Below are 144179 nucleotides of genomic sequence, written 5' to 3' on the forward strand. Positions count from 1 at the left end.
TTCTAGCACTTTAACACAGGTCAAATAGAGCCTTATTAAGTGTACTAAGTAACTCAGGCATTGAGGGTCTATCAAGTTCAAAACCAAGCACAGTGACAAATCCTAGGGATACTTAATGAATCCTATTCAGAAATAAAGAGGAAATAATACTGGAAAGTCAAAGAATCCCTGAAGAACAGAGTTTAAATAGTTACAAACTAAGGGTTACAAATCTCATTTCCTTTTAAGATCACCAAGGATTGTTGTTCAGTAGCTAAGTCGTGTCTGACTCCTTTCCATCCCATGGACTGCAGCATGCTAGGCTCCCCTGTTCTTCACTATCTCCCAGAGTTTGCTCACATTCATGTCCATTGAGTCAGTGATGCTATCTGACCATCTCATCTTCTGCCACCCCCTTCTTCTTTTGTCTTCAATTTTCCCCAGCATCAGGGTGCTTTTCAATGAGTCAGGTCTTTGAATCAGGTGGCCAAAGTATTGGAGCTCCAGAATCAGCAGCAGTCCTTCCAATGAATATTCATGGTTGATTTCCTTTAGCATTGATTGGTTTAATCTCCTTGCTGTCCACAGGACTCTCATGAGTCTTCTCTAGTGCCACAACTCAAAAGCATCAATTTTTCGGCACTCAGCATTCTTCATGGTCCAACTCTCACATCCATACTTCCATATCACACCAAGGGTGTCTAGGGTGCCTTTCTGCAAATACATTTAAAACCAGTAACCTCAAGACTGCCTTCAGTGAAAGAAAAGACCAAACACATATGAAGTAACCCACGAAAAGAAACCTGCATTTCATATTTCTTTGGGAGGTATATTAACTTCCTAAAGCTGCAGCAACAGAGTTACAGACTGGGTGACTCGAACAATAGAAATATATTGTCTCACAGTCTGGAGGCTGGGAGCCTGAGATCAAGTTGTCAGCAGGTTTGGTTCCTCTGAGGTTGTGAGGGAGAATCTGTCCCAGGCCTGACCCCGACTTCTGGTGGTTTGCCAGACATCACTGGCTTTCCTTGGCTTCTAGATGCATCATGCCAATCCTCTGTCTTAACTTGGCATCCTCCTTATGTCCTCACACCCTCTTCCTGCCCAAAGTTCCCCCTTTTATAAGGACACTCCAGTATTCTTGCCTGGAAAATCCCATGGACAGAGGAGCCTGACTGGCTACAGTCCATGCAGTCACAAAAGAGTTGGACATGACTTAGTGGCTAAACAACAATAGGGAATAGTTGCATACAAAGCAAAAAAAAAAAAAAAAGGAATAAAGCCCACCCTAATGACCTCATCTTGATTATCTGCAAAGAACCTATTTCCAAATAAGGCTACATTCACAGATTCTGGGGACTAGGACTTCAGCATCTTTTGGGGGAACACAATTCTACTCAGATTAAGGCGTACTGGACAACCATCCAAATACTTCTGGGTTTCATAAAAGGAAGCCATGATAAGCTGGTATGATTTCCTTAGCTTCAATTTTGATTCATGAACAGTGAATGCAAAAGCCCCTTAATCTAGACAGTCACAGGAAGGCAAGTGCCACACCATAAGATGCTGTTAGATCAGAGAGCTGGATGGGAGATGATTGCAACTCATTTTCCTGACCCATTGACCAAAAATAAATTTTCAAAAGCTTCAAAAAGATTGATTTAAAAAGCTACTAGCAAGGTCTGGTTTTGATAAGTCATGATTCCTTATAAAGACAGAATTGCCTAGTCAGCTGGTGAAAAGAGACCCGGACTAAGTCAGAGTCCTGCGTTTCAGTCATGGTCTCCTCAGACAGCTGGTAGCTTTGCTATTTTTAATATTTTTTCATTTATTTTTATTTGGCTACACTGGGTCTCAGTTGTGGCAGTAGGGATCTTTGGTCTTCATTGGAGCATGTGGGATCTTTAGTCGTGGCCTGTGAACTCATAGTTGCAGCACACGGCATCTAGTTCTCTGACCAGGGATGGAACTTGAGCCCCCTGCACTGGGAGTGTGGAGTCTTGGCTACTGGACCACCAAGGAAGTCCCTGACTGGTGGCTTTAGGAAGATAACTACAGTGGCTCTTATATCTGTGAGTTTAACCAACCATGGATAGAAAATACTCAGGGAGAAAAAAATCTCAGAAAAGTTCCAAAAAGAAAAACTTGAATTTGCCACTTGCCAGTAACTATCTATATAGCATTTATATTGTATTAGGTTTTATAAATAATCTAGAGAGGATTTAAAGTGTATTGGAAGATGTGCATAGGTTATGAGCAAACACTATACATTTTCTATAAGGGACTTGGGCATCCACGGATATTGGTATCTGAGGGGGGTGGGGAGGCAGGGTGAGCTGGAACCAATCCCCCTTGGATATGGAAGGATGATTGTAGCATTTATTAGTCCTAGCATCCTTACGAGGGGTTGGGCAAATGATCCTTAAGTTCCTTCCCAGACTAATGTATCCGTCACCACTGCACGCTGAACGACCTGGTGAGATACTCCCATCATTCCTGAGACAGGACAGGAAGTAGCTCTTTTCAGCGCTCCAATTCAGAGACCCTCAGTCCCTAATTCATGCTGTCTGCACACCGTATGCTCCATTGATTCAACTCTGACCTGCCAATAACTGCTACTTCCACTCCCACACACAGTGAAATGATGGGGTCCTGGAAATATCAAGGCCCTGATCACAGGAAATGAGAAATTTAGAGGAACTCTTACTTGTCAGCATGGCCAGGTGCTCCTCTCCTCTCTTAGTAGCTTCCTCTCCACTTACCAGCACTGGAAGTTACTCTGTAGACAGTCCTACAAGGGAAATGGGAGCTGAGGGCTTTGCCTGTGACAGGTGGGTTGACCTATGTAGAAGGCTTAATGGGCAAAGATATCTGAGAACTAAAAGGATCATGGACACGATTGTGTCTAAGTAAGTGCAGAGGAAGAATTGTCCAAGTAAGTGCAGAGGAAGAGCCGATCTATAGACTGGTCATGTCTGGGGACACCAATCACCTTCACCAGGATGATTCAGAAACGTCTGATGGCGAGGTTGAGAGACTGACTTTCGTCTTTTCAGAACCGGGATTCTACAGAGTAGTTGTTAACACGTGCATGTTTTTGTGACCATGAACACACTGTTGGCAATCTTAGCTGAGTCACCACTTCAATTGGTTTTCAAAAGGACTCCAGTTCATATCAACTGGAAAGTGTCTTGAGAGCCTCAGAAAAGTACCGCAAATCTGGCTCCCACTTGAATCTTTGAACACCTCTTCAAAACACACAGAAGAGAACGGGAACCAAGACTATCTACGGATGAAGACTCGGCAAGAATGTCTTTCCAACATCGAGGCTAGGGTTTTTGTAAAATTGTCCAGAAAACTGTGTCTTTTCACCTTTATATCCCTTAACATCGTTTGCCGAGAAAGGACAAATCAGGCTTCTTGGTGGCAATTACTCCAGAGAAGTGGGAGTGAAGTTAGGTTTGGTTTGGTGAATTTCTTGGAATTTTCAGAGAGGTAACGTGAGAGCCCTGCTTTCCATTTGGCAATGTCTGCTGGAAGACAGGTTCTTTGGAGCTCTCTCATATCAGAAGCAGTAGCTGCTGTTTTCCTATCTAGTACCACACTTTTAAGCCAACAGTCACAAAGCTTCCAGCGTTCCATGAAGGGATATGAATCTTCTTTGGCTGGAAGTTTAGACTGGCTTCTTGGTTTACAGGCATGGAGCAGAGATTTTATTTTTCTGAGAACGAGTTCTGGTTCCTGCTGAGTGAGAACACCGGAATGGAATGTCACTATTCAAACCAGTAAGACTAAGATTGTCAAGTGATCTGTCCCCTGTCACCGAGACAGAGCATCAGTACCACTGTCAGGACTTCTCCGGCATATGACACAAATCAGAGTTGCAGAAATCAGAGTGGGGAGCATACGTGTATCTTCACAAAAGCACACACCGTAACGTGGATGGAAAGGTACATGGTGTATCGCTTCCTGGTCTTTTGACTAAGATCAAGTGTAGTATCTGCTCTTACCTGTTTAATATCTGATGCGTCTTCTATCAAGGACAATGTACTCTCTGGATTTTTGGAGCAGGGAGTTGGAATAGGAGCTTGCTCTGTTCTCTCCATGTGTTGACCTAGTATTGCAGTATCTCCAGCAACAGTGCAAAAAAGAAAAACAGAAAGAAAGGCACATGGTGTGAGGGGACTCCCTGCAGTTTCTTCTCCTTGAAAATCTTGATTAGATGTTGAGCAATCCTGTGTCAGGCAGGCTTTCGGATTTGCGATGCAGCTCTAGGCTTCATGGGCAAAAGAACAGCCACACCCAGATACACAGGAGTCCTTTATGAATCTCTGCAAACACCAACCCCTAGTCCTTCCTTCAGACCAAGTTGGTGATGTGCCTCCTCCTTCGGTTGTCCTAAATTACTTTCAGTTACACGTGTGTGCAAGTTACCATTTACACTTCCTTCTTCCCTCAGCTTCCCACAGCAGTGACAGTGATTACAAATGCAACTGAAGGGGGTGTTTGTACACAGAGATAGCAGCATTCTAAATGTTGCTTTAGGGAGGAAGAATTCATGACCACTAATGGCAAGGCTAATAACAGTGGGTATAAAGAAAAGTTGGGGTTTTAAAATGCGGAGGAAATAGTCCTTTATCATCCACTGGTTTGCCCCATCAGGGGCCCCCAACCTCCGGGATCTAATGCCTGATGATCTGAAGGAGCAACTGATGTAATGATAATAGAAATAAAGTGCACAATAAATGGGATGTGTTTGAATCATCCTGGAACCATACCCCTGCCCATCCCCGGTCACTGAAAAAACTGTCTTCCATAGAACCAGTCTCTGGTGCCAAAAAGGTTGGGGGTCACTGATAAAGGGGGGTCCTTTGGGCTGGACGGTTACATCAGTCATAGTCTGGGCTGCAACTCACCCCTTTCCTGGTCCCATTTATCTTTCACCCAATATTGTCTGTGACTCAAAGATTCCCATCCACAATAAAGACTTCAAACAGGTGGGGAGGAGAACTAGGAGCTTGTAGACATCTGGTGATAGGAGACTCGGATTTAGGCTTAGACGTTACAGGATCTCCATTTTAAAACATCAAAATGTTCATTTTGAGCAGTTTGAAACGTGACTTTCAAAGATGACCCTAATCTCAGAGGAGTAGATAGTCTGTCCCACAGATGTGAATTTCGCTAGACAGCCCATTTTTGCTCCCCCTTGAGGAATTAAAGTAGATATGCTAAAAGGTTGTACCTCTTTCAAAGCTGATTCTCCCTGTAAGAAAGTGTTAAACCACAGAAAGCGATCTAAATGGCTGATAAGGGGTCTGGTCGCTGCTACCACCTCCTGGGTGGCTGCTCTTTCGACACATCTGAATTCCAAGCGGGGTGGGGGGGCTGTTAGTAACAAAGTCTTATGTTCAAAATGTCCATGGTCAGAAAGGTTTGCAATATAACGAACATCCTTATCATCACTCGAATCTTTACAACAGCCTGGATGACTTTTTAATTGTGGCTTAATATAGTTAATTATGGCAAACCTTCCCTATGTTCCAGGATGATGAATTAATATTACAGATCATTAATGTTACTAAATTGGCATAATGACATAGTAGATTTAACGTCCCAGTTACAGTTAAGACCTGCTTGATAATTTGGCTCTTTTGTTATTTGCCTTAAATAGGGAAAGCATGCAAGCGAGCCTTTTAACAGCAGGCTGCATGTAACTACTTGAGTCATTTTCCCCTGATAAATTATTGATATGGAAAATCCCAAACGGAGGACTTCTTCAGACTATACATGAAGCCAACATTTTCTTTCTAATATCCACTTCATCAGTATAAAAGTTAGAAAGCTGTAGCTCTTCAGCCAGGTTTTATAATTAGACAAGACTGCATTTTACATCTGCAAAAGACTCATGCTTAGTGGGGGAAAAATGAGAAACGTGATATGTTCCATTCTGTTGCAATGGTTATACCATTTTAATCTCTTAAGTTCAATATATATCCTCTAGCAGGCTATACTTCTAGGATTTCATTTTTAGATCCTTAAGGCTGCATATATCTGTCAAACCGACATAATGAATTTAAAGTGCTAATGCCTAGAAGACCAGAAAAACATTGAAATATATCCTTGGTTGATTAAATTACCACCTCCAGCTACTTTACATCCTTCTGTCCAAATAGATTTTCTTTTTTACTTACCAAGTGCTGGATCTGGAAGATGCTGAAGATGTAATTTTATGGTAAAAACATGCACATGTCTTTAGACAAGAGCATTTTATTTAAGCATCTTTTTAAAGTCTGTAGAGTATTTCTGTGATAGGGCTTACAATTTGATTACGGAGTCTTTCAATTACGCTCAACCTGCAGGTTAACCGGTGACTTTCAAGTATATTCTTGAAATGGAATTTATGTTAAACATCGGGAGTACTAATATTCAAATGCTTGTGATAACAGTATCTAAAATAATGTGAACTTGTTTTGCAAAAATAGAAAGCAACCCTGAATACTAATCTTCATGTTAAAAGTTGTTTCTTCAGGAACTGCTTAGATTGACAGACTAACAACTCAAAAGTGGCAACAATGACTCAGACACATTCCTTTCTCTTAAATAGGGTGGCTTGGTCCTTTAAATAGTTAGTCTGTTACAAAAATGAACTCAGGTGCCAAATCTTATTCCTCCTTGTAAAAGGGGCAGTGAAAATAACCCTAGAAATAAAAGTGCTATGGACCTGAGTGGGGAGAAAACATTGTTTTCTGCACTCAACTTTTACTCTGGAATTTAAGGTAGAATCAGATCTGAAATATTAGACATGTCTTTCTATATGTCTGTGTTCAAAGACTTACAGTGTACTGCCTTAAACAATCTGTACACGCTTATCACATAGTCAGGTTTCAAACACACATATGAACACACATGTACACACCTGATTACACAATCACAGAACTCAGATCTACACATATTTCAGTAATTGCCCTCAGACAAAGGAAAAGTATCAGCAAATGCAGCTGCAGTACCTGGTGGGACTCATTTTCTATTGGAAGACGGCTCATTACAAGCAGAGACTGCGGGATGCCTTGTCCTGGCCACCAGCCTCTGGGAGGACCCATTCTGACCACGCGTTCACCGTCTGCACCTTTCCGAACCTGAGCGAGGGTGTGAGAGAAGGGCTCTGCCATTTCAAGGGGAAAGTTCTAGAACCTTGCAATACTAACACACAGTGCAAAGACAGCATCAGTGGTTAGATATTGGGGTGCTGTGACGTCTGGGGGTGAAACTAAAGACTGAAATGAATGCGAAATAAAACGACAAGTATCAGAAGAAACAGGGGCAGAGACTGAAGGCAAAAGAGCAGATTTGTAGTGCTTTGAAATGAAACGTTATAATCCCTCCGACAATCCTGTTGACTATGAGCTATAGCGCTAGGAGTACAACACAGGAAAAAAGATACATTGTAGGATAAACAGCTTCTTAGAAGGTAAAACTGAATGGTCAAAATAGATGAATAAGGACACACAATGGAGAGAAAAAAAAGAAATGAGTCCATAGCAATATGAGAAAAAGGCAGAAGTGAACAGAGGACAGAAAGGCAGAAAAGAAAAAAAATGTAAATGAGTGAGACAAAAAAGCCAAAAGACGAAAAAGAAAAAAGAGAACAAGAGGGGGAAAGAAGTAATATTTTCCTTGATAAAAATGCACAAAAGGGAAGATGAACTTTGTTCTTTTTCTCTTTCTACTCTCCTCTCTTTTTCTGCTTTTCGCCTCGCAGCACGCCAGCCTAAGCTGAGAGCTGTAATGTCATTAAATTGCAAATGCTTTTTCATTTCCGACACACACTGTTTACTTATCTGGCAAAAACATATGTTGGAAGGAATCCGTTAAATTCTGCCCATTGCCTTGGGTAAAAGTGCAATGGAAACGGACCCACCGAGCGTCCTCTTTCTTCTTCTTTAGCACTCCCCTTATCTACAAGACGGCTTCGCAGAAAACTGGCTAGTTCAATGAAAAATGAAGATACAGCGGGAGATTAGGGAAGAACACTGAGCACAAAATTCCTGGAGAGAGGTCACTCCATTGCAAATGATTTCACTCCTCTAGATCTGCATAAATTACTATTTTTAAGGCATCTCCAAAGTCTGTATATTTTTCTCACTCTGTCAAACATTTAATTTCACGCCCCGTGTTCTGAATATGCTAAAATGCATATCTCTGATGCACCTTTAAGCCAGAAAAACGAATGCAAAATTGAAGATAAAATGATGTGATTTACACTACAAGCCTATTACTTGAGGTATTTACATATAGTTTACCTCTGCAGTTCTGAGGATGATTTATTAAAAAAAATCTGGATTAAGCTCATATAAATATGTATAAATCTTTGTTTAGAAAATAGATTTTGCAGCTGTTGTGTCAAAAAAGTTCTTTAAGATTCTGTGAAGAATTTTCCTTTTAGCATGCTTTGAGAGGGGAAAAAAAGGGGGACAGAATTTGACATTCTGCTTGGTGGGGTGGGGGGGGAGAAAAGCGTATTCCACCATCCTGCGCTTATAAAGACTCCTTTATTGCCCTTCTTGGCCCAAAGCAGGTTGGCCCCTCCTCGCTCTTTTTTTATACTTATTCAATTTTCTTTTTTCCTCTCTTTTTTTTTTTTTTTTGCTTGAATCCAAATAATAGTGCCCCGGATTACTAAACTAAAATTAAATATCAGTGTTTAATGACTGAAACAATCGTGAGTCTTTTGCATGCCCCCCCTGGTGTCCCTTGGCGTCTCCTGGCACCTTTTCCTAATTCGTTCTCTTCCAAAACATCTTCCCAGCGTCTCTGCACTGACACCAAACCTGGGACTTGCCACCTGCCGAGAGCCACTTCCAGCTACCGATTTGAAAATGATTATTAACACACTTCAAGGCAGATATCTTATCCTATGGGAAAGCAATTCTAGAAACACGATATTTCCTATAAACAATCCCCACATGTGTGTTTCTGCCTCTCTCTCTCTCTCCCTTTCTGTCTCTCTCCATCTCTCTCTCATCTAGAGTTTTACCTCTTTGTCTGAAAAACACTTTCTTCAGTCTGGCCTCTTCCATATTCCCCTGATCCCCATCCTTCTGTAATCATTGTGGGGGAATTACTCTCTGCTATTTTCTTGTTAGGCTTTGGGTTTAGGAGAATTCAGATAACAAAGTTGACTAATTCAGAGCTGAACACACATTGGACTCTGCAAATATACCTTCCGCCACATGATAAGGGCAGGGCCAGCTTCTGGGCTGCACCTGCCGAGATGCTGTGGGAACAGCTGCTTCTGGAAGCAGGTACTGGGGACAGCTATTTCTTCAAAGCCTGCATTAATCCTTTTGCAATTAAACAAGAAAGGGATGTTCACAGGCATTCGATCGCTTTCAGAGGTGGTGGTTGTGGGGTGGGGGGAGATATGAGTTTGCTTCCTGAGATTGAATTCCAGTTTTAGTGTGCGGCGCCTGCTTAAAGTTGACTAAAGACAATTTAAAAGAAAGAAACTGCAGTCATTTCCAAAAGTTAAGAGTCATTCTTTTTTGCACAAAATGGCCTAACAATCCCCCCTAGTGGTCCGTTTCCTGTTCCTGTGATTTATGAACATTCTCCTTTTCAAAACTGCCCACTTGGTGTGTTTATAGGCTCATAGCAAAGAAACTGGAAGAAAAAAATAAAAAACAAAGTCAGACTATTTAGAGTTGAGATGAGCTTTCCCTGAATTCCTCCTTTCCTACGCTCAGACAGAGCCTCATTTCTCAAAAAGTGATGGGACTAAATCCTACCATAAAGCCAGCTTTCTTTTTCAAGGATTTTCTCAAAACTGACAAATAACCTGAGAGCTCTGGTGTTTACAATTCCCCTCGCTGAAATCACGGAATAGACCAGGGGTGTGATGCACTCCAAATACTGGATTTGGGTTTCTGAAGGGAAAAGGAGTAAATCTTGGAAATGGCCTGCACCTTTCTTTCAAGAAGGTTTGGCCCAAACTGGATTATTTCAATCCTTTAGGACAGAATTACTTTTATATGATGAAAGAACCCTGTCTCTCAAGTGTAACGACTTAGAAAACGCCTGGTCATCGTTGCCATCCAGTGTCCAATCCTTTTCTTGACTCTGCACAAAGAATCCTCCTTCCTTCAGCGTTTGAAGGTGAGATGAACTGCCTAACATCCTCCGTGGCTTCCTTCTAGGTTCCGCCTACACAGGAAGCCTGCTCTCCCTGGTCTGAGGCCAGCCAAGCATTTCAAGCCTTGAACACTGAGAGGAGGAGACACCCCACTCCCCTGAGTGTCGGTTTCCTTTCCCTCAGCTGTGTTCCCAGTCCTGCTCCTTTTACAGACCAGATAGAAATGGAATCCAGCACATCCACTGATCGTGGAAGAGGCTCCATAGCATTGCCCTGGACGGCTTAGATGGGGAGAGAATCAAGATTTCTTACGTTACTGGATGTCCCAGTCTGTTCAGGCTGCTACAACAAAATACTTCAGGCTGGTGCTTTAGAAACAGCAGAAATTTACTCATCATCCCTCATGGTTGGGTTCTGGCGACGGCCCTCTTCAGACTGCTGACGTCTCGCTGTGTCCTCACAGGGTGGAAGCGGAGGGAGGCCTCGAGTCTCTTTGAGAAAACTAGTCCCATTCATGAGGACAGAGCCGACCACCTCCCAAAGGCCCCACTTCCTAATACCATCACATGATGGGGGGGGTGGGGGCGTTGGAATTTCAACATATGAATTTGTCGGGGTTGGCAGGAAGGGCACACAAATATTCAGAGCACAGCGGCGGAACGTGGAAGAAGAAGAATTTTAGATCTTTGCTAAACATGCATCTACCAAAACCAGTGCAAAATAATTTTAAAACCCTAAGGCTTGACTCACTGGAAGCTTATGACATTAGGAAACAGTGACATCATGAAATGAATCCTTTGAGACTTACCTGGTGTCCCGTGGCTAAGAATCTGTGCTCCTGATGCAGGGGGCACAGGTTCAGTTTCTGGTGGGGGAAGTAAGACCCTGCATGCCACACAGCATGGCCAAAAACAAGATAACCTATTGCCAATCTCCTTGCACTTCAGCCTTGAAAGCTTGGACTTATTTTAAGTCTGGGTTTCTCCCAAATGTCTAGACTATTTTTTCAATAACACTTGGACTTGGCTTCATTTCCTTCCTTTCAGTTTCTGCAGTCTTCTTCCTGGTTTACAAAATCATCATTTCTTGCCAGAAACATCTCTGGGAGCCCCAGGGCCCCTTTTTATTAATTAATGAATTCATCCTAACTCCAGTGGCAAGAAAGATCTACCTAAACATGCAACTTCCCTTCTCAGAAGTGGGCTCTAGTTCCCAATATTACCCTGAAATTTCATGTCCTGAACTTTGAGGCCCCCCAAAGGTACTGTGGCCTTTTCAATCATTCAGTAATGCAACTGTCACATTCCTCTATCTGCTAGACCATACTTGGATAAACCAGTTTGCTCTTCCTTGAACCAGGACTTCGATTTTTACATGTACACACACCCCTCCTGCCCAGACAAATTCACCATCAATCTGATGAAGCCTAGACCTCAGGACCTATTGCATGGGTCATTTCTAAGAGCTTACACACCTAATTTTGCCTGTGTTTCTTAAAGAGGACTCCCTCTCTACCAAATTAGATAAGTTTCAGGCTCCACAGAATTGGTACCTGCCCCCAGTCTCTTACCATTGAACCTGGATGTGAGCATTCACTCAGTCCAGAACCTTCTTAGGACCCAGGCCAGCCTCTCCTGTCTCTGAACTACACGTCTTGCTTGTGCACATTGCTGGTTTTAGGAGCCTGAGGGCTTTCCCTGTGATAATGTTCTCTTTTCCATCTGATGACCCAGTGAACGACTCCATGGTAGAGATGGTCTCTTCTTTACATTCTGGGCCAGAATATCAATGTGTTGGTTCGCTGTTTGTAACGTGCTTGTGTGCGTGCTAAGTCACTTCAGTCGTGTCTGACTCTTTGCAACCCTGTGGACTGTAGCCCACCAGGCTCCTCTGTCCGTGGGGATTCTCCAGGCAAGAATACTGGAGTGGGTTGCCATGCCCTCCTCCAGGGGATCTTCCCAACCCAGGGATCAAACCCTGGTCTCCTGCATTGCAGGCAGATTCTTTACTACTGAGCCACCAGGGAAGCCCATTTGTAATGTATTGAATGAATATTTGACTGTTTTTGAGGAAGCTGGCAACTGTTCATTTATAGGTATCTACATTAAAGATCATTAGAGGCTAAAATTGTAACTTTCCAATCCCAAGGCCATTCAAATAAAAATCAAAATAAGCAAACACTTATGGAGCATGTTCTTTGCTGCATCTTTAAATCTAGCATGGGTGGTTAATCAATACTTCTTGATTAAGTCATATGTAAGTCAGGACTTGGGGTGAAGGGTGAAGACTGTTACTCATTGGTTTATCACTGAAGAAGCCAGGGGAATTTAACTGGTTTCTGGCATGGGCTGGACCTGGACATCAACCTCTTCCTCCATTGCTTGCACTATCTTCTGTGTTGGATTCACTCTTAGGCGGGTCTAATCCATGCACTGGCCTTCAGAGCCTCTAAACATATACACTATTAGCTCAGAAGCCCCAAAGTAAAAACAAAACAAGACAAAAAAAAACAAACAACAATGGTAAGACTCCTTTTCCCCCCAAATTGCCAGCAAAACTTGTGAAATCAAGTGTCATTGGGCCAACCTGAAGCACAAGCTGAGTCACCTCTTCAGGTAATGAGTTTTTTATGTTAACTACATACTTCAACAGCTTGTCTTTGAAGTATATGCCTAAGTTAGATCATAAATCCAAGAACCAAGTTTACCCTCCAGTCTTGAACCTTGTTTAATTCTCAGCTTGTGCTCAAGAAATAGTAAATTATGATTAGAATGTTACAGGAAACAAAGGGAACAATTCAAAATCAAAGGTCATGTTCACGTCTAGAAAAAAATTAAACTGGCCATTTATGGAAAAGCAACAGTCATTGTGATCTTAAGTTTCCTAACCAAAATAGACTATTAGAAAAAAGAGCAATGTTCCAAGTAGATTACACTACAGGAAGTGTACTGATTTCTGAAATCCTTACGTATGCAGATGTCTAATGGTGCAAAATCTGGCCCCTGAGGTAGGGTAGGGCAATTTCATTTTAGCCTTTCAACCATAACTTTAAATTTCTCAGAATTCAAAAATCTACATTTTTTAGATTAAAAAAAATCTACTTCTGGGCAAACCTACTGTACTGTGTGTGCTGTGCTAAGTCGATTCAGAGTGTCTGACTCTTTGAAACCCAGTGGACTATAGTCCATAGCTCACCAGGCTCCTCTATCCATGTGATTCTCCAGACAAGAATACTGGAGTGGGTTGTCATGCCCTCCTCCAGAGGATCTTCCCAACTGAGGGATGGAACCTGTGTCTCTTTATCTTCTGCATTGGCAGGCGAGGTTTTACCACTAGCGCCAACTGCAAAGCCCTGGCAAAGCTATTAGTTTTTGCAATAAATTAAACCTCACACCTAGTAAATGTGAATACTCATTTGTTACAGCCAGGGAAAAGCAAATGGTATTATATTTTGTGTCTCTCGGTGGCTGTAAGGAAAGTGAACTAAACTGTATGCTTCCAACATGGCATTCCACAAATGTGAAATCCAGTGAGTGAATACAGAATAAAATGAAATGAGACATATCCAAAAAGTAGCGGCTGTACTTATGTGCTAATCACACCTCAAAGAGTAACACTGTTTGTTTGTTTCTTTTAAATAACAGAAGCAATAAAATCCTATTATGGATTAATCTTGTGCCAAATTTTGTTTTTTAATCAAATCTATTTTGAGCTAAAGAAAATACAAAAATGCAAATGAAGGGCCTCATCCTCCAGATCTTGTGAACATGTAAGGGCTGATACACTTCAAAGATATTTTTTTTTTAACTCAAAAATTAAAGTCATCATGCAACACAGCAAAACATGCTTATTGGTAAACATTTTAATTTTAAATTCCATGTGAAGTTGCACCCTAATAAAAATCTTTAGGAGGGAGGGTTTTAAAACCCTGAAATTAGATGTTTACTAAACAAATATTGCTCTCATTTAATGTCTCACGTATGTACCACACTTGGAGACTGCAAGTGAGAATTCAGTTGTTTCACATGGCAAATCAAACCAAACAGCAAGAAAACCACGTTGGAAAAGAGTCAGCGCTTCTCTCCAGATACCCACACCACTTGAACACAAAGTGTGGGTGAGTTCATGGTAGGGTTGTTTGCGTGGCATTCCCCGGTGTGTTCCCTTCACTGGGGATGAAATACTCATTAGTAGACCGAAACAAATGCTTCAGAACATTTTTATCTCAAAGTGAGAAAACGCTTTTCAAACGCTGCTAATGAAGCCATCCGCCATCTTGTTTGATGTTGTGTTTGTAGTTAAAAGGAGCTCTGAAAGGCCTCGGGTGGTGCCTACTCTCTATTAGCAGCTGTTTCAACCTTTGTGGGGCCACTGTGCAGCTGTAACACAGACTCTCCCATAAAATGCCAACCCACACGCTGTAAGTGCAAAACACAACAATATTCATGGACATCAACTGTGTAATATCAGGTATCACATAAACTACATTTTATTGCATGAGATCACACTCTGCAGAAGGACATAATAACATATCATTATACAGATGCTTCTTAGAATTCAAAGCTCAAGAGAGAATGTGTTTTGGTTTCTATCCTAAAGCCAGAGAACCCAGGAAATATTAGGAAATAAATGTATACTGTTGATGGAATACATGAAACAGGTGGTTTATGTATCCGTCTTTCATAGGAATATCTCACACTGCTTAGAAGCACATACATCATGGGAAAGAACTTATGTTATTTCAAGATGTGTGTGTGCAAACACATGTGCACAAAACTATAAAGTGTATAAAATTGAAAATTTACATCAAGGTTGTAATGACACAGTCAAAAGAAATTTTAAGGTGTTCTTATCAGTCATGCAAGCACTACTTCTCTCCCATTTCTGTGTACTGTGCTTAGTCGCTCAGTCGTATCCTACTCTGCGACTCCATGGACTGTAGCCCACCAGGCTTCTCTGTCCATGGGGATTCTCCAGGCAAGAATATGGAGTGGGTTGCCATGCCCTCCTCCAGGGGATCTTCCCAACCCAGGGGTCGGACCTGCAGTGTCCTACATCTGCTGCATTGCAGGTGGATTCTTTACCATCTGAGCCACTAGGGAAGCCCTCTGTCCCATTGGATGGATACAGTTATTCAGAAGATGATTTTGCAGTATTTGTGCTGGAGTGGAATGGTTACCAAAGCGCACAGGCACTGTGGGGAAAGTCACCAAACACAGTATTCTACATCCAGGTAACACAGGCATTTCAAACTCAACCCCTCCAATATTAAACTCAATATTTAACACCTATAAAAACTGCCCATCTTCATGTATTTTCTATTTCAACTCATGCCACACTATCAGTGGTAGACAGAACCCTAAGGCCACCCCAATAACCCTCCACACTGTGGGCAAGACCTATGAGGATGGTAGGACAGCCCTCCCGGGGCTAGGTCACACTGAGTGGCAAAGGTGAAGGGATTTTGCAGATGTAATTAAAGCTCCTAATTGGTTTGCCTTGACTTCATCAAAGAGAGATAGGAAAAAAAGAGAGATGAAACTGAATGGACCTGATTGTATCAGGCGAGCCCTTTAAAAGAGGTCTAGAAGTCAGAGAGGTTCTCCTGCTAGCTCTGAAGAAGGAAGTTCCTATTTTGGGAGAGGACCTGTGGGAGGACCACCTGCAGATGGCCTCTAGGAGGTGAGAGTGACCCCTGGCCAGCAAGGGAGTGGGGATGCAAGTCAGCCTTACATATGCAAAGGACTGCCCACAACCACATGAGCTTGTAAGACCTTGGGCTGCAGGAAGGAAGACAAGCCAGCTGATTCCTAACTGTAGCTTTATAAGACTCTGGGCAGAGGACGCGGCTAAGTCACGCTTGGTCTGCCAACCCACAGAAATTGACGTGATAAATGTATGTTGTTTTTAGGCCACTAAGTTCATGCTAATGTGAGAACTGGAAAATTCGATACAGTATACTATGGTGAGAACCCATAACCATGAGCATAAAGGGGAAACATCTAACACAGCCTGGGAGAAGGCTGAACCAGAGAGGCTTCCCACAGGGAAGTTGACTCATAGGAGCTGACATTTTGGCTGAGTCCCAAAGGTCAAAAGTCGGGGGATTCTTCTTAATAAAAAAATGTTAACAAACATCTTCCTTTATTCCATAGTTCATGAGAACTGAAATGAATGAGGATGTGTACTGGCTTAGGGGTTTTCTTTGACTGAGCCCAGATGTCCTGAGTTCTCCAGTTCAGGGCCAAGAGGGGCTCTCCGCTTGCTGGTAGCTCTCCATGAGCTTGCAGGCAGCACCAACACTGAACTTTCAAGGCTCCAGGGTCTGACCTTTGGCCAGTGCGAGCTTGTTCAATCACGAATTTCTTTCTAAAAGTCTAAACTAAATTGCTCTTATATAATAGTTTTGAATTATTACATATAACGTCAGCTGTGAGATAAAAAGAGGTATTTCTTCCACATGCTCCTTTATTCACATTTTTTGTTTGCTTTTTAAACAGCCCCTTCTGCCATTTTTTGAATCCTGTAACTGTCACTCATTTCACATTTTCTCATAGAATCTATTTCACCTTGCTTTGTCTTCTATCCTCTTCAATACATCCATGCTGCTGCTCAGTCGCTTAGTTTGTGTCTGACTCTTTGCGACCCCAAGGACCTGTCCCACAAGGCTCCTCTGATCATGGGAATTCTCCAGGCAAGAATACCAGAGTGGGTTGCCATTTCCTATTCCAGGGGATCTTCCCGATCCAGGGATTGAACCTGCATTTCTTATGTCTCCTACACTGGCAGGCAGATTCTTTACCACTGAGCCACTTGGGAAGCCCCAATATATCCATAGTCCTCAAAATACTACAATCCAATCAAACCTGTTTCAGTAACAAATAATGCATTTCCAGCTCTTCCATGTGATGATTCTATTTAGTACGTACAGGTTTTGTAGAGAAAATATACTCCATTGCTTAGTAATATTCAGTAGCAGTCCAATACAAATTTTTCTTCTACACTGTGTATACTTAACTATGCCCTCATTTTATGAGAAACAATTTTGTTAGCTACCTTCATAGCTATGAATACAATGGCATCTTTAAAAAATACTTTTTAGGTAAAATTTATACAGACTAGAATGTGTGGATCTTAAGCATACAATTTGGTGCATTTTGATAAACCTGCATATCCATGTAACGAACATCCAGTCAAGGTAAGGATATGTCTTGTGCTCAGTTGTTAAGTTGTATCCAACTCTTTGCGACCCCGTGGACCGAAGCCTGCCAGGCTCCTCTGTCCATGGGATTTTTCAGGCAAGACTACTGGAGTGGGTTTCCATTTCCTTCTCCGGGGGATCTTTCCCACCCAGGGACTGAAGCTGCGTCTCCTGCATTGGCAGGTGGATTCTTTACTATTGTACCACTTGGGAAGTACAAGGCTATGTCTAGTAACCCACAAAGTTCTCTTTGTCTCCTTCTAATCAGCTCTCACTGTTTATGTTTCCATTGCCATATATTAGCTTTGCCTGCTCTAAAACTTCATATGAATGTGGGCATACTCCTTCATGTATGGCTTCTTTTGTTTAACATAATGCTTTAGTGATTCATTCATGTTGTTGCATATGTCATAGTTCAATCTCTTTTATTGCTGCGTGATACTTGATTACACGAATCTAGCACTATTATTCATTCCCCCATTTACAGATATTTGGGTTGTTCCCAGGATTTGGCCATTATGAACATTCTTATTTAAACCAAATGTCTTGTGGACATATATTTTTTATTCAAGATAAAGACCTAGGAGTGGAATTGCTGGGCCCTAGGATCAATGTATGTTTGTTTAACCATATAAGAAACTGGCAATAAATGTTCCAAAGTAAGTGTGTTAGTTTACACTCCTAATAGTAATTTAATGTATATGAATTTGAACTGCTCCACAGCCTCATTGTTTGGAAACAGCCTTATTAATTTCAGACATTCTAGTGGGTGTGAAGTGGTATTCAGCTTTGAGTTGCATTAATATTTCTCTGATGATAATGATGTTGAACATATTTCCATGGGCTTATTAATCATTCATTTATCTTTTTTGTGTTCAAGATTTTTGCCCATTTTTACAAATTAGGTTGTGCTTTTCTTATTTGATTATAAGGCTTCTTTAGTCTGGATAAAGTCCTTTTTTAGCTGCATGCATTGTGAATATTTTCTACTGATCTATGTCTTGCCAATCATTTTTTCATGGTATCTTTTGAAAAGAAAAAGTTTTTATTTTGACGAAGTCACTGTGTGAACTCTCTCTGATGCTTAGTGCTTTTTGTGTCTTAAGAAATTTTTTCCTGCCCCAAAGTCACAATGTTTTCTTCTAGAAGTTTTGTAATTTTAGTTTTTATATCTTAGACTTATTATTCCTCTCAAATTAATTTTTGAGGTTTGGTATGAGGTAGAGGGTTCAAGTTTCATTAGTTCATTATTATTTACATATATCTATCCAGTCATTTTGGTATCATTTGTTGCAAAGACTTTCCTCACTTAATTGCCTTGACATGATTGTTGCAAAACATTTGATTATGTAAGTGTGGGTCAATTTTGGGGTCTATATTCTGTTCCGTTGATCTGTATCTTCACACCAAAACCATCTCATCTTGATTATTGTAACTATATAGAAGGTCTTAAAATCAAGTCATGTGAGTCTAATTTTATTCTTATTTTTCAAGAATATTTTGACTACATCCTTTTTGTTTGTCTGTGATTAAAAAAAAATATTTATTTTATTTATTTATTTATTTGGCTGCTCTGGGTCTTAGAACAGCGCTCTGCAGCATGCAGAATCTTTCTAGTCTCAGCATGTGTGTATTCAGACACTCAGTCATGTCCGACTCTTTGCAACCCCACAGAGTATAGACCACCAGGTTCCCTGTTCATGGGATTTCCCAGGCAAGAATACTGGAGTGGGTTGCCATTTCCTTCTCCAGGGGCTCTTCCCGGCTTAGGGATCGAACCTGTGTGTCTGGAGTCTCCTGCATTCTTTAGGCGAGTTCTTTACAACTAGCACCACCTGGGAAGCCTTTACTTTCAGTATAAGGGATCTTTAGTTGAGCAGCTGAGGCATGTGAACTTATAGTTGTGGCATCTAGTTTCCTGACCAGGGATCTAACTCAGGTCCCCGGCACTGGGACTGTGGAGTCTTAGCCCCTGAACCACCAGGGAAGTCCCCCCACCTTTTTTTTTTTTTTTTTTAAGATTTTTGATGTGTACCATTTTTAAAATCTTCATTGAAATTTGTTACAATATTGCTTCTGTTTTATGTTTTGGTTTTTTGGCCATGATGCATGTGGGATGCTAGCTCCCCATATCTTTAAAATTATATACTGTTTAATATTAATAAATATAACTTTTGGAAAAAGTCAATTTTTTAAAAACAAAACATTTCAAGATGGATCTTTTGGCCAACAAAACAATAGCCAACACAATCCCTCTTTGTCATAAGGGTCTTGACAAATCTGTTCAGATTGCGAGCTAAGTCACTTCAGTCATGTCTAACTCTTTGCAACCCCATGGATTATAGCCCACCAAGCTCCTCTGTCCATGGGATTCTCTAGGCAAGAATACTGGAGTGGATTTCCAGGCCTTCTTCCAGGGGATCTTCCTGACCCAGGGATCGAACCTGCATCTCTGCAGGTGGGTTCTTTACCACTAGCATCACCTGGGAAGCCCCTTAAATAGATTAGTAGCCTTATATCCTATCTTGACATGTGTACATAAAATCATTCAAGGAGAGATTTCTGTACCTCCATGTTCACAACAGCTTTATTTACAACAGCAAAAGACATGGAAACAGCCTAAGTGTTCATCAACAAATGAATGGCAATTTTATATATATATATAAAATTCAGCTATTAAAAAAGAAGGAAATCTTGCTATTTGCAAAAAACAAGGATTGACCTTGAGGACATTATGCTAAGTGAAATAAATCAGACAGACAAAGACCAACACTGTATGATTTTATTTATATGTGAAATCTAAAACAGTAACATGACAATAAAACCATAGACACAGAAAAAGAGATCAGATTTGTGGTTACCAGAGGAGGGGAATGGAGAGACAGGGAACTGGATGTCAAAAGATACAAACTTGCAGTTTTAAGATAGGTAAGTACTGAGGATATAACATACAAAATGATGACCACTGTTAACACTGCTCTATGCTATATTTGAAAATTGTTAAGAGAATACCTCCTAAGAGCTCTCTTCAACATTTTGCTGTTTTCATCAGCAAAAAATGATTTTTTTCATTTGCCATCTTGCCTTTTTCTTCTGTATCTATGGAGGTTAATTAAACTTATTATGGTAATGATAATCATTTCATAATATATATAAGTCAAATTATTATGCTGTATGCCTTAAGCTTATACAGTGTTACATGTCAATTACATCTCAATAAACCAAGAAAAAAAATCATTCAGGAATGTGTGTGAAGAGAACAAACTTGGACTCAAATTCTAGAATTTCAATAAAAAAATTTTTAAAAGAAAAAGTTGTGATGAGAGAGCAATGTGTTAATGCTACTACTATTCCTGAAGAGAGCATTTTACAGTTCTTACCAAGGACACACCTATTTTTGAGGTCACGCTTAATACTTTTTTATGGCATATATTTGCAAAGGGATAAAAAAATGCTTAAAAATTACACTTAATAATAGAATAAGCAAATTTACAACTTATAATAAAAAAATAAAAGATTTTTATTTTCTTTAACACACCTCAGTAAATCCATATTATTTAATAAAAATGAGCGATAATCTGATTGATGAGAAAGATGTTATGCTACCAATAAAAATCAGCTTATCAGGCTGATTGATCTGGGAGATCTGAAGGCCTTTTCTTTCCCCTCCCTGCAAATATAACACAATAGCATCAGTGAAAGTTTCCTCCCCAAAGAAGCTGCCCTTCCTACTCCTCTCCCAGCCGGGGCTATGAATGTTCTGGCAAGTCTGTCAAAGTATCGTCTGCAAACATGAGAGGCTCAGGGTGTCCATCTTCTGTGCAATATAGAATACCTCACTTGAAGTCTGACTTCATCCAAAGAAGGGAGTTGAGTGTAGCAGTTAATAAGCTTTAGAGCATGATACACTCTCAGTTCTGTTGCTTAACTGTGTAACTTTGCGTAAATTACTTTATCTATTTGAACTCATTCCCTCTCGAGGTTGTTGAGAGGATTATATTAGACAAAGTATTTGGCTCTGCCTTGAACTCTGTGAGTGATAAATAAGTCATCACTGCCAGTTTCCTTTTTGGATTTTCCCAAAGTAGATGAAGCAAACACTTACAAAACAAATATGCCAAAATCAGCACATCGTTTATAAATTCAGTGTGCTTAAACTTACTTAACACCCACCATTTTCATATCCTTGAATATGGGGAATGTGTAACAGTGGAAAGGGCGTATCAGACTGGGAGCCTGGGGCCTGGATTCCAGGCTTGGTTCTGCCTCTATGTGACTGTGTGATCTCGAGCAAATTATTTACACCTCCTCGCCTCTGCCCAGAGCCTCTAGATTCCTTTCTTCAAAATGAGGGGACCGTTTTAGGAGAATCTCTAAGATTCCTTTTCAAAGCTGTAACTGTAAAATTTGACTGAGTCATGTAATTGCCACTCTGCTCAGATCTAACTAGTTAAATACTTATGCATCCCCTTATTCCCCTCTAGCACTTAGGGAAGATGCCAAAGCTATAACAAAGTAGGGCCTGAGTCATTTAGCTAATTAGAAAACTTGTGCAGAAGAACTCTCACTAGCCATAAGATATCACACTCCATATGGCAGAAAACCAGTGTTACTTGGATTGGTAGGAAGATGTGGCTTCTGATCCTTCTTAGGTTGACCTCCCACAATAATACTTTCATCACTTGGACTAAATACATCTCCTCAAAAAATGATCATACAACGTCCTTTCTTCACTAATCTGTTATAACATCTACAGATTAATTGTCTGTATGGTCTAGAACATTCGAATGTTAAAGTTTAAATCCTGGATGTATTGGAAAAGAAAGTTTCATCTTCCCATATTCTCATTTAAAAAGAAAAAAGGCTGTGTTCCAATTCTAAGATGCATATGTGTTTCAGATTTTAAGATCTTGAAATTGAATGCATTTAATAGTCAATATAATTGGAAAGCATTCTGGCATAATCTGCTTCTTGGTAAAATTAAGGGTAAATCTTAAAACAATGAAACCCTAGATTCGATTACATACGGTAAAATCCCACCAACCGAATACAAGAACTTTTGTAAGGCTCCAGTAAAATAAATGGCCTTCAAACAGTCTTGTCAATTGTCAGCATAAACAACAAGGACCTACTGTATAGCACAGGGAACTCTATTCCATATCTTGTGATAACCTATAATGGAAAAAAATCTGAAAAGAATGGAAAAGAATCTGAAAAGCTGAATCACTTTGCTGTATACTTGAAGCTAACACAATATTGCAAATCAACTACACTTCAATTTTAAACAAATTGTTTTTGTCACCAGGAGAATGGATTTGATATGGTCTAAAGTTCTCAGTTTCTAATGTCTACAGAAGTCCTACATGAATCTTAGTATTAAATTGAATCTCTTCTGCAGAATGAGGAAATGTGTTAACACAAGCTAAGATAAAACCATACTGGCCACTGTGATTTCCTTACTGGCCAAAGAAATCAGATGCTGAACTCTACAGATTATTTTTATCAGTCTTTCCAAAATTGTGTTTTATTCTCAGAGATAACGTAATGCTAAAAAGCAAACATTTCATAAACTTAAAATTGGTTATGATTAAAATCAGTATATGTCTATAAAATAAACATATTTTTGTTTATAAAATAAAAGCAGCAAACAGTAAAACTTAGGTATGCAAGTGCAATGTCCTCATCTTACAAGCCACAGATCTAATCTAATGAAAACGGTCACAGCCGAAACATTTCCCATACTCTTCGATGTACTGTTTAAAAAGTAACGACTAGAAATTAATCTTTTAAAAAAGTAACGTCCTTCTGCAACAGAATTTTCTTATGATAAAGGGCAATTAATTCTCCTTATAGAGAATTTGGAAAAGGCAGAAAGGAATAAGTAAGAACATTTGAATTCCACTACTCTGAGACAATCATCAGAGATTTAAATCTCTGATTTAAATGTATTTAAAGATTTTAATGTATTTTCTCAGTTTTTTGTTGGAATCAGGGGGTATAGGTATATTCGCCACACATGTAAAGTTTATGTCAATTTTTTTCACTTACGCACATTTTATCATCACCATTTTCATATTTGCAAATAGTCTTTAAAAACATCTTTGTAATGCGGGTTGAAACAATATGGAAAACAAAACATTGCATCCATACCTGATTCTTTAAACAGTGTTTCTTGACCCTGGTTATGAATCACAAATCACTTGCAGAAATTCTAAGAAAAATACAATGGCCAGACCCCACCCTCAGAAAGTCTAAATGAATTAGTCTGGACGGCATCTAGCTAGACACATAAATGTTTTTCTCACGTAATTCTAATGCACAGCCCCGGATAAGAACTATTGTTTTACATCAAGATAAACTCCAAGTAGATAAGAAATTGATTGCAACAAAACAAAACAAACCATGGAATTAGTGAATAAAAAATAACTGTATATATAATCTTTAAGGTACTAAAGAACACTAAAGGTAGAAACATCAAAGGGAAATATTCACATATTTAACTATATGAAAACTACATTTCCGAACGCCAAAAAAATCACAAACTAAACGGAAAAGCAAATCACAAACAAGGAAAAATTTCCAATATGCATTATAGGCAAAGCTCTTAGAAAGTATAAAGGGAATGATGAAGAACTAAATAGAAAAGGTCAGGTATAGGTAAATCACTCAGCAAAAAAAAAAAAAAAGTCACTACACATACGGAGATAAAAAGCATTTCCTTTTCAAATGAAAAATAAACTGATCTTCACTTCAGACTATATTCTTCCTTTCCTGACTCCTCCCCTGCCACTCATAACTCAGAGGCATTTATGTTTACACCCTGAAGCTTCACCTCATTAAAAAAAATCAAACTCTAAGCAACTGTATTAAAACTAAAATACGAATACATAAAGAGGAGAGTAGCACCGACACTTAAAGGTCTCATAAAATCAGATGTAAAGGAACGCAACACCGCGTTATTACTGCCTGAGCCCGGCTCTGCACAGGTTCTACTCGCAATAAAAGGAAGTCTTTTCAATCTGCTGCAGTGACTTTACCTTCATTAGAATGCATACTCATTATTTTCTGATTACTCCTTTACATAAAACATACCATTTTTGTACCTTGGTTTCCACACCCCTTGTACAGTATTCATATTTTATCTCTAAAGACTGTAATCAATCACTTCAAACACAATAACCCATTTAAGAATGGATTTTATAGGCAAAAAGGCACACCTTTGGTGATGTGATTGCAATCATCAGATGCTCCGACTCTCCTCAAGCATGCATTATACGGTGTGGACATAAATGATGCAGCAAGGCTAGGAGAGGCGATTACAGGAGGGGTGAGTCAACTCAGCCCAATGGGTACTTCCCGGTTTCAGGGTGTATCCATAGGAACCCTTTGAAATGTTTTGTTTTATTAATTTGGCTCCTTTCTATTTTTCACTGGTGCCAACACTTTCAAGATAATGTGGTTTAGACATGTCACAGCTGTTGAAACTCATAGCGTGCGCTTGAGCTGACAGTGGTGTATCATCAAGAACTAGAAACACCAAAACAACATTATGATAAAGAGTAGAAGCATGAGAAATGAGGAGACAAAGGGCAGGAAATATTGCCTTACCGACTTAAAGCCGAGCCCTGGGGGAAAACATCTGGTTCGGAGCAAAGGGATTCTTTCAGCACAAGGAAGGGGTCCTACTGGGCAGAGTGAGAGAGACAGGATCTCGGAAGCTGAAGGGCAGGCAGGGAAATGTTGCGCTCTGGAAAGGAATTTATATTTTAAAAGGTGAGATACCTATGACCTTGAAATCTACATAGCAGCCGTAATTCGTGACTTTTGATACTGTTCGTAAAACCTAACTCTACTACATCTAGAATGCCTTCTATCCTGAATTCTCAAATTAAGCGTGTGAACCACTCTCTATGCATTTGGGAACAACCAAAGATAGAATTTACAGGGGTTTAAGAAGATTGTTAGTCTGTAACTACTAAACTTTAACAAACTATGGAATGTCATTGATTTCTACAGAACCTGATGTCTTCACAAAAGGAACAAAAGAATAATACAATTTACTAAATTGATAAGGAACTTTGGTCACAGAAGTTGGTTCATCTGAGAAGAAACCACTTTGCACTTCAACACCTCTCTGCCTCCCCCCCTCCACCACCAAATCTTTTACAAATGCTTTAACTTCTGGGTAAGTCTTAAAAGCTAATCTGAAAGATCTTTAAGGCTCACAGGCTAGGCAAGAGATTTAAGTTTATTTTGTGTGGGTGTATGTTGGAATGTAGTCGTGTGTGAAGTAGATAGAATCTTGAATATATTCCAATCACACCTACTTTCTGTTCTAACCACATATGTACCATTATTTAAAACACACACTTTCATCTCATGGACATTTAAATATTATCTCTGTGAGTGAATAGGTTAGGAAGAACCTTTGGTTCACTGAAAGTTTTGCACACAACCTTCAAGCCTATAAATAAAGAACACTGCACTGTACAGGCACAAGCACCAGACGTAATCTTTACACCAGTCCCGTGAGTTGGTAACGTCAGAACCATCTCTCACAGCAGAACACTCCTCGCTTTTTTCAGTATGACCCCTTCGCCATGCTAAAGGAATCACTGTTCATTCCAAACAAGATTCCATACGAGAAAATGATTGAAAAATGGCAGAGCCAAGATTTGAAATCAGACTGTCTTGTTAAAAAGTCTCTGCTCTTCCTAGTAGATAATAATACCTTCTAAATATGACAGACTTTGGCACCTTTTACAACTAACCAGCTCTATAAAGTATCTAGTGGCAAAACCCCTGAAGTATAAGTGATGCATAAAGCAAAAATAAAAATAAATCAACTGATTTTAAATGCACTTTTCAGAACAAACACATATGAGTCTTGTCTTTCAAAGACATCCTCAAAGAATAAGAGAATCTGAATATTTTCAGTCTTCAAACTGCTCAAGTTTATACCCTGTTGATTATCCCAGTTTTAAAAATCTCATTGGTTTGGGATGGTAAAACTTTAAAAAATGTACTGAATGATGGTTCTTCTTCAGGAAATCTGTTAATACTACTCACTATTTAATAGAACAAAAGAGAAAATCATATCATATTCTTAAATGCTGAAAGGCACTAGACAAAATTCAACATCCACTTCGTAAAATTTATTTTAGTCTCTAAATTATGACCCAATAAAGCTGACCTTTTCAGTGTGCAGCTCTTTGAATTTTAACACATGTACAGATTGATGTAGCCACAACCACAACTGGGATACAGAAAGGTTCCATCACGTCCAACTAACTCCTTCGTGTTATCCCTTCACAGTCATACCCTTCTCCCACCTGTAACTCCTGGCAACCACTGATCTTTTCTCCATGACTACAAGCAGATTCTTTACCAACTGAGCCACTAGGGAAGCCCTGTTTGAAAATGCCGTCTAAATGGGATCATATAGTATATAACCTTTTAAGACTGGAATGCTTTTGTGACTCATCCAAGTTGTGTGACTCAATAGTTTGTTTCTTTTTATTACCAACAGTATTACTTTGCATGGATATATCCTACTTTGTAAATTCAGGGCATATGGGTTGTTTCCAGTTTTTTATGATTGTGAACAGAGCTACTATCAACATTTGGGTACAGATCTTTTGTTTGTTTGTGGCTGTGCTGTATAGCATGTGGGATCTTAGTGCCCTCACCAGGGATAGAACCTGTGGTCCCTGCAGTGGAAGAGTGGAGTTTTAACCACTGGACTGCCAGGGAAGTCTGTGTACAGATTTTTATGCGAGTATAAGTTTTCCCTTATCTAGGGTTAATACTCAGAGGTAGGATTGTTGTGTGATATGGTAATTTATTTAACATTATAAGTAATTGCAAAACTTTTTCTAGAGCGGCTGTGCCATTTTGCATTTACACCGGCAATATAGGAGAGTTACAGACACTCCACATCCCTAGTAGGACTTGTTATTTTCATTATTCTTATTTTAGCATTCTAATAGGCATCTAGTGGTATTTCTCACCACAATTTTAATTTGCATATGTGATGTGCACGCTCATGCTTAGCTGTGTCCGACTCTTTGTGACCCCATGGGCTGCAGCTTGCCAGGCTTCCCTGTCCATGGAGAATGGAATCTTCCTGATCCAGGGATCAAACCCACGTCTCCTGCATTGGCAGGCAGATTCTTTTATCACTGTGCCCTTTATATTTCCCAAATGGCTAAATGGGCTTCCCAAGTGGTGCTAGGGGTAAAGAACCCGCCTGCCAATGCAGGAGACCTAGAAGACCATGAGTTAGATCCCTGGGTCAGGAAGATCCCCTGGAGGAGGGCATGGCAGCCCACTCCAGTATTCTTGCCTGGAGAATCCCTTGGAGAGAGGAGCCTGATGGGCTACAGTTCATAGGGTCGAAAAGAGGGGTTATTTTTCACTTCTTTTTTATTTTCTTCTGTTGGAAGCTGAAGTTATTAATTTGAGACTTTCTTCTTTTTTGCACAAGCTTTTGATACTATAAACTTTCTTCTAAGAAACACACTTGCTTCTTCCCACAAATTTTCATATGCTGTATTTTCATTTTCTATCAATTCAAAATATATTTGGTAAGCCATGGTTCATTTAAAAAGTGTTTAGTTTTCAAGTGTTTGTAGATTTTCCAGTTATCTATCTGTTCCTGATTATGATCAGAGAGTATATTTTGTATAAATTCAATTCTTTTAGATTTGTTATGGTTTATGAACCAGGATATAGTCTATCATAATGAATGGTCCATGTGTACCTGAAAAGAATGTATATTTTTCTACTGTTGGGTTGAGTGATCTATAAATATCAACTAGATCTGCTTGATTGGTGGTGGTGTTCATTTCTATATTCTAGCTGATTTTTTTTTAACTAGTTCTGTTGATCACTGAGAGAAGAGTGTTGATGTCTCCAAATTGAGCTTGCCTATTTCTCCTTTCAGTTCTGTCAGTTTTTGAAATATGTATTTTGAAGATCTATTGTTTGATGTATACATTTAAGACTGCAATGTTGTCTTAGGGAATTGACCCTTTTATCTTTTCATCCCTTCTTTATCCCTGGTAATTTTCATTACTCTGAAGTCTACTTTGATCTTAATATAGTAATTCAATGGACATAAATGAATTTGAGCAAACTTGGGGAGATAGTGGAGGACAGGGGAGCCAGACAAGCTGCATACAGTCTGAAGTGAAGTGAAGTGAAGTCGCTCAGTCGTGTCTTGACTCTTTGCGACCCCATGGACTGTAGCCTACCAGGCTCCTCCGTCCATGGGATTTTCCAGGCAAGAATACTGGAGTGGGTTGCCATTTCCTTCTCCAGGAGATCTTCCCGACCCAGGGATTGAACCCAGGTCTCCCACATTGTAGGCAGACGCTTTACCGTCTGAGCCACCAGGGAAGTCCAGTATGGTCTATCGGGTCGCAAAGAGCGACTTAGCGACTGAACAACAACAACAATAATAGTAATTCCAGTTTTCAATTGATTGCTGCTTGCATGTGTGTAACTTTCCTGTATTGGGCATGGCAACCCACCCCAGTATTCTTGCCTAGAAAATTTCACGCTCAGGGGAGCTTGACATGCTATAGTCCATGGAATCACAAAGAATCAGACACAACTTAGTGACTAAACAACAATAGTAGTAACAATTTTCAGTTGATTGTTGTTTGCATGTGTATATCTTTCCCATTATTGGGCATGGCAACCCACTCCAGTATTCTTGCCTGAAAAAGTCCATGGAGAGAGGAGCCTGGTGGGTGACATCCATGGGGTTGCAAAGAGTCAGACATGACTGAAGTGACTGAGCATGCACACACACACCTATATCATACTTGAAGTGTGTTTCTTATAGATAGCACATAGTTGGAACATTTTTAAAAAGCCTATTCTGTCTCTTTTAATTGGTATATTCTAAACATTTACATTTAACATAATTATTGATGTGTTTGGATTTAGGTCTATCATTTTGTTGTTTTCTGCTTTTCTCTTTTTCTCTGTCTTTAATTTCTTTGTTTCCTCTTTCCTCTTTTTTTTTTTTTGAACTTTTTTTTTATTATTTTGCTTCAATTTTCCTATTGCATTTTGACAAAATATATAACTTGTTTTTTTTCTTAGTTGTTATTCTAGGCATTACAGTATACATATTTCACAGTCTCTTGGAACCACCTAATGTGGAATGTAGAAATAGTAACACCATGTTACCAAAACTAATTACTCTTGTTCTGGAGATACTAGTAATAAGGAGTGAAAATAAGGGGTAAAAAAGGGAAAGAGAATTTAAATGATCATTCTTTGCAGACATCATGATTGTTTATCTAGAAAGTACCAGAGAGTCAACTAAAAAGTTATTACAACTGTTAGAAGATTTCAGTTGGGTGATTGAAAGCAAAATTAAAATATAGAAACCAACAGTCTTCACATATAAAACAACAGTCACATGCAACATAAAGTGAAAGAAAACATTAAAATATCTAGAGATTATCAAGAAACGTTCAAGTTTTATATAAAAAAGCCTTTAAAAAGTGATGACAAATAACGTTCACATTAGAAAAAAACAGAAAGGTATTTCATACCAGTTTCTTGGATCACTATGGAAGCAACCACAATTCAGACAGTTGATGACATGTTTGGCTAAGGAGCCAAAAGGACGAGCTACCATCTGTGAAATCAACATCCAACATGTTAAGTAAGTCAAATCATCCTAAATTAATATGGAAATTTAATTCACTCCACTAAAATCAGAAAGCAGATTTGTTTTTCTTTTGAAAAAGAAAATCAGAAAAAAATTGATTCTAAAGCTCATATGAAAAAAAGGGCACGAATAATAAAAAATCATGAAAAATGAGTGTACTAGCAAGAAATTATCCCAACCAGACAGTAAGGCATATTTTAAAGCTACAATAATTAGAACAGTGTGGTATTAGACCATGAATCAAGTTTATTGAAAGGCCTAAAGTTTCAAAATAGACTAGCTACAAATCAATAAATAAAAGGTGGATTACACAATAAATGATGTTGCAATAAGTGGGCAACCTTCTGAAAAAAATTAAGTTGTATCCCTAGTTCATATTTTACAGCAAAATTAATTTCAAGTGGATCAAAACTTTAAACATAAAAAAATAAGACTGCTAGAGGAAAATATGGGGGTTTAAACATAATCTCCAACAGGTAAGGCTTTTCTACCTGTGACACAGGTAGAACACAGTGGCCATTAAACAAATGCTTTTAATTCTACCTGTATTTAAAAAAATCTATAAGCTTATCTGAGCTTCAGTGTGCAAAGTTTTTGTTGGGATTTCACTACATGGGCATGATAGATTGGCTCATTGACCACAAGGCTGAACTTAATCCTCACTGCCTCCTCCCTCCCTGGAGATCAGGCTGAAATTTTCATGACTCAAAGCCCCAACCTTCTAATCACATGTTTGGCCTTTCTGGTGTGGTCAACCCTCACACTGAGTCATCTCATTAGCACAAAATATCAGTTTCCACCATGAATAACAAAAACACTTCTATTGCTCTGGAAATTTCAATGATTTAGATCCTGGAAAGTGAGACAGGGAGGGCAGGGAGGGTCTGGGAATAGGGGAAGAGGGCCAGGCAAATTTTTTATTCCAAAAGTTTAGGGGGCTACCTGTAATAGCAAAAGGCTTGAAACCAACAATGTCCAGTAACAGAGGACTATTTTTAAAAATTCATTTAATTTAATTTAAAATCACTAATTGAATCACTAATTTAAAAAGATTCATTCATATAATGAAATTCTAAGCAATCAGTGAAAAGATGGGGTGATGCAGTCAGTAGGGATACAAAACAAACTGCTGAATGTGCATAACAACCTGTATGGGATGCTCCAGTTTACGTTTCACATGTGTTTACATATACATGGGGCCACCTGTAGAAAAATACACAAGAAACTGGGAGTAGAGGTTGAATCCAGGGGAGGGAAATAAGTGGCCGTAGGGACTTAATTTCTCAATTTTTTACTCTTTTCAAGCTTCTAATTTTTGTACAATCAATGTACATGTATTACCAATTTAACAAGAATAAAACATTAACAATGTACTTGAACATTTCTATGAGAATACTGAACATTATTTAATCTTTGAATATTAAGTGTTATTAACATGATATGTGTGTGTGTGTGTATATATATATATATATATATATATATGTACATATAGGCCAGGCTGCACAACTTGTGGCATCTTAGCTCCTTGACCAGGAATCAAGTGAAAGCCCTTGGCAGTGACAGCACAGAGACCTAACCACTGGACCACCAAGGAATTCCTGTCATGAGCTATATTGAACAATAAAGCTCTAAGTGTCTATCATGGCATGCAGGGCTGTTTTCACCCACACTAAATGACCCCAGGCTGCTGGAATTTGAGTGTTAGGGTCATTTATAGTTTTTCTGTCTTCTCCCAGATGCTTCAGACTACTGTCAACATTCCTTCCTCTAGCTAACGTAAACATCTTTTAAATCGATTTGTTTAGTTGTGGTGGGCTAAGATGCCAGTCACATGGTCTCTCTAAAATAGAGAGAAACTGACTCTCTGATAACTTGAAAAATCCTTCTACAATTGATGAATTTTAGAGATTAGGTTTATTAATAACCACTTGACTACTCAAGATTTTTACACATTCTCAGTTCCATATTTTAATAACTTAATAAAGAACAGCACATTGGCTTCCCTGGTAGCTCAGTTAGTAAAGAATCTCCCTGCAATGCAGAAGACCCTGGTTCAATTCCTGGGTCGGGAAGATTCGCTGGAGAAGGGATAGGCCCACTCCAGTGTTCTGGCCTGGAGAAGCCCATAGACTGTATAGTCCATGGGGTCACAGAGTTGGACATAACTGAGGGACTTTCACTGTCACTTTCAAAGAATAGCACAGCATTGTTGATGTCACTATATAGGAGATATTGCTAAATATATGTCTAAAACTTTTTCAGAATTTCTTTTATCCATGCATTCAAAAGTATTTTTAAGCATCTAAGGTGCACCAATCAGAGAATGTTCTAGGTCCTAGGGATACAGCAATAAACAATACAATGGGCCAAACTCCCTCAGAATTTACAATCTAATTGAGGAGAGAGGCAATGGCAAAGAGAAAGCAGTACTATAAAAAGAAAATAATCTAATAGAGTGATTAGGATGGGGAACAGCATTAAATACGATGGTGTATCTGTAGGGTCTGATCAGAAAAGAAATACCACTAGGACATCCCCAACATACACACACATTCCATTTTTAATATACAAAATTAGGTATTTATTATAGGGATTTTATTATAGGAGGCTGTTCCAATCCCAAAGAAAGGCAATGCCAAAGAATGCTCAAACTACCACACAATTGTACACATCTCACACACTAGTAAAGTAATGCTCAAAATTCTCCAAGCCAGGCTTCAATAGTACGTGAACCGTGAACTTCCAGATGTTCAAGTTGGTTTTAGAATAGCCAGAGGAACCAGAGATCAAATTGCCAATATCCGCTGGATCACTGAAAAAGCAAGAGAGTTCCAGAAAAACATCTATTTCTGTTTTACTGACTATACCAAAGCCTTTGACTGTGTGGATCACAATAAACCGTGGAAAATTCTGAAAGAGATGGGAATACCAGACCACCTGAACTGCCTCTTGAGAAACCTGTATGCAGGTCAGGAAGCAACAGTTAGAACTGGACACAGAACAACAGACTGGTTCCAAATAGGAAAAGGAGTAGGTCAAGGCTGTGTATTGTCACCCTGCTTATTTAACTTATATGCAGAGTACATCATGAGAAATACTGGGCTGGATGAAGCACAAGCTGGAATCCAGATAGCCGGGAGAAACATCAATAACCTCAGATATGCAGATGACACCACTCTTATGGCAGAAAGCAATGAAGAACTAAAGAGCCTCTTGATGAAAGTGAAAGAAGAGAGTGAAAAAGTTGGCTTAAAACTCAACATTCAGAAAATGAAGATCATGGCACCTGGTCCCATCACTTCATGGTAAATAGATGGGGAAACAGTGGAAACAGTGAGAGACTTTATTTTGGGGGGCTTCACAATCACTGCAGATGGTGACTGCAGCCATGAATTTAAAAGATACTTATTCCTTGGAAGAAGTTATGACCAACCTAGACAGCATATTAAAAAGCAGAGGCATTACTTTGCAAACAAATGTCTGTCTAGTCAAGGCTGTGGTTTTTCCAGTAGTCATGTATGGATGTCAGAGTTGGACTATAAAGAAAGCTGAGCGCAGAATTGATGCTTTTGAACTGTGGTGTTGGAGAAGACTCTTGAGAGTCCCTTGGACTTCAAGGAGATCCAACCAGTCCATCCCAAAAGAAATCAGTCCTGAATATTCATTGGAAGGACTGATGCTGAAGGTGAAACTCCAATACTTTGGCCACCTGATGCGAAGAACTGACTCATTGGAAAAGACCCTGATGCTGGGAAAGATTGAAGGTGGGAGGAGAAGGGGGCGACAGAAGATGAGATGGTTGGATGGCATCACTGACTCAATGGACATGAGTTTGAGCAAACTCTGGGAGATAGTAAAGGACAGGGAAGCCTGGTATGCTGCAGTACACAGGGTTGCAAGAAGTCAGACACAATTGAGCAACTGAACTGAACTGAAGTGAGAAGCGAAAATGGATGTGAAGTGGGGAAAGCAAGGATGCACTGGGACCTGCCAGGATGAGGCGACCCACAAGAACTGAGTGGAACTTATGAGGGTGCACTGGAACCCAGGCCAGCCTCATTGCCTTCAAGTCTCCAACCTCGATGATGGGCTTGTCCTGTAGAACCCAGCACCCTTTGTCACAGAGCAATACACACATCTGGCCCAGGAGTCAAAGAAACTGACGGAGGTGACTCAGCTGGAGCTGGTGTTCTGTGGGCCTAGCTTTTGGTCTTCAAACCAAGAAGGTGAACTGGCAACTAAGCAATAAACCGGGTGAGCAGCAACAGTGCATGCCTCGCTTGGAGCTTTCAATTATCAAAAGAATCCGGATCTGGTTGCTTTCCCTTAGTCCTCTAAGTCTCATGCCAAACATCTCTTTGATCCACACTATTCTGGAATTATGCAGATGTAATTCAGAGGAACCTATGAGCAGCTTAGCTATATTGGCCCCATATAAATTCACCACAGATGGTCAGAGGTCTCTGAAAGATATTTTAGCTGAGAACTTGAAGGATGAGAATTCGACCATGAACCACATCAAGATTTGGGAGAGAATATTCCAGGCAGAAGAAATAGCTAATGCAAAGGCTCTGAGGCAGTGACATAAATGAGGTATTTTGGAAGGATAAGGCTGGGGCATGGTGAGAAGAATGGTATGAAATTAGATATAAAGGGCCCTGTTCACGTGGGGCCTTGTAGAACATAGTCATGAGCATGAGTCACTTTTTCCCAAGTGCAATGGGAAGCAAATGGAGAGTTTTAATAAGACAGTCGCTTTGAGCTCATTTACATTTCTAAATTTTAAAATAATTTCAAATATACAAAAGGCATAAAGTTAGCATGAAGAATTCCATCATCCAGCTGATTTCCCTTTGCTGTGTGGAGACCAGGTTGTAGTGGGCAGGACCACTCCTTCCACAACTCCAGGCTTCCTACTATTCTCATCTAACTGTCACCCCTAGGGTACTTTCCAGGTGGCTATGATGGTGAAGAACCCGCCTGCCAACGCAGGAGCCGTAAGAGATGCAGGTTCAATTCCTGGGATGAGAAGATCCCCTGGAGGGCACGGCAACCCACTCCAGTATTCTCGCCTGGAGAATCCCATGGACAGAGGAGCCTGGCGGACTACGGTCCATAAGGTCGCACGGAGCCAAACATGACTGAAGGGACTTAGCACCCACTCGTATCACTCCTAGAGCACAATGCCCTTGGAGTTGTGCAGAGAAGGTGCCCAAGTGTGGAAGCAGCACTATTAGAAAACCACATAATGAGTTCATGCACTAGTTTTCAGATCTCATGGGAAAACCAATGTCATTATTTTAGTCTCAATTTATAAATACACGTTGAAACAAAAATTGGTGCTACCCCTTCAGATCTAGTCTCAAACTGATAGGCTATATCATATCACTTCTCAAAAACAAAGAACCTCAAAGATTTGATACCACTGAAGCTATTTAAAATGAATGTTTCACAAATAATTCCGGATTTCCAAAGAATTTTCAGAGAACATGCACAGCCTCCTGAGGGAAACATGTTGAAGGGGCCAATGTTCATGCTGATATATAGATTCTAGTTTCCTTATGTTAGAATTGGCCTTAGACTCGTATATCTCCCATTTTCATCAGACATGGCTTACTTTACTTGAGATCATGAAAATTTTTTTTTCCTAAAGCAAGTTCTTCTGCCTGGATTATATCTCCCTGCTAGCAACACTATCTGGCTGAAAGCCAAGGTTCAAATATTGAAGTGAGCTGAGGTACACAGAGATATTCAAGCTCATTTCTAACTTTCAATACAATTTCAGGTTTACTGTTAAAAACCAACAGCGAAAGTTAACTATGGCTAGCCATTCTTTCTCACTAAAATTTAACACAATATCTAATAGGTGCTCATTAAATCATGAGGGTAAAGTAGAAAAGTGAAAGAGAAGTCAGGTGACTATGGGGAATCATTTATTCTCTGTTTCATACTCAGTTACAGGGGAGCGTGATTATCACATTAGCGCTTAGGGTGATATGTATTGATTATACATATCAATAAAAACACCTTCATATACCTTCCTTCCCAGGTGGTGCTAGAAGGCAAAGAATCTGCCTGCCAATGCAGGAGACTGGAGACACAGGTTTGATCCCTAAGTCAGAAGAGCCCCAGGAGAAGGAAATGGCAACCCACTCCACTATTCTTGCCTGGAGAATCCCCATGGACAGAGGAGCCTGGTGGGCTACAGTCCATGGGGTCACAAAGAGTCAGGCAAAACTGAGCGTCCGAGCAGACATACCTTCCTACGTAAAGAAAGAAAATGCTCCTGGGGAAAAAAAGCTCTGGAAAGACCAACTTCTCCAAGAAAAAATGTAAACATAGATTTAAAAAAAAGCATTATCTGACAAATAAAGAAAAGTGGCAAAATTCTGATTTTTAATTAGAGTTTGCAGTATACACTTATCTTTCTGTAATCTGTGGTAACAAATCTCCATGTAAACATTCAGGAAGAGAAAAAACAGGGGATACCATGTCATGACTTATGAACTATGAATTCTGAACTCAGATTACTAAACTTTATTCACAGCTGTTTTATACATTTATTAACAAACTGTCTTCCTTCATTTAACAATGGCTCTTGAATAACAAAATAAATTATCAGTAAATTCAACCATAAATTAAAAAATAAAAGTAAAAAAAATTGCTCAAGCCTCATAAATGCAAGCACAGTAATATATTTCATACATGTTGATTACAGTTTCCATGTTCTTTGTGTAGGTAACACAAAGATTATTCTCTTCCCATTGTTGCAAGTTAACAAAACTTTTGAAAAGGCTTCAGTCTTTTTTTCCAGCTCAATTAACTGCACTTCAGTTGAATACAACAGACAATAACTGGGGTTATTAGTGAGATGTGGTAAAAGAAAAGGTCATGACCACTCAGAAGATCACATAAATCTAAAATATACTGTAGACTTTCTAGTCTCAACCTGTAGCTCTCATTTATTAAATAATTTACAAAGAGCTGTTGATGATTTAATGAGCAGGTTGAACTTTGTCACTCTGCCATTTTGCTAGTCACGAACACATGTACTTTGCCTTTAAAATGAAGCAGAATACTATTCACTTTCAATGAGACTAGATGCAAAGGAAAAACAAAGACAAAATCATAGATATTTTTTAAGTTCTGCTATGTTAACTTTAACTATTTAATTAAAAAGGTTAATTACCAGATCAGTGCACTATTTCTTGCTCAAAAACGTAACACCTTTGAAAGTAGATTTTTAAAAAAAAAATCTTTAAAATAAGCCAGAGGTAAAAATGAAAAGGCCTGAAGGACTTGCAAGACAGAATAATTTCTGATCAGTGACTCTTAATGGGAATAGTCATTTTATATTGCAAGTACCAACAACCATTTAGCAATTTTTTAAACAGGCACTTGATAGAGTATTTGTATACTCAATACCAGGGCATCATTCGCAAAAAATATGGCTTTATTACAAAAGATTCAAGATGGCAACCACTTAGAATCCAGTGCCAACAAGGATTATAACAAATCCAGTGAGTATTTTGTTTTTCAATTATTCATAGAAAATTTAATCCTGATTAAGTATCCTTGGGCAGGAATTCATGGGTAGTTGATGACTGAAACCAACATTTATGTGAAATGCTTCTGTTAATTTAATCTGTGTATACAGCTTAATTATGATTGGGGATTCAATGTAAGAGAAATGAATTATATCAGGATTAAAATTTTAGTAACCATATCATAGAGTACTTTTTCCTTCTTTCTTTTTAAACATGTTAACCTGCTTGTCCCTTCACCTAAGTGCTCAGATTTTAAAATCCTTTGTACAACCGCTGCAATTTATCTAAGTTTTCATAAATTATCTGTCAAAAACCCTTTGCTAATCAAGCTAAATCCTAACTAGAGCCAAAATAATAGAAGAAAATGCAGAATAACCCCATCCAAAAATAAACAAAAGCTTATTCACTTAACTACAAATATATTTTATATTAGTTTTCTGAAGTAACTTAATTTTCAATATCTTTAAACTCCAATATGAAATGCAGTTTCCTTAAAGCATAAAAAGAAGCAGTTTTTAACCAGTGTATTACACTGATTTCATAACTGGACTTATTTTAGATTCATATAAGTAAGTAATCATTTAACTGATCACTTTTTTTGGACTATCAAACCTGAGTTAACTACTGATGTAGGATGAGGCATTGTAAGTGATGAGTCTCTTATAAAAATATCATATAATTCTTTTCATCTTTATTTCCATATGGAAATTGCATAAATCACCTTATAACAACGCTCTTTCTTGAAAGTTTATTAAGTATATTTCAAAACATTTATTACCTTTTTTTCAGTTTTCAGTTTGGTACTGCTTAAATGCAGTTATATATATAACATGCTCTGCTTTCTCTGTTCAGTTTTTCATACCACAAGTATGAAAAAAAAAGTCACTGTATTTGGATCCTTATTGCACTCTGGTGAATCAATTCACTTTTCTTTAGAGAAAAGCAAGTATCAGAAGTGAGACCGAGTTTTGTGTCCAGATGATATGGTCAGTGGTAGTGTTACTGAGGAAAGTGAAGAAACTTCCCAGTACAGGCTGTGGGATAGAAAGAGTCTGTAGAGAATGACCATGGCAACAGACTGGCAAAGGATAACACCTATTGTAATGACCTGAAAAGGAAAGAAAGGGAATGCTTTACTGCATGCAAAAACAGAGAAATTATACTCAATTTATCATGAACCTATATACACTTTATACATACATAAACATATATATACTTTAAGTAAATATATATAAATAAAAAATTATATCTTCCCCATCTTTACTGAAGGTAAATTTTAAAAAAGAAATTTTCAATAGAAAAATACAACTAATGTTCAGGACTGTAATTGTTCACAAGTAAAATTCTTTTAGCAGTTTATAGATGTCAAAATAAGACACAAAAGAATAATTTACTAAACCATTCTCTCCTCAAGGGTGCATGCGCTGAACAAAGTAATAAGTTACAAGAAAGTAATATGAAAAATCAGGCTCCTGGCTAATCTAGTAATAGGAATAAAGAATGCCCCTACCTGAATCTTGACGAGTACTCTAAAAGCTCTTTCAGAAATTCTCGGGTTGTTTCTCTGTCTTTGTAGACTACCTTCCTATCTACCCTCTGTAAATACCTCAGGTTCAAGAAACATTTCTGTGTTCAAGCATATATGGCATAGCTTGTAAAGAGCTCCTGGGAGAATTCCACTTTGAAATGATGGAGTCATTCACCTAAGATGGTAGGTATCAACGCAACCAAAATGTGACATACTTGAGCACGGCACTCCAGTCTGCAGGGTGCTAAAGCAACTAGACTGATTTTTAAAGAGTGATCTTCATATTTAACATTATGTAGTGAACATTTTTAATCATTTTTTCTTAACAACTGTGTTTATAAATTCTACAATTTAATTTATAAAATAGTACTATGAGATAGGTTAAAATAGGAATAACAAAAGCTATTTTTCCATCATTTTGCTTATAAACTAAATTGAAATACTCACTGGTTTAATATTTTGTTTCCAAGTTCTATTTCATAGAATCCAAAGAAACTACTGAGTGGATAAATAGGTTTTTCCTACTTAATTTCCCAATAAAGACTAAAAATAAAACTATTTTGATCATGTATATTATTTACCTTATCTCTTTGGTAGTCATCAAAAATGATAGAAATGCATGCAAGACCTGGATGGCACAAAAACCACAAGATGCAGCCCTGAAACAAATGAAAAATACGTTGAATAAGCGCAGCTGTGCCTCTGTTTTCATAATGTACCAGACAGAAAACATTACTAGCCTATTTAGGAGGTCTTGATTGATCTCAATTGGCCTGTACAGTAGAAACTGCGATAAAAGATAGAAATAAGTTTGCTATTGTTGTGACAATGATACTTTGTTTCTAATCAAATGGGTGTTTTTTTTAGGAGTATTTAAAATCTTCCATCTTTCACATATACACATTTTGATATACTACGAACATGTTTAAACAAGTAACAAATCGATAATTGAGAAAAGCGAGGTACGGTACAAATGTGCAATATTTCTGTAAAAACCATAAGAATATTCATTCATAGTTTCATATAGATACATAAAGAAATTCTGTAAGAATAACACAAAAAACTGATTAACAGTGGTTATGTGTTTGAGATTTAGTACAAAAGACACTGGAATTAGGAAAGTAGGAATGGGAAACTTTTTAACTCTTTTATTTTCAAATATATATTTTCCATTTTTCCTAGAACATGGCAAAATATCCTTTTCTAAAATTAAATTTGAAATAAAATAATAAGTTAATATTACTAGCTCTTGACATGGTTAGTACCTTGATATTGTAAGAAAAATAAACAAGATGTATAAATATGTGTTTAGTATGTTACTGTCTGTATAAATGCAAAGGGAAATAGAAAATATTTAATAATATATATTTTTAATTCTCTGAAAAATAAATTAGGAATTAATAGTTGTGATTATATAAGGAGGTGATAACTTCATAGATGGGAGAGCGGTGAGAATGTGTTTGCTACTCTTTAAATGCTTCTGGATGTCTGAACTTATTCAAATAGCTATATGAAAACATAAAAATAAACATTTCAGTTTAAGAAAAATTTTGGTACTGTTTAAAACATTGAAAAGAAAAAATTTAGTTTTTATACAACCGAGGTATATATTAACGTTTCAGACAATAGGCACTATTGTCTCTGTGAAGAATTCCAAAGTGAAAGGCATATCCTTGCCTGTTTGATACATAAGATGCCTGCAGCAGCAGCTTGACAAAGTTCCACATCAGGAATAAAGAAGGAATCTTGGCCCTCTGTCCATAGCAGCCTCACTCTTCTGAGACCGTGGACTAGGACGGGTGACCAAACAGCTTGTCAGAATGTGGTTTAGTGTCGCCGAGAGGATGGGTTATGGATTCTCTCCATCTGTATATCAAAAGTATTACCTTCCAGGGAGGGAGGCTTCTGTAATGTGACTGCCCCAACCTCTCTCCTGATCTTTTCCTTTATTAAATGGGTACAGAAAAAAAAAAATCCATCTGCCTTTGGCTCTCACTGGCATAGGAAGAACATGGAAAGGGGGAATGAAGTCAACATGATCTCATATGGATGCCATGAAATGGCTGAAGTGCAGCGTGTACTCAGTCTCCTGGCTCCCTCTGCTTACACTGAAGAATGGCTCTTCATAGTTCGTTATAAAACATTGCATAATTCTGGGAGTAAACAGCTCATAGTCAATTAAAAACTGCTTTTTGAGAAATGCAAACAGTAATCTATTTTAAAAAGTTCTGATACTATAGAAAAGAATGTAAAATCCCTATTGATAGAGAAATCACAATTCAAGCAAAACTGACCTGCCAAAGATTACATGGAAACTACTGTTCCAGGGGCTCTGTAACATGGGGATAGTATCACCTGCAGCTCATAAATTGTGAAGATTAAATGAGCTGAAGCACATAAAGGGCGTAAGAGTGGTGCCTGGCACATAATAAAAGTTTATGAAGTATTAGCCCAGGGTTGCGTACTAACTCCCCAGTAATGCAGAATGAAGTTGACAATGCAAAGAAGTACTCTTCTAAGCAAACCCATACTTTGGCAAAGGTGATGTAGAACTCCCTTTTGAGTGTACTCCTCTCCACTGTGATGATCTGGTAGAGCCCGCAGCCTAAGGACAACGCTAGGCAAATTCTTAAAACGATAAGAAGGATTCCTGCTAAGCTGTGGTGCGAATGGTGGTTGTGAGAACTGGTTTCTTCAAACTGTTCCCAAAGTAGCAAAATACTCTGCAAAGAAAAATAATAATAAATACATATTTTTAGAGAAAAAAGTCTTATCTACTTACAATAAAGTACTTTATTCAACTCTTTTATATATCCTCCTAAACAGTACATTCATTCCTAAGAGGTTCTAAGATTTATCAAACTATATAAGGTGTTGATAAAGTAAGGGCGGTTTTTCCCCTCACTGACACCCCTAAGCTGGAGGAAGGGGCCTTGTTATCAAGCCCCTCAAATGAGACCATGTATTAGAGACAAAAAAGACTACTGCTACCATGATTCAAATAACACATCTCTTATGATGAAAATAAGTTGAAAAGAGGAAGAGAATAAGCACAAACTTTCTTCTAAATCAATCTCTTTCTTATTTCAACACCTTATTATGAATCAAACTGTTCTGCATTCAAGCCTGTTATCTCAGGATAAAGTTTCAAATATCTCAGTATCTTTTGTAATCCACAAATGAGCAAGTCTGAATTGTTGATTTCACTCTTTTTTTCCACGTTAACCTCTCTGGTTAAAGAAGAGTAGATTTTTTTAAGATTTCTTTCTTTCTTTCTTTTTTTTTGATGTGGACCATTTTTAAAGTCTTTACTGAATTTGTTACAATGTTGTTTCTGTTCTATATTTTGATTTTTCGGCTGAGAGGCACGTGGGATCTTAGCTCTCTGACCAGGGATTGAAGGCGTACTTGCGCTGGAAGGTTAAGTGCTAACCACTGGACCACCAAGGAAGTCCCAAGGAGAGTGGATTTTTAATATCCATTATGGCACCCAGGGCAGCGTTACTTTCCTTATGTGTTTGTTCACCTTTTCTCCCCTGTGGTTACTATGCCAGTGAAAAGCTCAGCAAGTTCCTGATTAAGCTGTTCTGTTTATTGCTATTCAGTAGTAATCAGAGCCCACATTCCCTCCATCTTTACTAAACATCAATCACTTAAATTATGATAATTTTTACCATCACACAAGTCATTGGTCCTCTGTGCTCCCTTCTTTTACCAACTCAACACTCAGAATTGAGTCTTCAGTGGCTTCCAAAGGATTTAGATGAAAACTCCATTACTAAATCTAATTTTAGGCTTTATGGAGTTTACCAGAACCACCTCCTTTCCTCATTCTTGAATCTTTCCCCCTCATTTTACTCCTGCTATGTTCTTGCTAGGTGAACTCCTTTCTCCTGTTGCACAAAATGAATTTCCTTCTTGGACCAAATATTTGATCTTTTTTTTTTACTGAAAGTTATTCCTCTACCACACCAAATTATACCCATCTGATTCCTCAACATGCATTTCTAAACTTGACTTTTTACCACAAAAAAGTGCTATCACAGAACTAATATCTCCTGCTACATGTGGTGATGGATGTTAACTGGCTAGGTTTTGGTGATCATTTCACAATGTATATATATCAAAACATCAAGTTATGTAGCTTAAATCTATACAATTTCTGGTTTTCAATTATAATCCAACAAAGCAGAAAAAAATAACCATTTCCCACGATTCACATTTTTACATGCTCATACTCTCATATTTTCACATACGTATGCTAAGGCGTGACCTGTGGAATACAGTGTACATATCTATGTGATCTCTCTTTGCCTGTCTCGTCCACCTAGTCTGGCTGTTGTTGAGGGAAAGTGCCATGTCTATGCTTCCCTGGTGGCTCAGGCAGTAAAGAATCCGCCTGCAGTGTGGGAGACCTGAGTTCAATCTCTGGGTTGCGAAGATCCTCTGGAGGAAGGCATGGCAGCCCACTCCAGTATTCTTGCCTGGAATCTCCATGGACAGAGAAGCCTGGTGGGCTACAGTCCATGGGGTCGCAAAGCGTCAGACACGACGGAAGCAACGAAGCACAGCACCCCCATATTTTCACACACACACGCTAATGTGTGACCCGTGGAATATGGTGTACGTATTTACATGATCTCTGCCTGTCTCGTCCACCTAGTCTGGTTGTTGTTGAGGACCAGTGCCACGTCTCACAGTCTTCACAAATGCTCACAGAAAGTCTAATGTAGAGTTATAATCTCAATTTGTATTTGTTTATGATAATGAATTTAAATTACAATGAAATAATGAAAATTCAATTTTTAAAAAAGGTTACTGAGAAATGAGAATTGAACTTGATGCAACATTACTCTCCATAAACCCTGGATCAGAAGTGTTAAGTTGGTAGGATCTTGCCCTTATTTTAATCACCTCCAACTCAGTTCTTGCTCATTAGCTCTCTCTTCCTGGCATTATCTTTTTTTTAAATATAAATACCTATGATATAGTCCCTTTCTAAATCACTCATGTAAATTCAACAGACCGTCACTCGGCACTTACAGTACTAAATAAGTACTAGAGGTACAGAGATGAATAAAGCACAGGCTTTACCCTCCACTACTGAGTTTTTTAATTTATTTAATGCATTAAAACAGATTATGCTGTCCTGTATAGAACCCAAGTGTATACTTCATTTTCATCTGTAACTTATACTGGTCACAAATTCAGTACAAATTTTTATGTTTATATCTTTCATCTAAATTTTTATAAATCCATTGCATACAAGCATACAGAGATCCTAGAATGTCTACATATCACAGTAGAGGAAAACAAAACAAGAGCAGAGAGGACCCTTCTAAAAGACCAAATTTGTTTTGGGTGTATTTGCTTTCAAAAACAAGATCCCCTTCTTTTTCATTCTACATTTTGTTTTTTCTTTAATCTGATATTCACTTGGATTCTTTCATGTATAAAGTAGATTCCTGACAATGAATGAATCCCAGATTCATCAATTGACTGATTTAATACTGAGTACTTACAAAGTGTTAGAAAATATGGAAGAAAGCTCTTAATTAGAAAATGAGAATCTAACTGAATGTTAAACATACTGTGCTTAAATAAGCTGATAGGAAGCTCAGATTCAGGTAAATTACAATGAAATTCTATAATCTACATATAGTAGCACTCAGAAAATTAACAGGTTATTTGATCTATCACTCTTTTTTTCCTTATTTTTAAAAAATTGAACTATATGGGATTTATAATGTTGTGTTAGTTTCTGATGTACAACAAAGTGATTCAGTTACACATATATATGTATTCTTTCTCATATTCTTTTCCATTGTGGTTTATTACCTGATTGTGAATATAGTTCCCAGTGCTACACAGCAGGACCTTGCTGTTTACCTATTTAATACATAGCAGTTGTGCATCTGCTAATCCCAAGCTCCTCATTTATCCCTCTTCCATCCTCTCTTCCCTGTGATAACCATGAATTTATTTTCTATGTCTGAGAACAATCTCTGCTTCATAGGTAAGTTCACTTGTGTCATATTTTAGATTCCACATGTAAGTGATACCATATAGTATCTGTCTTTCTCTTTCTGACTTACTTCACTTATGATCTATCACACTTTAAACTCATAGTTCAAAATGACACAAATGTTTCATGGGTCCTGGGGTTCAATTTTGACAGGAGATGTGTTCAAGTCTGCATTTTTGAATAGCATAGAACAGAAACATTTGGTTTCACTACTCACCTGTGTTATGACCATGAATACAGCAATACCAGTGGATGCAGGAGTAGAGTCCCACTGGAGAGGTCTGCTCTGAGACTTCTTCATTCTGACTATTGTCCAACCCATGCACAGACTCAGAAGTAGGTATAGCATTTGAATTTGGGAAGCGATGTCAAAAACTAATGGGAAATGAAAATCAAAGTCAGCCTGAGCTTTTGCAATACAACAAATCTCCTCCTTTTTTTTTTGTTTCCCCAAATGAAGAATGAACCCACACTCTGGGCAGTGAAAGCTCAAAGTCCTAACCACAGGACTGCCAGGGAATTCCCAAATTTTATCCTTTTTGCATTGAGAACATAATTATTTTATTAAGCACAAAAGACAGGCACTTTCAAAAAGAAAATACTGAAATTCAATAATAAATCTAAAGAATTAAAATTCTGCCATTATATTTGTAAACATTTCTGGGAATCTCTAACACAATGGCAAAATTCCTATTTTTAAAAATATTTATGTACCTGTACGTATTTTTAAGGCCAGTTTTAAATCTGTTTGTGTTCCTTATTTTTCTTAGTTTTTCTAACTATAATCTATAACTCACTACTTATGAAAACACATTTTAAATATAGTTTCTGCAGTGTGGAGAAGACTACATATTTCTGGGTTGTTAACGTTTTTTTGATGGCTGAATCATAATGTGAAGAATAGTTTCTAAAACTATTAGTAAGCAATAGCACGACAATAAAGAAACGCAGAGCCTCTGTAACATCCAATTATGCTGGCCTTACTGTCAGTCCTGAAGACAGATGACGTGCTCCATGCATTAGTGTGAAGCGCCACCAGGTGGCCATCACTCACACTTCAGGGGAAGTCGGCAGCTGCAGGACGCAACAAAACCGCCTGCGTCCAGTTCAGCACTATTGGTTTAAACAACCATCAGCTGTTTACCTCCGCTTACATGTGTATTTATTTTGGAAGTTCTATTTACTGATTTTTTAAAAAATTATAACCTTTCATCAAAGTGTATTTTGATGTGGATTTTGGAATAAACGTTTGATCACAATTTAACAAAATAAAACTTCCTTCAAATTGCCACTTAGGACTTTGATGTCTACAACTTTTACTTCTTTTATACAAAAATATTCTTAGAGAAACAGATAAGACTAGTTGTAGTATAATACTTATATTAAAAGTCACAAGCCAAAAAACTAGTAATAATAGATCTCAGATTTATTTTGACATATTTTTCTAACCCTAACCCCAATGAGAACTAGATACTTTACATTTAGGCTTATTTATCTGTAATAGTGAATTCTAATAATGAACTGTCACCACATTTCAATGATATAAAACATCATGGCCTTTCAGATCAAGGATAACTTTCTTTCACTGTAGATTTTAAATGACTGTGATGCTAATTATTTTTATTAAACATTTTACAAATACATATTCACTTACTTAAAGAAGTCAGCCAAAGGAATATACCTACATAAGTTGCTAATTAGCTTTTGCTATTTGTTTTTACAAATACAGGGTTGGGGAGTACACTGATTTTCTGGCTTATTTCTATGTGTACTAACTAACGCACATATTGATATAATATACTGTAACTGTGAGGACAGGCAGAACACGGCTTATCTGTTCTTGGAAAAGTAACTAATTATAGATGAACTATACAGATCACACAAAAATCCCATCCTGTGGAATTTAATTAAAAATCCTGAAATTTTAGGGACTTCCCTGGTGGTCTTGTGGTTAAGGTCAAGGGGCACAGGTTTGATCCCTGGTCTGGGAATATTAATAAGATCCCACATGCTGTATGGTGCAGCCAAAAATTTTTTTTAAAAAGAAATTTTATCATTTAATAAACCTGTTGTCAGAACTACCAAAATGATCAATGTTGATTTACTGTAGTTTTTTTAAAAAAGACTTTTGCTTTTAACCTACCATGAAGATGCCAGACAGCCTGAAACTGTTTTGTATATAGTAGATACTCACAAAACTTCAAGTCCTTGATTTTAGTAATAGCTTTGCTACTGATGGGCCTCTGTATGCTTTGCCTCTCTGGGCCACAATTTCCTCATCTAAAATGCATGAGCTAAATTATTTCTATGTTCTGTCCAGCTTTAAAACTCTAGGACTCTATTATAAACATCCTGAGTCATCTAAGAGAAAACAGGGGGACAAGGCAGGGTTCTGGTAATGTCAAAGAGAATCAACTTTTGCTCATTCCCAAGAAGTGAACAGTTTATACATCCTCTTCACAAGGAAAAGGAGAGGTTATAGAAGTTTTAGAATCTTAAAATAGGTAGCAAGATCAGGATAATCGGGTCCTGAGATGATCACAGAGATTACTGTAAGATACCCTATTAAAGAGAGAGGAGACTAGAAGAGAAACATGGAAAATATAAGGAAAGTAAATCCTAGAATGGCTGTATATTCAGGACCTGCTTTTTTAGAGCAAATCTTAACTTGTTTTTCAGAACTGAGAATGGCATATGACCTGATATACCTCTGAAGTTCTCTTTTAAAAGTTATGATTGTAGGAAATTTTATTTTTTCACCATCATGCTTAATTGAAAAATTACCTCATAAGAGTTCTTCTTATAAATCAAAGAACAAAGCTGAGAAGTCAGCTCAATTATAGGTTTATTCTATGGCTCCAGGTTAGAAAAAGAGAGAAAAAGTCAAAAAAGGGATGATAAAAGGGAAAAAAAAATCTTTAGCTTTGTGGTCAGAAAATTAGGTCTAAGTCTTGGCTCTACCATCTACCAGATGACTGACATTTGGAAATGTACTTTCTGTCACTGAGCCCAGATTCTTTATCTGCAAAATAGGGATAAGCATACCTACTTCACTGAGTCTTTATTGAGGATAAAAATGACAGAAAGGGCATAAATATGCTCTAAACACAATGAAGAGCTAAACACATTATCTATCCCTACAGAAACTAAACAGGATATGTGGAAACTAAATCTGTAATCTTATTTCCAGTTGAGCCAAATCTAATCAACCTCAGATTAGAAAAAACTGTATTATGACAGAAAATAACTGATGAAAAAGGAAAACATACAAGAAGCAGATAGCAAGTTTATGTTTTAAAGAAATGTTTAGTAAGATACTCACATTCTGCCAAACTTCCCATAAAAGGTACCCCTATTCCATCTTTGGAGTAACTGAGGAATTGAAGAGGAGAATATTAGCATAAATTACAAATGTGAACAAAATTATTCATAATCAAAGCAAACATAACTTTGGTGGACTAATTAGGATTAATTAGACATAATGATGAACACAGTTTTAATGGTTTTGAGTTACCTGGAGAAATGAATGTAATTAGCGAAAGCCGAACCAGCTTGTAACAGCAATGCCGTTGTCAGAACCTTTAAAACCATGTGCATGGGTCCGCCTTTCTTAATAGCCTGCCACAACGACTGCGCATAAATGCAAGCGATCACAAAGTAGACTAGGACCAGGAGGAAAAAGAACTCATGTAACCCTGCGAAGAGAAGAAAGGAACAAGTCAGTTACAGTGTTGGGTTGCTTTCAAATCTTCCATCAATATTTTCAGAACTTGTCTTTTAATTGGAGTCACAGCCTTTATTTACTTTTGCAAGAGAGAAAAAGGAAAACTGTTGAAACTTAAATAATCTCCTACTCTGGAATGAAGTCTTGACTGTAATAGCACAGCTTAAACTACGGTCAATCTATTAAAAAACAAACTACTGGTCAGGAGATAAGCCCACAGACTAACCACAAAATCATAGCTCTGTGGGAAAAAACAATGATTTCAACCTTCAGTTACATATGTTTCTTACCCCCAAAATGGGCTTCTTCTATAAGATGTTTAAAAATAGACTTAGTCAGTCAATAATAGTTACATACCCTGACAATGCTTCTCGAAGTGTGAGCCCTGGGCCAGCAGCAGCACCAGCACTAGCGACCTAGTTAGAAATGCATGTTTGGGACTCATCCTGTATCAAGGGTCTCAGAGACCCTGGGAGTGGGGACCAGCACTCTGGGTTTGAAAATGTCCTTCAGTGACTCTGATGCAGCTAAAGCCTGAGAGCCACAGCTCTGGGATGGATGGCAGCCTTAAATTCCCACTTAGACAAAGTGTCACAATACGTCTCATGACCAGAACCTCCTTCTGAAGGAAAGGGCTTTCGTTCTGTCATAGAGGAAAACCTATGGAGACCACGTGATTCCACTCCACAGGCGACTGAAACTAGAACACCTGACCAAATGGCTACTAATCCTAAGACTAGTCATTGGCCAATAGCATCACTTGGTTCTCAAAGATAAGAGGCTAAGCATGTTCTCTTGGGACATCAAACCACAAAACACAGGAAGGATGAAGCAAGAAAAACTGAAGTTGGAAAGAATAGATGCTAGGGCAGGTCACAGGAGTCAAGCCAGACCATACTGAAATAAAAGTTTTGAGTGAGTGGAAATTATGAATGAGTAAAGGGAGTTGGCTGGTAAAGACAAGAACAAAGTAAATGTGCAGAATTTTTAAAATGGTGCTAGGCATTTAGCGGCCTCTAGTTTCTACCACCAACTTTTCATTATGGTCTTCACATACTCTCAAGATAAACACCCTCTTTTCTGCGTTAAGTGTCATCTTTTGATTGTGTCTTCATTTTTCAGAACTTTCAGAAAATTTTTATAACAAACCAGGGCAAGCTCTGAGTTTAACAGTTTACATTTACATTTACAGTTACATTGAAAGTTAGTCCCTAACATTAGGGCTTTTATATTCTATCTAAAGAGCACTGGACACAGTGACAGGGGCTATGAAGACAGCTGTCTCTACTGAATCTGTGAATGAATAGCCTAAACTGCACTCACTTTTATCCAGCTGTGACCCCTGAATGTGCTCCAATTTCCCATGTCAGATAAACTTGAAACAACAGAAGGAAATGCTTCCATTATATGGAAATCATTTTGGAAAAGTAATTCAGGAGATACAAATAGCAGGAAAAATACTCAATAAACAGTTCAATCTCAGTCATGTTTTAGACATGGTTAGGAGAAAACAGAAAGTCTTTCAGCCACTGGGTGTCTCTCCTGCTCTTCATACATAAATGCTGATCATCCACCTCTCTAGTCCGGGTGAGAAAACACGTTCAGACTTCCGGAAGAGAATAACAAATGACAGAATGGGTGTACGTTCTTTTAAAGTTCCTGACATAGAGAAGTAGAGTATTCTAGTTTTAGAAACAACAGGACCATAAGCCTGCGATTGTTAGAGTAATAGAACAAGGCAGAAAATAAGCTAAACATATTATAACTGTGGGCTTCCCAGGTAGCTCAGTTGGTAAAGAATCCACCTGCAATGAGGGAGACCTGGGTTTGATCCCTGGGTTGGGACAATCCCCTGGAGGGTATGGCAACCCATTCAGTGTTCTTGCCTGGAGAATCCCCAGGGGCAGAGGAGCCTGGTGGGCTACAGTCCATGGGGTCACAAACAGTCAGACACGACTGAGCAACGAAGCACGACATTGTAACTGTGGGTCAGTGAAGTCTTCATGCTATCCTGGGTTCTGAATCTGTTTTTGTCTTTCCTTCTTAGCATAAAAAATTAAATATGGTATTCTACTTAAATTGTTATTTGTTTATAATACTCTACAGAATATTCATTACAAGTTAAGGTTCCAGGCTCTGTTAGGTTAGAAATGCACAAGGAAAAGAAAATTCTCAGACTACTGAGTAACCAGAATAGCGAGCCTCCCAGGTGGCTCAGGGGCAAAGAATCCGCCTGCCAAGCAGGAGACACAAGTTCAATCCCTGGGTCGGAGAGATCCCCTGGAGAAGGAAATGGCAACCCACTCCAGTAGTCTTGCCTGGAGAATCCCATGGGGTTTCCCAGGCAAGACTGGGAAATCTTGCCTGAGAAAGATGGACTGATGGGCTACAGTCCATGGGGTCACAAAAGAGTTGGACATGACTCAGAGACTAAACAACAACCGTGACCAGAATAATAGAGGAAAGGACTTTGAAAATAAGACATATGTCACTAGCAAAAAATGTTTTCAAATTATTCAAGACTAAATGTATTTTCCATAAAAAGCTAACACTGTAACCAACAAATTACCTCATTGAGATAATATATTAAGTAACCTGAACAAGGATATTTGTCCTATACTTTGCTCATTGCATTTTGCATAAATTATTTACCTTGACTCTGATTCTTTAAAGATAAAACTCTGCTTCTGCACTCAGGGTTCTTTTAAACAAACCACCTCTAGGAAAAAAGTCTGTTTTTTTCCTCTTCAACTTTACTTTGTTCTGCCAACATCCCTCAGAGTGCAATCTATGTTCACCTTGAAACTAAAATCTAATTTTAACACAGGTGGATACTAGGTATTAAGTCTTGCCTATACACAAAAGAAGAAAAACACTCTTAAATCACCATGCAATGGGTGACAAAGACTTATAAGGGAATGAGTAGATTTTAACGCAAACTTAATGGGAAAAAGCATTAGTAAAATTCAGTGGGAAGAAAACTTTTAGGACAGCTTTAAAAAAATTTACCTCCGGCTAAATTATGGGAGATGGGAGAAACGAGGGTAAGAGAGGGAGAGAGTCAATGGGTCACGGGGCAGCCCCGGAACAGTCTGGCCTACCAGTGATGTCTGTGGTCTCAGAACCCAAGGTCCATCCCACCCATGGGTGTCTCAAGATACCTCCTGAGTAGTCTAAACCAATTAGAGAAATTCCAATACTCTTTGCCCAAAGATGTAAGCCTAACCCTAACCCTTTACTTTGACTTGTTGGTTTACCTTTATCTCCTTTCTGATATCTTCACTTAACATTTCTCTTACCATGTTAGGTAACAAGGTCATGTGTCGAGTTCTGGCCAATGAAATGTGATGAGGGACCTTCTGGGAAAAGTTTGCTTGCTCTTAACAAAGAGATACTGAATTTGGCCATTGTCCAGATACAAGGCCCAGATAACTGCAGTTAACTGTGAACATGAGGAAGCTGACAAAGCTGACAGTCAGAAGATATGAGGGTAGAGAAATGCTAAATAAACTGCCTTGAAGAAATCTCAGATGTTATTGCTATGCAAGAGAATTAATTTCCTTACTGTCTATACTACTTGCAGTAGAGTTTTCCATTAAAGTTACAGAGCTAAAGGTAAGATCCAATCCATTATCTTTTGGGATAACAGAGAGGAAAAAAGGAACAAGAGAAAATAATAAACATATCTGGAGTCTTAAAGACAGTGAGATGGCAGATGTGGAAGAGCCTGTAATATTATTCCAAGAAAAATCAAATCTACTTTAGACAATGATGCTTTAACTCTCAGGATTCTGTGCACTTCTTTTGGTCTCTACCAACTACAAGTAATTAACAAGGATTCTAATTTTTTAAGAGGCGATTTTATTTTATTTTAACTTGAGGCATGATATTACTATGTAGTGTTTTGTCAAATAGCATCAAACTTGCCTTAGTCAATATTCAAAAAAACCCCTAAGTTCCTATGTCTGTAAAATATATGAGTAACTGAAGCCTGGTAGATATATAAAATACCTAATTGGTTTGAAAGGAAACTATAAAATTTAATCAGAGTAACATGTAACATTAATTGCAGCTTTTTGCACCAGGTTATTCTAATTCAAACCTCTAAGATACACGGTTTAACAGTCTATTCTGAGTAAAAAGCATAGCGAATCAATTTTCTCTACTCAGGGCAGAAAATTAGTCAAATGAGGAAAAGTTTCTAAACTGAACTAATTGGGAATTATTCCCTGGAAACAAGTTCTATACCTGAGGCTATAGACTAGGAAGAATCCTTCTGAAGGCTTTATGTTAAAACCAACACATTTCTAAAGCAACATGGACTTCTAGATAAGTGGGTCTACACATTAGATTAGCTAAATGCCTCACTTCCACTCCAAAACCAAGTCTATCTCAGTCTCTGGGGGCGGACATCTGTATTCTTCCTAAAGCTCTCCAGATGCATACACAGCAGTGGGTTGAGAATTAATGAATTAATCCCTCAATGTAGAATTAATCAGATTTTAAGGCATCTAGATATTTAAAGAATGAAATGATGAGATCCTGGGAAATTACGCCAGCTACCTAGCAATGAATACTTTTGAGTACTTACAGCACTTTTTAAAACTCAATCCCCACATAAAAGCCTTGCCAAGAATCCCATGCTTAATGGAAATCCGTATTATAGTGAGATTTTTTTCCCCTTCATTTAAATACTCTTGGTGACATGACCAAAGTAACATTCCCCACTTGAGTAAAAGAAAGACAGTTTTTAAACACACTGTAAGTATCAAATCAAAATCAGTCACAGGAGAAGATAGATCAGAAGGAGTCAGGACTAAGAACTGAGTCAGAACTTCAAATTCTGTCAAGCTCAAATTCTGATGAAATATTTTATGGGAGTAGATTTGATATCAGAAAACTTCATCAATTTTGATCCTTCCTAAAATTGTTGCAAGCTCCAATGAAAGCAACTCCTAAAAATACTCAAATATCCTAGTGAAGGACAGTTATATGAAGTAAAGGAGTTTCTATCCTACTTAATCACTGGGTTGCCAATTTAGATTGCTCAGTTTATGAACACTCTTCTGTTCATTAAAAATAAAGCTAGCTTATCATAAAACCAGAGTTTAGAATGCAGAAACTATAAACTACCCATAAGCCTACCAGCCAAAGTATGGAAACAATCTGTTCGTATTTTTGTACTTCTTTCTGTTGATTCTCTGCATTTTGTAACATAATTGAAAACATACAACATAAAATTTCCAGTTATGGTTTTAAACTTAATAGTACAGCTGTTACAATTTTATAAGAACGTTTATTTAACCATTTCTCTACTGTTGGACACAAGTTGTTTTTAATTTTTCAGTATTCGAATAACACAACGTGAAGATTCTCAGGCATAAATCTTTTTCTACACTTAGGATATCTAACTGCATATCCTTACCAGATTCTCCAGCACTGAAATGATCAAATGGGTTCCCTTCTGCATCCGGGTTCAGCAACATCATTTCAAATGGGATGTCTTCCCCCTGAGACTCCTCCCCGCCCTCTCTGCACGTGTACTTGTCTGCGTAGAACACGTGCCACTTCTGAGGGTGAGGAGTCTGGGACACTGTTAAGTTATGTTCCGTCTGATTCATGGCCACTTCAAAGAAAAAAAAAATAGCACTTTCAAAGCAAAACCCTCAAATGTAGTCATTGTTTTAGTCACACAATCAATTTGAAATTAGAATTCTTTTGTTTAGTTCTTATTGCCTCAGTAATCCACACCCTGATGTAGTACTGGAATAAGTTCTGTAAGTCAAAAAGCAGGTAAAAATATTGTATTTAACCAACCAAAGGAATCACTATAAAAGTTCCATGAAAATATGTACAGAGTCATTCTGCTGTGCACCTGAAACTATCACATTGTTAATCGGTTACACTCCAATATAAAATAGTTTTAAAAAATTCTATGTAATACCACAAATGACTAGAAAGGTTGCATTGAAATTCTGAATTTCAATTAAATATTTCCAAAGTTTTCAAGTAAGTGAGCAATACTAAAAATTTCTTTGTTGCAGTGGTAAAATGTGTACAACACAAAAGTTACCATTTTTAGGTGTACAGCTGTGTATTAAGTACATTCACAATGCTGTGTAAACCATCATGGTGACATTTCTGAAAATTACTTATTTGAGTTATATTTAAATATGGGCATTCAACTTTGGAAACTATTATATCTAAAAACTGTGGCTGACAAACACCTTCAAAAGATTGTCCAAAATCTCTTCCTGATTGGTTATTCCTTTAAAAGGTACTCAAAGCAGAAAAACAGAAATTATAGGAATATAAGAGTTGTTACACTGGGTCAGATCTACATAAATGTATTGAGGGGTGCAAACTGCAGGCCTCACACAGACCTGCACTTCAATCTTGGCTCCAATACTTACCTTCTATATGACTTTGGGCAAGTTACATAAGCAACGACACTTTCTTCATCCGTAAAATGAACATAATACTTAGAGCAAAGAGTCAATGCAAGCACTAAGTTATACACTCAGCATGGTTGCTGAATACAAGTTGCCCTTTTCCTTTCTTTAAAATAAGGTGATTACACTAATCAATGGTTCTCAACCCAGGGTAATTCTATTCCCCTGTAGAGCATTTGACAGTTTTGCTGTCACAGCAGTTGAGAACACACTTGAAGCGGGGCAGTGCTGAACCTCACGCCACCTAACATAGTCTCCCATGATAAAGACCTGTTCCTACCCAAAACGCCAATAGTACTCCCTTTGAGAAACACTAAATGATGTCTGAGATCCCTTCTCAATCTAAAACTATGATCCTGATCTAAGAGAAACTCACTACCACCATAAGTGTGGTAGGAGACTAAAGTCTCAAACACCATGTGCAATAAAGACAGTAGGAGAGTTAGAGGAGCAAGTCTTATAACCTTGGGACTCATATAAATACAATACTTAACCTCTCTACATGTGTTTCTTCAGTAGTAAACTTAAGACACTTGCCCCGTTTGACTCAGAATCCTTCTAAGGAGCAAAGGAGACAGTAGATGAAAATCCTAAATCAAGAGTTCTTAAAATATAGGATTATGATGAGCCCAATTCCCAAGTCCAGACTGCCCCTACTGCATGCCAGCTAGTCTTGATCTTTTCCTCAATTGAAAGCACAAAACTTTTTAATAAATAAAAGACATTTCTTGAGATAACTGTGGAAGTTTGCGTATGGAAAAGATTTTAGAGGATACTATGAAATCGTTCATTTTCTTAAACGCAGTGATGGTATTGTTACGGTAATATTTATGGAGAAAAATGTCCTTACTCTTATGAGATGTATGCTGAATTGCTCAACACACCCACAGCTTATTTTCATTTCGGTTCAAAACAAAAATCAAACATACACAAACATAAAGCAAATGTAACAAAATATTAAAATTATTAAACCTAAGCCAAGAATATTCAGATGCTGGTTGTACTCTGCTTTCAGCTTGTATGTATAACTGAAAATTTTCCTGATAAAAAGTTGGAAAAACATTATTTGTAAGTTGTGTTTATCACTGAGACAGGGACTTATCCAGACAGGATTCAAATTTGGAGGACTTAAAACTTTACATTTGGGAACTTCATTAATAGTAGTTAAAATGGACAAGATGATTTTGTTAAGAATACCACAGCACTGTTGTTGTTTTTTTTTCTGTCTTAATTTAGCTGACATTTATACTGTTTTTCTTAAGGCACAGCTTCTGGGAAAAAGTAGCAAGGACTCAAGTTTCTGTTAAATATTTGAAGACCTTTAATAAGAATTCAATATATGATCAATAAGCAGTTCAGAAATAAGGCTTTTGAAATGTGCAGCTTGCAATTATATAATCTGACTTTATTATTTAAAGCTCTGCTGTGTTGAGGTTTTATCACTTCCACTTTTTCTCTTAGATAAAATAAGAATTTAACTATTATATTTTCATCAATATACTTTTTGATGCTTCATTTTAAATTATGTGTTCATTTTAAATTACCACATCATAAAAAGATACTGGCTTGAGTTTTTGTCTTGCTGCCTTTTTCAGTAAGCCTAGGAAATAAGCCTCTTGACAAAACTGCATGTTCATTGTTTTTGAAACAAAAGACTATAGCACAGCATGCTTATTGTATGCTGATGCAATTAGTACCTCAAATATTAACAAAACTTGACTTGCAGAGAATGGTGTTGAATGGCTAATTGCCCAATAGAATTATAAAATGAAATGAATACTGTTAACAAAATTACTCAAAATAATAAGATACTAACACTTTTAAGCAGTTAATATACCAAATGTACAAAAGGAAATATATACATATGATATAAAAAGACAATACTGAAAATGTTTTATATACAAAATTACATTTAATTCCTGTTATCTGACAGTAAATTTCTTTTGCATAGAAACTCATTTTCTGTGCTTTAAATATCTTCTTTGTTTGCTCTTAAAAAAAAAAAACCCTACAAAATAGTTTTCACCATTTAAAAAAATCTGATGGTTTATGTCATTACTGAAAGAGGAAAAAGGAAGACTGAAAAATAATTCTTCAAACACTAATTTAGGGAGAACGTATAATCACAAGCAACATTCAACACTGAGATTTTTCAAATCTACTAATCTTTTCATAGTTCATGGCAGCAATAACGTTTTACATAGGAATCAGGCACAGTTAATGAGCTCATCACCAAGTAGGTGAAAGGCTATTAATACTTAAAAGTCTCATTAATGGTCAGGAAATGAGAATTTTTTTTTACAAGGAATTATTTTCAAATATGTGATACTACTACGCTGTCATGAATTTAAGGATATACTTTTTGTTTCAATGCATCAAAGCTTCTAGATAACAATATACTATGAATGTGAAAATAATATGCAAAAGTTAGAGAATATAGATTTTGTTAAGACTTGGCTTTTGTTGTGGAAAAAGAACTGATTAAATATGTAGAAAGGAATATATATGTCATCAGTACTTAATTTATTTCAGACCTTCAAATTTAACAAAACAATCTTCATTCCTCAAAAATTCCTGTTTCCTGAGATCTTCCATTCCAACAATTTCAAAGAATACCCTTCACATAACAGAGAAGGAAGAGGAAGGGAGAATAGAAAAAGAAACAACAGCAAGAGGTTTTATAAATTATAGCTCTCTATACATGCAACTCCACCTATAGGGTCATAATTAGAATCACAGCATTTTAGACTTTCAGGAACCTTGGAGAAAACTAGTCAAACTTCCTTACTGCACAGATAGGTAAAGTGCAGGTGAAAGATAACAAGATCTTATTACAAGTTACTAACAGTGATTCTCAGTTTAGGGGTCTTTCCAGTGCACCAAGTCTTTCCATATACATAAGTTCTGTGACTGAAGGTATTTGACTGATATAAAAACTATGTTTTTGCAAGTGTATATACAATATGGTATAACATTGACCATGTAATATAAGAAAATAAATCGATTCCTACAGCTCAAAGCTTTAAACTGTCTGATCAACTTTTAACAGAGAAGCAAAAAGACTTTAAGGTGCCAAATACAAAGGAAATGACCTACTAACCAAAACCCCCTCAAGCACTAAGCTGCATGACAATTCATCCTACAAATACTTGGCCAACGCTTAACTGAGCACTATGGTGATTGTAAATTCTCACTCTCTCTCAATCATAAATGTAACTAATACTCATACATCTTATCACAACCTCAGTTTCACATTTACTCACAGTGACCTGATCCATACCCTTAGCAGCCTTAAGCAGTGTGGACAGTGTCAGTATTTTGGTCCCTTGATTTATCACTAGTGCCTAGCATAGTATGGGAAGTATTGTGAATGAATGAATGAATAGATCAGAAGAGGCCTTCTGCTCTCACTGACTGATTTTATACCAAATAATTATAAACTTGTAACTATAACAAGTGCTGTGGAAGAAAACAGGCTATAAAACCTCAAGTGTTAACTTAGTAGATGGAAGAGTCAAAGAGGAAGAACAAACAGGAAAAGCCTGTGCAAAGGCCCAGGGGAGCTCTGAAACAAAACCAGCACTACAAACAAAATGAGGCCAAAGTGGGCAATACTGTGAGATGAAGCTGGGGGTAGGGGGGTTAGTATCAGCCAGACTCTCGGATGGCTTTCCTGATCAGGTTAGGAGGGCCGTCTCTGTTTTTGAGCAGTAGGAACCCACTGCAGTATTTAAGGGTGTGGTGAGGGTGTAAACCTGCTGTTCTGTAACTCTGCTTACAGAGGGGGAACAACATAGCGGCAGTGGCCAGGCAGGAGGGATTGCAATAGTACAGGCAAGAGACTATGGCCTCCTGGAATAACATGATGGGGGTAAGATGAAGAAAAGTAGATGAATTCAAGAGATCTTTAGAGGAAACTTACTAGACGGGAAGGGGATAGAGAGGTTAAAGAAAGGAGTGTTGAAGACTCCTTGGTTTCTAGCTTATTCACTAGCTAGATGGTGGTGCCAGTTCCTCAAACAGGGAACACTGGAAGAGGATCAGGTTAGGATGGCCATGGTGGCGGACATTACGAGAACTGGGAACTGAAGGTCAGAACTTCTTATACTTGTGTGGAACACTTAGCTGAGCAAATTGGTGTAGAAAGGCAAAGAAAACTGACAATGACCTTTTGTACGAATTTCCCAGATAAGTTCTACAATTCAGGATTGAGGTAAATAAGTAACTGTCTCTTTGATATCTGAATCTAGTCATTTCAGGCTTCTTCAGCAGACTGTCAATGTCATCTCAGAAACCTAGACAAGAGATCCTCACAATAGGCGGCGATGATATGGGACTTGTACTCTCGTCCCTACTCAGGCTATGAGGGAACCAGACAGCTGCTAAGACAAAGAACGGATGTTTAGAAATGGCAGGGCTTGACTGACTGGACTGAAAGAAGACTCAGAGACTCATCAATATGTAGAACATGGTAGGGGAAATAAAGGGCAAAAGGGGAGAAAGATAATTCCCAGTTTATCTCATGGATATTTCACATTCCTAATTAATAACCAGTTAACTTCCAAGGGGTAGGATGGGTAGCATGGCATAGCAGGCTCTTCATTTCTGCATTAAAAATGCCTGCACTCACTCTGGATGGCAAACACCCTAATGCATGGGACAATGTTGATGACAATGGAAGAGATCAAGGATTCAGACAACTAGAATAATAAAAGCAGAGCCTCTCCAGAGGTGAACCTTGCGGTTTACAAATGATGTGGTCCTGGGATGGTCCAAAATGATACACTGTGGCACCGTATGACTAGGTCCCAAGTGTGCCAACAGCATATTGCAAAACAGCATCATTTGGGGTAAATTATACAACTAACTGAGATAACACATGCTTAGTGTTTAGCTCAGTGCTACCAGACAATAAGCATTCAACAAATATAATCATTCACTCCATGCTGCCACTGGGTCAAGATACATCTGCCATATTGGTAGGAATTATGTGACCTATTAGAAGTCTGAATGAAGGAAAGTATACCTTTATAAATTATCTGCATTTTTTTTTCAAAGATTTTGAATAAGAGGGGAAAAAGGCAGTCTATCTTTTGATCAAAGAGATTAGTTTCCTTAAAATGTAGCTTAAAATGTACCAGGCAGAGTGTGGTGTGTGCTGTGCCATGAAACATCTTGATATGTAAATACTATACTCCTAACATTAAGGAGGAAAAAAAAAAAACACATAATGATCAAAGAAAAGGGGAAATACTCACTTGTCAACTGAGCTTTGGATAATTTTTCACTGCAACTATACTCAGGACCACCTTCCTGCAGCTTTCGCCATTCCTGGGCTTGGAACAGGTAGAGTTTAGCTTCCTTTCCAACAGCCACTGCTATGTTGTTGATTCTGACACACAAAAGAGCATGGTCACCTGGGACATTAAAGGAAAAATTATCAACTAGTTTGATCTTGTATGGAACTGAAATGGCAGGACAATTCAATAACTCTTTATCAAAACGGGAATTGAAAGAGCACAATTTTTCTTAAATCTCATTTTAACTAGGTACTTCATATTAGAATGACCATCCCATTCAGACACAAGTCAAGCGATTATTCAAATTATGCAAAACAATGTGTTGTGTTTCCTTATGCTTCAGCTGATAACTGATTGCTTTTCACTGAATAAACAGCAACATCTGCTGTAGGTAGACATGCACTGTGATAGAATTTCGCCTCATTTTACAACCACTCCAAATCTTTAACACTTGTTTATAAATTATCTGTAGGAATGTCCTGCCAGTTTCTTTTAGTTTTTAATATAACATGGACGCTAATATTTAATTATTCTTTTACTATAAAAAGCAAACATATATAATATAGTAAGAAAGTTTAAATAAATGAATTTCAGATATACTTGACATCTGTGACTTTTACATAGGAATTTTCAGAACAATATATGTTGTAAAACAACTATACAATGAGCCTTGTTGCACACCACAACTACATTTAAGGCCTAGAAGAGAAATGGCAAAAACTAGGTCCCTCTAGGGAAAGGGACTGTGAGTAAGGAAAAGTGAAACAAGAGACTGTTTTTTCATCTTAAGATCTTTTAATTCTCTTGTTATTGTTTTATACTATTATCACTTTGACAAAACATTTTAAACAAATTTATATGTATAGTATGTATCAAAAAATCATTTAAGTCTCTGACATAAACTAATCACATTATAAATTATCAACAGCCTTAAAAGTGATTCTATCCCCTATTAACATTTTGAATCATGTTCTGAATTACGATTCCTATTTCGGTACTTACAAAAGTATGGTCTTGGTATTATTATTTTACTGAATTCGAATTCACTGAAAACTGATGATAGTAAAAACACACACAAAAAGAGAAAGCGCGTACGTTAAAATATTTGAAACACTCTATTCCTCAATCTTTCCTCAGAAATCTGGATTTATTACTTGTTTCTCCTTTATATCTATCAGGTAATCATCAATTAAATATATGGGCTATCTAAGCCTGTTTGCAAATCATGAATAAGCCATACATGCCAGATTTTCTCATGGCACTGTCCAGACTGTGCCATTTATCGTAGTGACATTACTATCACTTGCGCATGCCACACACAGCATGGCCAAAAATAAAATAAAATAAGGGTCCTAACTTCATCAGAGCAAATAATTATTTGAAATATAGTAGTAGTCAGATTAAGAGTACTAAGAGTAAGTATCAAGAAAAACACTCAAACTTTGAGGGTGCAAATGAAGCAAAAAATAGAATGAAAGCAGATTCATTCATTTAATAATTATGGATTTTTGAGGGGGACCAGAAGTGAAGAATCAAATGCAATCTCATTTCAGAAGGGTCACATAGGATACAAATTAAGAAGCTTCCAGGACGCACTTGCATGCATTTCTGTCAAGTTCATCCTAGGCCTCGTGGTCCACAGTAAAGCTAGGGAAGTAACCAAACTATTGTGACAACTAAATTATAAGACGTGGTGAGGAGAATTCAAAACTTCTGTGCTGCAAGCAGGTTTTAACAAATTGATCCTAAAACAAAAAGGACAAAACCCAGGAAATCTCAGTTCTGGAACTTATGTTCAAACGTAATTACGGTGTCTTAATGTACACAATCAAGCTGACAGGAGTGAATAAAGCACGCTTCTTTGAGCGAAGGATCTTCAAACTTACAGCAGGAGAAGGAACAGCACATTCGTTAGCAGGAGAGGAAAACGGGAAACGGTCTTTTAGGTGCAGGATACAATCCCTCAAGGGGGAGGGAGCTGACGAGGATCTGGGGAGCTGCAACAGAGGGGTTGGCCATAAACGCATCCCATGATTCCGGGAAGCCGCGGTAGGGGAGACAACCGGCGACAGGGGAAGCGCAGGTAAGCTGGCTGAAGTCCCCAGCCTTGCTGCTACCAGCTCCAGGCTCCCCAAGAGAGGCGGGGAGGGAAGGGCCCGCGGGATGGGCCCACGCGCCTTCATCCCTCTCCCCGGCCCCGAACCTACCGTGGAACTCGAAGTGGCCGATGCTTTGGCCCTGAGCGTCTCGGGCCGTGGCGCTACTGAAGCTGCCCCGCAGCGTCTTACCCTGGCTGCCTGGTGGCCACCAGCAGCAGGTGAGGGCCACTGCCAGAAGCCGCAGCCCCCCCATCCCCGCCTCCTGCTCGGAACCCACACCCCAACCCCTAACCGCCCGCGGCCGCGGCCCCACGTCGACAGCTTGAGATAGGGGGAGGGGGATGATGGGAGCAGGACCGGCATCGCGGGCCCGCCCCCAGGAGAATAGCAGCCAATGATATGGGCCCCTCCGCCACGATCCAAGGATATTCACCAATCAGAGGCTGACATGGGCGGGACTGCAGATACAGGAGTCCCATCACTCCCCGGCGTGTTGGCTAGTTCCCGCCTTTTTTATGGAGACTCGGGAGGATGTTGCTTCTGGTTACGGAAAAATTATTGCCCTTCTCTCAGCCACGCGCGTGGTGCCACTGCGCATGCGCCTGCGCGTGGCATCGGCCCGAAAGGTTTTCCCGTGATGTGTGGGTTTCGGAAAGAAGAAAGACACAACAGCACCATTTCTGGTGACGTGAGGAAATGCTCCACCCAAGAAAGTCCTATGTGCCCAATTTGATGTCTCAAAGGCAGGAAACTGCCCCTGTCCACAGCTTAACGCCTGGCCACTCGGCACCTCCAACCGACTTTTCCCTCCTAGGTTTCCTGTCTTCTTGTGTTATGCCATTATCCCGCAGGCCAGAGAGCTGAGAATTGTAGCAACCCCTCACCCCCACCCCAACCTCCACCCCTAAGCTCCCTCCATCCAATCAGTTCAAAGAAACAGTTTATTAGCGCTTCTTCTGTTCGATTAGGTTAGGAAGTACTAGCCTCTGTACTACCCAGGCCACCACCTTACCATCATTTACTTGGCCTATGACAACTGATTTGACAACAGTCAGTTTTCTTCAAGTGGTTACACACAGTCCATCTCTACCCTAGAACCACAGAAAGCTTTGGGAAACACTGTATGACTGCGTCACTTGCCTTCAGAGGCTCTCTGCCTTAGCACACAACTCAAACTCTTCAGAATATGACTTTCAAGCCTCTCAGATTTCCACCTCTCGGTGTTTGATGTCCATCCTTATACGGAGCCACTGTCAGTTTGCCGGACACACTCCAAATGCTGCCCTCTGGGCCTATAGCATTTGCAGATCCCTCTGGCTGCAGTACTTCACATATTCTACTGTTTAACCCCCACGTTATCTCATTTTCCTACTCTATTTTCCCAAGGCACGTTAAGAAGACATTCTCAAGCCTTCAGATCTGTGTTAGATACCCCAAGAACCAGAATCTCTTACTACCCTACCTGGACACTTAACCAAACTATATTGTAAATGTCTACTGATTTATCTGAATACCTTAATATATTGTAAGCTCCAGCTGGTCAGAGACTATATCTTGAGAGTAGAAGCTCAAAATCACTTCATGAATAAATGTGTATAAATTATTTTCATTTGACAACAAGCTTTTATTACATATAAGCAAGTTCTCACAACAGACCTTGTAATTTAGAAAAGGAAACCTTGAGGGAAAACTTCATATCATGTATCCAGCATTTTCTATAACTCTGGCTGACTAGGAATAAACTGGAGATATTAGTATTATGAGGTTTTTAAAAATAACATTATTTTTAATTATAAAAGTAACTCATGCTGCTTAGAAAAAAATTTAGACAAAAAGTATGAGATAAAAATGGAAGTCCTCATTTCCTCATTTCCCTGCTCATACTGATACCAAATGTAACTCCTTGTTAATAGTTCAGGGTGGATCCTTTAAGACTTACATTTACAAATTGGTGGTGTTCGCAAACCAAGGACAGGAATAAAATTGGTCCTGAAAAAAATCTGAACATGGGCCTTGAATACTGTGAAGATTTCTTTTTTTTTCTAATCTTCATGATCATCTTCCTTTCTCTCATTGAAGACAGGCTTCTTGCTTCCTCATTTCATTTGAATTAGTATAGCTAACAAGTCACAAATTTCATAGGTCCTCAGAGTTCAATAAGAGCAACCAGACTATGCTGAAACCTTAGCCCAATTCCAAATCTCAGGAAGAGGATTCATTTAGCCTATGGTGAGTCAGATGCACATTCTATGGTCTGCCTGGTTGAGTAACTTGGGAACATGAGAAAAGGTAGGGAAGTCTGGTCAGATAAAACCATAAGTATTCCCTGCAATATATTTTGGCCTTCATTTCTCTTGGAACATCCTTTTTAAAGGCCATTATCATTCAATTGCATTAAATTAAATTTTAGAGCCCATTGCATTAAATTTTATCAGCCCATTACATTTAAAAAGTGAGACAATACTAGTAGGCATATACATTGTATCCAGATTTTCATTATTGTAAGCAACATAAAAGTGAACATATGTTTTTTTTTGCAATATCTATATTATACATCATGAAATTTGGGGATCATAGAGTGGTCTGTCAAAGCTATGGTTTTTCCATAGTCATGTATGGATGTAAGAGTTGGACTGTAAAGAAGGCTGAGCACCGAAGAACTGATGCTTTTGAACTGTGGTGTTGGAGAAGACTCTTGAGAGTCCCTTGGACTGCAAGGAGATCCAACCAGTCCACCCTAAAGGAAATCAGTCCTGAATATTCATTGGAAGGACTGATGCTGAAGCTGAAACTCCAACACTTTGGCCACCTGATGTGAAGAACTGGCTCATTGGAAAAGACCCTGATGCTGGGAAAGATTGAAGGCGGGAGGAGGAGGGGAGGACAGAGGATGAGATGGTTGGATGGCATCACCGACTGGATGGACATGAGTTTGAGTAAGCTCCGGGAGTTGATGATGGACAGGGAAGACTGGCATGATGCAGTGCAGCAGCAAAGAGTCAGACACGACTGAGCGACTCAACTGAACTGAGAGTGGTCTCTGCGTTTGAAATTTTCATATATGTTACTACTTGTTTCCCTCAAAAGGCTGTAACAAAAAGACACTTCCACGTATACTGAGTATTCCCATTCTTCTTGCGTGCGTGCTAAGTCGCTTCAGTCCTGTCCGACTCTGTGCGACCCTATGGACTGCAGACTGCCAGCTTTCTGGGTTCATATAATTCTCGGCTGTTTAGGCGCGCACACAGGAGGGCCCCGCCCAGCCCTCGGTGGGCGGGGACAAGACCGTCCTAGCTCCGGAAGCAGCAGCTATCTGCGCCTTTAACGTGTCGCGGGGAGTGGGACGTGTCGCAAAAAGTCGCGGTGGAAATTCCCTACGATCTACAGACTTGGCACTTTACGGTGCCAAGCCCTGCTGAGCTGGGAGATGTCGGCTGCGGGCCGCGCCGAGTCCTTGGGTCCTCCCGACAGCTTTGCGAAGCGGGTCCTGGTGACCGGGGGTGCTGGTTTCATGTAGGTAACGGCGCCGCTGGCCGAGTAGTGGCTCCCCAGAAACCCCAGCCTTTTCCTGCGCCTCTGCTTGCCCTTGGCAACTTGGGACCAGCTTTGGGGATCTGATTGACAGGGGGAGGGTCTTAACCCACGACCTGGATCGTTCTACCTTCTCCCCCTTTCCCGGCCGGCGAAGACGTGGCTCCTTTGAAACCACGACTTCTTTTAAAAGTCTCCCAATCAAAGCAGAAGTGCCGTGGTACTGTCCCCCTTTCTACCTGGCCCGAGATGTACCTGTCACTCTTTTGAGCACTCCCGCTTTGCAGAAAGCTTCTCATCAACTCATCCAACCCCGGTCCAGTTCCCATCCCATCCTCACCCCGTCGAAACACAGGCCTTGTACGTGTAGGCTTCATGAAATGGTTTTTGGATTATGAGAGCGGTTTCATTTATGCAGCCGACTTAAAAAAAAAAAAATCTTCTGCTGGTGTTTTGACCTATACTAGTCGTCTGAAAGCCTCTTTCCGTCTTACACCCGTATTTAATCAGCAAGTCCTCTCTCTACTTCGTAAGCAACCGCTTCTCACCTTCCTCCCCACTCGACCCCAAACCCTGTTACTGTCTGCTTTTGCCTAGACTACTACTGTAACCTCCTGATTAGCCATACCTCTTTCACCCTTGTTCCCTTAGAGCTTGTTCTAAGGCACAGAGTCTGTGTTTGTTAAGTAAACAAGTGTCTCGTTTCACTCCAAAGGTTCCTTTCGGGCTTAAAATAATATCCAGACTCTTAGCCACATCTAGAAGACTCTCAGGTGCCCAAGCTGGAACCTGATCTCCTGTCTTTCTTCCTCTTGCTTTTCTGTGCCTGCCACCCTTGCCCCCTGAAACATAGGAGGCTAGTTCCTCCTCTTTTGAGGCCTTGGTCCTTGCTTCCCCTTTGCTGATGTGCTTTGTTTGCATCACTCAGCTCAGATGTTTGCTCAGACATCACCTCCTCCTGGCCCACCCTATCTGAGTAGCCCCTCTCCCAACTAACACACTTACTACTCCCTGAAATAATATTGCATATTTGTGTTTACTTGCTTAGTGTCTGCATTCACACCCTAGCATGTAAACTGGTGAGGACAGAGACTATGGTTCCCTCAACACCTGGAGGAATGCTCCCACCCCATTAGTACATTAGATCACTTCTAATGGGACAGTGACTTGGAGGAGGGTACTAGGCAAGTTTTCTTTAGTGAAAGGGAAGCATGGGCATAGAAGAGTGGCAAAGTGCTGGCCCAGGAAAGGTACATCCTAGAAAATTCTGTGAAAGAGCTATCAGGTACAAACTCTGGATTCATAATTTGTTCCTAGGAGCCCAGCGTTTTGGTGCATGTGATAAAATCTGGTGGATTATCTCACAGAGAGATACCTCTGTCTCCACTTCAGGGTCCATCTGATACCCATGATGCCACTATGGATATTCACCTCAGGATGGTTTCAGCAGTTCTTAGCCTTGGAAACCAAGGTTTACCCTAGAACTTCTCTAGGACCTTCCTCTCTCCCCACCCCCAGGATTCTACTTTACACCACCAAATTCTTATATCAAGAAATAGGGTTTCTGTAGACATGCAGAAATTGCAATAAGGTTACAGTGAACATGGACAATTCCCATGTTCATAAGAGCTTAATTTTTACACAGTTATGCCTACAGTCTCTGCAAAAGCACATTATAGTTTAAGTCCATTTGCACTGACCATCACCTGTTGTATTTATGATATTGCTTTACTCCCATACTCAAAGCATGCATGGATAATCTTTTGGCTAATTATTTTCTTATATCCAGGACCAATAAATTCTCTCTTCACCATAGTGTAAAAGGGAATGTAAGACTTTGTATATCAATACTGTTGAGAAGATTAATGAAAAAATGTGGATGGTATATTCAGTGTCGTTATTCTTTCTGTCATCTTGCAATAATTTGTTGGCATCTTTGAATAGTTTCCTAATACTCAATAGCTTAGGGTAACATTTGAAAATTTAAGGAAAAGGTTAAATTTCTACTAACAAGATATGTTTTTTTCTATAGAGCGTCACATATGATTGTCTCTTTAGTAGAAGATTATCCAAACTATATGATCATAAATCTAGACAAGGTAAGTTTGACAAAAATGAGCTCCATATAAAAAGAAAATGAACTCTGTGTACTGAAACTTATTTATATTTTTAAAAAGTATTAGAATCCTGTCATGCTGATATTTTAGTTTTGCATTTGGTCATTTTTAGCAACTTAGGAGCCTGCCTAGTCATGTGATCATATAGGTTTTTAATCTTACATAAAGTCTTGATACTTTTAAATTTGTTATGATAGCCCATAATGTAAAGGTTTTAAGTGTGGTATTTTTACTGTAAGAAAGTCTTCACTCTAAATTCAATGTTTGGTGTAATATTTAGTGTAATCTTGTGATTGTTAACCTTTTTTGGCATTGAGATATTCTGATTATTTTATTTTATTATATGGTTTTATAACTGCCACACCCTGAAAATTGTATATTTATTTTAAAAACTAAAGCATAGTTAAATTAATTTAGTTTTGAGAGTATTTGTGTAATAATTGTAATCTCCTTGGAGATTCTGAAAGCCATGATTCATAATCATTGCATTGTTGACTTTAAGCACAAGATACAATTAGTTACCGTAATTTCATAAAGCATAATAGTAAAAAATATACAGACAAAGAAAATCTTTAAGTCAATAATTTTTGCCTGCCAACCATGGACAATAAGTTTTCCCCCGTTGATATACGCTGATTTGCTAATTATGTTATGGTTAGAAAATCTGTAGTGTTTAAAATAAATTGATATTTTATAAGAAAATCTATTTATTATCACTTTTTGTGTTGTTTTTGTCCCCCTTACTTATTTTAAGTTGGATTACTGTGCAAGCTTGAAGAATCTTGAAACCATTTCTAATAAACAAAATTATAAATTTATACAGGTATGAAAGTGTTCTTGTAATTATATAATTATTTTGTCCTGTGCCTCTTTAGTCATTCAGACATTATTATAGCTTTCTACTTTATAAACCTGTATGATATAGGCTTGGAAAGCATGCTTATTAATGACCTTTTTAATTTCAGAAGCACATGTGCTATAGAGAATATTACTGATACTTGTAGATTAGTACTGCATTATAGTTACATGTGATTTTTGGTGCCTTGGCTGATCTGAATAGCTGATTCAACTTCTATGGTATGTAATTTTTAGGTCCTCACTAGCCTTCTAAATAAGGCCTTGCTGGGATTTAAAGAGATTGATACAAAGTAGGATATTACTCAGACCAGTCAGTCATCAAAAGCCCAGCTTACAGCCCAGGGTAGTTTTTTCCCATGAAGTTGATGAATTGGCCCTGGAATGCTGATTCTTATTAGCCGCTCTTGAAGAGTCCAAAGAATAAGCCAGGTCACTAATTCAGAAAGGGAAATTTTAATGTCAAATGGAATTACCTTGTGATTTATGTTATTTTAAATAATTGTACAAACTCTCTTTTTAACAGCAGATCATAAAGATTATACTAGGCAAACATTTCATAATTTTTTTCTTCTGTGTGAAAGTGTTTCCTTCAGTTACTGAAGAATTGTTAAGAATACATATTTTTAGAACTAATATATACATATAACATTAAAAATATTTACTTAGTTGTGGTGAAATCCATAATATAGTTGTTACACTTATTTTAGATATACTTCAATAATGGTTATCTCAAACTTTAAAAAATATGTTTAAATTTTTTCCTGTTAACATAGTTACCTCAGGTTGGCAAGAATATTAAGGGAAAAAAACTAGCATGGTCTATAGTAGTAGTTGGTGCTCAAAAAAATACTGTTTTAGATACTTATTTACAAAAACATATTTTGAATTGACTATCTTGTATACTAGAATGCAGGAGAAATACCCCATTACTGTACTTCACCCCTCAATTGAATTTTCAAGATATTCTTTTCTATACCTGGGGTGGGATTAACTTTTTTCTTATCATTTTTTTTTTTTTGTTCATGAAATAAAATGGTGATTATGATTGAGAGTGCTCAATGAGACTTCGTTTTTTCATGTTTGCTTTTTTATATAGGGTGACATATGTGATTCTCACTTCGTGAAACTACTTTTTGAAACGGAGAAAATAGACATAGTACTACATTTTGCCGCACAAACACATGTAGGTAAGCATTGTTTTATGTTGCAGCTATGATAGGCAAAGTTTTTTTCCAGTGTTTAGCCAAAATCAAGGTCCAGTAATGGGGTTGAACAAATAGGTACTTAACATATGTGAAAGAACATATACCAAGTTTTATCAGAATAGCCCATGGTCACACTGTCATCAAGATACTTGGTGCTTTCCAGATTACTTGTGTTAGTGTAGAGTAAAATGTAACCTTGAACATTATCTGAAAACTGAGTTTAACCAAATCCAGAACAGTGATCCCTTCTGGGGAAATGGGCCTTCAGCTGTATTTTTATATTGTTTTTCTTAAGGTGAATGGTCGATACACAGTTAAACATTATATTATTATCTGTACTGTTTTGTGCTGAGATATCTTCTAATAATTTGTCTAGCATTTTATGTTACACAAGATAGCATATATTCAGAAAAATTTAGAAGTAAGGTTAAATGAATGATGATAATAAAACACCCAGGTAGCCATCACCTAAACAAAAGGTAGAATGTTGCTGAACCCTCTTTAGAAGTAGTAATGCTACTGCCTTAGTACTTGATTTTTAAGTTGCAGTTTCCCTTGGTGTTCTGTGCAGCTTCACTGTCTCTATTTATCTCTAAATATCTCTATTTATCTCTAAAGAGTTTAGGTTAGTTTTGTCTGTTTTTAGATTTTATAAAAAGGCACACATAAAGTAACATGTAGGTGTGTTTGGTCTTGATTTTCCATGCTGGTAGATTCATCCATGCAGTTGGGTGGAGGTATAATTTCTTCATTGTCAGTGACATACAGTATTCATCTCTTTAAGTATATAACACTTCTGTGCCTGTTTTATTCTTGTTGGACATTTGGATTATTTGCACTTGGGGGAATTTTGAACAGTACTACCATTAAAACATTCTTACACATGCATCTTGGTACACATTAATACACATTTCTCTCAGTATAGCCCTGGCATCATAAGATCTGCACACTTCAATGTAGAGATAATTTCCAATTAGTTCCCAAAGCAATCGTATGAATTTCTTCTCCTTCAGGAACGTAGGAAACCTCCTGTTATTCCAGATGTCACCAAATCTTAGTTGTTAGTTTTTTTCCATTTTTGTCAGAGTAATGTGCAGAGTGATATCTCATTATGGTTTTAATTTGTATTTCCCTGATTACTAATGAAGCTGTGTACCTTTTATAGGTTTCTTAATAATTTAAATCTCTTGTTTTGTGAAATCCTATTGAAATCTTTTGCCTATTTGTAAATTAGTTGCCTTTTTCTCACTGATTTGTAGGAGTATAGTATATACACATATACCCACACATATGTGTATAGACTGGATACTAGTCCTTTGTTGCGTGTATTACAGATATCTTTTTCTCCCACTCTGGCTTATCTTTTCATGTTTTTGCTAGTGTGTTTTGATGAGCAGATATTCTTACATAAATTATGAATTAATTTATGTATCTTTTGTTATTGTTAATGTTTTGGGGGTCTTAAGAAATTCTCTTTCACCCCAAGGTCTTGAAGATATTCTCCTATATTATTTTTGAAAAGGTTTGCAGTTTCACCTTTCACATTTCGATTTGTAATCCATTTGAAATAGATTTTTACATGCAGTATAAGATGAGAATCCAGTTTTATTTTTGAATACTAATTGGACCTCTTCTGCTCATGGGAAAGCTCACCAGTTTTCACTGCCCTGTCATATATCAAGTATCTTTATGCAAGGAACTGTTTCTCAACTCCCCATTTGTCTATTTGTCTGTGCCTGTGTTGATTACACAATATATTGACTAATCTTTCATATCTATTAGAACAAATCCTTTTACTTGATTAATGACAAAGCAGTTTTCCTTCCAGCAGTTTATGAGATGCTTACCAGTACTTCCTGTTGTCAGCCTTTGGTGACTTTATTATATTTTTCCCTGATTACTAATGAGGTTAAAACCTTTGCATTTGTTTATTGGAGTATTCTCCTCGCTTTCCTATTCCTATAGTCTTTAGAAAGTTTCTGTGTAAGTAAGTCTCTATACCATTTTCTAAAGGATTGTCAGTTTTTTTCATTACAGATTTTTATTAGTCATTTATTTATTTCTTTACTTTTGACCTCGCCACATGGCTTATGGGATCTTAGTTCCCTGACCAGGTATCGAATCCTGGGGCCACAGCAGTGAAAGCGCCTAGTGCCAACCACTGTGCCACCAGGGAATTCCTCTATAAGTCCCTTACTTACTCTGAATTCAAGCCTTTTGCCACTATTGTTTTTCAATCTGTGATTGGCCTTTTCACTTTCTTAAAGGTATCTTTTGACCAGTTGAAATTCTTTACTTCAGTGTAGTCTAGTTTGTCTACCTTTTAATATAGGGTTAGTTCTCTTTGTAATCTATGTAAGAATTCTTTTCATACCTCCAAGGGCATGGAGATATTCTCTTATATTCTTTTCATAAAAGTTATTGTTTTGCCTTCTACATTCAGATTTTTTCCCCCCATGTCAATGTCAGTTTGGCCCAACACAGTTTATTGAAAAGACTCAGCCTCTTCCCATTGCCCCTTTATTGGAAATCAAGTACCTATATACGCACGGTTCTGTTTCTGTGCTCCTGTTCTGTTTCACTGGTCTTTGTCTATCCTTATGCCATTATCACACTCTAATTATTATAACTTTATAATAATTCTTGATACCAGCAAAGCAAACCCTCCTACCTTTTAGTTCCAAAACTTTTAAAATTAAGAGCACTTAAAATTTTAGCAGAGAAGGAAATGGCAACCCACTCCAGTGTTCCTCCCTGGAGAATCCCAGGGATGGGGGAGCCTGGTGGGCTGCCGTCTCTGGGGTCGCACAGAGTTGGACACAACTGAAGTGACTTAGCAGTAGCAAAATTTTAGCTGTATCATTTCTTTTTAGAATTTAAAAAAAAAAGTGTTTCCTGCAAATATAGCACTGATAGTTTTCTAGGTTCTAAGAATGTACATGTAGTATGTAATTTGAGCTTGAAGAAATCATAAATAGCATTGCACCTTTATGTTAGATAACACTGTTGCAGTTGTGGTAAATGAAAAAAGGTGAATATAGCTCTTCTTTGAGACCCCATGGACTATAAGCCGCCGGGCTTCCCTGTCCATGGGATTCTCCAGGCAAGGATACTGGAGTGGGTTGCCATGCCCTCCTCCAGGGGATTTTCCCAACCCAGGGATTAAACCCAAGTCTCCCGCATTGCAGGTGGATTCTTTACCATCCGAGCCACCAGGGAAGCCCAAGCCTGAGTCTCAGTTCAGTTCAGTTCAGTCGCTCAGTCGTGTCCGACTCTTTGCGACCCCATGAACCGCAGCATGCCAGGCCCCCCTGTCCATCACCAACTCCGGGAGTCCACCCAAACCCATGTGCATTGAGTTGGTGATGCCATCCAACCATCTCATCTTCTGTTGTCCCCTTCTCCTCCTGCCCCCAATCTTTCCCAGCATCAGGGTCTTTTCAAATGAGTCAGCGGTTTGCATCAGGTGGCCAAAGTATTGGAGTTTCAGCTTCAACATCAGTCCTTCTAATGAACACCCAGGACTGATCTTTAGGATGGACTGGTTGGATCTCCTTGTAGTCCAAGGGACTCTCAAGAGTCTTCTCCAACACCATAGTTCAAAAGCATCAATTCTTCGGCGCTCAGCTTTCTTTATAGTCCAACTCTCACATCCATACATGACTACTGGAAGAACCATAGCCTTGACTAGACGGACCTTTGTTCGCAAAGTAATGTCTCTGCTTCTTAATATGCTGTCTAGGTTGGTCATAACTTTCCTTCCAAGGAGCAAACGTCTTTTAATTTCATGGCTGCAATCACCATCTGCGGTGATTTTGGAGCCCCCCAAAATAAAGTCAGCCACTGTTTCCCCATCTATTTGCCATGAAGTGATGGGACCAGATGCCATGATCTTAGTTTTCTGAATGTTAAGCTTTAAGCCAACTTTTTCACTCTCCTCTTTCACTTTCATCAAGAGACTCTTTAGTTCTTCTTCACTTTCTGCCATAAGGGTCATGTCATCTGCATATCTGAGCTTATTGACATTTCTCCCGGCAATCTTGATTCCAGCTTGTGCTTCATCCAGCCCAGTATTTCTCATGATGTACTCTGCATATAAGTTAAATAAGCAGGGTGACAATATACAGCCTGAGTCTACTGGTTGCTGTTTCCTTTGTCCCTTGAAAGGAACTGTTCTGAATGTTTCTTCTTTTTTTTAGATCTTTCATTCGTCCGTGCCTTTGAGTTTACCTACGTTAATGTTTACGGTACTCACGTGTTGGTAAGTGCTGCTCATGAAGCCAGAGTGGAGAAATTTATTTACGTCAGCACAGATGAGGTCTATGGAGGCAGTCTTGATAAGGTGAGCTTAGAAAATGTCTGTTTCAGCTACTTACCCTGTACCACCATACAAACAAACCTGTCTGATGAAAATACTCTGGACTTTTTTTTAATCCTCTGATTTTACACACTTGTGGGACTCTTCAGACTGTTATTCCATTGTGTCTTCTATTTAAATCAAATAATGCCACCCCACACAGGGAACAACAGCCTAGTCTGGTACAGATTTTATATAATTTGACTGACAGTATTTTGAAAGTGAGCTCTTACTGACCACCCAGTCTTACATCATGAATGTCATTCCCATGGCCCAGTGCATGTGTTAGGCCTGCAGCGTAAGGCCTGTCTCCCTTATCTTCTGCTCAGAAAAGTACATTGCACTGTCAAGGAGTTAGTGTGAAATTGTTATAGAAGCTGGAATCTGTTCTACATTGTTAATCATTTGTAAATATTATACTTTTACACAAAAAGTGGCTCCGTTGTTCACTCTATTTTTCATAGTGGCTACAGTGACCTCATTTTATTTTTAAAATATATTTATTTACCAAAACACATATACAGTGGGGAAAAAAAAAGTAGCTTGAAAAGACTTATAGTAAGAAAAAGCAGACCTGACCATTTCTCTTTCATGCCCCATCCCACTTCTGAGAATCAACCATTTGCAAAATCTTTCTGCAATTTTTATCAAGCAAGCCTCTTCCTTCTTATACTCTCGTTGACCTACATCAGATCTGACACAGTAGCCAGGATGTTTTTTAAAACCTAAGTCAGATCTTGATGTTATTCTGATCAAAAACCTGTCAGTGTTTTGACAGAGGCCTTCAGTGTTCCACATGCTCTGGCCTCTAGCTTTCCAACCTCATCTCACATCTCTCTTCCCTCACACCAGCCTCCTTGTAGTTCCACTGGACGCAGTTCTGTCTCAGGGACTTTGTACTTGCTGTCCTGCCTGCCTTGTAGGGTTGTTGTGAACTATAAAGAAGTTAGTACATGTAAAGAAAGTGCTTAGAAAAGTGCCAGGCACATAGCTGTGTTTCAGTAAATGTCTTTTAAATGTAAGTGGGTTAACATTTCAAGTTTGTAATATATTCTCTGATTTTTCAACTTGGGAAGTATACATAATACTTAATTTTTTAATATATCTTTAAAATTAGGAATTTGATGAATCTTCACCCAAACAACCTACAAATCCTTATGCATCGTCTAAAGCAGCTGCTGAGTGTTTCGTACAGTCTTATTGGGAACAGTATAAGGTAAGAATTGGCTTCAGAAACTGGAATCATTTTTTTTTGGGACTTAGGTATTAAAACTCCAGGTTATCATTAGGCAGCATTTCATTTTTAGAGTAGAAGACATAGACTGAGAAAAGTTATATATTAAGAAATCTTAAAAACTAATTTTCAACATTTTGTGGACAAAGCATTGACCTTTCTTCTTATCCAGTCTACCATTTAAAGGAACAATTTCTGGGGATTTCCCTGGCAGTCCAGTGGTTAGGACTTGGCGCTTGCACTGCCATGGGCCTCGGTTCAGTCCCTGGTCTGGGAACCAAGATCCTGCAAGCCACACAGTGTGGCCAAAACAGTAAATAGAAAAACAAAGGAGCGATTTGTATATATGTTGTTTCTACTTCGCTAATAGGTAGAGTGTGACAGCTAGAGTGAAAAGCCCTGTTGGAAAATCCTGATTCCAAGGAGTCCTCAGAGTGAAGGGAGACAGAGGTAGAGGAGATTCCCTTACCTGCCACTGCTCCTCTCGGCCCCTCGTGGACGGAGCTGGGTTTGTCCCCGTGGCTGTCAGTGTCCCTGCGGGAGCCTTGCCCACTGTGAATCATCAGCTTGAATCCCTGCACTTCACTTCCCACTGATCTTCCAGTTATTCGGGACTGGGTCAGAAAGGAGAAGCAAGGAATTACTTCAGGTTCTCTAGCCTCTTATGTTCCAGTAGCATTGGTCTTGTAGCTCTTTTCATTTGTAAGGGTTGTTCCAGTAGAGAAAGCCAACTTGGAAGTTTAACAGCTCAGATGGTCTTTGAAATAATCAGTTGGAAATGTCCTTAGTTTCCTGAAATCAGACCTATAGACCTGCCTCCATCTATTTTCATCCTTCCCTTGTCCCAGTAAAGAGACTCTTTTTCTTCTTTATTTTGGAACCTCTGTCTTTTTCTGAATCTCATCCTCTCCTGTCTTTTCAGGAACCTTACATTAGAAAAAAAATCCCTTCGCTTCTGTCCTAAAGGTGTGTGGAATTATTTAGCCAAAAGTGCCCATATTTTAAAACTGCTTATCTTTAGATAATCAATTATTGGACCTTTCCATGACCTTAATGTCTAATACTCTTTAAGTTTCCAGTTGTCATCACACGAAGCAGTAATGTTTATGGACCACATCAATATCCAGAAAAGGTACATTTTACTTTTGAATTCACGTTGTGTTTTAGTGACTGTAACTCCTCATGATTTAAAATAATCTCACTTCAGTTATTTGTACAAAATGATTTCTGTTGTAATTAACCATAATTATAAATGCTATATAGGCCACATGCCAATCTCGATAGGTTTGGAGTGTGACAACTTGATTTCAGTCTCAGCTTGATACTTACAAGCTGGCATGGTCTTAGTTAAGCCCTTTGAGCATCATCTTTAACTTGATGGGTAATGATAATATTTAGGAAGAATTTTGAAAGATCCAGTGAGATGATGTATGTGAAGATGCCTTGTACGTTGCAGGATTCTAAAGTACTATAGAATACTCCCATCATTAATATCTTGCCAGTGAAGACTCCTTCCTAGTTTGCAGTCAGGCCATATGTCAGGCTGAACAGAAAGGTAGACACTAGTTTGAGAGTGATGCAGGAAGCTTGTACATAAATTTATCTTACAATCTGCTGATTAACTGTTCCCCAACTCCTCTGTATTATGCAGGCCTGAGTGTCTTCCAAAAAGTAGTTTAGCAAATAAGATGTGTGGTTAAAAGGCTGAAAATGAGTATATGGTTGATTCTGTACCATAAAGCCCAATGTTAAGTAACTACTAGTCTCACTGCTAAACTCTCGAGCTGGGTTTTCTTACTTCTTAGCTATTGCATTGATCTGTCTGCCCAAAGAAAAGGACCATGTCGTGATCTGCTGATATTAATATATACTTGGCTTAATTTTTAGAATATTCTTAACATGTTTATTATAAATTCAATAATTTCTTGTCTCACCATGTTTAACATAAATGTTCTTTGAATACAGTGGCACTGGAATTGCTTTTTGTTAATTTCACAATAACTTATTGAGTAGATAGTGTATTTAAAGTAAGAAGTAAGCTATGATTCATGCCTATAGAAAACCAACACAAACGTGAGCTTACCGTGAGAATAAACTGTTCACGAAGACTTTACCTGAGCGCTTTCTCACTACTTATATCATCTTATCTTCGTTTTAATCTAGTGGTAACTGGTTTTATGAAATAGGAAATGATCTTAGAGTTCTTTTACTTATCAGAATTACAACAGGTATTTTGTGAACTGATAAGAATTAAAATTTACCCTTAAGTGTGTTTCTTAACAATAATAACATTTTAATGTTATGGTGAGTTCAAGTTTATAGTTATGAATGAATTTCCAAAGTCTGAAATGATATTTGAATATTCTTTTAGGTTATTCCAAAATTTATATCTTTACTACAACACAACAGGAAATGGTATGTTATTTACCTTTATATGCATGTTCTTCTGGTATGTTAGAGTATTTAGTGTCAGTCTTTCTTGAAAATCATAAAGCGTTAGAGTTGGAGGCCTTAGAGTTTAGTGTCACAGCAAATTTAAGAATGCCTTCTACAATTAGTAGTAATAGTTTTTAAAATAATTATAATGGTTAATTCATCTTTATAATTTGATTATGGATAATTTTAATTCTTAAATAATCTACCTTAAAACTTTGAGTTATGGCATTACAGTTTGTCATCTATCTTTATGTAATTTTATTTTTGCAAAAGATTTATTTAATTCCTAGAACTATAGATAGTCTTCAAAGTGAACTTAAGGTATAGAATTGATGAATAACTATTTCTGCAGGGGTCACTTAGGTGTTTGCCACTTTCCTAATGAGTACTCACAGATGGTTTAGAGATGTGTTAGGAATTATGGATAAAATTTAGAAGTCATGAGAATTTGTATTTTCAGTAAGAGAGATCTAGGATCTTTATGGGAATTGGTTTCTCTGAAATTGTACTGTCATTGCGTTACCCAGATTTGGGAGAGCTTACTTTTTTACACTTTATGATTCTCTTTTCATCTTTTTAGCTGCATTCATGGGTCAGGGCTTCAAACAAGAAATTTCCTTTATGCAACTGATGTAGTAGAAGCATTTCTCACTGTCCTCAAAAAGGGAAAACCAGGTGAAATTTATAACATTGGAACCAATTTTGAGATGTCAGTTCTCCAGCTTGCCAAGGAACTAATACAGCTGGTATGTATATATTATAAAAGGATAATATTTTCAAAATAGTCACTGAATTAGTGATAGTAATCACAAATTTTGTCAAAATCAGCAATTTACCATTTACTCACTGGAAAAGTGAACAGGTAAGAGAAAGAACTTCATAATTATGTGCTGAGATGTGTCATTTTTGGAAAGTGTATCACTCATTCAATCACAGCTTTTCAGGAAAAAAATGCCACTATATTAAATGTACATACTCATTATAAGACATAATCAATTTCAAGAAATGAAATGTTAAATTGTGTGCCCTAGAATCAAGAAACAATGATATATAAATAATAGTTCTGTGTGTATTAGTGAGCATCAATTATAAATCTCAGCATGCAGTAGAAAGAGCGACTGAGCAAATGGAAAAGCATGTTTTCCTTTGCACTACTCACTTAACATTTCTATACTCCAAATGTGTGGGTTTTCTACACCCAGCAATTCTCAGACACCAGCTTAGTAGGGTCCTACAGTTTAACTCAGTTCTGACATTATCTACCTGGAGATGGTGTCAGATCCCATAGGTTAAGGGTTCAGTCCCACAAGACTGCCCTCACTTAACACGTCAGTCCTGAGACCTGACTGTCACCTGTGCTTCCGATCAGCCAGGTTTAAGTCTGAGATAATCTGCTAGAGGTAGTCACAGAACTCAGGAAAAGAGTTTGCCCACTGGATTGCCGGTTTATTACAGAGGATGGAGGAGATCCTTAGGGCACACGATACGAGGGAAAGGAGATGGAGCTTCCTGCCCTCTCTGTGTGTGCCACCCTCCCAGCACCTGGACCTTCTCCTTGTGGGGTCTCTATGGAGGCTTCATTAAGTAGGCATGATGGGTTAGATCATGGCCACTGATGATTAGTTCAACTTCTAGCCTCCTCCCCCTCCCCGGAGGTGGGGGCAGGAAGGCTGAGTTCCATCCTCTAATTGCTTGGTTGGTTCCCTTGGCACCAGTCTTCATCCTTAGGGGCTTTCCAAAAATCACTCATTAACATAAACGCTGATGTAGTTGAAAGGGACTTGTTATAAATAGCCAACAACACCTTTATCTCTCATCACTTAGGAATTTTTAGGAGCTCTGTGCCAGGAACAGGGATGAACATCAAATAGACATTTCTGATTTTAAATCATAATATCACACTCAGTAATAATCCAAAGCCAAAAAATTCATTTTTTTCCTATAGTTTTTATAATGTGTAATCTTTCTGAGCTCCAGCTAGAATTTAGATTATAAAGTGTAGAAAGTGTTAATAAAATGTTATTCACCTTAGCTGTCTTCCCATTTGGAGGAGGCTGTTTTTCTTGTTGTTTGAAACAGTTGAATACCATTTTTATTCACTGATCTCATTTTATAATTTGACTTAAATGTCTTCTCCTTTTTGACAGATCAAAGAGACCAATTCAGAGTCTGAAATGGAAAACTGGGTTGATTATGTTGATGATAGGTGAGTAACAAGTTAAAGAATTGGAGAAAAGTTTTGAAATCTTAGGTGCTTTTAAGATTGTAAATGTATGGCCTTACCCAGAAAAGTTTCTCTCTTCGGTTTTCTGCTAAAATATTTTTTCCTAATTATAAATGTCATAAGAATACATGTGTGACTTAAAGTTTATTGACCCTTTCCAAGTCTGAGATTTCCTTGAGTGTGACATAGGGATAGTAACATCTTGCTATGGAAGTATTTTAAAATATAATTTCTAATGTCTATAAACTACCAGACCCAGGACATGTAAGATAAAGAGTCCTAACAAGTTTATATGTGGTTGAAATAAGTAAAGGATAAGCCACAGAGGGTTAGGCATCTGAATTATAGATGGTTTTTAACATATACTTTATTTTATAAATTTTCTATAATGGAGTCGTCAGGGGAAAATTTTTGAGAAAAAAATTTGAATTATGGACTCATTATTTCTCTTAAGTATTTATTTAAATTTGTAAATATATATCCACAATATCATTTTAAATCTGTTTTGTTTTCTAAGACCTACCAATGACATGAGATATCCAATGAAGTCAGAAAAAATACATGGCTTAGGATGGAGACCTAAAGTACCTTGGAAAGAAGGAATAAAAAAAACAAGTATGTTATGAATTGATCCCTTGAGGGTAGGGGGAGATTCAGTAAAATTTTAAGGCACAATAATTTGTTTTTTAGGAGACTACAAATTCGGCAGAATGCTATGGTAAATCAATTTCACTTTTCAAATTTTTACATTTAATTTATTTCTAATATTAGTAATTAAGTGTCTTGAACTTCATAGACTAACTTCTGATCAGGCTTCTTCTTATTAGTATTTGTCAGATACCTATTTCATTGATTCTCAGATACACATTTTTCACTTTTTTCACCTCCTTCAGAGGTATGTGTTTTATAGTCACTAGTGTCTGATAATTCTTGTTTCAACTTTTTTTCTTTCTTACTAATCTGTAAAGTAATGGTTCATCTTAAGATCAGACATCTGAGATTTGGTAAAATAGAGACAGTTGCAGTTTTTGAGTCTCTTGAATCTTTTTATACTGAAACAAACAGGAAACAAATTTAATATGTGCAGCAGAAATATATTTTAAAAAGTCTATATAAAATCTGTGTATAAATATGTATAACTGTTAAATTCTGTTTAGAAATATACTCATGAGAAAAGATAGCCAAGTGTAGGAAAAAAGTCTTTGTTCAGAACTGGACATACAAAATACTTATATTGAGTTCTAAAAAGCAAATTCAAAGATAATTTATCATTTTTTCAACTAAAAAACTTTGTTAATAGGACAGCAGCATAAAGTAATTTTACATATTAACAGAAGGAAGTTCACATCTCACTATGCCTATCATGCAATATTGTGACATTTACATGAACAAAATACTACACTTTTTTTCTATGACTTTAAAACCAGCATAAGTGACTTAGCTACCTTTTCCCCTGAATTGTCTAAAATCAGAATGTTTTAACACTTATACCAGCAAATTCAGTATTGAAGGACTTTTGAAGTTAAAGAGAAAAAGAAATGTTGATTCTTTTTTTTCTTTTATTTGAACTTTTTATTTTGTATGGTATAGCCAATTAACCATGTTGTGAAAGTTTCAGGTAAACAGTGAAGGGACTCAACCATACATATTCATGTATCCATTCTCCCCCCAAAATTGTTGATTCTTAAATCTAAGTTTTCAGGTGATGAAACATCTCCTGATTAACATCATTGGTTCAAAATCAAATTGTTTTCATCTTTAGGCAATCTTTGCCTACACATTAGCTGATGAGCAAGACTTTTCTTATTTAGTAGGAACTCAGTAAATAGTTGGTTAACTGATGTTGAGTTTTTAAAATTTTTTTGTCTTTTGTCTTATCAGTTGAGTGGTACAGAGAGAATTTTCACAACTGGAAGAATGCAGAAAAAGCATTAGAACCCTTTCCGGTACAACCACCATTTGTATAGCCGGGACAGTTTTCAGAGAAAGAAGAAAATTATCCTACCTACCTCGACAAGCGATATGAAATCAAGTGACCAAATGAAGCATCTTCTTTTTCATTTGGAATTAGATTATGACTTTGTGTATAAAAATCAAATGTAAAATGCCTCAATCTATAGAAGAGGTTCAGTATCAGCATAGGATTTAAATAATTGTAATTCTCTCAGAAACATTTTATCCTGAAAATTAGGAACCAGTATGCATAGAAAGACTTCTTGGTAGATGTGGTTTGGGAAGGATGACTCTCCTGTTTCTGAGAACAAGGACAGGTAATAGCTCTGGGCAGATGACAGCCTTTGCTGACATTGAACTCTACAGCTTTTCCCACTGCCTAGAAAGTCTCTGAAGTCTTTTAGGCAATGTAGGATGAGCCTTATGCCCTAATTTATGTTTTTAAGGTCAGATGTCATGCTACAGTTGCTTTAAAAATGGAACAAATGGAAGCATATCTAGCACTTTTTAACTTTTGATAATTTTTATAAAATTAAGTTATAAAAGAGGTAGTTTTTATATTTTCAAAATCGATCATGGAACTATATAAGTCATCTTGTATCAGAGAAATTTTATCATGTATTTACTGTTTAAAATGGTTTTATTTATAAAATTATCAGTATTTTCATGTGTTTAATGTATCATGTGGCTTTTTAAAAAGTATGTCTTTGTTTTGTACAAAATTTTTTAAATTACTTGATTATCATGTATTTTTAATTCCTCTCTCCCCTAAAGTCTTTAAGATGATTTGAAAAAGTAACTGATTGGATATCACACCAAGTAAAGGAAAAGAGTCGAAGGCTACACCCAACTTTCTGGCTTCAGTGTATGAGTGGTAGTTTGTTTCCTCTGTGGAGTAGAAAGTGAGGTTATTAACTCAGAAGTGGTTGAGGATGGGTGATAGATTGGAGAATGTGAAGCTTGGGAAAAGAGTAGGAAGCAAATCCAAAATTAGTAAGGGGACTTGCCAAACAAGAATGAAACATAAACTGAAGTTAAAACACTGTCATTTCAGAATTCTGAAAGCTGTAAGAATAGACCGAGCCAGAGTTGGGCGTAGTATGAGGCGCAAGGACTAGAGAGTTGAGTGAGAACAACTGACATGATGGTCCTCTGGTCCTAGTTGTATAGGGAAGGAGTGCTTCTTGGAGCTCTGGAGAAAATGGAGTTGGGGTAAGAGCTCAGGGAAGCGGCTGTAGGAAGTTACAGGCAGAAAATGGAACAAACAGAGCAAATTGTCTTCAGTGGCATTTGGTCATTAAGGGTAGATGACAAAATAAAAACACTCACTCCGTGTCCTTTGTTCTGCATCATTTGTTCTTGCATGTATGTTTATGATCTTTTCATTCAGTGAAAATACCCCGTATGATGATATGATGTCCATATGTCAATTTATATCTATCCAAGGGCTTCTCTCGTAGCTCAGTTGGTAAAGAATCTGCCTGCAGTGCAGGAGACCTGGGTTCAATCCCTGGGTTGGAAAGATCCCCTGGAGAAGGGAAAGTCCAGTATTCTGGCTGGGAGAATTACATGGACTGTTTAGTCCCTGCGGTCACAAAGAGTTGGACTCGACAGATCGACTTTCACTTTTAAAGCCAGGGAATGTATAAGAGCCAGAGTGAACCTTAAGATAAACTGTGTACTTAGGGTGATTATTACATTTCAGTTTGGATTCATCCTTGGTTAAAAAAAAATAGACGCACCATTCTGATGAATCATGTTGATAATAAAGGAGCTATACATATGTAGGGTCAGGGAGTATATGAGACACCTTTGTTCCTCCCTTTCAGTTTTGTGGTAAACCAGAAACTGCTCTAAAAAAATCATCTTTAAAAAAAAAAAACAACTTCAGGACTTCTCTTGTGGTCCAATGGTTACGAATCTACCTGTCAATGCAGGAGGCATGGGTTCAATCCCTGATCGGGGATGATCCCACATGCCACGGGGCAACTAAGCACGTACACAACTACTGAAGCCCCCATGCCCTAGAGCTTGTGCTCTGCAACGAGAGAAGCCACCACAGTAGAAGCCTGTGCACTGCAGGGAAGACCCAGCAGCAACCTAAATACGTAAAATATTTAAAAACAAACAAAAAGAACAACTTTAGAAAAGAAGCAACGCTGAAAACTTTTTGTCTCCAAGAGCCTTTAAAAACTGCCTCCCTTTTCTCCCTGCTGTGTATTCAACTTACTGCTGACTTTCATTCTGCCTCCATGGCAGGAATTCTCCTTTGGGTCATCAGCCTCAAAAACCTTCCTAAAAGGGGCTTCCCTGGTGGTCAATTGGTTAAGACTGCACTTCCAATAATGAAGGGGGCACAGGTTCAATCCCTGGGTGGGGAACTAAAGTCCCAGATGCCATGTAATATAGCCAGTAAACTGAGAAATACTTAAAAAAAAACCCGGGAAATACCATCTACTCTCATTGCTTTAATTACTATCTTTTTTGTTTTTTTTCCAATTTCAGTTCCTTATCTCTACCCAAGATCTCTTCTCAGCTTCTGATCTCCAGTCACCTAGAGCCAGACATCCTGGAATGTGAAGCCAAGTGGGCCTTAGGAAGCATCACTATGAACAAAGCTAGTGGAGGTGATGGAATTCCAGTTGAGCTATTTCAAATCGTAAAAGATGATGTTGTGAAAGTGCTGCACTCAATATGCCAGCAAATTTGGAAAACTCAGCAGTGGCCACGGTACTGGAAAAGGTCAGTTTTCATTCCAATCCCAAAGAAAGGCAATGCCAAAGAATGCTCAAACTACCACACAATTGCACTCATCTCACACACTAGTAAAGTAATGCTCAAAATTCTCCAAGCCAGGCTTCAACAGTACATGAACCATGAACTTCCAGATGTTCAAGTTGGTTTTAGAAAAGACAGAGGAACCAGAGACCAAATTGCCAACATCCGCTGGATCATTGAAAAAGCAAGAGAGTACCAGAAAAACATCTATTTCTGCTTTATTGACTATGCCAAAGCCTTTGACTGTGTGGATCACAATAAACTCAGGAAAAGGAAGCCTGGCATGCTGCAGTCCATGAGGTCACAAAGAGTTGGACATGACTGAGTGACTGAACTGAACTGATCTCCGGTTTGAAATAAATTTGATTAAGGGCTCAAAAACTTAAACATAGAATTACTATATGATCCAGCAATTTCACTCCTAGGTATATAGCCCAAAGAATTGAAAACAGGATCTCAAACAGGTTCTAATGAACATTCCAGTAGCTGGAACCTATCCAAATGTACATCTACAAATGAATGAAAAGATGTGGTCAATACAAACAATGGAATGGTATGATTCCACTTAATTGAAGTACTTAAAGTAGGCAAATTCATAGACACAGAAAGTACAGCAGAGACTGAGCAGAGGCTGAGAGAAGAGGGGAGTTATTGCTTAATGGGTACAGAGTTACTATTTGGTATGATGAAAAAGTTCTGAATATGGATGATGGTTGCATCCTGAATGTACTTAATGCCTCTGAATTGTACACTTAACAATACTTAACATAGTACATTTTTTGCTATGTAAATTTTAGCACCATAATAAAAATCTTTTTAATATGTACCCAGACCAACAGCATTTTTATCTGTTGTTAGACCTGCAAATTCCTGGGCTCCATCGCAGACTTACAGAATCTGAAACTTTGGGGATGGGGCCCAGTGATTCTGATCACTAATGTTTCAGAACCTCTGCTCTATGATGTGAGACGGGGGGAGGAGGCCAGAGAGCAACGTAACTGGGCCGTGGAGGGGCTTGTCTGCTATGAAAAAAGTGCTTTTACCTCATTCTTCCGGGTTTCCCCGGTGGCTCAGCAGTGAAGGATCTGCCTGCAATGCAGCAGACCTCTCAGGAGACGGAGGTTTGATCCCTGGAAAGGAAGATTCCCTGGAAAAGGAAATGGCAACTCATTCCAGTATTCTTGCCTGGACAATTCCATGGACAGAGGAGCTCCGTGGGCTACATTCTATGGGATCGCAAAGAATTGGATATGACTAAGCACTCACTCACACCTCATTATTCCAGCACCAGCAGAGAGTTAATTCAGGATTTTAAGGAAGAAATCAACATCATTGGATTTGTGAGATTTATCTAATTCTTAATTTCAAACTAATATGTGCTCATTGCAGAACACTCGGAAAACTAAATCAATAAAAAATGCAAACCACTCAAGGTCTACCACTGGACAAAGACTCTGGCTAATATTCAGATGTATGTTCTGCATTTCATTTGTTGGAACATATATACACATTTTAAAAGACTAAAATGGGGTCAGAATGAACCTACTGTTTGGGAGTCTGCTTTTTTTTTTTTTCATTAAGCAATGTATCATGAACATTTTTACATATTATGAGATCTTTTGCCATTTTTATTGACTGCAGAATTACTTTTTTGATAGCTCATTCTGGCAACAGGATGAAAGATGAATTTAAAGGAAAGCAAGATTGAGCTCCTGCAGGGATCCAAGTTATGAAGCCGTGGCAGTAAATCAGGCCGGTGATGATAAGGCCTGAAGCACCACACCCCAAACACGTTGCATCGGTGACAGCAGTGAGAACTCTTTAGATTAAAAAACCTCATTGATTGATTATATGTGGGAGGTGCACTCTCTTGGCTGGTATTTTAAGGTTTTGAATGTTGAATTGGAAAGAGTGGAGAATGGTAAATTCTATTTCGCAGATGGTGAACTTTAGGGAAGCCCCCGTGACTCAGAGGTAAAGAGTCCCCCTGCAATGAAGGAGATGAAAGAGACATGGGTTTGATTCCTGGGTCGGGAAGATCCCCTGGAGGAGGAAATGGCTACCCACTCTAGTATTCTTGCCTGAAAAATCTCATGGACAGAGGAGCCTGTCTGGCTACAGTCCACGGGCTTGTGAAAGAGTCAGACGTGACTGAGCACGCATGCACGAGTTTTAGGGATCTGTGGGATATCCAAGGACATGGACTCCAGCCCTCCAGGCTCCTCTGTCCATGGAGTTCTCCAGGCAAGAATACAGGACTGGGTAGCCATTCTCTTCTCCAGGTGATCTTCCCCACCCAGGGATCAAACCCAGGCCTCCCGCATGGCAGGCAGATTCTTTATGGCCTGAGCCACCTTGAGTTGGGGATATCTAGCAAACAGTCAAACATGAACCTGATGTTCAAACTGGTGGGCAGGGTTTGAGATCTACAGAAACATATTTAGGAGTTAAATGATAAATCCCCACAAGCAGAAAATACAAAATAACAAAGTTGATGGTGGCTGATTCATAGACAAACCATGAGAAATACCAAGGTTTTAACTGCAGGCAGGAAAGCCAAGGAGATTAAGAAGGAGTGGTTAAAAATAAATAAATAAAAATGAAAGAGTGGAAGAGAACAAGAGGAAATAATACCACAGACACCAACGGGACAGATATATAATAACAAGCAGGTGGCGAGCTGAAATTCAGTAAGGCAAAGACTTAAAAAGGGCCCACTGGTTTCAGCCATGTACACGCAAATTTTCTAGAGTCATTTTAGTGGAGTGTGGGGTTGAGGGAGAATGAGAGCATGAGGATAATAAAGAACTGAGTAGTAATTAGGCTTGGAGAAATAGAGAAATGGAATTCCAGACCAGTTTTCCAAGGAGCTGAGTAAAGCCAGGTTAGGGCCAACCCTAAGGACTGTCTGGGCCCCTGGTGACTCAGATAGTAAAGAGTCTACCTGCAATGCAGGAGAACTGGGTTCGATCCCTGGGTCAGGAAGATTCCTCTGGAGAAGGAAATGGCTACCCACTCCAGAATTCTTGCCTAGAAAAATACCATGGATGGAGGAGCCCGGCAGGCTACAGTCCATGGGGTCCTATAGAGTTGGATACAACTGAGTGACTTTCACATGCTTACGTAAGGATGATCCAGGTCCAGGAAGCCTTAAGTGGTAAAATAAGGAATATAGTTGAAAAAAAGAGAAATAAAGAAATATGTCTAGTTTTTGCCCCAGGCTCCTGGCACAGGCTCCAAAAACCCTTGGTATTTCTTGAATGACAGGAGTGTCATTGTTTTTCTTAAGGAGCTTTTGATCAACTTTTGGTCATAGTTGTTTATGCTACTTAAGTGACTTAGGGTGGCGCTTTTAGTCTGGGGATGGGGCGGGTCCCTAGAAAGGCCACATGATTAGGGATTGGGATCTTTCAGCCCTGCCCACTGACCTACTGGAAAAGAGGAGAGAGGAACCTGGAGGTTGTTCTCGCTCAGTCTTGCAGTCATGTCTGACTCTTTGCCACCCCATGGACTGCAGCATGCCAGGCTTCCCTGTCCTTCACCATCTCCCAGGGTATGCTCAAACTCATGTACATTGAATCAGTTATGTCATCCAATCATCTCATCCTCTGTCGTCCCCTCCTCTATAAAAACTCTTGAACGGCAAGGCTTGCTGAGCTTTCAGGTGGGTGAACAAGCGGAGGTATTGGGAGGAAGATGCACCTGCCGAAGGCAGGCCCTTCCCGCATACCTTGCTCTAGGCTTTTCTTCCTTCTGGCGGTTCCTGAGTAACATCACTTACACTAAACTGGTAAATGTAGGTAAAGAGTTTCCCTGAGTATTGTGAGCCATTCTAGCAAATTCTTGAACTCAAGAAGGGGGGTCACAGGAACCTGAGATTTTTATAACCAGTTGGTCAGAGGAACAGGTGGTAACGTGGACTTGCAATTAATGTCTGAATAGGGGGCGGTCTTGTGGGACTGAGCCTTTCACCAATGGAACTACTGAGTGGCAGTTCTATTTTTAATTTTTGGGGGAATCTCCATACTGTTTCCTATAGAGGCTGTGCAGCAAACCAACAAACTCTGGGGAGAGAGTCATCACTCGGTATCCCATGTTCTCACCTCCTGATCACCTCTGCCCCTCGTTATAATCTGATTTTTGCTCCCACTACCTTACTGAGTCTGTTTGCACTTGACTATCGTCACTCATAACCTCTTAACTTAGAATGACCAATGTCTTCCTCGTTCTCGGCAGCACGTGGTCCTATTCATGCCCTGATTGTTCAAAAACATTTTTCCTTTGCCTCCAGCAGCATCCCTCAAACCCATTCCACTCACCATTCAGATTCCGCTCTTTTTCTTGCTGCGTTCTTATTCTGCTGCCTATTCCCTTGATTGTGCTGCTGCCCTGTGGACTGAAGCAGAACAAACATCGTCCTGGCCTCTACTCACTCCCCCTAGTTGTGACAACCAAAGAGCCTCCAAACTGCCAAATGTCCCCTAGGGACCAAAACCACCCCGAGTTGAGAAGCACTGCCCCAGGGTGATGTTCCCACCTCCTTACACCCTCTTAGTCACTCCTGTTTCCTTGTCCTCATGATGACCACGATTCCCACATTTCATTTCCCAGCACTTCTTTGTTTTCATCTGGGTTTTCCAGGCTCAGAGCACCTCTTGCATCCTGGACCTACCCAAGTGGAATTCAGAAGATGCCTCAGCTTTTATAGCTACACTGTAGAACATCTCCACAGCCCCAAATTGCACTTCCTGCATTCTCAGTCTTGAAAGAAGATGTCATCAGTGACCTTTTCCAAATCTGGCAGATTTGATGCCATTGTTGACTCTCACCACCCATGTCTAGTCACTAAATCCTATAGATTCCTCCTTAACCAGCTCTGAGATCTGGCATCTCCTCTTCAGCTTTTACTCATCACCACTGCCTTAGTGTTTAGGTGACATCCTCCCCACTGGTTTCCCAGCTTCCAGACCCTGTTCACTCAGATCTTTCCTTCATACTTCCCCAGACTTGTATTTTTATCAATCAAACCAGTCCCTGATGCAGAAAATATGTTTGGGTTCCCTGTTTCCCAATGCACAAATCTCCAAAGAGTGGCCCATCCCCAGGCTGCCTCCTGCCCTTCAGCTCCATCCACAGCTGCCCTCACGCTCGGCCATGCTGGTCTTCTTTGGATGCCTGGCCCTTTCAGGCCCTGTGCCTTGGCACAGTTGTCCATGCAGCCAGAATGCAACGTCCTCTCCATCTGAAGGACTTCTGGTCAACCCTGAAAATCTCATTTAAATGTCAGCCACTCACCAAAGTTGGCCTCACCTGCAGATGGCGAGGTTCTGTCCTCTCTATTACCATCATACATTACTTGGTTGATTCATCTGTTTATAGGTTTGTGTTTGTGTGCCCCACTAGATCTGTGGCTCCTGGTGGTGCAATCGTTTCTGTATTCCATGACCTGGACATGCAGCATCTCTATTCATTTGTGGACGTTTTAAAGGGGCAGGTTCTTTGTCTCTGTCTCTTGGTTTCTCTCTGCCTCTCTCTCCACACACACATCCCCACTCCACTCGGAACCCTTTGCTTTTTCATACGCCCCTGACCACCTAAAGCTCACATTTTCCTTTAACTTCACTCTTTAAGAAAGTGGTGAGTCAGTTTTGCATCTTGAGGCTGCTACTGATTTCACTTATGCTTTGTTGTTGTCTAGAAGGACTGCTCTTTAATCCTCACTTCAGTCCTTCACTGTAGAAACTTCTACCTTTGGATAATTCTTCTTTGATCTCTTAGCTTTAATAGCCAGTTTTGCTAATACTGTTGTGTTTATAGCCAAACTCATCATGTTCAAATCGACACACTCCTAAAAAGACGAGTTTTACCCAAGGGCAGAAAATATTCTACTTTACCAATGGAATCCTTCTATCCTACATGCAGAAAGTAGGCAGGTTCCTTGTCATCATCCTGACTTAATTAGGTCAATTTTGAGGAGCAAAGGAAGCAATTCTAATTCATGATCTCTTTCTTGACTCCAAACTGATGGAAAACCCTCCAATCAGAAGTCTGGTAACAACAGTTCTGGGACTGTGCTTCCATTGCAGGGGTCATGGATTCCTTCCCTGGTCAGGGAGCTAAGACACCATATGCCAAGTGCCAGCCACAAAAAGGAGTCTAATAACAGTTCTGTATTTCGCTTGGCCCCTCATCTATTGACTTGGAATGGAAACACTGCTCCCCTACTAGCAACAGTGGTGAGAATTAGCTGCTATAGGGGTAGAAGAGGAGGGAAAGCACACTTTCAGGGTAAAATGCTGAATAAAAGTGTACAGATAGAAGAAATTTAAAATAAGAGAGGCCAAATAAGCCTCTTGAGAAGCATCTTCCTATTTCTAGCAAATTTTTAAACTTTTGATTAAATGGCTCTGGAGCTCAGCCCTTCACATATTTTTCAACAGAATAACCCTAAGTGAAGCCATTTTTCTTTGTCCAGAAAAAGCTTCCAAAGTCAAATTATGTTAGCTATTTGAGTGTTACATATCAAGCAAAAATCCTAGGTACTACTGTTTAGAAACTACACATGTCCCTTTACCTTATCAGCTATTCTGCAGGTTTTCCTTTGGCCCTCCTAACTTTCTAAGTGTGCTACCTCAGACTTACTCTACAAATACGTCAGATATCAAAAAAAAAAAAAAAAGAATAAAGTATTACATAACTAAAATTAAATCAGTTTAAAATTCTCAGGAGTTGAAATTGTGGTTGTAGAAGTTAATGGACTAATCAAACCATAGTTTTAGATGATGTTTCTGCAATATTCTAATTACTGCAATCTGATTTTCCTTAGTAATTATGAAGGTCAAAACTGAAAGCCTGATTCAAAAAGGAAATTAAAAGTTAAGAATAAAAGACAAGGAAGACATTTTAATCCCCAACATATGTCCTGATAAATTATTACGTTGACCTTGTAAAGTTAAAGATTTTGCTGTAAATCACATTGGAGTTGATTACAAGGTATGCAACGGTTTTCCAAGTCTTGAGACAGCAGAATTTCACTTAACTGTGCTATTTTTCTTTTCCCAGAAAGGAGATTCACTATACATTAATAAACAAAATAATTTCTACACGTTCTGATTTTTATACTTTTGTAAGGATTTCATGTGTGTAAAAGTGAAGTAGGGGGGAAAAATTCTTTGTCAGACCATATGTCCCAATTTGGTGACTCTAAAAATATGTTCCTGAAATATATAGGACAAGTGTCAGCACTAGATGGACTAAGGGGCTAATTAGACTAATCATGTACTATGGAAAGGGCTTCTCTGTTCTTGCAAAATAGATTTTTAGCTATATTCTGATGCCTAAGATTCCATTAATAAGTTCTTACATCTTTAGTAAAAAAAAAAAAATAGCATTAGAATTTGGAAATTTCTAGGATCTATAAGATAAGACTAATATTTATCTTTTTCAAAATTTCACTATGGAAAATGTAAAACATATGGAAAAATTGGGAGATAAATTTCTCCACCTAGAATTCAAAAATCATTAACATTTTGCTATTTGATTTTATCTACATATGTGTATTTTTGAGACATAAAAGTAAGGTACAGACATCGGTGATATTTCAACCCTAAATACCTCAGCATAAATCTCCTAAAACCATAGCACTCTCCTGCATAATGACAATACCATTTTCTAACTACCCTTTTTTTCTTTTTAAAATATTTATTTATTTATTTGGCTTTAGTTGTAGCACATTGGATCTTTACTCATGGCATGTGGGATCTAGTTCCCTGACCAGGGATCAAACCCCAGGCCTCCTGTGCTGGGCATGCAGAGTCTTAGCCACTGGACCACCAGGGAAGTCCTTCTAATCACTTTTTTTAGTTACTCGTCACTGGGGGCTTCCATGAGTATGTGCAATGCACAGGTTAATAAACAAAATGTTGTTTTTCTCTTGTTAATCTACCTTTTGTCAGAAAAATTTACAGGACTCCATCTAGGAAACCCAAAATGAGTAGACGGAAAATAGATTTTTTCCTCTATATCCCCCAAATTCCATTTTCTAACTACTCTTTTTTCTTTTTAAAATATTTATTTATTTATTTGGCTTTAGTTGTAGCCACAAAAGTCCACACGTTACTTTTGGTTACATCCTTTTATTAACAGTCTCATATAGAGCTCTATCCCTATCTTTTTGATGTTTTGTTTTTTCATAACAGCGGTATCTTGAAGACAGCAAACCAGAAGTCTTAGAGAATGTCTTATTCTCTGGATTTGTCTAGTTATTTTTTCATGTGTCGTCTTACTTATTTCTCCATTTTCTGAATTTCTTATAAACTGGAAGTTAGGTCTACCTAGAGACATGGGTAGTTTCAGGCCAAACATTTTTCAGCAAGAAGGCTTCATAGGCCATCCATGGGATGACAAAGCGTCGGGCATGACTGAGCAACTGAACTGAACTGAACTTCAAAGGTGATGCCTAGGCACAGTTATATTGCAGGATTAGGAGGCCCATAAAAACGGGCTGAAGGTCTTCTATTTATACTGAGGTATAAACGATTCCTAGCAAGTCCTTTTCTGAGTCCAGAGTTTCATCAGAGGACTGTGAATCGAAAGCAATTAGGCTTCAAGATTCTCAGAGCAACATGGGCATAAACTTTGCTCCTGTGCTTGGGGAAATGAGCCAGGTTCGTGTAAACAGCAAGATTCCTTGCTAAGGTCAAGAAGACCGCTTGCCTCAAAACCTAACATCCCCAAAGTGCATGTGGACCACAGATTTAAATAAACCGCCATATTTCAGAAAAGCTGGTCTAATACAGGGACATACATTGTGCAGTGTGACCACCCTGGCCTGGGGCTCAGAACTGAGTTCTGGTCCCAGCTCTGTCACCAAAAGACTGCATGACTTGGGGAATCATTATCCTCTGGGGCTTTTATTGACTCACTCACAAAGTAGAGGCCACTGTCCCAGCTGATCAATGTGAGACCACCTGTAAATATTACACAAGCACTGGTGTGATTGCATGTCAGTGTTCACTTATCACGGAGACAGGAAAAAACACTTTGATTTTAAGCCTCCCATTCCTTATGGGGCAGCAGGGAAGCCTCAGCCATTCCCAAGTTGAAGCATTCTTTTTCCCACCACCCAATTATCAAGAGGGCAATAAATTAACCATCTGAACACTTCTGTCTGTGATGTGATGATGGCTTCCTTCCTACCGCTCGAAGAAGCTCTGGATACCCGGCCATCTATGGGAAAACGCATGGAGCTGCAGCCCTTTCTGAACCCTATGCAGCCTTCGGTGGCTGGAGAAAACTGAGTGTAATGTTTTCTAGCTGCTAATGATGGGAAGGTGCTGGATAGCTGAGTGGGAGAGTCTGGGATCAAGGCCCTGCTTACTGTCCCTGTAATCTGAAAAAAGTGAAAATGTTAGTGGCTCAGTCGTGTCTCATTCTTCGAGATCCCGTGGACTGCGGCCCTCCAGGCTCCTCTGTCCATGGGATTCTCCGGGCAAGAATACTGGAGTGGGTAGCCATTCCCTTCTCCAGGGGATCTTCCTGACCCAGGGATCCCTGATCTCTTGCATTGCAGGCAGATCTTTACCGTCTGAGTAACCTAGGAGCGCCCTGGACACCTGCCCTGACAGCGCCCCCTGCAGGACAGAGGAGACCACGTTCCAGGAGGCTTCTGCCTCCACTGCAGGTCCTGAGCAGAGCAGGCAGCAAAGCTAGCTCCGCAGTCCGTCTCACCCCATCCCTCCAGCCAAAGATGTCCTCCAGAGGAACTCTGGCCTGTGTGTGCAAGGAGGACAGGGAGGAAGAGAGAAGCACTGACTCGTCGCCAAGAGTCCCGAGGAAAAGCGAGGTGGGTCAGGAAGCGGCCAGTGGAGGGACACGGAGTTGGGGGTGTAAGGATACAACAGGCAGAACTAGAGTGGTGGATGGAAGCAGAGGACAGAGTCAGGAGGGCTGGGCACCTGGGAGGCTGGAGATGCATCAGGACCAGACAGCACAGGTGCTTCTGTGTCCTCCTTTTCTGAGCCTCTGGTCATTTTACACTGCCTGGCGCATCTTTAGCTTCCCTCGTGGCTCAGATGGTAAAGAATCTGCCTGCCATTCAGGAGATCTGGGTTCGATCCCCGGGCTGCGAAGATCCCTTCAAGAAGGGAATGGCAACCTACTCCAGTGTTCTGCCTAGAGAATGCCATAGACGGAGGAGCCTGGTCTGCTACCCTCCATGACTGAGCAACAAATACTTTCACTTTGTGCATCTTCAGTGGGGCAAAGGAAGAGACAGATTTATATCTTGTTTCTGGCTTTTTTTTTTTTTTTAACTAACAAGGGATTTAGGGAAGTCCTGACTTAACTTTGTTCTGCCTTATTTCTTTGGGTGAATAACCAGGTCTTCCTCCTTAATGGCTGGATAGGGTGGAGTAGGGAGATGGAGCAGGGACGCAGGTGGGAGGCTGGCCCAGTTCATCAAGAAAGGAGACAAGACAAGCCGACAATTATTTAAAGCATGGCCAAGCCTCTGAAACTCAAGCTCTGGAGTCCAAGTTTTCTGGCCTTTAAGGCATTGTGCAAAATCCACATGGCTAGTTAAGTGTTTGCCTGATGGATGTGGGAGGATTAGATTAGAACATAGAAAAAGCTCAGTTGGTTGTTCTTAAGTATAATTTACTTAATTGTTTCTGGCCTTGTAAGTATACCCCAAGGCTTAATATTGATGTCTGTGATTCAACAAAAACAAGAAAACCAATAAGGTCTTTATAGACTTGTGGTTTAATGGCTTTAAATAAATTAACTTCTTTTGGATCAATTCAGCATACTGATGATATTTGCAATCTACTAACTTTTTTATACTTCTCCCCTAAGTTACAACTTTAATATATAAGTCTTGGAGAAATCACTTTCTATCCATCAAGAAAAAAAATTCTTTCCACATAGAGAATTTCAAAAGGTATAAAGATGCCCATTTAAAAAAAGCATCTATAAGAAAAACTGAGCCCTAACCCCAGACTCTAGATTCAGATTTAGACTCATGCCAATTTTTCACTGAAACGGGGTCTTTAAAAAAAAAAAAGAGCATTTGGTAGAAGCTGTAGAATATGCTTTGTGGATCAGTAGTCAGTTCTGCACCAAATTAACTGTGTAACTGGCATGAACTGAACTGTTCTCTTCCAGTTCATATTGAAGCCTAGCTGCCATTGAGACTGTATTTGGAGAAGGAACTTTTAGGAGGTACTACAGGTTAAGGAGGTCCTAAAAGTAGGGACCTAACCAGATAGGATTAGTGGCTTTAGAAGAAGAGGAAGACAATGAGACAGAGACAGAAGAAGGCACAAAGAGAGACAGAGAGAGAGAGCTCCATGAACACTCACCAAGGAAAGTCCATGTGAGCACACAGTGAGAAGACAGCCATCTGCAAGCCAGGAAGAGTGCTCTCAAGAGGAAACTACTCTGCTATCACCTTGATCTTGGACTTCCCAGCCTCCAAACCTTGAGAAAATAAATTTCTGCTGTTAAAGTGCCTCACTCCACCCTCCCAACATCTATGGTACTTTGTTCTGGCAGCCCAGGCCAACTAAGACGGTATCCTTAAGCAAGCTGTCTATAGCATCTCTAGGTCTCTGTTTCCTGATATGTAAATTTGTGGAAGCTTGCTAAATAAACCCCATGGTCTCTGCCATATCTAGCATTACCATGATTCTAATGGAAATTTTCTGGCTCCAGGAGAGCAGCAATCTTAAAAATTCTTTTTAATTCTGAGTTTCCAATTTCCATAAAAGTTACAAAATGGTACAGAGAAGTCCCAAGTATCTTTTACCCATGTTCACCAACTTTCAATATTTTCCCCTATTTACATTTTCATATTCTCTGTCTCTCTCTCTGTCTCTGTCTCTCTCTCTCTCTGTGTATTTGCCCACACATCATTATTTTTTTGAACCATTTGAGGGTAAGCTGCAGCTATGATATTTCTTTATACCTGAGCCCTTTGGTATGTATTTCCTAAGACAAGGATATTTTCTCACCTAGCTATGGTTTTTTAACATTGACATGACACTTTTATGTAGTCTACAGCCCATGTTCTAATTTCTTTAATTGCTCTACTACTATCCTTAAAGCATTTTCCCTCCTGAATAGAAACCAGTCCGGCATCACATATTACATTTAGTTGTCATGTCTCTGCTGCCTCCTTCCATCTGAAACAGTGGCCCAGCTCTTCTTTGCTTTCATCACCTAACAGTTCTGAAGAGTATAGGCCAGTCATCTACTTGATTGCCTTTATATTGCAATTTGTTTAATGTTGCTTCATGATTCCATTCAGGTTATGCATCCCTGACTGGACCATGATTTAAGCGGCAAGCTGTGTCCTTTTGAAGGACTCACATTAGAAGGCACATGATGTTAAAGTGTCCTTCACTGGTGAGGTTCATCTTGATGACCAGATCAAGGAATTGTCCAGTTTCCCCACTGTATACTTTCTATTTCCCCTTTGCAACTATTAAGGAATCTACAAAGAGACACATTGAGACCATACCATGATTTTGCTCACTGTATAACTTTCCCTGAAGACATAGCATCCACTGATGATTCTTGACCCAACCAGTCTTACTATCATGCTTGGAAAATGGCGATTTTCAATGCCACCATTCCATCCATATTTTTCAGTCAAAAGTGAAAGTGAAGTCACTCAGTCATGTCTGACTCTTTGTGACCCCATGGACTGTAGCCTGCAGTCTTCTCTATCCATGGGATTTTCCAGGCAAGAGTAGGTTGCCATTTCCTTCTCCAGGGGATCTTCCTGACCCAGGGATCGAACCCAGGTCTTCCACCTTGCAGGCAGACACTTTACCCTCTGAGCCATTTTTCAGTCATTGCAAATTATTTACGTGTTGGCCAGGACCCTCAATCTCATTCTCTCTGCATTATTATACTCATGGATTCTTATTTTATTCAAGGAGTAAATAATCTATCACCTTCCTTATTCATTTTGAAGGAAAGATTTCCCCAGACTTGGCCAGTAAGAGCCCCTTCAAACTGGCTCTTATGTCCTTTTGATATACTCCCTTCCTTCTAACATTTTTGAGAAATGTTGACTAAAATCAGACACAAATAAAAATAAGTGCTACTTTTTTGGACTGTGAGGTCCCAGGAGCAAAGTTCAGGACAGATTATCAATCGATAGTTGTTCAAAAATCTATTAGCTACTATAACTATATACAACATATTCTTTTCAGTTTTGTTATTCTTAGATCTTCTCGTTAGTTCCCATAATTAGTCTTCATGGTTATCATAGGTAATTAGACTGGAGTTGGCCAGAATCCTTGGACTAATTTGGGAGACAAGACTGCAGCCAAAGCTTCTTTTCAACATGGAGTCCTTTCAGCGATTTAGATGCCAACTTCTTTATCATCAGTTCCTTCTGACTGTGAGCATGTCCATAGACTTTTCCCTTCTCTTTAGCACTTGGCATTTGGTCTCTGCAGAAGCCTGATGGTTCTTCTAGCTTCTATAATCTTGAGAACAAAGCAGATTTTTCTCCCAAACTTAGTAGTAATATTCATTCAACACTGCTATCAACATCAGGGCACTAAGCTAGAGGCTTCCAAACCTTCTCTGTATATAATGCTCCTCCTGTCTCCGTAAATTTTTCCAGTGCCCCCAGACCAAAAGAAATACCAAACAGTTCCTTTCATCAAGTACTCAGGCCCAAACAATTTATTAAGTATTTGTGTCTAACATCTTTGTAACTGTTTGGAAAAAATGGTAACACATAAATTGAAAACAAGGTATATATATATATTTTTATTTAATAACAAAGTTTTTTTTTTTTATGTAAGCCATCTCCTGCCATAAACAAAGAAACTGAAGATCAGCATAAACGTCATCACTGGATACAAGAAGGTGAGCTTAAGGTCCCTAATACACACTTTTCTGGTCCATGTGTGCTGAATAATGGTCGAAATCAGTGTTGTGGTCTCCACTGGGTAGTGGTCCAGATTCTTTTCATTCATCTTTAGAGCCAGTTGGAAGTGTATTCAGATGAGGGTATGGAATAGGGTATGTTTACCATCTCCCCAGGGAAAGGGCTTGGACCTGATGCAAAGTTAGGGGTAGGTGATGAACTCCGATTTTTTCCTCATCCCTACACCCACTCCGAATCCCATTAAAACTTACCTGTCACTTTCCCAGTCACCCAGGTTCAAGCCTTCCCTACAGTCTTTGGAGAAGAATGTGAAAGATAGCCACATTCATGACATTCAAGAAAAACCCTCTTTCCCCACCTCTTTATGTTTGACCTGCGCAAGGAAGCTGCTCCAAAATTTTCCTTCTTCCACTCCAACCTCTCCTAAGCCTACACAGAACTCTATCCACCCCCAAGCTTGCTTTGGTCTCTTCCCTTCCTTAATCAATGACTTCTGATAAATCCCAAGCTCTTCTGTTTGGATTTACAACAAAGGAACTCAGAAAGCGGCCTTAGAGATGGCTATCACTCCCCATATTCAAACATTTTTTTCTTTCATATTCGTATGCATACATACATCTATCCCTCAAAATTGGCTGTGAAGCTTCCACTTAAGTGGGTAAAACGGCGGTGGTAATCTACCCCGCCTTTGGAGAATTACAATTTAATTGGAGAGGGGAAGAAAGCAAAACAAAACAAACAGGGCATTTGGGCGGTGCAGAATGTCTGTGCTTGACACGTAGCTGGTGCTTCAGAAACATTTAGTATTGATATTGGGTGACCGTGGTCAATGAGCTCTCCAAGCTTTTAAAATGTACCTGGCTGATTCCGTGCAGCGTGGTGGCAGGTAAACGCAGCGGGGCGAGGACTCGGGATCGCGGAGACTGCAGCCCTGCCTCCATGGCCTGGTCCATTTCATGTCTATACCGATAGTGAAGAGTGTGCGCTCACAGCTCGAAGGGGCTACTCCTAGTGCAGGGGGCTTGCCAAAGGGACTACCCTCCATCGGGACCGCTGGAACCAGCTGTGGGCGGACTGAGCCCGCGTGCCAGGAGCCGCGGAGGCCTGGGGGCGGGGGGCGCGCAGCCATAGCTACTTTTGACCCCGCTCCGCCCGGCTGCGGGCCAGCCCGACCCCCGAATCCTGCAGCCGAGACACCGGCTCATTCACGCTGCCGGCTGGCGACGATTAAACCAGAGGTTCGGATTATACTGGAAAAAGTTAAGTAACGTATACTTAGCTATTTAGTCATGGCTCATAAAAACGCAGACTTCTGGGTATAGCCATTAAAAAAAGAAAACCACTTAATTTGAAAGGAAGAGACACTTTTTAGTGAGTCCTGGGAAAAGACGGAAGAAGCCAACGCCAGGAGTTCAGTGATAGTTTACTCTGAGGACGATAAAAAGGGCGCCGAAATAGCTCAGTTGGGAGAGCGTTAGACTGAAGATCTAAAGGTCCCTGGTTCGATCCCGGGTTTCGGCAGAGTCTTTCTTTTTCAATCCAGCCATTCGAATTTCGTAAATTCCCTTGTGTAGAGTAGCCTGGCTCATTAATTCCGGCCCAGGTAAAGCCTGAGGTTTGAAGGGCGAGAGAGAAGTGAGAACAGCCGTTCTGGGGAACCCCTAGGTGGCTTCTCTTCCCGGCCACTTCTGGAGCGCTTCCTGGTCTGGCGGCGGAGGCGCTGCTGCGCGTGCGCAATGCGGCGCGTGGGGGCTGCAGCCTCCCTGCTCCAGCCGAGAGCCGGAAGTGCCGCGATCCGGTGACCGCAGCGCCCCCGGGTGGTGAGAGGCGGATGCGCGCTGGTCGCCGTGAGAAAAGAGTAGATCTTTCTGCCAGGGCGGGGGCGCGGCCAAAAGGAAAAGCTCGTCCTAAATTTCATCGGCGTGCGTACGCGCGTGCTAGGCTGCTTCCGACTGTGTGCGACCCTGTGGAGTGTAGCCCGTCAGGCTCTTCTGTCCGTGGGATTCTGCAGGAAAGAATACTGGAGTGGGTTGCTGTGCCCTTCTCCAAATTTCATCCGCAAAGCTTCCCAATTTGAAAAGTAAAATCCCTACTGTTGAGTCAGATGGCCTTCCTCTGATCTTGCCCAGGGAGGGAACCGGACGGCTGGGTATTTCTGGTGAAAACGCACCGAACGCGGCTCTGGGATGCCACGGTCAGGGTTACTTGTCCAATAGGTAAAAGCGTGGCAGCTTTACATCTCCGTGAAATTAATCAGTTCTGTGTCGTAACAACTTTATTTACAGTCTAGATCAGAAGTTCGCAAAGTGGTCCCAGGGCTAGCAGCCAAAACTTCACCTGGGAACTACTTAGAGATGCAGGTTCTCGGCCGCGCTTGACACCTAACTGAGTGGGAAACTGGGGTGGGCCCGTCGCTAGCTCTTCTAACATGTCTTCAGGGGATATAAGAATCGAGGGTTCGATCCCTGGGCCAGGAAGATCCGCTGGAGAAGGGCATAGCAACCCACTCCAGTATTCTTGCCTGGCGAATCCCCATGGACAGTGGAGCCTGGCGGACTACAGTCCATGGGGTCCCAAAGAGTCTGAAATGATTGAAGCAACCCAGCACAGGGGATTCTGAAGCAGCTGAGGTTTGAGAGCCGCTTATCTAGATATTCCTTTCAGTTTTTAAAACAGCCCTTTCCTAAGACTGTTTTTGTGGACAGACTTTTCCCTTGTGCTGTCTTTTCCCCTGCAACTTTGAAATAAAGCTTTGACATCTGCTCAGAATTAATTTTTCTGAAAATTTTTGCTTTAATGGTGAATGTGTGTGTTGGTGGTGGGATGTGCTGAGAGCATGGACCCTGGTCTGTGGGACCCACTCCAAGGCTAATGTAGGTGCTTCTGAGCAAAGAAAAGGAGCCCGGGGGCCTGATATATATTGTGTGGGCTCCTGGGAGCTGAGCCAGGATCTGAAGGTAGAAGTTGTAAGGATGCAGATTTAATTGAAGGAAGAAGAAATTTCAGTCTATTGTGAAGTGAAGTGAAAGTTGCCCAGTCGTGTCCGACTCTTTGTGAACCCATGGACTATATGGTCCATGGAATTCTCCAGGCCAGAATACTGGAGTGGGTAGCCTTTCCCTTCTCCAGGGGATCTTCTCAACCCAGGGATCGAACCCAGGCCTCCTGCATTTCAGGCAAATTCTTTACCAGCTGAGCCACAAGAGAAGCCCTCAGTCTATTGGAGTCACTATAAAAGGGATGATGCATTTTAGCAAGGTGATGAGTTGCTGGTCAACAGATGAAAAACAGTCACTTGTGGGACCTATGCATGAAATCTTGCATATATTCTGCTTCTCTTGGGTTGAAAGGGAAGGTAACTCACATGAAATCTTGTGTGCACTCAGGTTGTTATTTCACTCATTGATTGAACACCGATTAGATACCTCCCTCTATGTGATCCTTATAATTAGCCTGTGAAGTTGCTTATTATTATCTTCATTTTACACATAACAGTCGTAGGAGTGCAAGGATTAAGCATATGTCAGGTGTCCACATCCTAAATGTTATTAAAAGTGAACAGATGTTGGGATGTTTGGGTGCATAAAAGTAAGATTAGTTTCAGTGAAAGTCACTCAGTCAAATCTGACTCTTTGTGATCCCATGGACTGGGACTTTTCCAGGCCAGAGTACTGGAGTGGGTAGCCATTCCCTTCTCCAGGGGTTCTTCCCAACCCAGGGGTTGAACCCAGGTCTCCTGCAGTGCAGGCAGATTCTTTACCATCTGAGCCGCCAGGGAAGCCCAGGAAAGAACAGTTGCAGGAGTAAAGTAAAAGCTTTGCTGGTTAATCAGGAATGGCTCTCTGGGCAAGTAGGTCTTGATTGGGCCCTCAGAGGAAGGTTTCTTGGTTAGGGAAACCCCAAACTGGAGTGCACCGAGACACCCACCTGTTCAGATGGGAGGAGAATGGTGTGGGTGACGGGCGGTCACAGTGACTGTTCGTTTCAGGCAGCCTGAGGCCCGGTTACCTTGTGGGCAGACACAACAAGGAGCACAGACACTTGTATGGGAGGTGGGCCTGAGGCACACCCTGGGTTAGAAGTCTGAAGAGGTGTTGGAAAACACATTTTAACTGAGTTAATTTTAAAGATCGCATTGGCTTTCTTCAGTGATTCAGGAACCAGGCAGAGTTCCTGCTAGGAAATAAAAAGGGGTCCGAGGAGCTGTTCAGAAGGCAGAAGGAGGCGGGACAGGAAGTTATTCTAGCAGAGATCTGATTGTTTCAGGCAAGGCCACCTTCCTTTGGGAGGGGTCTGTCAGACGAATTGAGGGCTTCCCTTGTTGGTTCAGCTGATAAAGAATCTGCCTGCAATGTGGGAGACCTGGTTCGATCCCTGGGTTGGGAAGATCCCCTGGAGAGGGGAAAGGCTACCCACTCCAGTATTCTGGCCTGGAGACATGACTGAGTGACTTTCACTTCACTTCATCTCTGTTGGAGATGGAGAATTTCCCTCCTACCCCTCCTGCGTTCTTGTGGCTGGACTAATAATAAAATTGACCCAAGAGAGCTTAACAAGAGAAAAAGAGACAAGTTTTAATACATGCTCATGGAAGTCCCAGAGAAAGGAGACCTAAGAAATGGACAAAGCGGGCAGCTTTTTTAGTCTTTAGACGAAGAAACAATTTGTGAGGAATTGACAGGGTGAAGAAACTAAGGCTTTGGGTGCTTAATTAGTGAAGAATCTAAGCAGAGTTTGTGCTTGGGGTGGTAAATTGAAACAGTAACCAGGTTTGTTCATATAGGCTTCTGGGCTGAATTCCCCTTCTCTGGTGATAAGGGTGTCCTTTACCTCCAGATGCAGGGAGAGCACCATTCACAGGGGAGATTTTTTTCCTGCTTTCAGGGAGATTTCGGAGGGTTCAGGGTCCCTCTAGCATTGGCCATTTAAAAAAATTAATTATTTTTTTACTACACTGGATCTTTGTTGCTGTGTGTGGGCTTTCTCTAATTGTGGAGATCAGGGGCTGCTCTCTAGTTGCGATGTGTGGACTTCTTATTGTGGCTTCTCTTTGCTCACGGGGCTTAGTTGCTTCTTGGCATGTGGCATCTTCCCAGACCAGGGATTGAACCCATGTCCCATGCTTTGGCAGGCAGATTCTTAACCACTGGACCACCAGGGAAATTCCCAGGCCATTTCCTAACTAGCTTTGATTCAAAATAATCAATATGCCATTGAGACACATTTTTGGGGTGACCTACCCTGGGCACTGGCACCTCACTAGTGCTGACCAGCTAATGCCAGACTGACTGGAAGATGACATTCCTGGGAGAGGAGGAAGCTGCCATTTGGTTAGGTATTAATTCTCCCATCCCAGTACTAACCAGGTCCAACCCTGCTTAGCTTCCAAGATCAGATGAGATGGGGTGAATCCAGGGTGGTTTAGCCATAGACAAGTGAGGTATTAAGTCTCAGTTTGATGACCTTGGGCTTAGCATAAGTGGCTACATTTTGGGCCTGATAGCTAATTTTTTTTTTTGCTTTTATATTACATTTTTATTTTGCAAGAAAATAAAGCATGCAACTTAAAAATAAAATTCATAAATTAAGCAATTCATCAAAATATTTCAGCCTACTGCATATGGATACTATGATAGCTCATTTTTTTTTAAACAAGGGGACAGTTAAGAGGATATTTTGGGCAGGCCTCCACTGGATCTGTTTTCCTAAAAGGTTTTGCTGACTTTGAGGGAGGCAAGAATGATTAGGAAGAAGGTAGGCAACCTTTTAAAAAATTAAATATGTATTTTATTAAAAATAACTACATATGCATATATTTTTATTTAAAAAATATTACACATGTATACATATACATATTGGAGCTTCTCAGGTGGAGCTAGTGGTAAAGAATCTGCCTGCCAATGCAAGAGACCCAGGTTCAATCCCTGAATGGGGAAGATTCCCTGAAGTGGGAAATGGCAACCCACTCCAGCATTCTTGCCTGCAAAATTCCATGGGCAGAGGAACCTTGTGGGCCACACTCCATGGGGCCACAAAGAGTCACACAACTGAATGACTGAGCATGCACACATGTACATGTATCTTCATACCATGTAATTTTTTAGCCTTAATATGTAAAGTCTAAAGATGTAATCTGATCATTTTTATTGCCTTTCACTGCCATGTGACCTGCTCTCCTAGATGTCAAACACCATCAGTTTCCGGTGGTGAAGGCTGAGAAATACTGAACATGCGTTGTCTCCTAGGGACCCTCTGATGCCAGGCATCTCCTGGCTCTTGATAACAGATCAGAGGTGGTGTGTAGCTCTTTATTAATGGAGAGGGGTGTAAAGGGTGAAAGTGAAGTGTGGAGTCAGCCCCTATTCCAGAAGAGAAATGCTTTCAATGGAAAGAACACCATCACATTAAAGATTTATAAGACTTAATGCTCAGCCCAGGTCTTTATTGTCAGCAGAAAGGTTGTGAATATCTCCTCTTGCTTCAAGGCCTTTATCTTGGGTGGCCATGGGAAGGGCTTTTTCTCCTGTTTCCTTGGTGAGCTTTTGGAAAAAACCTGGGACCTCTGGGTCATCTGATAAATTTCTAAGGTGACATGCAAGCATTGCTAAATGACTATCTCTTAATTATCCCAGATGCTATATTCATTTTAGGTCAGAACTAGGATATAATGAAACTGTTACAATTGTTACCCACAATATAAAACTAGATGAGCATTTAATAATTCATTGAGGCTTTTTGTGTAATCAATGTGTACATGCCTTAATGCCCATTTTATTAGTCTTAGGTCCTATTTCTATTCATTTAAATGTAGAGTGGTTTATAGTTTAGTTTCATGTTATAGTATTTGTCCATCTCAGACTTATCTAACGTTGAAATCTGATGTTGGTCAGAAATTCAACTCCTTTGGGATGACCCTGAGGGATGGGATGGGGAGGGAGGTGGGAGGGAGGGTCAGGATAGGGAACACATGTACACCCATGGCTGATTCATGTGAATGTATGGTGGGAGGGAGGGTCATGTACACCCATGACTGATTCATGTGAATGTATGGCAAAAACCACCACAATATTGTAAAGTAATTAGCCTCCAATTAAAAGGAAAAAAAAAAGAAAAAAAATTTTAAAAAAAGAAAGAATTACGACTCCTGCTGGAATTTGCCTTCAGTTCTGGGAATACATGAATCCTACACAATCATCCTTAATAGGTGATGTTGAAAGGACTGCTTTGTTTAAGGGTAGCTCCCTTATCTAACTGGAAATCTTGGAGGGTTGTTTGCAGAGTAATGTTTGGGAGAGGGCCAGCAGACAGCCTGGGGAATGAAGCAGGACAGTTTGATGAGGGGCAAGGCTCTTCATAACAGATGCCCAGGTCTCACGTGAGTTCAAAAAAATGGAAAATTTCATATAATGAGTGGTCTTAAAGCAGGGGTGTGCACATATTTGACTATTACTACCTAAATATATTCTACAGTGCATTGGGGGCAACCCTGCCATTACATACACCACTGGCCTTCTAGTCCAGAGAAGCGAAGAATGACCAGAGTTGCCATTTCCAGAGTGCTGTCCATGTGCCAGGCATTCTAAGACACAAGTTCAAATCCTGGGTTGGGAAGAGCCCCTGGAGAAGGAAATGGCAACCCACTCCAGTATTCTTGCCTGGAAAATCCCATGGACAGAGAAGCCTGGCTGGCTACAAATCCATGGAGTCACAAAAGAGTTGGCCACCACTTAGCCACTAAATGACAACAAATGGTAGATAAGACTGTTAGTAAAGTTTATTCCAGAGGTTTTTCAGGTGCCACTGGTGGGCTGAGTAGGGTGTATAGTTGTCTCTGGGGATTAACTTCTGTCCTCTCTGGTAGAGAGGGAAGAGAGAACATCCTTACAAGTTTAAGTCCTGTTTTTAAGCAAATGAGGGAGGTCAGAGCTTTGCTTGTATCTGCATCTCCTCTTCTCATTTGCGTTTAGCGCAAAATAATAATCTGCCAAAGTGGCATATTTGGGGTGGCATATTCTGCTACCCTTGAGGCAGAATCTGCTGCCCTTCAAAAATCTCTCCTGAGATGTGATTTCTTCTTTGTTTTTGTTGCCGCTGGTTCAGGAAGGAAGAGGGTGGAGTAGAGTGAGGTGTGGACGTTGCTGGCAGAGAGCGTAAAAAGTGTGGTGGTCTCAGTGGGATCGATCCTGCTCTCTCTTAATCTTAAGTGTGTCTAGAAGCAATGCCAGTATACCAGTATACCTGCCTCAGAATTTTAAAAAGCACTTTGCATCCTAAGATAGACCAAGACCGCCCCCCAGGGGATCCCTCTGTCTGGTTAGAGTCCCCATGATAAATGAAACTATGAAATTTTCCTGAAAGTTATTAACTCTGTATTAAAGATAATTTCATTCACAACCATCTCAATGTTGTTATCTGAAGACAGGTAGTAACCTTTGTAGATAAAAATGCTGTGACAAAATCACTTCTTCCTACCGTGAACAAACGAACTATAAATTTGATAACACAGCTCATCTTATGTATAGATGTGGCTTGTTGGATGTTTTTTTGGATTTATTTAAGAGTTTCTTGTTTGTTTTGTTTTCTTTTTAAGCCAGTCTTAAAAAAAAAAAAAAACAACATTATTTATTTCTTTATTATTTGGCTGCTCCATGCCTTAGTTGTGGCATGCGGGATCAAGTTCCCTGACCAGAGATGGAACCTAACCCTGCATTGGGAGGGCGGAGTCTCAGCCACTGGACCACTAGGGAAGTCCCAAAGCCAGTCTTTTTAAAACTTGGATTGCCTTATCTAACTTCTTAGCAAGTAAACTACTTTTTTTTTTTTTCTTCTAAATGCTTTTCTCAGAGCAAATGTCTCCTTAAAGATGGACTCAGTGTTAGAAAAATTAAAAAAAAAAAAATTCAATAGAGTTTCAGGCAAATTGAAACGGGTTTAGCTGCTCCTCAGCATGTGGGATCTACCTGGACCAGGGAATTGATCCCATGTCTCCTGCATTGGTAGGCAGATTCTTTATCACTGAGCCACCTGGGAAACCCCTGAGCTGAAACCCCTGAAACGTTTAAACCATATTAAATATCTCCTAAAGTATTGGAGATAATCTCACCCAATAGCAATGATGTTTACATTCCCTAATTGGATTTAATGCTAAGGGATTTTAATATTAAATCCATAAACTATATCTACATTTGAACGATCTGACCTCTTATGCTAGGAATAATTATTAACAGAAAAGTTTGGTTTTGTTCCTTTTTTAACAAAATGAAGGCCTGATTTATTGACTAGGTTTAGCTGTTGAGAAGGCAGGAACGAAATACTGGTAGAGGGTGCATAGAAACATCTCCCTTGTGAGCATTTTCTTATTTCAGAATGGCAAACTGCTCCTAGAAAAATGTAGTCAAGTTCCTGTTTATTCCGCATCTAATTCTGTTAGTGTCTCCTCAATCAGTGTCCATCTTTCAGGTTCTCTCTCACGTTTTGCCTCTTCATGAAGCCTCTCCCCCATAGATTAAGCTGCAATGGATTGCTCCCCTTTTGGTCCCTATGCACTCTGCACTGGGCGTGTGATTCTGTCCCATCTTGAAAGTCTCCATGTTCTAGCGGGAAAATGTGAGTTTTATTGAGGAGTGGTCTCTGAAAGAAGTCATCTGACCGGGAATGGCTGGAAGGATGTGAGCTGATTCCCTGAGAGGCTGGAGGAGTGCTGGGCTGGAAGAAGGAAAGGAAAAGGGCAAAGACAACAGAAAAAAACCTGGCAGGCTGGAGGGGTGGGGGTGGGGGTGGTGTAGTCACTCGGTCGTGTCCAACTTTATGTGACCCGCATGGACTGTAGGCTCCTCTGTCCATGGAAGTTCTGCAGTAGGGGATGTCAAATCCTCTCCCTAGCGGAGGTGGGGGTGGAGAGACAGACGTTGGGACGGCTGATCTCGCCCCTAAAAGCGGGGAACACTTAGAAGAGGGTTGTTATCTCAGACCTTGAGAGAAACTTCAGGAGAGCCAGAAAGCAACTTTATTCCTTTTAAGTCTGAGTTCTCAGCTGCATTCATGGTAACAGTGGAGTGCTTCAACCAACCTGGCTGAAGGACCTGAATTGCGAGTCACTGCAACAGTTTATGGTTTATCGCCTTGAACTCTCACATTGTAAAAACAGACGGTTCATCAAAGTCATGTGCATTTTCGGCCGCAGTGGATGCAGCTGAGGAATGCGGTCCAGCAAGAGGCAGAGGAGAAGGCTGAAACCACGGGTGGGTACCGCAGCTCTGCGGATACACGTGGTGGGAGCTGCCTGGGCCTGAGCTCTGACTCCACCTATTGGCTGTGAAATGTTCATAGGTTCTGGAACCCTTCTCAGTTTCGGCTGGCTCACCTGTAAAATAGAGGGAAAAATAAATACTTATTATATAGGGTCATGAGAGAATTGAATGAAATACTCCAGGAAGTGCTCCTGTGACACTGGGCATAGAGTTAGCGCTCAGTTGGCGCCCCCTTCTGGCCGCTCTCTTCCTTCAGGAATGGGTTCAAGCGTCAGCTCCTGCCGGTTTCCCCGGAAAATCTTCGGGGTTTTTCCAAGTGGTACTTCCCGCACCTTATCTGTTTATCCATCTAGAAAATATTTCCTGACTGGCTGCTATCATCTCCTTAAGATGTCCATCCATGTGCAAAGCAGAGACCACGCAGCAGGTGCTCAATGCAGATTTATCCAATGAATGAGTACATTTCCCTTTTCATCCTCCTGGCAGCGGTGATGGTGGCTCATCAGTACATTATAGCCTCTGGCTGTACTTGTTTTTATTTTGTTCTCTAACAAGAGAGCAAACTCTTTTGAAGGTCTGGGCCGGGATTCCTATTCCTTTTCTTTCTTTTTTTTTTTCTTCAATGTTTATTTGCTTATTAATTATTTGGCTGTTCTGGGTCTTAGTTGCAGCTCGTGGGGTCCTTGCTCTTCCTTGTGGCATAAGGGATCTTTAGTTTCATCATGCAGGACCTAGTTCCTTGACCAGGGATGGAACCCAGGCCCCCTGCATTGGGAGCATGGAGTCTTAGTCACTAGACCACCTGGGAAGTCCCCCTATTGTTTTTCTGTGCCTTAGGTCACCCAGCCTTGTGTCAGAAACATTCTAGGTTCTCAAGAAATGCTTCTTGACATCTATTGATTTGACAGTGGGTAACTCTTTCAGAAAGACTAGAAAGGGTTTGTGGTTGATTTAAAATTATGGATGCATTTTAGTGTTTTCCTTTGGTTTATGTATTAAATATTTTTTCACTTGTATCATTTTAGGAAAGGAAGAAAAAGAAACCTTTTTCAGAATTCCATGGATGGAGGGGTCTGGAGGGCTGTGGTCCATGGGATCGCAAAGAGTCACGAGTGAGCGACTAACTCTAAACCTTCTTCAACATAGGCAAGCAAGAAACTGGGCCTCTGTGTTAGTGTCCAGAAAGAGAATGCGGTTGTCTTGGCCTCACAGACAAGTTGAGGCATTTTGGGACCAGGATCTGCCGGGGCACTGACCTGCATTAATGTAGGTCACAAACCCGTGAGGGAGGGTCACAGCCACACATTACATGGTTGCCGTTCAATAAATGTCTTAACAACAACAGTAACTTTCCATCTTTCAAGTTCTTTAAGATATACTGACTGCTATTTTTAAATGGAAGATTTACATAGTTTTCTAGATAAATAGAAAACTACACAAATCTTCATCAACAGAGGATGAGATGGTTGGATGGCACCACTGACTCAATGGACATGAGTCTGAACAAGCCGCAGGAGTTGGTGAAGGACAGGGAAGCCTGGCAGGCTGCAGTCCATGGGGTCACAAAGAGTCGGACACGACTGAGTGACTGAACAACCACTAGATAAACAGGTTTTAGAAAACCTTCCAGATGTAATGGAGATTAAGAGCTAAATAAAGGTTTTGTGACCCAAGAAATATAAAGAAAGCAAACAATCCAGCGCAATAGAAACATGTCTTAATAATGAAAATGTTTTGCTTAATCTGCTAATGACTAGCTCATTCATTCTTGCCAGTTATGAGGCTTCGCAGGTGTTGGCCTTCAGTAGATGTGCTGGGGAGGTCCCCTTTGAAAAGCAGCTCCTGGACATCACAGACCCTGGCAACTCCCAGGACTTGATTCTGTCCAGTGTCAATGTGAAATCATTTGGTCCAGGCCTTCTGGATCTTGGCTATTTTCAGGATTAGACCTGTCAGCCTTGGATCCTAGACCTTATATCTGCCATTGTATCTGCCTTGTAGCTGCCGTTGGTCCTTGGTAGCTGCCATATTTCTGTGCACATAGTTTGACCTGCTGAGCCTTAAATAAAGGGCGTACTTTCTATAGCTGTAGAAGGATTTTGTGTTACTTACTGGCTTCTGAGCTGGTTCTTAATACCGTTTTGGAAGCATAACCCAACCTTTCCCAGATTGAGAGTTATATTGTTTCTAGCTAACACTTCTTTGGGCTGTCTGTTGAGGAGCTGAATTGACTTCAGTTTTCCGTAGAGGCTCTGTGCTCTATGGAAGGTAGTTTCCATTGAAGAGGGCAATCTAAGCTAGCCTGTGCCATCTTAAAGTACTGATATGTTATTAGCACTTATTTACAGTTCGCATGGGCTTCTCTGGTGGTTCAGATGGTAAAGAATCCACCTGCAATGCGGGAAATGTGGGTTTGATTCCTGGGTTAGGAAGATCTCCTGGAGGAGGGCATGGCAACCCACTCCAGTATTCTTGTCTGGAGAATTCCATGGACAGAGGAGCCTGGCAGGCTTGAGTTCATGGGGTCTCAAAGAGTTGGACATGACTATGTGACACACACACACACACACACACACACACACACACAAAATTCGCCCTGCCAAAACAACCTGTGGGTACAGATAGGGTCATGGTATTGATAATAACTCAAAGTTTTTACCCCAATTCAAAGTCTTTTGCCCCAACTATTTATTGAAGAACTCAGCAATCAGAAAGAATCTTGCCTACCTGCCTGGGGGTGTTTCATATATTTTCAGAAAAAAAAATCTTGGATTGCTGGACGCCACCATTGAAACTCTGGTCTACCAGGCTTCTCTCGTCTCCTGCTTGGCCTCATGGGTTCTGCCGTAGTTCCACGGGGCCCTGACATGGATACATTCGTGTTGTCAGGGTGCTGAGCATTTCTATGTTCTGTGGGGGAGACCTGCCTAGGGATTCCAGTTCTGCTAGTGCTGTGGTATAAAATACCCCCCTGGGAGTAGAATGGAAGTGCGCCATCATCTCACATTTAGGACTGGGCTGGGCCCCTCGATGGCAGGGATTACTGACACCCAGAATGATGGGCCTTGTTCAGAACCCCAGCTGGATGCTATTAAATCCTGACCGTGAGATGCGGTCTGACACAGAGCATGAATTCTGGTGCCAGGCTCTAGTCTGGCTTTGACCTCTGGCTTTGCCACTGACCCTGTGGGAATCATTATATTTCAGTTTCCTCACCTTAAAATGGGGATGGTAATAGTATTTCCCTAATAGGATTGTTGTGATCATTTAATTGCTAATGTATGTAACAGATATATACATGCATGCATGCATGCTAAATCGCTTCAGTTGTGTCCAACTCTGTGTGACCCTATGGACAGCAGCCCACCAGGCTCCTCTGTCCACGGGATTCTCCAGGCAAGAGTACTGCAGTGGGTCGCCATTTCCTTCTCTAGATATATACATGACCATGTGTAAAATAGATAGCTAGTGGGAAGTTGTTGTATAACACAGACAGCTCACCCTAGTGCTCTGTGATGACTTAGAGGGGTGAGATGTGGGGGTGGGAAGGAGGTTCAAGAGACAGGTACTATGTGTATACTTATGACTGATTTACATTGTTGTATGGCAGAAACTTGAACTCCGGGGGTTGGCGATGGACAGGGAGGCCTGGTATGCTACAGTCCATGGGGTTGCAAAGAGTTGGACATGACTGAGAGACTGAACTGAACTGGCACAAACTGGCACAACTATCCCCCAATTAAAAATAACATAAAAAAAATAACATCATCCTCCAATTAAAAAAATATATATAAAAAAAACAGAAGCTGGCACATGAAAAGATCTAAAATGGTATTTGCTATATGACTATGTCAAATATTTGTAGTATAAAAATATTTTCATCTTTTTTTGTAGTTTATTTATTTTTTAATGGAAGGATAATTGCTTTACTGAATTTTGTTGTTTTCTGTCAAACATCAACAAGAATCAGCCATAGGTACACCCGTGTACCTGTGTCCCCTCCCTCCCACCTCCCTCTCCATCCCACCCCTCTAGGTTGTTACAGAGCCCCTGTTTGGGTTCCCTGAGACATACAGCAAACTCCCATTGGCTATCTATTTTACATACCGTAATGTAAGTCTCCATGTTACTCTCTCCACACATCTCACCCTCTCCTTCTTCCTGCTGCCCACCGTCCCCCGCCCCCGTTGTCCATAAGTCTGTTCTCTATGTCTGTTTCTCCACTGCTGCCCTGCAAATAATTTCATCAGTACCATCTTTCTAGATTCCATATATATGCATCAGTATATGATATTTATATTTCTCTTTCTGACTTACTTCACTCTGTACAATAAGCTCTAGGTTCATCCACCTCATTAAAACTGACAAATGCCTTCCTTTTTATGGCTGAGTGATATTCTCTCATCTTCTCGATAATTTAGTACAGAGAGACAAATGGGATGAATTTATTAAAAGGAAAGGTATTTTTCATGTTCTCAGCCATTTGGAGGTCTCTGAAGTTGTGTTTAACATAACACACTTCACTTTGGCACCACCTCCTGCAAAGGTGAAGGGAACGCTTCCTCCCCCGGCAATGAGGCTGAAGTGACAGAGGTAGGTCCCTCTGTGATGTGAGGGAGGGTCTAGGGTGAGACGGGAAGTAATGGCGAAACCGAGGAAAGGAGCCTGTATTAGTTTTCTGGGGCTGTCCCACCAACATCCCCTAATCTTGGTGACTATCGTCTTATGGTTCTGAAGGCTAAAAGTCCAAGATCATGGTGTGGGCAGCGCTGGCTCTCTCTCAGGGCTCTGAGGGTGAATGTGTTCAGTGCCTCTTGCCTTGTTTTGGTGGTTTGCTGGCGCCTTTGTGTGTAGAAGCAGTACCTTGATCTCTGTCATCTTCACGCAGGGTTCTCTCTGTGTGTGTCTCTGTCCAAACATCCCCTTTTTATAAGGACACCAGTCATACTGGGTGAGGGCCCACTTGAATGACCTCATTTTTACTTAACTGTTATATCTTCCCAGGTGGCTCAGTGGGAAAGAATCCTCCTGTGATGCAGGAGACACGTGTTCAATCCCTGGATTGGGAAGATCTCCTGGAGAAGGGAATGGCAACTCACTCCAGTGTTCTTGCCTGGAAATTCCCATGGACAGAGGAGCCTGGAGGGCTCCAGGCTAGGCGGTCACAAAGAATTGGACACGACTTAGCGACTAAACAACAAACAACAAAAGATTACATCTACAGCAACCCTATTTCCAAACGGGATCACATTCTGAGATACTGGGGTTAGGACTTTATTTTTGGGGAATACAACTCAACCCTTAATGAAACCCTGCTGGCATTTTCTGGAAACAGCCACTGAAGATGAACCAGGAGAAGATTCTATTATTTCTTTGGTAGGGAGAAAGGAACCAGCTCTGCCCAGGAGCTTAAATTGGAGCAGAATCTTCCTTTTTTCATGGAAGGTGATAGGACCATGTAGCCAGCAGAGTGATGCTGGCTAACGTTGTCTTATCCCACCTCAGTGCCCAGGACTCTGAGCCCATGTGTCTGAGGGTCCCAGGGCCACTGGCGAATGGCCCTGGTGAGCGTCTGAGCTGACCCAGGATGGCTGAGAGCTGGTGGAGGCTGACGGCTGGCCCCAGTCCTGGATTCCCTGCGGCCTCACACCCTCTCATGTGGAGCAGACAGAAGCCATACCCATAGCGGCTCGCTGGCATCCCACCATGCTTGTGCAGTGATGCTTTTCCTTTTGCTGAGTCCTCTGAAGATGCTGCCACCCACTGAACTTCCAGGGCCTCTAAGGAGCTTTGCTGGGTTCACTGCAGCTTCTGAGAGAAGTGAGCCGCCAGTAGTTCTTGGTCACAGGTTCCAACCGCCTCAGCCCCAGTCACAGCCGGTTTTGAGTTTTGCTCCAGAAGGTCTTTCTTGGATAGAACAGTCTGGAAGGAGATCATCTTGTCCTCAAGTAAAGGGGGAGGGGGTCAGCTCATTCTCTTGTTGTTGTTCGGTCGCTAAGTTGTGTCCAACTCTTTGCAATCCCATGGACTGCAGCACGCCATTTTACTGAATTTAAATCCACAGATAGATCCGCACCTCCTTTTTCTTTTTCCTTATCCCATTCTTCCCAAGTGATTTCCAGCTATTGTATATACACCTTGTACACACTAGAGCTGGATCCATGAGACGCTAGTGTTATCAAATCACTCTGATTTGGGCTTGAGGGAAATGAAAAATGATTTTTTAATACTGAAGTTTTTAGAACACTTATCTGGAAAAGTAAAATAAGGTGGGGTCATTTCTGCCCAGCTAAAGGAGCAGGAAAATCTACGGAAGAGGAGGGGACGGGCTATTGTGTGTGTTTGTGGCAGAGCCAAGGGGTTCCGCTGCAGGGGGGTCAATACAGAAGAAGGAACTGATCCCTTCTCTGAGGCCAGCGGTGAATGTGTGTCTGCTCACAAGGGGGCTGCTTGGAAATGGCCTAGTTGTAAAACCTCCTTGGGGGCCTGGCCGGTGTGTGTGTGTGTGTGTGTGGGGTGGTTGTGATGATGGAACCTTTAACAAAGGAACTGTTGTTTTGCTTCCTCAAGGAATTGGCCGGCCCTTGTAGAAGCGGTAATATTAATACATTCACTTTGAAGTTGGAAAGCTAAGATCCTCCACTCCTGGCTATGTGGTCACAGGTGACTACACTTGGGGGGCAAATAGAGGTCATGGAAAAGATCTTGTAGCTCCTCTCTGCTCCCTCCAAGGTGCAAAACATGTATTCTGGACTAGGGACCTTTACACACCCCTCACCATGGGGCAGGTTGACCAGTTGACTGCAGCTCAGCCTTAATCAGGAAAAATAGGGACTCTGTTCAGAAGGTCACAGTTGAGTCCCAGCTCTGCCAGTGACTGTGTGGCAATGTAATCTTTGCTAAGATGTCTGATTTCTTTGCACTCATCTATGAAACGTAAGATAATGCCTGCCACCCAGGATTGTTGTGAGCTGCAGATAAAATCGCTCATGTGCAAATGAAATTGCGTGTGTTGACATACCCTGCCAGCTAGAAAGCACCTCTATATAGGTGATGGTTGGCACTGTGTGTTATTATGCTTTTATTATTTAGCACTGAATTTACAATGGGTCTATCAAGGAATAATAGCAATGGATAAGCAAAATGTCATATATCCATGCAACAGTATTCTTCAGCCGTAAAAAGAAATAAGTCCTGATATATGCTATAGTGTGAATGAACCTGAAAAACATTATGCTAAGTAAAAGCAATCATTTACCAAAAGACTACATATTATGTGATTCAGTTCATATGACACGTCCAAAATAGTCAACTCTATAGAGACAGAAAGTAGATTAGTGTTTGCCTAAGGCTGGGAGGAAAAGAGGGTGATAGCTAGTGGGTATGGGGATTTGTATAGCAAAGAAAATGTCCTAAAGTTGATTGTGGCAATGGTTGTGTAACTTGGTGAATGTGCTAAAGATGGAAAGTTGGGCACTTTCAATGAGTTCACTGTATGGCATGGGAATTATATCTCAATAAAGTTGTTACCTGAAAAACAAATAGCAGCAGTTGGAATTACCCAAGTGTTCTGAATGTGAAACGGTATCTTTCTGTTTTTGGACTCATTAAAAGCTATCTGGGTTCCTCTATTGACCATATAGACGCTAACCTTGATAAGCACTTGCCTGAAATGCCAGGCTCTCTGTTTCATCCTCACTACACAAGTTTTGGTCCCCAGTTTAGACATAAAGTGAAAATTGAAAGTAAAGTCGTTCAGTCGTGTCCGACTCTTTGTGACCCCATGGACTGTAGCCTGTACCAGGCTTCTCCGTCCATGGGATTTTCCAGACAAGAGTACTGGAGTGGGTTGCCATTTCCTTCTCCAGGGGATCTTCCTGACCCAGGGATCGAACCCAGGTCTTCCACCTTGCAGGCAGACGCTTTACCCTTTGAGCCATTTTTCAGTCATTTAGTCATATGGGGACAAATAAAGCTCAGAGAGCCTAAGCAATTGGCCCTAGATCACAGAGCTAGTGAGTCACCACATTGGAGTTTAAAGGAAGGTAGATTCTACAGCCTCCATCCTACCCTTCACCTCCCCTCATCTTCCTTGAGAGCATATGTTGCAAGGTTTGGGACTCTATTTTGCCTCTGTAGGCTTTCCACTGAATTTAGATGGCTATGGCTAGTCCTACTTAAATATACACCATGTAATTTGCCATCATGGAGAAAAGAAAAAGCAGAGTCTAACTCTTTCAGGGAACAGTTATTCAAAGAAAGCATAAACTCAGCAGTAGCAACTCCATCTGTCTTTGCTGCCGGACATATCTTTGACCTTGAGATCATTCCAGGAAGGAGTGCATTTCTCAGTCTTCTCTTCCCCTTCCTAGAAAGCCAGAGTTTCAGATATTATTTAAAGCCTATGGGGGCTTCCCTGGTGGCTCAATGGTAAAGAATTCGCCTGCCAATGCAAGCGACACGGGTTTGATCTCCGGCCGGGAAAGATCCTACACTCCAAGGAGCAACTAAGTCTGAGGGTCACAACTCACAAGCCTGTGCTCTAGAGTCTGGGAGCCAGAACTACTGCGCCCACGTGCTGCAACTACTGAAGGCTGTGCCCTACGGCCCACAATCTGCAACAAGAGAAGTCACTGCGGTGAGAAGACCATGCCCCACAGCACACACAGCGATGAAGACCCAGCACAGCCAAAAATAAACAAATAAAATTATATTTTAAAAAGCCTACGTGTGTATCTATTTACAGTGGAAATAAAAAGGGGGTCAGTTAGGTCTATTAACTGGGGAATCACTTAACATTTTAGTAAGATTTGGGGACCCAATGTGGTTTTGTGATGTAACCTGTTGTGAATACGGAAGGCATTCCTCAAGGCATCTACCATTCCCGACACTCCAGATTATATTCCCCTTTGACGCTGGGTCAAGGCAGTTTCCAGCACGGTGGCAGGCCTTACCACCAGAATAGATTAATTTTGTCATTACCCTTTCTCAATTTCTGCCTTTGACCAGAAAAAAAAAGAGGTTAATTGTGTGCTATTTCTCAGGAGAATGAGGTATCAGCATTTTCATTCCTGATATTTTATGAATTGTGGGCAGCTAATTAAAACTTAAAGATTAGAGGAGCTATTTTGGCTAAGAGGCCTTTTGCAGGATTGTGAAATGGAGAGAACAAAGGGTTGTCTTTTCTTTTTATTCCGACAGCTTAAATGAAACTTCAGGCTGAAATAGAGCCCTGAATTGTTTTACACACCGAGTATTCATTGTATTGATTCTAATTTTAATTTTGCGATGAGTGGTGCAGCATCTGAAAGCTGTTGAGGGGTGAACACTGAGATTGTTGGGCATGTTAAGCAGCAGGATTTGTGTCTGGAGGCTCCGTGTGACCCTTCTTGACTTCTGAGAGACATCTTAAAGTCAGATAGGAACCACTTACAGATTCTATTAGATGTCCGTAATTGCCATCTGAGAACTCAATAGGAATTTAGATCTCTTCTGTTCTCCCTCATAGTTAACAGTTTGAGTTGCTCTTTGGCTGATTAATGGATCTGCCACAAGTGTCGGATTTTTCTTGGTTCCTTTGCTACCTGGTTGGCGTTCAGGCTATTCCATCTGTTTGAACACCACTGACATCACCGAGACCCACATCCTTCGGGATGTGAATCAAGGAAGCCGCTTGCCCCTACGCTGTGTGTACATGTGTTGCTCAGTTGCTCAGTTGTGTCCAACTCTTTGTGATCCCATGGACTATAGCCCGCCAGGCTCCTTTGTCCATGGGATTTTTCCAGCAAAAATACTGAAGTGAGTTGTCATTTTCTACTCCAGGGGATCTTTCCAACCCAGAGATGGAACCTGGGTCTCTTTCATTTCCTGCATTAGTAAATTCTTTACCACTGCACCACCTGGGAAGTGAAGCCCCTACCCTACTTTGTGCAAAATAGAAAAAGCACGTCTTCAGTGGATGCAGTCCCCACAGACACTGTCCCCACTGACATAGCTTGGAAAGTCAAGTGTGGGTGGATTTTAGTTACTAGCTACCTCCTGAATATGTTTCTTTGAGCAGGGCAGAAACCATGCAACAGATTACAGTGGCCATGATTCAAATGACTCTTCCTTAAATTCCTTAGCCATGTGTCTCAATATGCTTCTTGATGTAAAATAATTTCTCTCTATGATGGGATCAGATTAGATGAGACGGAACAAGTGTCCAGATGTGAACTCCTTAGATGCAAGACCAGGCTGTGCTCAGTTTTTGTATCTCAGATCTCCTAGTTTTTCCCTCTATCTAAGTTAAATATGCAGCCACTAGGGCTAAGAATTCACCAGATAGAATGATGAGGGGGCAAGGGAGAAAGGACTTTCCATCCAATCAGAGGCATATGAGCAAAGACCCTGAAGCTCAAAGGAATTTGGTGCATTCTAAGAACTGAAATAATATGGAAGCTTAGAGATTAAGGAGAACCATGGGGCAAGAAGAAACTGCAGGGAGGGGAAGAGGACAAATCATGATGGGGGGCGGGAGCCTTTGAGTCCCTGCTAAGTATTTGTAACTTTATCCTACAAGTGGAATCTATCCTGATAATTCAGTTTAAGCATAGACATGAGATGGTCGGACTTGTCTCCTAAGCAACGACTGTGATCATCAAAGACGAACCACTGGAGGGGAGCAGGAGAGGCTGCAGGAGATCCATGCAGAGGCCCCAGTTCAGGCAACAGATCATCTTGAGTGGAACGTGGGCACTGGTGGAAAGTGGGGAAAAGCAAATAGTTTTGAGAAAGCTTGAGAAATTGAAATCTACAGGACTTGGTGATGGACTGACCAAGGGCACGAGAGGAGAAAAGCATCGAGGATGACTCCTGGGTTTCCGGCATGAGATGCTGGACAGTATGAGTGCCACATCCTGAGCTGTGGAACCCTGAGAAGTGGGTTTGGAGAGTGAGATCCCGAGATCAGTTGTGGATGCATTGGATTTAAAATGCACGTGTGTCTTCCAGGTTGAGTCGGCAGTTATTAATAGATACATAGGCTCTGGCATGTGACTGGTGGGAAGTAGCATGGAAGACCCAGTTGAGCCTCACACCAACAATTTTTAGTGGCATCAGTCTGCCTGGTTGAATGATTTTTCTGCAATGACACTTAGTTTTTCAGGTGCTGGTGCAGAGACGGTCAATGGTTAGGTTAATGTAGTTGTTGTTGTTCAGACACTCAGTTGTGTCTAACTCTTTGCGACCCCCTGGCCTGCAGCATGCCAGGCTTCCTTCTCCTTCACCATCTCTCAGGGCTTGCTCAAACTCATGTCCATTGAGTCGGTGATGCCCTGGCCTGCAGCATGCCAGGCTTCCTTCTCCTTCACCATCTCTCAGGGCTTGCTCAAACTCATGTCCATTGAGTCGGTGATGCCATCCAACCTCTGTTGTCCCCTTCTCCTGCCTTCAATCTTTCCCAACATCAGGGTCTTTCCCCATGAGCCAGTTCTTCGCATCATGTAGCTGAAGTATTGGAGTTTCAGCTTCAGCATCAGTCCTTCCAGTGAATATTCAGGATTGATTTCCTTTAGGATTGACTGGTTGATCTTCTTGCAGTTCACGGGACTCTCAAGAGTCTGTTCCAACACCACAGTTCAAAAGCATCAATTCTTTGGTGCTCAGCCTTCTTTATGGTCTAACTTTTACATGCATACATGAAGAAAGTGAAAGTGTTAGCTGCTCAGTCATGACTGCTCTTTGCGACCTCATGGACTGAATCCTGTCAGGCTCCTCTGTCCATGGAATTCTCCAGGCAAGAATACTGGAGTGAATTGCCATGCCCTCCTCCAGGGGATCTCCCCAACCCAGGGATCGAACTCTGGTCTCCTGCATTGCAGACAGATACTTTACTGTTTGAGCCCCTAGGAAAGTCCACAGGAAAAACCATAGATTTGACCAGATGGACCTTTGTTGGCAAAGTAATGTCTCTGCTTTTTAATATGCTGTCTAGGTTGGTCATAACTTTCCTTCCAAGGAGCAAGTGTCTTTCATGGCTGCAGTCACCATGTACAATGATTTTGGAGCCCAAGAAAATAAAATCTGTCAACAGTTTCCATTGTTTCCCCATCTACTTGCCATGAAGTGATGGGACCAGATGCCATGATCTTTGTTTTTTGAATGTTGAGTTTTAAGCCAGCTTTTTCACTCTCCTGTTTCACTTTCATCAAGAGGCTCTTTAGTTCCTCCTCACTTTCTGCCATAAGGGTGGTGTTATTTGCATATCTGAGGTTATTAATATTTCTCCTGGCAATCTTGATTCCAGCCTGTGCTTCATCCACAATGTAGGGTGAAGAGTAAGTCAGCTGGCTGTGGACAGAGAGAAAAGCAAGGGGATTTGGGGTATTTGCAATATTATACTGGTGTAAAATGGAATTTAGAGTGGATGGGGAGGAAAGAGAAGACAAAAAGAAAGTGGAGAGGGCACAGGGAAAGCCAGTGAGTCAAGGATCTGGTGGTCCCGTAAGACTAATGTAGCATCAGGTGGCAAATAGCCATACCAAACATAATTAGATGACGTTTACAGGTTCCAGGGCTTAGAACCTATTATCCTTGGGTGCATTTTTCAGCCTACTACAGAGTACTTCCACAAGGAATTAGGAAGAATGGGAAGTTGTGGTCACAGAGTTGGTTATTTACATGTTTTCATGACTTCACCTCCAGAATTACAGAGTTGTTGTTTTTGGAAGCAATACAGGCTCAGGTGATGAGAAAGGCAAGAACAGGACCATGAGGGTGGTGGCTAAGCTAGAGAAAAGGAGGAGTTTATTGGAGATGAGGTTGAGGAGATTGGAGCCTGGATACCAGATGGATGTTCACACAGACCTTGAAGTCACTTTGGACGATGGCTAGAAAGGCAGTGGTCAATTTCCAGGTCCACAGAGAATGAGGAAATACAATTGTAAGTCAGAAAAGTACAGAACAAGAGGAGATATTGGAGTGTGGAATAAAAGTCAAAGAGCAGAAGAGAAATTGTCTGAAAGCTGTTTCCAACATACATCATTCTCTTTAATCCCCTATTTCAGCGCTTACCCTCTTGTGATTTTGCAAATGATCACATTTTGGGCAGAAGCATTAGAAGCTACATAATTAGTATGCCTTGACATTTATTTGCCACAGTTAATCTCTGTATAAACTTTGTTTTTTAGCACACACTTTTGATATTGGTTTATTTTGTCTTTCTTTGAATGATTTCATAAATTGGTTGGTATCAACTTGGATTGCTTTTAAAGATTTATTCTTTTGAAAAGTTTTTTGTTCTCCCCATTGCAAATGACACCAGCCATGAAATCTTGAGCACAAAGAAGCATTGCTTAGTTCCCTTCACTTGAATCATGTGCTTTTCATCAGGCATATTTCTTTTCTGGGGGCAGTTATAGGAGGGTTCAAATTTAATGTGGAAAATAATCAACTCAGTTTGTACCTCAAGCCCAATTCTGTCAGTTTTCCTCTCCACCCACCCACACTCGACCATCATCTCTTCCTCCTTTGGGCTAATCTGGGCTAACAGTACCTGCCAAGGACTCTAAATCAGCACATCCCTGTCCATACATAGGCCTGGTTAATAGGAGGCCTGGGAGCTGCTGGGACCAATGGAATCTGGTCTCCAAGTCCTGGTCTGAGAGATGAGGGTATTGGCATGGTTACAGTGGGTGGCCAGCATCCAGGAACTTAGGTCGCTGTGTGTGTGTTAGTTGCTCTGTCGTGTCCCACTTTTTGCAATCCCATGGTCTGTCTACGGAATTCTCCAGGCAAGAGTGCTGGAGTGAGTTGCCATCGCTTTCTCCAGGGGATCTTCCCGACCCAGGGATCGAATCCAGGTCTCCTGCATTGCAGGCAGATTCTTTACCATCTGAGCTACCAGGGAAGCCCTGGGTCACTGCAAATCACTGCCTTATTTCCAAGCCACCGTAGATGGGACCCTACTGTTTCTTTTTCCTCTCTACAGTGTCTCTCGGAAAGGTCATTTTTTTCAGGCCCACGACTCTCACATCTGTCCTTGAGTTCAGAGCTCTGTCTTGTGGTCTGGATGCATAGACTAAACATCCCACCAGAAGGTCACACAGCACATCCTGACCCAGCTTTCCCTTCCCCAGCCAGCTTCCCAGGTGAGCACGGGTTACCATGCTGTCTATGTAGCTGCGGGCCATTTCTTAGGCACCCCCTGCAGGCTGAGCCCAGGCTCTCCTGAAGTTCCTGAGATTCAAAGTAGCTCCTCTTCTGGGTAGCAGCTCTAGAGCTTCCTAGCGTCACTGATAGCCATTCTTGAGATTTCATAAGCCTCTACTTCCTTGTATTCAGGGCTTCCCCGGTGGCTCAGCGGTAAAGAATCTGCTTGCTGATGCCAGAGAGGCAAGAGACTTGGGTTCAACCCCTGGGTTGGAAAGGTCCCCTGAAAAAGGAAATGGCAACTCCCTCTAGTATTTTTGCCTCAGAAATCCTGTGGACAGAGGAGCCAGGTGGGCTACAGACCATGGGGCCGCAAAGAGTTGGACATGACTTAGCGACTAAACAACAACTATAGATTAGAGAGGACCTGGGGAGACTGCTAAGAAGAAGAAAGAAGAAGTGAAGTCGCTCAGTCATTTCCGACTCTTTGCAATCCCGTGGACTGTAGCCTACCAGGCTCCTCCATCCATGGGGTTCTCCAGGCAAGAATACTGGAGTGGGTTGCCATTTCCTTCTCCAGAGGAGACTGTTAAGAGCCTATTAAAAGCATGGTGTCCTTGATATGGGAGACGACATAACAACTGAGAAGAGACATTTTTATAGCTTAGATATAAAGTCCTGCACATGTTCAATTGTTGGTGGGAGTTTGAAAGACCACGAGGTCCAATCTTAGAATGCCAAGTAGGGTTTTCTATTTTTAAACTTTTAATTTTGAAATAAAAATTTTTGGCTTCACTGGGTCTTCATTGCTGCACAGGGGCTTTCTTTAGTTGTGGTGAGTGGTGGCTACTCTTCATTGTGGTTCTTGGACTTCTCATTTTGGTGGTGTCTCTTGTTGTGGAGCACAAGCTCTAGGCCCTTGGCCTTCAGCAAGTTGTGGCACATGGGCCCAGTTATTCCTTGACATGTGGGATCTTTCCAGGCCAGGGATCGAATATATGTCCCCTGTATTGGCAGGTGGATTCTCAATAAATGGACCACCAAGGAAGTCCTTTGAAATAACTTTAGTTTTGTAGAAGAGTTTCAAAAAAGAGTATAAAGACTTCTGGAGTGGCTTACCCTTATGTGACTATCTTATATAGCCGTAGGAGAATGATCAAAACTAGGGAATTTACATTGATACAATATTAACAATTCTAGAGACCTTATTTGAAATTTACCAGTATTCCCTTTACTGACTTATCCCACAGGACATTTAGTTGTCTTGTCTCTTTAATCTCATCTGGGACAACCCTCAGTCTGTCTTTGTCCTTCATGACTTTGACATTTTTGAAGAATGTTTATTTTCCAGATAAAGAATCCAAGACCCAGAGAGCACCATACAGTAAGGTAATAGTAAAAACTCTCAATGTGTATCTCTCTTATTTTCTTTTTCATAAAGAGATTAAAGTTAGGCAAGAATTTTTGGCAAGAATACCATCTGAGTAATCCTGTACCCTTCTCAGTGCATGATATCAGAAGGTACAAGATATTGGTATGTTTTATTCTTACCCTGGTGAAGCTATTTAATAAATTTGATCACTTAATTAATGCAGTAGCTTATGTGTGTCTCGTTTGTTTTCTCCTTTACAATAAATAAATACCTTCTAGGAAGCTACTTTGAGTTTATGCAAATACACTACCTTTCATCATGCAACAGCTGCTATCAGTTCAGTTCAGTTCAGTCGCTCAGTCGTGTCCGACTCTTTGTGACCCCATGAACCGCAGCACGCCAAGCCTGCCTGTCCATCACCAACTCCCGGAGTCCACCCAAACCCATGTCCATTGAGTTGGTGATGCCATCCAACCATCTCATCCTCTGTTGTCCCCTTCTCCTCCTGCCCCCAATCCCTCCCAGCATCAGGGTCTTTTCCAATGAGTCAGATCTTCGCATCAGGTGGCCAAAGTATTGGAGCTTCAGCCTCAACATCAGTCCTTCTAATGAACACCCAGGACTGATCTCCTTTAGGATGGACTGGTTGGATCTCCTTGCAGTCCAAGGGACTCTCAAGAGTCTTCTCCAACACCACAGTTCAAAAGCATCAACTCTTCGGCACTCATTTATAGTCCAACTCTCACATTCATACATGACCACTGGATAAACCATAGCCTTGACTAGATGGACCTTTGTTGACGAAGTAATATCTCTGCTTTTTAATATGCTGTCTAGGTTGGTCATAACTTTCCTTCCAAGGAGCAAGAGTCTTTTAATTTCATGGCTGCAATCACCATCTGCAGTGATTTTGGAGCCCGGAAAAATAAAAGTCTGACACTGTTTCCACTGTTTCCCCATCTATTTCCCATGAAGTGATGGGACCAGATGCCATGATCTTAGTTTTCTGAATGTTGAGCTTTAAGCCAACTTTTTCACTCTCCTCTTTCACTTTCATCAAGAGGCTCTTTAGTTCTTCTTCACTTTCTGCCATAAGGTTCATGTCATCTGCATATCAGAGGTTATTGATATTACTCCCAGCAATCTTGATTCTAGCTTGTGCTTCCTCATGCGTTTCTCATGATGTACTCTGCATATAAGTTAAATAAGCAGGGTGACAATATACAGCCTTGACATACTCCTTTTCCTACTTGGAACCAATCTGTTGTCCCATGTCCAGTTCTAACTGTTGCTTCCTGACCTGCATACAGATTTCTCAAGAAGTAAGTCATGTGGTCTGGTATTCCCATCTCTTTCAGAATTTTCCACAGTTTATTGTGATCCACACAGTCAAAGTCTTTGGCATAGTCAGTAAAGCAGAAATAGATGTTTTTCTGGTACTCTCTTGCTTTTTCAATGACCCAGTGGATGTTGGCAATTTGATCTCTGGTTCCTCTGCCTTTTCTAAAACCAGCTTGAACATCTGGAAGTTCATGGTTCACGTATTGATGAAGCCTGGCTTGGAGAATTTTAAGCATCACTTTACTAGCGTGTAAGATGAGTGCAATTGTGCAGTAGTTTGAGCATTCTTTGGCATTGCCTTTCTTTGGGATTGGAATGAAAACTGACCTTTTCCAGTCCTGTGGCCACTGCTGAGTTTTCCAAATTTGCTGGCATATTGAGTGCAGCACTTTCACAGCATCATCTTTCAGGATTTCAAATAGCTCAACTGGAATTCCATCACCTCTACTAGCTTTGTTTGTAGTGCTACTTTCTAAGGCCCACTTGACTTCACCTTCCAGGATGTCTGGCTCTAGGTGAGTGATCACACCACCGTGATTGTCTGGGTTGTGAAGATCTTTTTTGTACAGTTCTTCTGTGTATTCTTGCCACCCCTTCTTAATATTTTCTGCTTCTGTTAGGTCCACACCATTTCTGTCCTTTATCAAGCCCGTCTTTGCATGAAATGTTCCCTTGGTATCTCTAATTTTCTTGAAGAGATCTCTAGTCCTTCCCATTCTGTTGTTTTCCTCTATTTTTTTGCATTGATCGCTGAGGAAGGCTTTCTTATCTCTCCTTGCTATTCTTTGGAACTCTGCATTCAAATGCTATGGAATTTGTCTAATAGTTGCTTTCTATTTACATCATTCTTTCTACATTTATGAATCAAACTCTATGGTCTCTCTCATGCTATTTATTTATTTGGACTCATGAATATTTATTTACTCTGTGGGTTATAATGCATTACTATTATAATTTATTGTCTGGCTTAACTTGTTCTGATTTTGACCACAGGGGCTCCTTTTATCTGTTTCTTGTGTCCTTTTGACATACCACATTATTTTTTTTGAGCACTTTTTCACTTTCTGGCACCGCAAAATTTTTCAGGCTCTGCTTTTGTTTTTTTCTGCCCCAACCCTGGAATCCACTATTTTCCTAAGAACTTGGGTTCCTACCTGCAGTAAAGCCTCTAAGCTCACTCTGAGAAGCAAACAGAAACAGAATAGTGCTTTTGAAACAGTCTGAAGCATTGAAAATAGAGTGTAAAATTAGATGATTTTGGCTGACAATTAATTACATTAGCCAAACACGAGTGTCATATTCTATGAAAGTAGCAAAGATCACACCATCTTACAGTAGCATCTTTTAATTTTATATCTTGTAAATTGGGCTTGGATTAGGATAGCCTAATGTTTTATTTTTTGCTTTCACTCTGATAAATGAGCTCATCAATAAAGACCACACAAACAAGATGGAAAGAAAATATTTACGTCACTTATGCATAATCGACACCACTCATTTTACAGATAAGAGACAAATGTGTAGTTCATCAATAACTCTAGTGGTTATGAAAACCAGGGTCTCCAATCGACAATTGTGCGAACAATTTAAAAAAAAGAGAAAAAAAAAGGATATACCTGTATTTGTTTCTTAGGGCTGTTGTAACAAATGACCACAAGCTGGGTGGCTTGTAACAACAGAAATCTATTTTCTTACAGTTGTGGAGGCTAGCCGTCTGAAAGCAAAGTGTAGGCAGACTGCACTCCTTCTAGAGGCTCCAGGGAAGAGTCCCTCCTCATCTCTCAGCTTCTGGTGGCTGCAGCCTCCTCCTTCACAACCTATTTCCTTCTGGAGCTAAGTGCATTGGCTGCTTCCTGACAGTTTGTCTCAGGGCTTTTGTAATGCTGTTCCCTTGGGAATGCTTGGGCTTCCCTGGTGGCTTAGATAGTAAAGAATCTGCCTGCAATGCAGGAGACCCAGGCTCAATCCCTGGACTGGGAAGATTCCCTGGAGAAGGGAATGGCCACCCCATCCAGTATTCTTGCCTGGAAAATCCCATGGACAGAGGAGCCTGGTGGGCTACAGTCCATAGGGTCATGAAGAGTTAGACATGACAGAGCGCCTAACACTTTCACTTTTCACTTCTGTATGGTTGGCACACTCTTCCTCCCTCTTTACCCTCTGGTTTGGTTTGGTTTGTATTCCCCCAGTCTTGCATTTTCTCTGTCTCAATGTGCGCATGTGCGCGGGGCGCAAGCGCCGTGACTCTTTTCTCGCTTATTGCGGTGATGCTCTGCCGCCAGTGCCTGGCACGTAGCTGGTGCTTAGCAAACAAGTTTTTCAATGAACAAATCAATAAGGAAGGAAAGAAGCAAGGAAGGGCAGATGGAGGGTAGGAAGGTCAAGTAGGTGTACTAACTTATTTGCTAGCAACCCTATCAGCTAGGTCTTACCAAGAGCATCTCCTGTCTATTGATGGTGAAAATAGAGGTTCAGAGAGATACACGTGCCCAACTGCTTTCAAATCTTTCTGGAACAATTACTTAGAAAGAAAGAAGCTAAAAATGCCTTGTGCAAAGGTGGCCACGGTAGAAAAGTTGGGAAAGATAGCCACCGCATGTTACTGGCGTTGTCTCTGAGTGGTGGGTTGTGCTCTTCTGTTTCGTTCTTCTTGTTTATCTAAATGATTTTTAAAACGAAAGTATATTTAAAAAGTGAAGACTGGCTGTGTTTTGGACTGGGGCACAGAGGGGTCGAATCTTCCCCTACAGAAAGAGTGAGTGTCTGAAACTCAGGATGGACCAGGGTCGTAAGGGAAGATTAGTTTAATATTCTGCATGTCTTGGAGCTGGGAGTTAGATCCCAGAATCAAATGGTTTCTAGCTTCACTTTTTTGTTTACAGTGTAAAATTGGAATGGTGTTTAGCCGCTGATGATACATTTTGCTTATTTATCCAAGAAGAATCGGAGATGTTCTGTTAGGCACTCTAATGCATGTGGCCAATTTTGCTTCGGAACATCCTGAAAAGAACAGTATTTTCTCTCTTATATTGCCATCAACAGCCGATGTTTTGTACTTCAGAGGGAAAAAAATCCTTTCTCAATCCTCTTATTTGCTTCTGGAATAAGAACAAATGTCTTTATGCTTTTAGTGTTCTCTATGCTAAATTTTATTGAGAAGAATAAAGGTAAAGCCCTCAAAGCTTTTCTGTTCGGCTCTGATTTCTTTATTTGTGTTTCTTTGTGTTTCACTGTCTGAAGGAAGCAGCGTTTGCCTCAAGTTTCTGCAGGGAAGCCAACTCACAGTCTCATAAAATTGAAGGAAGCAAAGACATAGAAGCTGGTCCTCAGCCCTAGGGGTTAAATATTTTCCTGGGATAGCCCAAAGATTGCTTGTGCATGTATGCTTAGTCGCTCAGTCGTGTCCAAATCTTTGTGACCCCACAGACTGCAGCCCGCCAGGCTCCTCTGTCCCTAGGGGATTCTCCAGGCAAGAATACTGGAGTGGGTTGCCACGACTCCTCCAGGGGATCTTCTTGACACAGGGGTCAAATCCAGGTCTCCTGCATTTCAGGTGAGGTCTTTACCAGCTGAGCTACTTAGGGAAGCCCCTCTTTCACTATGGATAATCTCAGTATCATAAAATCAGAGACTAAAAGTGCCACCTTAGCCTGCTGAGAAAACAGTGTGTCTGCAATAACTGAATGCCTAATGTATGGGGGAGATAAATGTATCCCAGGAAAGAGATATACATTGTTTGTTGAGATGCATCACAAGACTGGGATATTATCTGCAAAACTACTGGTGTATTATCTGATCTTCTTAGAAATATGCCACACAACGTGCATCAAAAGCTAAGTCCGTAGTCTTTTGCAGAAGAATACATTGTACTTCATAAGGGTAGAGCTCAGTGGATTCGACTGGGCGTGGGAAGGCAAACTACAGGCATAGCTCAGAGATGCTACTGCAAGTTTGGTTCCAGACCATGGCAATATAGTGAATACTGCAGTAAAGACAGTCACATGAATTTTTGGGTTTCCCAGTACATGGAAAATTTTTTCTATATAGCATTATGTCTCTAAAAACCATGTAACATCTTAATTAAAATACTTTATTGCCTTTGCACAGCACAAGAAACAGCTGACAAAATGAAAAGAATGGGAGACAATGTTTGCAAATGACATGACCAGTAAGGGGTTAATATCCTAAATCTATAAACAGTTCAAACAACTCAGTATCAAGAAAACAACAAAAGTTGAAAAAGAAAAAAAATTTTTTTTAAATGGGCAGAAGACCTGAATAGATATTTAGCCAAAGAGGATATACAGATGGCCAGCAGTCACCTGAAAGTATGCTCAACATGGATAAACATCAGAAAAATGCAACTCAAAACCGCAAGGAGGTATCACCTCACACCTGTCAGAATGGCTATTGTCAAAAGACCACAAATAAGAAATGTTGAGGATTCAGAGAAAAGCGAACCTTCGTACGCTATTGGTGGGAATGTAAATTGATAAAGCCACTATGGAAAACAGTATGAAGCTTCTTCAGAAAACAGAAAATAGAGCTACTATGAAAAGTTAAAGTGTTAGTCGCTCAGTCATATCTGACTCTTTGTGACCCCATGGATTGTAGCTCACCAGGCTCCTCTGTCCTTGGAATTTTCCAGGCAGGAACTGGAATAAGCAGCCATTCCCTTCTCCAGGAGATCTTCCAGAGCTAGGGATCAAACCTGATCTCCTGAATTGCAGATAGATTCTTTACCATCTGAGCCACCAGGGAAGCTCATAGAGCTACCATATGATCCAGTAATTCCTGGAGGTATGAAGAAAACAAAAACACTAATTTGAAATGATATGTGCACCCAATGTTCATTGCAGCATTGTTAGCCAAGATATGGACCAACCTACTTATTTATCAACAGATGAGTGGATAAAAAAGATATGGTATGTGTGTGTGTATACACACACACATCCATACATACAATGGAATATTACTCACTTATAAGAAAAATGAAATTTTGCCATTTGTAGCAACATGGATGGACCTAGAAGGTATTACACTTAGTAAAATAAGTCAAACAGAGAAAGACAAAGCATTGTATGTTTTTACTTATATATGAGATTTAAAAATTAAAACAAATGAATATAACAATCAGAAGCAGACTTATAACGACAAGCTAGTGGTTACCAATGGGAAGAGGGAAGAGGCGTGGAGCAAGACAGGAATAGGGGATTAAGAGGAACAAACTACTATGTGTATAGTAAATAAGCTACAGGGATATACTCTACAGCTAATGAATATAGCTAATAGTTTTTAATAAAAACACTTTATTGCTAAAAAATACTAACCATCATCTGACAAGCAGGGTTGCCACAAATCTTCAATTTGTAGAACACAATACCTGTGAAATGCACTAAAACAAGGTGTGCCTGAGAAGAACCTTGTAAATGGTGGTTTGATTCTAAAGTTAGCCTAAGATGTCTGCTTGCCACGGGGGTAAATAAGCATTTCCGCCCTGAATTTTTCTGATTGAGTATTCATTTCTGACTGGGCTATTTCAAGTGAATCTTAATGCCACTAATCGGAGGTAGAGATGGGGGTTGGGGGGAAATAGCAAAACATGGGGGGCTGTTCCCTCTTCCCCGGGCTCCCATAGCCCTCCCCGGGTCCTTCAACTTTAGGATCTTGCTGTCTCACTTTGAACTGTCCTGTGTTTTTCTCTCTCATCAGACCCATCATGGTACCTGGCACGTACCAGACTCTGTATGTGTTAGCTGACAGAATAGATGAGTGAAGAACTAAAAATTAAGTGTGACCAAGATCTAGGATGAAGTTCTGTTCGACTTTAAGAAAGGAGATAGGTATTTCTTGCCTCTCCCTGGCTTATGCATTGAGGTTGTTTTGATGTCTTGTGACAGACATGCTGTAATGAACTTCAGTTTTACTTATGTTTGGGTCTGCCATTTCTCTTCATACACCACCAAGGGAGAAGATGGGCATAGAAAGGAGAAAATTACTTAGGAAGCATTTTGTTAGAAGGGTATTCAGAAGGAAACATGTGACCGAAAGAAAAAAACGCAGGTGATGCAAAAGCCCAGTTGGTTCCTTTCTTGAGATCTTTCTCAGGCAGGATGATTTTCCAGGGGGCTGGCCTAACTCTGGTTTTTTTCTTCTTTCTTAATCAGATCTTCTAGCACCTCTGCAAGTTGGAATTCTTCCCAGGCAGCTTGGGAATTTTTATTTGTAAAATTTGGGGATCCAGCCCTGACTATAATCTGAAGGGTCCACCTGAGCTTTGGCAAACAGCATGCCAGCATTTGGCATGGGGGTTTTGAAGTCTGGCTGGCTGCCCTAGGACCCTCGGTATCACGGTGATCTGGGGTTGTTGGGAAACCATCCTGAGATGGTTTGGCTGGTGAACAGTCAGTCATTGCACTGAATTGATGACCTTTAGAATCTCTTAGCAATCATAGGGAGCTGTAAGTAGGCCTTTGGTTCTGTTTTGATTTCACACAGTGTTTAATATTAGTGCTTTGGCAGGTAAAAGGGATGCTCAGTGTACCAAGTCCAAAATATAACACACATAAATATCTTCTCTGCTTCACTTCTATGCCTTAGCGCACCCCAGTCCTGTACCTTTCGACCAGTCTATACTTGAAGAAGATCGACAAGGTCTGTACCTGCCATTGTAAGATCTCTGAGATGGGTGGGAATGTTTAGGACGTGCCAGAATCCGTTCCAAAGACAACTTGTATAGAACACACCTCTTAAGCTCTAAGTTGATTCATCTGGATTGCACTTAAGGGAGTTCAGAAGAAGATCAAAAGATAGAGTTGGGAAACAGCAACATGTCATTGAAGATAAAGTGAATGCTGACGACGGAGTGAGCAGGGGATGAGAGAGGCATGGAGAAGCGTCAGTTGGCAGTGCTTCGAAGCGTGCAGTATGCTGTTCCTGAGAAGAGCTGGTTGTCTGATTTCTTTTCTACAATAGATTCTCTTCGCCTTGCAGAGTAATTGTTGCATGAATTTTGAGGAGGTGCCATAGTAAATTATGTATGCATGCTAAGTCGATTCAGTCATGTCTAACTCTTTGAGATCCCATGGATTGTAGCCCACCAGGCTCCTCTGTCCATAGCATTCTCCAGTCAAGAATACTTGAGTGAGCTGCCATGCCGTCCTCCAGGGGATGTACCTGACCCAGGGATCGAATCCACTTCTCTTACCTTATATCCCCTGCATTGGCAGGGAGGTTCTTTACCACTGGCACCACCTGAGAAGCCCAAATTATGTATAACCAGATTTAAAAGAAATTTCTCATAATTGAAACATGGAATCAAACATGATTAAATCAAATAAAACTTATTACTCCGGAAAGGTTTATACAGTTAAACCATGTTTCCCTCTCCTCTGAGATACGTTCATATTCTCTCTCCTCTACAACTGTGGTGTGATTAATATAATTATTTTTAATTACAGTAGCTAACAATGAATGTTTAACATAAATCTTATGATATTAGTATTATGAGATATTTCATGACATAAAATATCTCATGTGATATTCTTATTTTCGCTTCAAATTTTTGCATCTTGCGTTTTGACATGCAATTTCCAACCCACTAAGATTTAAATTCTGATGATAATGTGTAATAAATTTTTTTCTTTAAGTTTTGGCCTTAATGATGAATTTATTTCTTGGACACTTCACATGCAATGCCTTTTGGAAGTGCAAAAGAGCCTCCACTCTCTTTGGTCCGCACATGAATTGTTTTTACAATCAGATGCATGGACATTCCAAGCACAATGCCCTTCCCCCACCCCTTCCCTAACCGCCGCTCTCTGTGACTGCTGTGTTTTTGGTTTGACTGATGTGGTTTTGATGAAGTGAAGGTTTCAGCTTTCCTTTTTCAGCTTTCCTTTCTGTCACTGTTTTGACAGTGGCAAATTATGGAAAAGTGTTTCTCAGCATATAATGAAATGTAGGATAAAAGTAGATAATAAAAATGTGTATTCCATAATTCCAGTTTAAGAAGACTGTTGAAGGAATGAATAATTACATTCATCTGGAATGATAAACAGCAAAAGAACAATCAGAATCATTTCTGGATGGTGAAATTATGAGTCATTTAAATTTTCTTCTCTGTACTTTTCTGTGTTCTTCAAGTTTTCTGGAGTGAATGTGTATATTGTTATCAGAAATGGTGTGAAAAATTTTATATTAAACCCCCAACTGGAGCTTTTGATTTGCAAGAAATTGCCAAGTTATTTGGAGTAACTTCCTACCCCAACTAACTAGAACACTAAGGCAACAATAGTCACTGTTCATCATTCATTATTCCATCATTCACTTAGTCCTTCAGCAACACTTACTATTCAGTTGTTACCTGTTAGTCTCTATGTTAGATGCTGGATACAAAGATGAACACAATACCAGTTCCCCTCCCTTGGAAAGATTTGTCTTCAGCCCATCAGTTATTCAGGTTAGTTTACTGATTTGAATTAGTCAGTTAAGTTGAGGGGCAGGGCTGGGTGGTGGTGGTAGTTAAGAACTCAACTATGAAGCTGGGTTTGATAGTAAAGGAGAAGCGTACTGCTCTTGGTACCCAAGAGTATGGAATCCATTCCAATGACAAATGTCATTCAGCATGATTGTATTGGCAACTCCATCAGTGAACTGGAAGGGTCATTAAGTACTTGAATGCAGTAGCAACTGTGCTTCTACCAATGTGTTTGCTGATTCCATTATTCTAGAGATTTTTGACAGTTAACTTCTTACTTTGCAATGATTTTATTTATTTGAAATTTTTAAATTTATATTTTATTGGAGGATAATTGCTTTACAATGTTGTATTGATTTCTGTCATGCAACATGAATCAGCCACAGGTATACATATATCCCCTCCCTCTTTGCAGTGATTTTATTTTATTATTTTTTTTGCAGTGATTTTAGATTCACATGCAGTAGTAAGAAATAGCACAGAGAGGTTCCATGTGCCCTTTACACAATTTCCCTCAATGGTAACATCTTGCAAAACCATGGTACAATGTCGTACATTCTAGAGATATTAATACCTAGGAAAATGAAGAAGAGAGAAGTACAGCCTCACAACTTTGTATATAGCAGGTTTGTTGTTGTTTAGTTGCTAAGTTGTGTCTGACTTTTTTGTGACCTCATGGAATGGCAGCCTGCCAGGCTCCTCTGTCCATGTGATTTCCCAGGCAAGAATACTGGAGTGGGTTGCCATTTTCTTCTCCAGGGGCTCTTCTGGACCCGGGAATCGAACCTGCCTCTTCTGCATTGGTAGGCAGATTCTTTACCACCGAGCCACTAACTAAGCCAATATAGCAGGTACCCCTCCCTTTCTTGGTGGGATTCTGCAACATTGACTTTTTCTCTCACACTTTGATAAAGGCCTCCCTTAAGGTAGATTTTTCTTATATCTTAAAAATATTCATTCCTTTAAGGGTTACTTGGCAATCACCTTACATTCAGATTATTTTCTTGACAGAAGTTAGTATACAAATGTGAAGGACCAGCTTCTAGTCATCAGGTTTTGGGGACTCTGTGAACAAAAATCTTAGCCTGTGATCATTAAGGATGTTTGTTGTGGTGGGAGGAAGACTGTTGGAAGGATTATTCCCGAAAGAGACTGCTGAGCAGTTCACAGTCTCACAGGGGCCTCGACAGGGGCATCTGGAAGTGAATGTAACCTCCAGCCATGGAGCCATATACAGAGAGGCTTCTATTTCTTCTACAACAAGACAAATAGCCATATTTGATCTACAGACTTAAAATCAAGTGAAAAATCTGACAGGGGAATAGATGGAAAGTTTTCCCAGGAGGAGCCCAACCCACCTCCCAATTCAGAAAAGGAGCTTCTTGGATCTTTCCTTAGAGATGGAGAGGTCGGTGAGTCAAGAGACCACCCGGCTATTCAGCTGAAAAATTTATCCTTAAAGGCACAGTGCTTCCCTGTTCTCATTCATAGACTCATTTAATAAATATTATCAAGCACTTTTTATCTGTCTACCCCTAACTGTTGAGTTGGCAGAAAGATGAGAATTAGGAGTGACTTTTCAGGACTTCCCTGGTGGTCCAGTGGCTAAGACTTCATGCTTCCAGTGCAAGGGGACCAGGTTTGATCCCTGGTCAGGGAACTAGATCCCACTTGCCTCAACTAAGACCCAGGGCATTGCCTCAAGTAAGACCCAAGGCAGCCAAATAAATAAATAAATAATAAGTAAATGAACAAACAAGAAAGTTTTTTTTTTTAAAGAGTGACTTTTAAATATAAGACACTTGAGACAAAGATGAGAGGGAAAAAAGTATCCATATCAGGAAAAAGATATCTCATATTTTACTCACCCTGGTTGCCTAGTGTCGGAAAAGAGAATTGTACCATAAGTCAGTCACGAGACTGAGACTCTGTTGCTAACTAGCTCTGTGGTCTTGGGCAAATTATTTTTGACTCTGGGTGAGCACTGTGTCCAACTCAGTCGTGTCTGACTCTTTGCAACCCCATGAACTATAGCCCACAGGGCTCCTCTGCCCATGGAATTTTCCGGGCAAGAATACTGGCGTGGGTTGCCATTTTCTCCTCCAGGGGATCTTCCTGACCCAGGGATCAAACCCATGTCTCTTGCACCTCCTACACTGGCAGACAGATTTTTTGACCACTAGCGCCACCTGGGAAGACCGTGGGCAGGCATGGTTTTCTCAAATGACTGATCCAAATAATTTTTGAATTTCTCATCAGATCAATAATTCATGAGATAATGTGGCTCAAAGAGACCATGTGTAGGACTAATTGTAGAATAATAGGAGCTCCTGGTATTGCCTGACAAATGCTAACCTTTAGAGAAGTAGGCTGCCTTCACCCAATTTGGAATTCCCCGTGAGAGGAAACAGAATTGTTCACATCTGCAGAAAGCAGCTAAATTCCATGGTGGTGTCTCCTCAACATCTCTTCAGTGTCTCCCCCCCAATCACATGACCCACACCGATGGTCCTCCTAAAACCAAAAGTTTGAGGATGTGTTGAGGGTGACCTGTTTTTGAAAAGAGATTGAATTTATGAGTTTTGATGTCTAGTTTCACCATTTACCATCTCTTTTGAGTTGAACAATGTTCCCTCTGGGTTTCCCAACAAAGCATACGTGTTGAAGGGCTAATCCTAGTACTTCTGAATGTAAGCCTATTTGGAAATAGGATTGTTGCAAATTTAATCAGATGTAAGATGAGCTCATGGACTTCCCCGGTAGCTCAGATGGTAAAAGAGTCCTCCTGCAATGCAGGAGACCTAGGTTCTATCCCTGGGTCAGAAAGCTTTCCTGGAGAAGGAAATGGCTACCCACTCCAGTATTCTTGCAGGAGAATTCCATGGACAGAGGAGAATGGTGGGCTACAGTCCCTGGGGTCGCAAAGAGTTGGACAGGACTGAGTGACTAACACTTCACTGGAAAGATGAGGTCATGTTGGAGTAGGGTGGACCCCTAGCCCAGTATACCTGTGACCTTCTAGAAAGGGACATTTGGACACAGAGGCACACAGACACAGAAGTAAGTAATTAGAGCCACGTGAGGACTGGAGTTAGGTTGCCACAGGTCAAGGAACTAGCTGAAGCTGGGAGAGAGTCTGCAAAATGTCCTTCCCTCTTGCTCTCAGAGGGAGCACGGCACCCTGATCGTCATTTCAAGGACTGTGAGACAATACATTTCTACCTCTCAGTTTGTGGTCCTTCATGTGAAAGTAACCAAACAAGGAGGCCGTTGGTCTGACGTGGCTCTAATGCTCTGGTCTTCTGTGTAAGCAAATCAAAACCCAAGCCAGGGTGAATTCCTGTAAAAGCCTCAAGGTTAAGGAACAACCAATCACAAAACAGCCAACTAGGCTTTTCCCCCCAAACAAAACCACTTAAGCTCTAACCAATCAAATAATTTTCTTGCTTTGCTTCCACAGCCTCTCTATAAAAACCTTGCTTCCAGCTCCTGTTCGTGGAATATACTCCTAATCACTTCTGGTTTGGGGCTACTCAATTCAAATTGATTTTTGCTTAAATAAACTCTTAAAAGTATAATATTCTGGGACTTCCCTGGCTGTCCAGTGGTTAAGACTCAGAGCTTTCAGTGCAGGAGGTGCAGATTCAATCCCTGGTTGGAGAATAAGATCTTATACATGGCGTGGCCAAAAAAGAAAAAAAAGTATTATGCTTTAGTTTATCTTTTAACAGTTTCTTATGATAACAATAGCAAGCTAATATACCATTTGTGTGATGTTGAGCAACTCAGACAAATTCTATTAGCTCAAATTTCCACAGTGGAAATTGAAGACATAGAGGGTGTTTTGTTTTGTTTTTTTTAATGTAGATATTTTTTTGAAGTGTATTTTACTCCCTAACGCTTCACCCTCTCTAGTTCCCAGGCCCCACGTGCTCTATGACTTTGCGTGTTCACTTATAGCTTTGTATTTCTCAAGCCTTTGGTGAGGACAGACACATTTCCACCGAGAAAACTGTTCACTCCTCTATCATTTCTGCATCTTCTGCTGAGTTCTGACTTGGGCTTCAAATAGTCCTACTCAAGATGAAATTCATTTCTGTGACATAAATAGACAGTTGGTGTTCATAAATTTCAGTTTATATTTGTTAGTATAAAAATATTATGCTATCATAAGCACCTCTTATAATTGAAGTAAACCAAAATCTCCAAGAAATGATCTTGTTTTGCATACTTTTCAGTCTGTTCATCTTACGCTAGAACACTTTTTAGAAATGAAGAATTCACACCAGCAAAATTTACATTTAGTAGGTAGCTGTCTGCCATGATTTGTAAGAACATATTTCTTTTTTATAGCTTATAAAATGAATTGGAAGTTTAGAGTTATTCTTTTGGGCTGTGTGTGTGTCTGCACACACTTGGCCTATTAAAAGAAACTGAATTAATTTAGATGAGATTAAACGAGAAGGAATCATTTCCAAAGACAGTGTCAAGCACATGGTTAGATGCTTTTTGACAGCAGTGATAAAATAATGAGCTTGGTATAAAGCATCAGATTCGGGTCAAGTATTTTTTTGAAGAAGATTTACGTTTTATTTTATGTTTCTTATTTTTAATGATAGAATTCATCTTTGTCAGCTCTTGAAATTAATGAGTTGTCTCAAATCCGGTTTACCCACAGTCTCTGGGGCTTATTTAACTTTTTGTCCACATTTCTGTTATAATTAAGGATGGCAACTCCTAAGTTCTAAGGCTAAGAGAGAATAGTGTACCTGAAAATACCACATCATCATTTAATCAACTCAGCAGAATCCAGATAAGAACAGTTAACCTCCATTTCTGGGTAGTAATGTTACATAAAGGTTAAGAATACTTTCCATATACTGAAGTTAGAAGTACTGATTTGGTTTCCAGAAAGAAAACTATTTTGAAAAGTACTTCTAATTAGATTGTTGGATTAAAAGTGTGTATGTGTGTGTGAAAAGCATACCACATTGTTCAAGGCTATTGAACTAGTAAGTAGCAGGACCAAGATCAAGAAAACAAATCTGAGTTGTGCCAAAATCATATTCTTTTTAGTACTTACAGGAAGTTCCTTTATATAATGTCAGTCTCACAAGTACCCATCATTCTGAATTTTTAACTTAAATTTTTAAATTTATGAATAAAAATAAATACTCTATGTTCTTGGCTCATTGTTCAAGATGTGCAAAAATATAGAATGAAAATAGATCTTCTTTTTTCTCTAGTTCCCCAGATCTTTCCAGAGACAGCCTTTCCAGATCTTTCCCCTTCCCAGAGACAGCCACTCCACCAGTTTCCTGTATATATTCTATGTGTTTACACATCCAGACAAGCAGGTGTGTGCATGTGTGCACACACTCCTTCACTATGTTAGTACAGGGAATTCACTGTAATGTATTCTATGTTTTTCTCTTGACATTATATTTTGGTGATCTTTCTAGATCCCAGACTTCCTTAAGTTTACAAATTGCACATTTATAAATTCTGGTGGATCTGTGTTAGCATAGTGAATTCAGTTATGTATCTTGTTTTTCTCCTGACATTGTATTTTGGTGATCTTTGTAGGTTCAAAATTTTCTTTTGTACTTATTAATTTTTAAAAATATTTATTTATTTTTTATTTTTGGCCATGCTGGGTCTTCGTTGCTGGGAGGGCTTTTCTCTAGTTGCAGCAAGCAGAGGCTACTCTCGAGTTGCAGTTCACGGGCTTGTCATTGCGGTGGCTTCTCTTGTTGCAGAGCACAGGCTCTAGGCACACGGGCTTCAGTAGTTGTGACTTGCAGGCTCTAGAGCACAGGCTCAGAAATTGTGGCACACATGGGCTTAGTTGCTCTGTCATATGTGGGATCTTCCTGGATCAGGGATCGAACCTGTGTCTCGTGCATTGGCAGGTGGACTCTTTACCACTGGGCCACCAGGGAAGCCCCCAAAATTTCTTAATTGCACAATTTATAAACTCTGGTGGACTGAAATAGTCTAAAAATCACATTTTCAGGCCATACAACCTCTTTGTAAATGTACGGGTGATATTTGCTAGGTTTGGTAAAAAATGGGCAGAGAGGGGAGTGAATCCCCTCTTACACAGATCTGTATTTTGATGCAGGAGTAACTATATTGTTTATCCAAGTTAGTCATTAAACTAGAGGGGTATGTATAAAAATTTCAGATTGAATACTCATGACCAGGATGAAGGATTAAAACCAAAATGATAAAATAAGAATTAGAAGGCACAGGTGTGCATAACAAGGAACAGAGATGGATATAAAGCTCAGTGATGAAAAATCTGAAATTAAAATGGCTGTTTGATGTATAAACACAGTCTTATGAATAGAATATCAAAAAATGCATGCAAGAGGGGAAAAAAAATGCATCCAATTGAAATACCAGAAACCACACAACTCGTTCCTAACCCTTGATTTCTCTGAAGAACAATTCACAGCAACAAGAAGAGAAAAGCTCTTAGATGTAGAAAGCAAAACCCTTATCAGGACACATGCCCAGCATTTAGGAAACAATTTGGACACAAGGAAAAAGAATAATCTCTTTTCCCTATGATGTGACTGCAGAGAATAGATCAAAAAGCTTTGGACAGAGGAATCCAGCAGGATTAGAAACCAGGAGGGTTTTCACATTCAGAGGGGTAGAGAAAAGAGCAGGAACTTGCTGAAAAGCAGAAGCAAGATGCAGATGATTGATTTCTTTGCATGACTTTTAGCAAGGGTTCTAAAATGTTTACCATCCCATTGGATTGCTTACCAGGCTCTGAACCATCGCTTCCTCCTTCAAATGGAGGGTAGGCATGGCTGGCATCCTGCCTCCAAAATTTTCCACGTCCACCCGGCATGGTCCCCTCACAGATTCTCTAAAGAATTGCACACTAAATCCTTCTTGAAAGCAAAATGGTACAAGATGTTGAGATGCAAAATCAAACTATACAGAACATCTCTTTTCACTCAGAATCTCCTCAATGGTAAAAAGACAGGGTAAGATATATTGTTTTCTGATAAGGCACTTTTCTACTCCAGATTATTCTGCTCTGTGATACACAGGTGCCTCTCTTTACTGGCTTTCAGAACATTTCTTAGAATAATAGTCTTTGATCTTATTACTTCCATTGACAACGGTGGGCTTCCATGATGGCTCAGTGGTAAATGAGATGGTAAATGGCTCAGCCTGCCAAAGTAGGAGACGCAAGAGATGCAGGCTCAATCCTGTGGGTTGAGAAGATCCGTTGGAGGAGGAAATGGCAACCCACTCCAGTATTCTTGCCTGGAAAATTCCATGAACAGATATAGTACAGGGGGTCTCAAAGAGTCAGACATGACTGAGCACCCACCCACCCACACACACACACAAATGCAGAAATATATTTGTGCATGTATATATTTCTTTACCTCCTTTTTCAAACAATTTGAGATACATAAATACATAAATTCACAAAAGGATAAACTAAGAATTCTCATATCTAGGAACATGTGCTTAGATGCTCAGTCATGTCTGATCCTTTGTGACCCTATGGACTATAACCAGCCAGACTCCTCTGTCCATGGAGTCTCCAGGCAAGAATACTGGAGTGGTTTTCCCCCTCCAGGGAATCTTCCTGAACCAGGGATTGAAACCTGGGCTCCTGCATCTCCTGCATTGGGAGGCAAATTCTTTACCACTATCGCCACCTGGGAAGCCCATCTAGGAACATATGTAAGGCAAATATCAAATAAAACAATGTGTGACTCAGTTGCTGGACATGGAGCTGTGAATTTGGTTGCAAGTGTCATAAATGGCTGAGGGTAAGAAAGAAACGCTATCCTAAGATTCACAGGATCTAAAAGTTAGGACAAGCTAGATGCTATGGGGAAGCACAGCTTTTCTGAATATTGAACTCTGAGAGAAATCTCTCCCCTGGTTCCTCATAAAAATGACATTGTGATGTATATTAGATGATAGAAAAACGTCTTACAAGTTTCACATAATATTTCTCCATGACATGCCTTAATGTAGGCTGATGGCTTGATACTAAAAGATAATTCAGTTAGTGTAAGGTGAGGAGGGACCCCAAATTATTACTTTAGCCAGCCTCCTTTATCAAGATGGGGATTTCTTAACTCTATTCTGACCTGCTTAGGGCTTCCACCGTGGGTAGCAATGTTAAAGCACAGACAGGAGGCGGCCATGCACCGTGGCAGAGATTGGAATGATGTGGGCTCAAACAGAGGAAGCTGAGAAATGGCTGCAGCCACTGGAAGCTGGAAGAGGCAAGAAGGTTCTCCCCTAGAACCTTCAGAGGGGGCCCGGCCCTACCGATGATACCCTGAGCTTGGACTTCTGGCCTTCAGAATAGTGAGAGAATACAATCCACCCAGTTAGTAGGAATTGGTTAAGGCAGCCCGAGGAAAGTGCTAAGTCTCTTTAGTCACGTCCGACTCTTTGCAACCCTATGACCTGTAGCCCACCAGGGTCCTCTGTCCATGGGATTCTTCAAGAAGAGTACTGGAGTGGGTTGCCATGCCCTCCTCCAGGGGATCTTCCCAACTCAGTGACTGAACCCTCGTCTCTTGTGTCTCCTGCCTTGTCCAGGTTGTTCTTTACCACTAGCTGTACCTGGGAAGCCTAAGGAAACGAATACATGTGCAATATTTCAGTTGACTTGATGCCAGCATTTCCTTTGGATCCATGCTTTATCCTGACCCAGTGATTCTCACCTCAGACTGCCCATTAGAAAGGCTTAGAGAGCTTGAGAGAAAAGGGAACGTTCTTACACTGTTGGTGGGAATGCAAACTAGTACAGCCGCTATGGAGAACAGTGTGGAGATTTCTTAAAAAACTGGAAATAGAACTGCCATATGACCCAGCAATCCCACTTCTGGGAATACACACCGAGGAAACCAGATCTGAAAGAGACACGTGCACCCCAATGTTCATTGCAGCACTGTTTATAATAGCCAGGACATGGAAGCAACCTAGATGCCCATCAGCAGATGAATGGATAAGGAAGCTGTGGTACATATACACCACGGAATATTACTCAGCCATTAAAAAGAATTCATTTGAACCAGTTCTAATGAGATGGATGAAACTGGAGCCCATTATACAGAGCGAAGTAAGCCAGAAAGATAAAGAACATTACAGCATACTAACACATATATATGGAATTTAGAAAGATGGTAACGATAACCCTATATGCAAAATAGAAAAAGAGACACAGAAGTACAGAACAGACTTTTGAACTCTGTGGGAGAAGGTGAGGGTGGGATGTTTCGAAAGAACAGCATGTATATTATCTATGGTGAAATAGGTCACCAGCCCAGGTGG

At 40.1% G+C, this 144179-nt stretch overlaps 2 protein-coding genes, 1 long non-coding RNA gene and 2 other non-coding genes across 16 annotated transcripts; 3 read left to right on the forward strand and 2 right to left on the reverse strand.

The window, feature by feature from the left end:
• Positions 1–597: 597 nt before the first annotated feature.
• LOC122447155 lies at positions 598–5954 on the reverse strand. Its single transcript, XR_006271144.1, has 3 exons — positions 3990–5954; positions 2687–2770; positions 598–693 (listed from the first exon to the last, which is right to left on the reverse strand). It is a non-coding gene; the product is annotated as an uncharacterized LOC122447155 (long non-coding RNA).
• On the forward strand, positions 3941–4130 carry LOC122447702. The gene has a single exon (XR_006271358.1). It is a non-coding gene; the product is annotated as a U2 spliceosomal RNA (small nuclear RNA).
• A 14123-nt stretch (positions 5955–20077) lies between the features above and the next one.
• GPR180 (G protein-coupled receptor 180) lies at positions 20078–63267 on the reverse strand. 5 transcript variants are annotated; one of them, XR_006271143.1, is made up of 12 exons: positions 62784–62994; positions 60535–60693; positions 54250–54450; positions 48615–48795; positions 48423–48472; positions 45318–45475; positions 41607–41798; positions 39657–39734; positions 38326–38655; positions 29882–29967; positions 24918–25056; positions 20078–22498 (listed from the first exon to the last, which is right to left on the reverse strand). XR_006271143.1 is itself a non-coding variant. In XM_043477589.1 (10 exons), exons 2-10 carry the CDS (start codon positions 62482–62484, stop codon positions 38497–38499), a joined length of 1200 nt encoding a protein of 399 aa, XP_043333524.1. In that variant the 5' UTR covers positions 62485–62573; positions 62784–62924; the 3' UTR covers positions 36375–38496. The 5 variants fall into 5 exon arrangements, 2 of the variants coding, with proteins under 2 accessions (XP_043333524.1, XP_043333523.1); XR_006271142.1 differs by having other exon boundaries at positions 20078–24836; XR_006271141.1 differs by having other exon boundaries at positions 20078–25056.
• Positions 62587–85253, forward strand: TGDS (TDP-glucose 4,6-dehydratase). Of its 8 annotated transcripts, none has more exons than XM_043477592.1 (12): positions 62587–62659; positions 68239–68305; positions 69078–69146; positions 70278–70368; positions 74586–74728; positions 75861–75959; positions 77050–77109; positions 78349–78392; positions 78994–79159; positions 80561–80619; positions 81155–81252; positions 82519–83923. In XM_043477592.1, exons 1-12 carry the CDS (start codon positions 62607–62609, stop codon positions 82602–82604), a joined length of 1035 nt encoding a protein of 344 aa, XP_043333527.1. In that variant the 5' UTR covers positions 62587–62606; the 3' UTR covers positions 82605–83923. The 8 variants fall into 8 exon arrangements, with proteins under 8 accessions (XP_043333527.1, XP_043333531.1, XP_043333528.1 ...); XM_043477593.1 differs by lacking the exons at positions 62587–62659; positions 82519–83923 and adding exons at positions 65966–66188; positions 85096–85253; XM_043477591.1 differs by lacking the exon at positions 62587–62659 and adding an exon at positions 65971–66188.
• A 15472-nt stretch (positions 85254–100725) lies between these two features.
• On the forward strand, positions 100726–100798 carry TRNAF-GAA. Its single transcript has one exon. It is a non-coding gene; the product is annotated as a tRNA-Phe (tRNA).
• Positions 100799–144179: the final 43381 nt, after the last annotated feature.

Source organism: Cervus canadensis, chromosome 9, assembly GCF_019320065.1.
Source record: "Cervus canadensis isolate Bull #8, Minnesota chromosome 9, ASM1932006v1, whole genome shotgun sequence".
Lineage (NCBI taxonomy): Eukaryota > Metazoa > Chordata > Mammalia > Artiodactyla > Cervidae > Cervus > Cervus canadensis.

Coding starts and splice junctions, on each gene's coding strand:
- GPR180 (XM_043477588.1), bottom strand. CDS start 62,928: ATGGGGGGGCTGCGGCTTCTGGCAGTGGCCCTCACCTGCTGCTGGTGG. Junction 41,799..45,317: donor TATTCATGGTCATAACACAG/GTGAGTAGTGAA, acceptor TTTTCTTTGCAG/AGTATTTTGCTACTTTGGGA. Junction 38,656..39,656: donor ATGACTACCAAAGAGATAAG/GTAAATAATATA, acceptor TTTCCTTTTCAG/GTCATTACAATAGGTGTTAT.
- TGDS (XM_043477591.1), top strand. CDS start 66,103: ATGTCGGCTGCGGGCCGCGCCGAGTCCTTGGGTCCTCCCGACAGCTTT. Junction 66,189..68,238: donor ACCGGGGGTGCTGGTTTCAT/GTAGGTAACGGC, acceptor TTTTTTCTATAG/AGCGTCACATATGATTGTCT. Junction 68,306..69,077: donor TGATCATAAATCTAGACAAG/GTAAGTTTGACA, acceptor ACTTATTTTAAG/TTGGATTACTGTGCAAGCTT.